Raw genomic sequence first — 144179 nt, 5'->3', positions numbered from 1 at the left:
ATTTCAGCATACTTAAAAGATTGTTCACAAGAGACTTATGAATGGGAATGGAAAAGGTGGATAGAATATGTTCAGAACAAATATCAAACTAGAAAGTATCAAATAGCTTTTATTTGAAAATAATGTATTAGAAATATTTTAAGGTAATGAGGGTAAAAAGAAAAATTATATAGGGGAGGGAGGGGTTCAAGTTTTTACATAAGTGTTATATTAAGGGTTTTTTTTGTGTGTTTTTTTTTATCTTTCTTTACCAGTTATGAGTATATTATAGGGAAGTCTGGGGGGAGGGGAGGGTTAGGGAGGGTTAGGGAGGTTGGGAAGTTTGGGGGGGTGGGGGGGGAAAAAGGGGTGAAAATGTAATTGTAAAACTTTTGCAATAAAAAAAAAAGTCTGTTCTGAGTCTCTCCTAATTTATTATCCAAAATTTCCGTAGATTGCTTAATTTCTTCAACTTTATCATCCATCATTTCAATATCACCTGCCAAACATTTAAATGCCAATAATATGTCTTCTCTAATTTGCCGATTCCGAGTTGAGATCTCCTCTGAAACAGCCTGTATTTTTTCATTAGTTTCATTAATTTTTTCATTAGTTTCATTAATTTTTTCATTAATCACAGTAGCAATTTTATTTTGTGTGGCTTGTAGGGCTTCTTGTATCATCTCAAACATTAAAGTCTGTGGGTCTGTTGGAGGGGCAGAGGCTTGCAATCTAGAAGTATGAGCTGGGGAGCTTCCAGCACTCCCAGTCCCTTTAATAGGAACGGTCTTTACAGGTTTTGAGGCCATTTTCAGTTTAAATTGGTCGTTATATTTTAATCAGAAGCCAAAAAGAAAAGTTCCTCAAAATCAAAGGATTTCCCCAATCATAAATTAACGTTTAAAATCCTCCATCTCTCAACACAAAAGTTCTTTCCAGGCAAGAGGCTACCAGCGAAATGAAACTTTCTTGTAACTTTCACTTTCCACACCCTTTCAAGCCTCAATCGCCATTTTGTTCCAAAATTGCTAAATTGTTACTTCCGAAGGAGGCTATAAACATTGGAGTTAAGTGTAAATACTTGCAGTCTGACTTCTCCTGGCTTGTTCTGCCTGCAGCAATTGAAGAAGTTAAGAATCCCCTCACTTGTTATCAGCAGAATTGGTCGCGGCTTCTAGCTCCGCTAAATAGTGGAGTCGTCCCAGGTCCGGAGCAGATTGACAGGCTTCTAGGGAACTCTCACCCTTCGCGCCCCAAGATTTCTCCTAGGGCGCTTGGGGGGCTCTACCTCCACCTGTCGGCTCTTCTCTCTCCTCTTTGCCCAGGGAGAGGGTTTCCAAGCCACCAGACAGCTGTTTTTCGGCTGTTCTGGGTGCCGGGGATCGGGCGCCCACGGAGGAGCATCAACGAGGCTCGCGGAGCCAACCGGAAGTCCGTTCAAATATTTCTTTGATAGCAGACTCCAGCTCAGAGTTAAGCATCCTCTGGTGATGAAAGACTGTTATTTATTTATTTATTTGTTTATTTATTTATTTATTTGTTTATTTATTTATTTATTTATTTATTTATTTATTTATTTATTTATTTATTTATTTATTTAACTAGTCAATCAGAGTTCATGAAAATCAGCAAATTTCAACCACCCACAACAAAACAATACAGTGCTACAAATTATTTTAAAAGTAGTAGATTAAAACCACAACTTTTATGTTTCAAGAGAAAAAATACTCCATGCTTCCTTATTTTGGCTGCTTCTAGAAACCCTCTTCCTTGTCATTTAACAATAAAGAAGAAGTCTCAAAAATGGCATTCAAAGTTGAAAAAGGAGTGATAGACTAAAGAGAGCCTCTTTTAATTAATAAAGATAATAGTCTCATAAATTGATTAAGAAATGAAGGGCACAGCTTATTGTCCATTTGAAAAATAATTTCCACAATGGCTGTTTTATCCAACAATGACATGATCTCAAACCTGCTCCCTAGCTTCAGCTCCCCACCTATTTTGGAAGCCCAGCAGTCAGTCCAGAGAGAGGAGATTCTCTGGACATGTCAGCTGCTGGCCATGTCTTCACAGGAAATGAATCACTTGAGGCTTTTAAGAAGAGACTGGACAGCCACTTGTCTGGAATGATATCAGATCTTCTGTTTGAGCAGGGGATTGGAGTAGAAGACCTCCAAATTCCCTTCCAACTCTGTTATTCTGTTCATGAATAAGGACAATGCTTACCAGTTATTTCTTGTAGGATAGACAGTAACACCACCAGATGGATTTGCAACTGGCTCACCAACTGCACTCAATATATATTCCTCAATCAAACTACATCTATATGGAGAGAACCATGCAGTGCAGTGGTGTACCTCAAGGTTTTGTCTTAGGTCCAGTACTCTTCAACATTTTCATAAATTATCTAGATGAGGGAATAAAAAGGGTGGGAATTAATTAAATTTTCACATCATGCCAATTTAGGGGGAATAACTAAGACTTTGGAAGATAAACTTAAGATTCAGAAGGAGTTGAATGCTGGGCCCTATCGAAGACAATGCAATTCAGTTATGAGAAAAGTAAATCTACATTTAGGCAAGAAAAACTAAATTCACAGGTATAGAATAGGCAGTACCAGATGAAACAGTAGCAACTATGAGAAGGATCTAGGCATCCTAGTGGACCACTACTTAAGTATGAGTCAGCTTCTACTGTAAGTATGCTGCATCTGCCATAAAAGCCAATGGAGTCCTGGGCTGCATCAACAGAGGGCCCACACTTGGAATACCATGACCTGTCACCATGATACAGAAAGATGCTGAGAGCCTAGTGATGGGCTGTCTGCTAAAATAAAGCAAGGTCATGCACACACTTGAAAGTAAATCAGGAAGCCTGTAATTGTGGAGTCTCTGACAAAAACAAAGAATGCTTATTCACAGGAAATAGGCAGGTGTAAAGCTTGTAATAATTCTGGATAGTTAGAAAGCTGATAAAAGTAACAAAGAATTAGGCAACTTGCAGACCTCAGCTAAAAGTTAAGAATAGAGATGGCCTGTAGCAAATAAAATATGTATTAGATAACTCCTGGAGCATTCATTAGCCAAGGCTTAGGAATAGGAACAGCTAGAGACCAATAAAACAAGTTGTAGAATTATTACTAAAATGTTTATTAGATGATATTTCTTATTATCCTGCCTTGTCCCGCCTTCTTCTTCTTGAGTGAAAATGTATAAAGGTTTCTTAATCCTTTGTTCTTGGCTCTTGGCATTTTGGCCAGAAGCCCTTTTCCTTGAGGTACGCCAATAAAAAGCAATCAAAACCTGCAACCTTGTGTTTGGCGTCCTTCATTGGCCTCAGCTCCAGGCTCATACCCAAATTGGGGACAACACTAGAAATGGTACAGAGAAGAGCAACAAAGGATATGGAAGCTAAACCGTATGATGAATGGTTGAGAGAACTAGGTATGTCTAGTCTAGCAAAGAGAAGGACTGTGGTGACATGATAACAGCCTTGCAGTACTTGAGGGGCTCTCACAGAGAAGAGAGGGATCAACCTATTCTCCAAAGCATTTGAAGACAGAACAAGAAATAGTGGGTAGAAGATAACTAAAGAGAGATCCAATCTAGAACTAAGAAGTAATTTATTGAAAGTGAGGACAATTAATCAGTGAAATGGCTTGCCTCCAGCAATTATGGGTGCTTTTTCACTGGAGGTTTTCAATAAGAGATTGGATAACCAGAATGGTATATTATCTCCTGAATGGTATAAGATCTCTTGCTCAAACAGGGGGTTGGATTAGGAAATCTTCATGGTCCCTTCCAACCTTGTTATTCTATGTTCTGTGTTCTACTGTAACTAATTTACAAACTGTGGTATTTTCTTAATTCCACTCCCATCTGTTTCTTGATCTGGTCTATCTCAAAGGATTGACATGATTTTTGAAAGCCTATCCAAGTTTTCTCTGCTCCATTTTACACCAAACAAAATAAACCTAGGACAAGTGTGTATGTGTGTGTACCTGCTTTCAAATCAATGTTGAACATGAACAGGGGTTTCAAAACAAAAGTATAATCCAAATATAAAGATTGCTAAGAAATCCTAAGGGGAAGGGAAAAAGAAAAGGAGGGGGAGGAAAAGGGAAAGGAAAAACTACTAGGCTAAAAATAAGGGGAAAATCACAACTGTATTAATTGAAGAACCACTACGAAATATTGCTTTAAGAGAAAAATTTACTTATACGTTGTATGTTTTGTAAATGTTTTTTATATGTGTTTTAATAAAGTTTAAAAAATAAAAAAAATAAAATAAACCTAGGACATGTGTGTGTGTGTGTGTGTGTGTGTGTGTGTGTGTGTGTGTACCTGCTTTCAAATCAATGTTGACTTCTGTCAACATTTTAAGAAATGTTTTCCCTTGTCATCTGTATGTATGTAGTACTGAGAGAGAATGGCTGGCTCAAGGTCTCACAGCTCACTTCATGTCTTAGATGTGACGAGAATTCACAGTATCCTGGCTTTTAGCCTGGTGCCTGTAAACGCAACACTAAACTGGCCCTCTGTTATCTATTCTTAAGAGCTACTTATTTTTCATTATATTTTATTTATTTTAGCCCATGAAATATAACCTTTAAAAGCTCCAAACTGCATGCAAGAAGTGCCTCTAATTTTACACCAGTAACAACTCTATGGGGTAAACCAAGGTTGAGAAAGAAGACATGTCAGAGGTCTCCCTAATCCAATTCAACCTCTTGAATTGACAAAACATACAGATTATGTTAATAAATTTTAAGGAGGATAAACAGCAGTAATTCAAAATAATCCAAAATCCCCAATCAATTCCTCTCCCCACTTTTAGAATATTAACAAGAAAAATTAACCATAAAACACCAGGACCAGATGGGCTACCAGTGGAACTTTACAAGCACCTACAAGACATTCTAGGGCCATCAATGTTGGTAGTTTATAATGAAGTATTATTAGAAGCTAAGATACCAAATACTTGGACAGAAGCAAATATTACTCTTATACCGAAAGACGATTCAGATTTAATACAGATTAAAAATTACAGGCCAATATCACTATTAAATGCTGATTATAAAATATATGCCTCAATAATAGCAGAGACATTAAAAACATTTTTGAATGAATTTAGCCACTCAGATCAGAAGAGATATCCCGGTAGATCAGAGCCCTCAAGGCTAATAAGGCACCTGGTGCTGATAATGTCCTGCCAGAAATAATCAAAAAGAATGCCAGTTGGTGGGCATCTTTTAGCATCTCTGTTTACATTTATAGATAAAACGGGCTGTATGCCAAGAGATTTGGGATTAGCAATTATAATACCAATTTATAAAAAGGATAATAGAAATAACCCAGGCAATTACAGACCCATTAGTCTTCGGAGTGTTATTAGTAAATTGTATGCCAAACACCTAAACTATAAACTTCAGGATTGGCTAATTTCAGGGGGGATAATCAAAGATGAACAAGCTGGTTTTAGAGAAGGAAGATCAATGGTGGATCATATTTTGGTTCTTCACCATCTGGTTCAAAAATACATGTATAAAAAAAAATCCTCTCTTTTCGTGGCCTTCCTTGATTTTAAGCAGGCCTTCAATTCAATATCCAGGAACACCCTCTGAGAGAAAGTCAATAAAATGCACTACTATTGATAAACACCTCCTTTTCCTCATACAAAAATTGTATGCTAATTCCACCTTGAAAGTGAGGTGTAATCCTCAACTGGCCCAGTAAAAGTACAAAAAGTTGCATCCTGTCCCCCTCCTTTTTTAACTTCTATATTAACCCCTGGTTGATCTCTTACAGAACCCTGATCTACATCCTCCTAACCTAGCACAACGCAAAATTCCGATTTTCCTATATGCCGACAATGCTGCTATTATTTCACAAACCCCCATAGGACTGAAGAGAGCAATTATGGCAACACTTGGATATTGTAGACAGAATAAGTTGGTTCTTAACTTTGATAAATCAAAATTTTTAGTTTTTGCTAAAAGACCTAGCCAATACTCCTGGAAAATAGAAGGACATAGTTTAGAACAGGTTAGGACATTTAGATACCTTGGGGTGGTTTTCCACTTGAAAGGGACATGGAAGGCACACCTGAATCATACATTACCAGCAGCCTATAGATCCTCAAATGCAATTACACATTTCTTTTATACAGGCAGAGGTCAATTAGTACCTGCTGCCTTAAATTTTTTGAGGACAGAACATTGGCACAAATTCTATATGGGGCATAAACAGGAATCCTTGCAAAGAAAGATTTGCTAGAAACCATACAAACCAAATTCCTGCGAGCCATCTTAGTTGCACCCAAAAGAACTTCAAATGCCCAGTTAAGAATTGAGACAGGAATGCCCAGTGGTGAGATTCAAATAATTTAACAACAGGTTCTGTGGGCATGGCTAAGTGGGCGTGGCTAGGTGAGTGTGGCTAGGTGGGCATGTGACTGGGTGGACTTGGCTAGATGATCATGTGATTGTGTTGGTGTGTCTGGGTGGGTGGGTGTCATGTGACTGAGTGGGCATGGCCAATTCTACATCACTTGTATGGGTGATGCCTGTATGGGATCAGCAGGGTTGGGGAGGGAATCCAGGGGTCTCTGGTGTGGGGGGTGTGGCGGGAGGAAAGAAAGATCCAATGTGTGGGTGGGTGGGTGGGTGCACAATCTTTCTACAAGGGAAGGAAGGTTTTATTGGCACAGGAGCATCGCTCGGGCATGCCCCTCACCGCCCATCTCTGCCTGTTTGTGGCAGAGCAACTTCTCCTTCGCTGGGCATTAGCCAAGGGGAAGCAGCAAAATCAGTTTTTATTCCTTTGCTAAAGCTGCCATTCCCTTCTTCACATGGGATTGCCAAACAGCAGAGAGGGAGAGGGAGAAGGGGGCAGCGACAGCTGCTAGCATTGTCTATGGCACTAGCAGGAGCAGCAGCACACAGAAATGCCACTGCCTTCTTTTAAAATGCTGGAATCATTTACTTACAAAACTTATTCTGCTTTTATAAGCATTACAACTAATGCTTGACTAGTGGCAATACTGAAATTTAAGTTGACTGTGCCACCTGCTGACAAAAGGGAAAATTACAAGTCTAAGAATACCTATATGAAGGATTGTGAAAATATCCATTGGATTATTTTTAACTACCCTATGACTACTGGAGATTCAAATATGAAAATAAGGAAGTTATTTAATTAAAGGGACCCCTGAATGTTATGCTGGGCACAAAGAGGCTTTTGATAACCTCTGGAATTATCTAAATGGACCTGACTGTTTACCTATGGGATATAAAGAACTGGAACTAGTGCACTCCCTGAAGGGCAATTTAAGGACTGAATAAATAGTTCTTGGATTGCTGGACAAAAGTTGAATTTTTTTTAAATAGTATGCTTTATAAGGATGAAATGAGTGGAATTTTGAAGGAGATGGCATTACTTTTTCAAAACACAAAAGATATCATGGAGAAAGGATTTAAGGAGATTACAGAAAAAATGGAAAACACCATATGAGGGATGATGAGTAAAGACCAAGATGCCCAGGAAAGGGAGGAGTCAACATAAGAAATGAAGGAAGAAGAAGACAAGGAGGCGACAACAATGAAAATAACAGTGTCTGATGAATTAAACCAGGGGGAAAATATATTAAGAGAGTCAGAAGATATTTTTGAAAGGTAGGGGCCTGGGCAGAAATTTTGGAAATTAGGCAGTGGAATAGGGTAGAGTGGAAGAAATACCTAGATTGAATAGCCAAGAAGCAGGTGCAGACAGGGATAAAGACTCAAGAGAGAAATTTGGGAGGCAAGTCAAAAAAAGCATAGCAATTAAAATATTGAAGCGGGCAAGAGATGATGGATAGATTATTTTTATTTCTTGTTCTGATTTGCTTTTCCTTTTTTTTCTCTTCTTTTCTCTTTTTTTAGATAGGTGACATGACTAGAAGTTAGGTAGAATAGAAAATGTTTTTTTTTTTTAGTAAAGAGTGACATGATTAAAAATTAGAATAAGTGACAGAAATAAGAGAAGAGGAAATATTAGTGTATACACTTTTATATAATAAAATAAAAGTAATAAGAGAAAATATGGAATAATTGAATAATGACAGATTGCAACTTAATATAATTGTGTATCAATATATAAGTTGACTGAAGGTAATAATTATGATAAATTTTACTAGTTTTATTTGTATTAGAATGTATGACATCCAGGTGCCACACTGTTCACGCATTGATTTGATATGTTTGCAAAAAATAAAAAAATAAAAAACTTGGGGAAAAAAGATAGGTGTTTGAAAAATGGTTAAATAAAACCCAAAGGTGTTTTTTCAAGGGGGAAATAACTGATTTTGCTGCTTCCCCTCGGCTACTGCCCAGCAAGGGAGAAGTTTCTCTACCACGAATGGGCAGAGATGGGCAGTGAGGGGTGTGCCCAAGTGATGCTCTGGGCAGATTTATTTATTTATTTATTTATTTTATTTTTAAATTTATATACCGCCCTTCTCCCTGAGGACTCAGGGCAGTGTACAGCCAGAATTAAAAAAACATGAAATACAAATATTAAAAAACAATTAAAATATATATAAATTTGGCCCAAAATTAAAAATACAAACCAATTAAAACATTTAAAATTTCTTCTTAAGCCAGCCCGGCTTGCTGGAAAAAGTGGGTTTTAAGGGCACGGTGGAAGGCACTAAGGTCTTGGATTCTCCTTATCTCTGGGGGCAACTGATTCCAGAGGGTAGGTGCCCCCACAGAGAAAGCCCTCCCCCTGGGGGTCACCAGCCTACATTGATTGGCTGATGGCACCCTGAGGAGGCCCTCTCTGTGGGAGCGCACGGGACGATGGGAGGTCATCGGTATCAGCAGGCGGTCTCGGAGATAGCTAGGCCCGATGCCATGGAGCACTTTAAAGGTGATAACCAACACCTTGAAGTGCACCCGGAAGACATTGGGAGCCAGTGCAGCTCGCGCAGGAGCGGTGTTACATGGGAGTGCAGATAAAACCTTCCTATCACCTATGGAAAGATTAGGGCCTTTTTACTTTGCTCTAGGTTGTGGGGATGCTCCAGGCGCAGATTGCCATCGAAGATATGAGCAGCCCAGCTCTCAGCCTCTGGGCAGCTGCCACACATTTGCCCTCTACTCTGCCTCAGATCCTGCTGCTTGCAATGGGGAATGCACTTTCGGGCCAGCCTGGCCGGTGGGTGGGCAAACAGGCAGCCCACTCTTTGCCCACTTCTCTGCCATTGCCGATGGGCCCGGACCACGCCTTGGGCGCCACCAGCTGGCGCAAGTGTACCTTGATGAAGTCCTCCCCAGAATGGGCAGTGCAAAGGCAAGTTGCACTTCACTCCTGCATACTTAGGCTTCGGCATTTGCTACCTGCCCACGCCGCCCCTCCCCATTGCCACCACAGCACCATTGCCTTTAGGGAACTGCCTCAAAGATTGTGTGGCAAGAGAAAAGGCAGCCGCGTGTGCTGCTGCTGCCTTCCAGACCGGCCTTGAAAAAGCCTACCCTCACAATTGGACTCCCTTTCTTCCAGCGCTCATGCGGGGAACCCTGGAGCTTAGTGGCAGCATATTGCATGCCTTAAGAAGCCCTCCGGTGGCCTCAGTGTGCCTTTCCTCCCTGTGGCTCTAATTCTTAAAAATTTTGGGTTCTCGCATGAGTGCTGGGAGAAAGGAAGTCTGATTGTGAGGGCAGGCTTTCCCAAGGCCGGTCCTAGAGGGAGACAGAGATCAGTGCACCTTTCCTCCACGTAGCTCTAATTCTTTGTGATCTTTAAATGGGCTTTTATTTTGTTTGCCCAAGGGTGGAGTGGGGGCTGGGGGAAGGGGCTCGGAATGGTATATAGGAAATCTGTCTCTGCAGCATCCATTGCTTGCCAGTGGGCAGGCAATGAGGCAGCAGTGGTAGGCAAGTGCGCTGGGCCTTGGGGACTGTGGGGAAGGCAGGCAAGCTGGCTGGATGATGTGGGAGGCAGATAGGCCGGGATTCAGGCCTTGCTGCTTGCAGGCTCACCCAGGCTAATCTGGGTGTTTAGATGGGCCATGTGGAGAGTGCCATGTGGGATACAGCTGAAGGCAGGCAAACTGGCTGGCCCTTAGAGACCTTGTAGTCGAGGCAAGCGAGGAAGCCAGACAGAGAGCAGCAGCAGCTATGCCAGGTGAACGGGCAAGATGAGGAGTACTGGGCAGGGTGGGGTGGGTGGGGCGGGGCGGGGCCAGTGCAGAATTTTAACAACCGGTTCGCCCGAGCCAGCCCAAACCGGCTGAATCCACCACTAGGCATGCCTCAAATTCAGGTAAGAGCCTGGAAGATGATGATCATCCATTGACTAAAAATACATTTCTTTCCAGAGGGACTGTCCACGTGATAGACCACAAGCTGGGTTCTTATATTCTTTTTTTTTTTTTGTAGTGAAAATTTGCATAGAGCTTTTATTTTATTTTATTTTTAATTAAATTTTATTAACATAAACAAACGTAAAACACAAATACATGTAAACACTTATACATTAACAAAAAGTCAATCGACTAACTTCTAGAAAACCTTCGCATCGGTGATTAATGTCCATTTAACCAATTTTCCTTAATCATACTATTTACAAATTTACTTGCTTATACCTTAATACATTCATAGAAGTTCAGCAGTATCTTTCTACAATCATATTAACCATTTATTTATACAATCCTACGGCTCATCTCATGTATCTATTTCTGCAATTCTTGAGTTATGTTCTCCTAGTGTCCTATGTTGTTGGCCCTATCTTTCCTTCTAACCATGTGTACCATTTTTGCCAAACTAAATAAAAGTCAGTGTTCTCTTTATCTTGGAGCTCTTTTGTGAGCCTATCCATCTCTGCGCATTCATTTATTTTTGTTATTATTTTTTCTTCTGTTGGTATTATCTCGGATTTCCAATTCTGAGCGTACACTATACGTGCCGCTGTCAATATGTGGATGGTAAGATATTTTATCTCCTTGGTACACTGTGTTGTAGTCATTCCAAATAGAAAGAATTCTGGTTTCATTTCTACACTTTGCCTCATTGTTTCTTCAATTATTCTCTTAATCTCTTGCCAGTAGTGTTGTGCCTTCCTGCAAGACCACCAGAGATGGTAATATGTCCCCATTTGTGTCTTGCACTTCCAACACATTGGTGATGTGTTTGGAAACATTTTAGCCAAAGGAAGGTGCCATCTATAAAATATCTTGTATAAATTTTCTTTGTATGGAATTGACAGTGTCATCTTATAATTTTCTGCCCATAGCTTGTCCCATCTGTCCAGCTCTATATTGTGACCTATATTTCTTGCCCAGCTTACCATGTTTTCTTTCACTGTTTCCTCCTCTAATTTATACCTTATTAAATATCCATAAATTTTAGATATTATTTTCTCATCTGTGCCTTTTAAAATTTTATCTAGTTCACTTGGTTGGCTTTGAAAATCATAATGTCTCCGGTCTGCTGTATATTTTGACTCAATTTGAAGGTATGGCCACCAATCAATCATAATGCCTCGTCTTTCCAGTTCTTGTCTCGTAAGTAGGTCTCCCTCACTACTCAACAATTCTTGATATTTCCGCATCTTTCCTATTTCTATAGTGTTTGATAAATTAGTGCCTCCATAGGCGACAACCATTGTGGGATTTTACTATAGTGTTGCCTTCTGATACCTTGCCACGTTTTATATAGTGCACCTCTTATTATATGTCTCTGGAAGTACAGATGTTGCTTGTCTGTGCCTTCCCACAGAAAGGCATGCCAACCTCGACTCAGATCAAATCCCTCTAAGTATAGCGTTCTCCTATTTGATAGATCTATCCATTCTCTGATCCAATTCAACGCCACCGCCTTGTAATATAGCTCCCAGTCTGGTAGACCTAGGCCTCCCTTCTCCTTTGTGTCCTGTAAGCATCTTATTTTAATTCTAGCTTTCTTTCCTTGCCAGATGTATTTCATTATTGTCTTGTTGAGATCCTTAAAGAAATCTTTTCCCGGACCAATTGGTATCACTTGGAAGAGATATAGGAGTCTTGGTAATATGTTCATCTTTACAGACGCTATTCTGCCAAGAAATGATAGTTGTACCTTATTCCATCTTTCCAAGTCTTTTCTAATTTGCTTCATCAATTTAGTGTAATTGTCCTCTCTAATAGTTGTTGCTTTTGTAGTAAGCAAGATTCCCAAATATTTTACTTTTTTCGCAATTTGCATTCCTAATTCTTCTTCTAATTTTTCCTCTTGTGTCGTTGTCATATTTTTGGTCAAGACTTTGGTTTTTGTTTATTGATCTTAAGCCCCGCCACTTTGCCATACTCCTCTATCTTCTCTAGTAATTTGACTCCCGCTACTTCCGGCTGTTCCACTATGAAGACCACATCATCCGCGAAAGCCTGTAATTTATACTCCTCATTCCTTATCTTCAGTCCTTTTATTTCTTCTTCCTTTCTTACTTCCTTTAGAAGGACTTCCAGTGAGATTATAAACAGTAGAGGCGATATCGGGCAACCTTTCTTACCCCCTTTTGGATGTTTATTTTTTCAGTCATATCTCCATTAATTATAATTCTCGCTGTCTGGGAAGAATATATTTTCTTAATCATTTTCAGGAATTTGTCGCCGAAATTCATAATCTGCAGTTGTGCTATAAGGAATTTCCAATTCAAACTGTCGAACGCCTTTTGCGCGTCAAGAAAGATTAGCACTACCTGATTATTGATGTTTTGCTCGTAGTATTCCAGAACGTTTATTATTGTCCTCATGTTGTTTTTTATTTGTCTCCTTGGGACAAAACCATTTTGGTCGGGGTGTATATAATTATGTACAATTGTTTTCAGCCTCTGTGCTATAATTGTCGTGAATAGTTTATAATCTACATTTAACAGCGAGATGGGTCTATAATTTTGGACTTTAGTCGGATCCGTATCTTCTTTGGGGATGAGTGAGATGATTGTTTCGGCCCAAGATTTAGGTGTTTCTGCTTCCAGCAGTGCCTCATTGAGAACTTGTAGTAGTAGTTCGTCTATTGCAGACTGGCAGTTTTTATAAAATTCTGTTGGAATTCCGTCCGGACCTGGGACTTTGTTGTTCTTCTGTTTCTTTCAGGTTTCCATTAACTCCATCATTGTTATTGGTTTATTCAGTATTTCTCTGTGGGATTCCTCTAATTTCTGGATATTTGCTTTTTGTAGGTATTCCATAATATCTTGGTCTTGAGTCTCTTCTTGTGTGTAGAGGTTTTGATAGAATTCCCTTACTATACGTTTTTTTATCTAAATTCATACTATATAGTTGTCCTGTTTCATCCTGCAATTGGTATATTATTCTTTTTTCCCTCTCTTTCTTCAGTCTGTATGCCAGCCAGCGACCTGTTTTGTTTGCATATTCAAAGTATTTCTGCTTGGCCATTTTCATTTTCTGTGCGACTTCTGCTTGTGTAATTAAGTTCAACTCATGTTTAGTACGATTCAATTTTTCCCTTGTTGTTTTGTTGTCAGGCTGTTTCTGTAATTGTGACTCATATATGTTGAGTTCTTCCATTAATTTTTTCCTCTTTTGTTGTTTATCTTTATTTTTTTTTTGCTGTGTATGCTATTGTGAGGCCTCTTATATAGGCCTTAGTAGTGTCCCACAGATTCTGTACTGAAGTCTGCTCCTTTGTGTTTATTTGATAAAATATTCTAAGTTCGTTCTCCATCATCTGCACATAATCTCTATCTTTTATTATTCCGGTGTCCATCATCCACCTCTTCTGCTTTCGCTGTCCTCTCCATGTTATTTTTATAGGATTATGGTCGGCCCATGTATTCGGTATAATTTTGATGTCTTGTAGATCCTTCCTGAGGTCTGGCATCATCCAGGCCATGTCAATCCGAGACCATGACTGGTGTGGATTTGAGTAGAAGGTATATTGTTTGGTTTGTTTGTTGGCCTCTCTACATCCATCATGTAATTGCAATTCTTCAGTCATATCCTTGAATGTATCCGGTAAGATTCTTTTTCGAGTCTTACTTTGTTTATTACTTCGATAGTCATCTTGTATATTCACGATTGCATTGAAGCCTCCGACAACACAGATATTTTCGTACTCCAAATCTTTAATTGTATCATGTAGTTTCTTGTAAAATTCTCTCTGGTTTCCATTAGGTGCATAGATAGAAGCTAGCAATATTTTCTTTGTTTCTGTTTGTATTTCAGTTATTAAAATATGTCCTTCCGAATCTGTATATATCTGTTTTGCTTTTAAATGGTTTTTGACATAAGTTGCCACTCCTCTCTTCTTATTATCTCCTAGGGATGTGAATAATTTTCCTAATTTTTGATTCTCCAACAATATTTGTTGCTGTCTTTTAATGTGTACTTCTTGTAAAGTTATCACATCTAAGTCCAATTTTTGCAATTTCGTAAATATATATTTCCTTTTCCTTGGGGAGTTGAGTCCGTTTATATTAATTGATATAATTTTTATTTCTCCTTCCATCTCTATCGAGTTTATCTATTTGTGATTTTCAATGTTGTTGTGTTTCTGGTAACTCTTTGAGTCTTCCCTCACTCCCTCTCTCTCCATTCTTTCTCTCTCCAATCTTTTTGCCTCTTCCTGATCTTTTTCTTCCTTCTCCATCCGCCGTGTCCCTGGTTCCGCTTCTCTCCTTGTCTCCTGTTCCTCTTCCATTGTAAAGTGCTGGTCAAAGAATTCTTGAGCCTTTTCCAGATTATCAATCTTGTACTTTCTTTCATCCCAGGAGATAAGTAGGCCTTCCGGTAGTAGCCAGCGGAATTTTATTTTAAATTTATTTAGCTGGGTGGTCAGGAAATTATAATTTCTTCTTTGATCTCTCGTTCTTCTTGGTATTTGTTTGAGAGTTATGATTTCTCTTCCCTTGTGCATGATTGTCTCTTCCCTCATCTTCCTGTAGATCTCTTCCTTAATAGATTTTTTCGTGAATCTTATGTGGATTTCTTTGGGTAATTTGTTTCTTCTTGCGTAGTTCGTGTACACCCTATATATTTCATCCATTCCATTTCGCAGTTCATCCTTATCCACCTGGGTTGCCTTTGCCAGTATCTCAATCATTATTTCACTTAGATCCTCATCCTTCTGCTCTTCTACATTTTGAAACCGTAAGTAGAATGATGCCTTTTCCATTTCCAGATAGGTTAACGCGTCCTCAGTTTCCTTATTAAATGCCCCTTGATCTTGTTCCATACTTTCCATTCTATTGGTCGCATATTCTACTCTTTCTTCCACCTTTTGGATCCGTTATGTTTTGCTGAATTTGTTCTATCTTCTCATCCATATTTTTGATGTTATCTTTAATTTCACTCACATCTGACCTCAATTCTTCGTGATTTTTCTTGGTCTCTTCATGATTATGTGCCATGGTTTCCTGCATTCTATTCATGCCTTCCTGGATCATTGCTAATGCGGAGTGGATGTTCTGTAGGGCAGGGCTCATCTTCTCCTTTTCTGTGGTTTCAATTACTTTCTGTTGAGCTGGTGAGGTCATAAGTATCATTTGGCTCGATGGTGTTTTCTTACTTATTTTAGCTGTTGTCGTTATACTTGTGGTCGCCATTATTATCTCTTTTTTTATTCTTTCCCAGATTTTCATATATTGGTCAATATTTCTAGGTCTGTTTTAAAATTTCACCCAAATTTATTTTTTGCTTTTTTCCAAGCTCCTTTATACTTATAAATCAATCAGCATGGGAAGCTAAGTGGGAGGGTCGAGGGAAAAATGTAGCGTTCTAGCAATCCATCAGCTAATTCTCCCTGGTATTAAGTATTTGAGTAAGTGGTATATTAGTAAGTAGGGAGTAAGTGCTATATGATTTCTCTCAGAAGGTAAAGGGATGTGGTTAATATAAATGTATCTAATATACTATGGACTAAATCTTTAATACTAACTATATATAGATCAAATTAATATATCACTTAATCTATTAATATACACTTCTTATAAATAAGGTCATACTATGCAATCATATGTCAAACATAGATTCCTTAAGCAATTGTCTAAATATTTATCTTACTTATCTAATTTATCCAATTTATTTTAATTTATATAACATACGTATATGGATATACTTTTGTAATTATAATATAGCTATGATAAGTATAATATAATCCGGATCTTTGATTCTAATTGTATTAAGACAAATTAACAAATCATTGAGATTCTAACTATATAAAGACAAATTAATAGAAATTATATTTAGCTATAATAGAGTCTATATCTTTGATTCTAAATATATAAATATATAAAAACAAATTAATAATTCACTTAATGAGTACAAGATAAGTATAAGGTAATGTTATGCAGTCATATAAGTATAGATTTCCAAAGCAGTGAGTATATATACACCAAATATTACTTCTTAGTCACTGTTGGTAATTAGTAGTTGGTCTTGGTAGTATCTTGTTGTTGCAATATTTTCAGGATCAGACTCAATAAATAATTTGAGAGTTAAGAGTTCAAATATATCTCTCTTTATTTACATAAGGCATTCTATATTCACTGAATATTCACAGATAGAAGCAATGAAGGGATGTATGCAGCTCCTTATATATACAATGGGTGGAGCTAGAAAAAGGAGTGGTGAAGTATGAATACATTAAGAAGTGAAGAATAAGTTAACCCCTGATACCCCGTTCATATACTATTTACATAATGGAGAATAAGGCATTTACTTGTGACAAATCCCCCTCTAAATGCCGATTCGATATATTACACCAATTACATTCAGATTCAGAACAATATAAAACATGTAACTTAGAAGTCAAGTATTTATGTTGCTTGGACGGTAAAGGCTTTGTTAATATGTCAGCTATTTGCTCTGATGTTTCACAATGAACTGCTTTGATAAATCCATCTTGAGACAACTGTCTCACATGTTTAAATTTTATATCTATATGTCTGGACCTTTGTCCAATAGCATCAGATCTAGATATTTCGATAGCAGCTTTGTTATCTTCATGCATGATAAATGGTAAGTTGGGTTTTTTCCAAATGTCTGAAAGTAAGTCATTAAACCATACAAGGTTATTTGCTGCTTTAGATAGACAAACATATTCTGCTTCCGTTGTTGAAGTAGCCACTAAATCTTGTTTTCCAGTGTACCAGTAAACTGGACAACCGTTAAGGAGAAATATATAACCAGATGTGCTTTTCCTACATGAAGTATCGCCAGCCCAATCCGCATCGGCGTAACATGTGAGGATGGGCTCCTTGACATTATCAGGTTCCAATAACAAACAAAAGTCTAAACTATTCTTCAAATACCTTAATATCCTTTTGACAGCTTCCCAATGATATAGTGTTGGTTTGCTGACATGTCTTGACAGTAAGTTGAGAGGCAAGGCAATATCAGGTCTAGTCCAATTGGAAATGTAAAGAAGGGAACCTATGATTGATCTATAAAATGTATTGTCTTTGAATTCAGGGGATGAATCGTCTGCGTTCCTTAGAAAATCAGTTTGCATGGGGGTGTCACATGGCTTAGCATTACTTAAATTACATTTATTCAAGAGCTCTATGATTTTATCTTTTTGAGAAAGTTTGAATCCCCTTCTGGTTTTACTGATTTGAACACCAAGATACTTATTAACTTTACCCAAAGATTTCAGTGAAAAATGTTCATTTAGTTTTGTTACAAATGTTTCTCTCCTCTCTTTATGTTTACCTATATACAAAATATCATCCACATAAATTAATACGAATTCTATGGAATCACCATCCTTTTTTACAAAGAAACAATTGTCAGCAGTAGTAGCACTAAAATTCATAGTTTTAAGTACTTTTACTAAACAATCATACCATCGTTTACCAATTGTTTCAACCCGTATAAACTTTTGTTTAATAACCAGGTCTCATTTTTGTTTGTGTATTGACTGTGAGGTGCTCTTACGTATATTTCTTTATCTAATTCTGCGTGTAAATACGCAGTCTGTATGTCATATTGGAACACGTTGAGATTGAGTGCTGATGCTATAACTAGAGCTGTTTTGACACTCTCTGTTCTTACTGTGGGAGAGTATGTGTCTGTATAACCCTCGGGATATTTCTGTGCATAACCTTGTGCAACTAATCTAGCTTTGTATAGTGTATTGCCTCCCTCTAAATTTTTAATTTTATATATCCACCTAGTGCCAATGATGGTTTTGTCCTTTGGTGCAATTGTAGGTGTAAATACATTTAGCCCTCGTAAACTATCCATCTCTTTGGTCATTGCTGATTCCCATTTTTCTTTTTCTTCAGGAGGGAGTTTTAACACTTCCTCATATGTGTTAGGTGTTGTTGATTCTCCATCCATATACATTACATAATCTTTGTATTTGTTTGGCACTTGATTTCTATTACTTCTGATTGTTCTTTCAGGCTTACTATCATTGTCATGTAAATATCTTGCTTCCTTTTTTGTTAAAGAGTCTGTCTTTATTTTGAGTTGACTGTTTGTCCATGTTTTGGTTTTGTTTCTATGCATGTTGTTACTGTGTTCTTCTATAGTTCTTTTTCTTTGGAACTTGATATCTGATTTGGCGTTTGAGAATATTTCATTAAGATGTATTTTAGACCAGTTGGCCTGTTCATGAAACACAGCCGTTCTGGAAACTATAAATTTATTATTGTTATCAATGAATCTGTATCCTTTTGTGCCTGTCTCGTATCCCATAAATCTAAGTCTTCTGGATACGTTCTCTCCTTTACGCCTTAATTGTTTAGGTATGTGTACGTCTGCAGTGACTCCAAATATGTGCATGTGTGCTAATTTTGGTTTCCTATTATACATTACTTCATATGGTGTCTTATTTACAATGCTGGACCAGGTTCTATTTTGTGTGTAATTAGAATATTGTAGGGCTTCTGACCAGAATTGTTTGCCTAAGCCAGCATCTTCTAATGTGCATCTAATCATGGTTTGTAACGTTGAGTTCTTTCTCTCTACCACTCCGTTCTGGAAAGCCGAAAATGGGCTAGATGTGTAATGTAACATCCCTTTATCCTTTAGCCATTGGGAAAATTCCTTAGACATGAATTCACATCCCCTATCTGTCATGATTTGCTTTATTTTAATATTGTGCTGTGTTTCTATACGTTTGTAGAACTCTTTAAATTTCTGGAAGGTTTCATCTTTATGTTTTAATGTGTAAACAAATCCATAACGACTATAATCATCTACAATGGTCAGAAAGTAACGTTTTTTTGTAAGTAATTGATGGTGTTAGTGGACCAACTAGGTCCATGTGTACCAAATCAAAAATTTTGTTAGTTGGGCTTCCGGTTTCTTTGTCTTCGGCGGCGGCGGTGCCTTTTGAAGCTCCGCCAGCCCCGCCGCTTGTAGAGCCGCTTCGCGACGAAGAAGCGGCTCAAAAACTTCAAAAATCTTTAGGATTTTTGAAGAGAGATCGCAGGGTCCAGGTTGAGCCCCTGCAACCCCCCCAGGGAATAGTTTCTGGGGAGGGAACAGGAGCGGCTCCCATTCGACCTGCTGGAACTCCGGGCGGCGTGGGACAAGTCTGCATCTGCAGAACAAGCCGGCTACAGGAAACTTCAAATTGAAAGAAAAGGAACCAGCCTTAATAAGCAGCATACTGTTACTTGAACCCTGAAACTCGGAATCGCAAGTATTAGAGTTTTCTTGGCTTTCTAATCGGAGTGAAAAAATGCGGATGAGTGAAAGTGAACTGTAAAAACATGGCGCTTAGCCTCAGAGTTAACGAGCGGGCGAGTGTGGATTGCTGAACTCATCTTGCTTTGTTACAAAGTTTCTAAACTGATACGAAGTTGCTTCGCTTGCAACAAGAGAAATAAGAGAGAAATTTCTCCTTTTTCAATACTGGACTTTGCTTTACTTTGGTTCTTATTTGATTAAATCTGGGGGACTTTTTTAGAAGTCTTTGTGGAGGTGGGAGAGGAAGAAGAACTTCCCTTTTTAGTAAAACTAGCCTACGTGACAGGATGGCCTCAAAGAAGCAGGAAGTGAAGGCAACAGGAGGTGGATCTCCCACACATAAAACACAACCTCCCCCTGCACAACAGACACAGACTCAGAAAAAAGATTTTGATATGGGAGATTTAAAAGAATTTATTTCTAAAACTTTGGATGATAAATTTCAAAAATCTCAACAGGAGATAGATGATAAACTTCAAAAATCACATCAGGAATTTATGCAGGAAATTAATGAAGTTAAAGACATGGTGAAACAGAATCAAAATAAGGTGACCAAAAAAATATCAGAAGTGGCGTCTGGCCTGGCAGAATTTATTGGGAAAGTTGATTTTAAAGTTGAAGAACTTAAATCAGAAGTTAATGTTAAGATGAAAGACAATGATTATAAAACTGATGAAGTTGATAATAAAATGCAGAGAATTGAAGATGAGATTGTTATGATACAATTCCGGGCGATGGAATTTGCCATACGGCTTCGGGGAATTCGAGAGGAGGAGAGACAGGATTTGAGACAAGTTTGCTCTGAAGCCTTGGCTAAGATTTTACAAGCTAATCCTGATTTGGTATTTCATAAAATAGATAGAGAACCAGTGATGTTGGAAACATGGGAAAAAATTTGGGTTCAGAATGTTAAATTTACACAGTCGCAGAACCTGAGGGAAAATTTCTACAAAATGTTTTATAGATGGCATTTAGATCCCAAAAAGTTGTCATGTATGTACCCTAATGTTCAGCCAAAATGTTGGAGATGTGAATGTTTAGATGCCACGTATTTTCATGTTTGGTGGACCTGTAGGAAAGTGAAGCCTTTTTGGATAAAAATTTGGTGGGTCATGCAGAATGTTTTGAGGAAAAAAATTCAATTTTCTCCACAGTTGTTTTTATTGGGTATAGTTAAGGGTTTTACACGGGGTGAGATAAAACTGATATTGTATATGATAACAGCAGCAAGATTGTTGATAGGTAAATATTGGAAGAATGAAGCTTTACCCACTATCGAGGAATGGACTTTGAAGATGGCTAGTTTTGCTGAGATGGCGAAGATTTCAGCATATTTAAAAGACTGTTCACAAGAGACTTATGAATGGGAATGGAAAAGGTGGATAGAATATGTTCAGAACAAATACCAAACTAGAAAGTATCAAATAGCTTTTATTTGAAAATAATGTATTAGAAATATTTTAATGTATTAGAAATATTTTAATGCAAAGAGATAAAGAGGAAAAATTATACAGGGGGAGGGATGGGTTTAAGCTTGTTTACTAGTGTTACTAGTTATGAGTATATAATAGGGAAGTCTGGGGGGGAGGGTTAGGGAGGGTTAGGGAGGGTTAGGGAGGGTTTGGGGAGGGAGGTGGGGGGGTGAAAAAAGGGGTGAAAATTTAATTGTAAAACTTTTGCAATAAAAAAAAAATTTTTGTTAGTTGACCTTGTTGATTTTTTAGGTCTGGGACTGGTTTTCAGCTTTGTGGACTTACATACTGAGCATTCCAAATAATTTTCACATTTTTTTATTTTAACACCTTCTGCGTGTTCTGTCATCTTTTGTACAACAGGAAAACTGGCATGTCCTAACTTCCTATGTAAAACATGAGCACACTCATCGTTAATTGGCTTACCTATTTTAGGTTTTTTTTCATTGTTTGTATTTTTGTGATTATGAGTTACTTCACATTCATCATTGTCACTGTTACTATTGCTTCCATTATCTATTTCAATGCTATCTTCCATATTTGAATCAATGTTGTGTAACCATTTTTCCTTTGTCATTAAATAAGGTAGACCTCCTTTGATTATTACTGTACCTATATCTACTCCATTTTTCTCTAATGTTGCTTTTCCTTTTGAGAACACAATGTTAGTGTCAGAGTCTCTGCTTAGTTTTATGGCACTAAGTATGTTATGAGGTATTTCAGGTATTAGTAATACCCCCTCTATTTTTCCTATACCAGGTAGAGTTACATTCCCTCTACCTATTACTTGGACTTTTTCTTGATTAGCTACTTTGATTACAAATGTATCCTCTACAAATGAAGACAATATATTTCTATTATTTGTAGTGTGATTAGTTGCTCCTGAATCAATAAGCCAATTATTGTTTTCTGTTTGTTGTATGTTAGTGTTGTCTTGTTTGTTTAGTCCATTCAGTGAACCAGATTTCCTATCCTTTGAATTATCTCTGCCCCCTCTATGTTCTTTATAATTAGGTGGACTTCTATACCTATGTCTATCAATAGAAGACTGTCTGCTGTTGCACTTACTTCTGTATTCTGATCTATGTCTTTCTCTTGTAATTTTAGGGCAATCCCTCCTACTATGTTCTTTGGACCCACAATTGTGACATCTAAATGTTTCATGATATCTTTCTTGAAATGTTACCTTTCTATACTGTTTGTGTTCTGTATGGTTGTCAGAGCGACTCCTCCTTGAATTGTCTTCAGCTATTAGCTTATTGGATAGACTTTCTATGGATAAGTATCCTAGATTGATTGTGTCTAAATGTGACATATAATTATCCCATGATGGGTCAAGTGAGTTGATGATAACACTTTTCATTGTTTGATCTGAAATCACCTCCCCCCTCAAATGCAGTTCTGCTCTAATTTTGTTTAAAGATATTAAATGTTCACTTATGGTAACCCCTGGCTTTATCCTAGAAGAGAAAAAATCTTTAGACATTCTTGTGGTGGTAGCTACACTATCACTGTGAAATAAATTGAACATGCATTGAATAATTTCTGATACAGTCAGATTCTGCTTAATGCTGTGATACATGGCAGGAGACACACTGGAAATTAATAAGAAAAATGCTCTATGGTGTAGGCAATCTAACTTTAGAGTCCAAGGTCTTTTTGGGGGATTAGTGATAAAAAACAATAAGTTTTCCTTCATAAAGACAACCTGGAGCTGCTGATACCATTCTTGCAAATTAATGCCATCTATCCTCAGCTTTGGGAAGTCACTGGGTAAATTCCCAACATTGTTGGGTCCATTACTTACAACCGGGGGTAGTCCGTGGTCTCGTAAATGCTGGAAATGGCAAAACGGCGTGGGAATGCTCGCAACGAGTCTGCATGGTTCTCTCCGCATCTCATGTCTTCCTGGGTTGTTCTCGTAGTCCTGCGCATGCGCGTTGCTCATTTCGTTCCTGGAGTCGTCGTGAGAGGTTCTCGCTGCTGCAGCTCGTTCACTTTGTTCTTCTTCCGATGAATCAGTCTCCGGTTCGATCTTGGGAGTCCTGGTGATAGCGGGTGCTCTTTTCCTTTTGCCGAAGACGCTGGTCCTTGGGTCAATCTGCGGCGTGGGGTGGTATCTGCAGGGCTCTCTGGGTTCAGGTGTCGGTGCTCTCGTTGTCTGGATAGGAGCGGGTGGATTTTGAGTCTCTGGCTTGCTTGCTTGTTTTTTGGTTGATTTTTTAGTAATCTTCAGTTTCGGTCCAAAAGCAGCAAAAAGCGTTTTCATTGCTGACTTTATTTGTAAGTCTGTTGAATCTTCTTCGTTCTCTGATTCTGATTCTTCTGAGGTATACATTTTTTCTTCTTTATTTTCTTTATCGAGTAAGGCCTTTTGCGCCAGAAATTTTGAATCTTGCTTTCTGATTGGCTCTGCTTCGCTCACCTTGGGTGTCTGTTGAAACCAAGATGGCTGCCATTCGAAATTTTGCGCGGGATCGCTGCCTTTCTTCTTCACTGCGTTTTTGTCTGTAAGCATTTCACTCACTATTTTTGAGTCTTTTGGCTTTTCAGTAGCGATGTGCTTTTCTCTCGCTGCTCCGTTGTTTTTTATTATATCTTGGAGGTTCGCAATGAGAATTTCATCGCTCTTTTGGCCTTTTAAAAGCTTTAGTATCTCTGACCTGAGTTTGTTGTTTTCTATTTCGTTTTCCTCCTGGTCATCATCTTCATTTATTGTTTCTTCGTCTTCTGTGGTGTATTCTTCAGATTCTCTTGAAATTGCATTCGTGTACTCATTGATTATTTCTTGGTCCTTTTCCATTTCTTTGCTGTATGCCCTGGTGTTGGGCCTATCTCTTTTAGACATATTTAAATTTTTATTGAGTCAATTCAACTATCCTCTGCTACCAGATTGTTGCAATATTTTCAGGATCAGACTCAATAAATAATTTGAGAGTTAAGAGTTCAAATATATCTCTCTTTATTTACATAAGGCATTCTATATTCACTGAATATTCACAGATAGAAGCAATGAAGGGATGTATGCAGCTCCTTATATATACAATGGGTGGAGCTAGAAAAAGGAGTGGTGAAGTATGAATACATTAAGAAGTGAAGAATAAGTTGATGGACTTCCGGTAGCTCCGCAGACGTCGAGGACGGTCTCCATAGACCGCCAGCCACCCGATCTGTTAAAACCGCCCTGACAGCGCTAAACAGCTGTCCGGCGGTTTGAAAAAACTCTCCTTCGGGCAAAGAAGGAGAGGAGAGCCGGAGGGGGTGGGTAGAGCTCCCCGAAAGTCACTGGGTTAATTCCAGGGACTCGGAGGGTGAGAGCTCCCCAGTTCACCCCTCCCATCGCTCCGGATCGCTGGTGCCTCTGTCTTCAGAGCAAGACGTCTGCGTCCAATTCTGCCAGCAAACAGTGAGTTTTAATGATTTTCAACAAGGCAGACAGAGCGGAAGCAAGAGTGCAAGCTTTTTAAGAGAAACAGAACTTAACTCTGTGAATACATTGTTGCAAACGGAGCTCTCTGGAGCTGGAGGCTGGGAGGAAGCCTTTGTTATGGGCGGAAGGGAAAGTGAAAGTTAAAAGGAAACTGCTTGTTAACAGCCCTCTGCCTGAAGAGAAAACTACTGGGTTTTGAGTATAGTTTGAAGAGAGGATTGTTTATTTTGGAAAAACTTTGGGATATACTTTCTAAGACTGTTTACAAGATTTTCTGGCTGTAAAAGGAAAATTTTTCTTTAAATAAAATGGCTGCTAAACAACTAAAGCCACCAACTTCTAAAGGGGGAGGAGGTTCCCCTGTAGTGACTCAAAAACAACAACTTCCGGCTGATACACAGTCACAAGACCTTAAAGAATTTATAATGGGTGCCCTGAATAATCAGACAGAAATGATGAAAGGATTTTCAGAGGAGTTAAAGAAACTTACAAGTGTGGTGGAGGAAAAACATGATGAAATAAGAGATGACATTGTTTATGCAGTTTCAGGATTGGCTACTCACATGTTAAAGATTGAGGAGAGAGTGCGGGAAATTGATGATGCTAACTTGGAGATTGCAACTAAACTGGGAGAGGTTATGATACAGACAGAGAAAGTGGATGACGAGATGGTTATGTTACAGTACAGGTCAATGGAATTTGCCCTGAGGCTGAGAGGTTTGAAAGAAAAAAGTGGTGAAAATTTAAAAGATGTTTGCTCCAATGCCTTAGCAGAGCTGATTCCAGAAAGGCCAGCAGACGTGGCAATTCAAATGGACAAAATTTACAGGGTCAATTCCTGGCTGGCAAAACAAAAGCAGTTACCAAGAGACGTGGTGATCTATTTTACAACAAGGAGAGTTAGAAATGACATTTTGCAAGCGTCTTATAGAAATAAGATTAAAGTGGAAGGACAAGAGCTGGTGGTCCTGAAAGAGCTTCCTCCTAAAATGTTAAGAGATAGAAAGCAGTTTGGCTTTTTGGTGAATGAACTAAGAAACCAGCAAATTCAGTACAGATGGGATGTCCCATTTGGGATAATAGTGCCATACGCTGGGCAAAGACATCGTTTAAACACAGTTGGAAAAGCAAAAGATTTTTATGCCAATGTTTTAAAGGCTGGAAGGCCACCCTCACCAGGGGGTGCTAGAAAGCAATTGGAAATTACTCAACAAGAGAAAGATGGAGGGCAACCACAAACCTATGCTCAAGTATTAGCAGGAGGAGCTATTCTGGAAGAAGATCCATTACTGACTGGGGGTCCACCACCAACCTTGGAGTCATTAACAATGATTCAGCTGCCAAAAGATCAACGACTGACAAGGGCTACCTATAAACAACATATGGCACAACAGCCTCAAGATCCAACTCAACAAGCCCAAAAAACGCAAGCAGTGGGAGGAGCTAGGCCGAAGTCTAAAATGGCGGAGGAGGTTCAGCTGATGCTCTCAAAGCTTGGAACGCCCAGAGATGGCAAATAAATTTCTATCTTGGAATGTTAACGGATTAAATTCTCCACAAAAAAGAAAGAAAATATTTCATTATTTGAAGCAATTTCAGAACGATGTTATTTGTTTGCAAGAAACCCATATTAAATCTTCAGATCAAAAGTACTTGATAAATTCGAAATTAGGTACACATTTTGTGGCATCAGCACCAGAAAAGAAAAACGGCCTAGTAATATATGTTAAAAGAGGCTTAGTGGCCAATTTAATTGAGGCTGATACTCAAGGTAGATATATCGCAATTGAATTAACAACACAGGGTGGGAAGCTGCTTGTAATCGGAGTATATGCACCTAATCAACAACAAGATAAATTTTACAAACTTTTACATACCAAAATACTACAATGGGACTATAGATCCTTATTTTTAATGGGTGATTGGAATGGGGTATTAGATACCCAGAAAAATAAAAAAAGTCTTTCCAAGATCTCCATGCGTGCTAAGTTGCCTAAATCTTTTTTTGATATTTTGGAGGATATGGAGCTTAGAGACATTTGGAGAGAAAGGAACGTATTGGAGAGCGATTTTACTTTTTTCTCAGATAGGCACCAATCTTTTTCGAGGATTGATTTTATATTAACTACAAACGATCTTTTTTCTAGGGTGAAGAGTACGAAGATATGTCCAAGAACTTTAACTGATCATAGCCCGGTTTGGGTGGAACTAGAGCAGGAGAGAGGGGAAAGGAGGTCTTGGAGGTTAAATGAGAATTTATTCAGATATGAAGACAATTTGTGTGAGCTTAAAAAACAAATGAAAGAATTTTTTATTAATAATATGAATAAAGGAACTTCGATGGCGTGTAAGGCTTACATGAGAGGAACATTAATTTTTTTGAATAATAAACATAGATTAAAACAACAAAATAGACGGAAAGAGATAGAGGAGGAAATTAAAAAGAAAGAACAATTGCTTATAATTAATCCGGGAGATAAAAAGGCAAAAGATATGATTAATATTTTAAGAGAGCAATTTAATATGTTAATGGCGGGGCAAGTAGCAACTAGTATACAATATGCCAGACATAACACATTTTGTAATGCTAATAAACCTGGGAGATGGTTGGCCTACACGATGAGGAAAAAACAGAAATCACGTATTATAGATAAAATAGAATTTAGAGGTAAAGAGATTTATCAACAGAATTTAATAAAAAAGGCTTTTTTGGAGTTTTATACAAAATTATATGCTAAAGATGCTATTCAAGATGTTGATATTGATAGATATCTAAAGATGGAGATTCCTGAATTAACGTTGGAACAGAGAGATAGTTTGAATCAGCCAATAACTTCTGAGGAAATTGTTGGAGCAATTAAACAATTAAAAATAGGTAAGGCTCCGGGAACAGATGGACTAACAGCTGTCTATTATAAACAGTTACAATCCGAAATGTTAGAACCACTAAAAATTTTATTTAATAAAATACAATTAGGAGGAGGAGTACCACCTTCTTGGAAAACAGCCTTTGTTTCACTAATTCCAAAGGAGGACCGAAATTCCATTAAACCGGAGAATTTCAGGCCAATTTCACTTTTGAATACTGATTATAAGATTTTTGCTAAAATATTAGCTAATAGACTAATGCCAGTTATGCAACAAATAATTCACAATGATCAATCAGGGTTTATAAAAGGTAGACAAATGAGATATAATGTCAGACAAATTGTAAACTTATTGGAATATTTGGAAAAAAATAATCAAGTCCCTGCAGCGTTTATATTCTTGGATGCAGAGAAGGCATTTGATCGTTTGAACTGGCAATTTTTGTTTAAAATAATAGAGAAAATGCACTTTGGGGAATATTTTACACAATCAATTAGAGCGATATACCAGCAGCAATCAGCACAAATCATAGTTAATGGAGGTTTAACAGAGGCTTTTAAAATTGAGAAAGGAACAAGACAGGGGTGTCCTCTGTCCCCATTATTATTTATTTTGACTTTGGAGGTATTACTGAATAAGATACGTGATTCACAAAAATTAAAGGGTATTGTAATTAGACAACAAGATTACAGATTAAGAGCCTTTGCAGATGATTTGGTTATTACTTTATCTCAACCTATAGAGTCGGCTCCATACATATTGGATATAATTAATCAATATGGGAAAGTATCAGGATTTAAAGTTAATTCACATAAGACAAAGATGATAGTTAAAAATATGACTACACTTCAAAGAGACAAATTAGCAAGATTAACAGATTTTGAAATAGTTAAAAAGGTTAAATATCTAGGGGTATACATAGCAGCTTCAAATACAAAATTATACAAAAACAATTATGAGGTACTTTGGCAGAAGGTACAGAAGGATATGGAAAATTGGAAAAAATTACAGTTGTCTTTATTGGGAAGAATTGCAGCAATTAAAATGAATGTTTTACCTAGTGTTGCACAAAGCCCTGATAGTCCAAAAGCAACGGGCTGTTTTGCAGCAACAGGGGCGTGGCCCATCGGGCGGCAGAGCCAGAGAGGGAGCTGATCACAAATGCCACCCGAGCCTGGTCATCCGGAAAATCCTCCGGCCTCATCGCCATGAAAAGTTGGCATTGTCCCATGAAGGCCGGGAACATCTCCTGCCCAGAAAACCTATCTGGCACGTTCACTGGGCATCTCGGACGGGGAGGGGGAGGAGGGGGAACTGCAGGAGCATTTCCCAAAGCAAGTTGAGCAGTTAGCTTTGCCACTTGCTGCTGCAGAAGCTGATTGGCCTCTAGCATCTGCTGTACCTGCTGCTGCAACTGTTGGTCCATCGTGGGTTAATGATGGTTTGTGTTGGGGTGACGGACAAGATGTTCTGTCCCTGTCTCCACACACACACACACACACACACAGCCAGCCAAGGGTTAAAGAAAGCACTTGGCACGCACAGTTTGTTATCAAAAACTTGGCAGCAAGACGAGCACCGACTGCCAAGTGGTTTTTACTTAATATCCCTTCACCAGATAAACAGAAATACACACATTTTGCAAATAGTCCAGTTCAAAACAAGAAACCTTCGGCAGATTTAAGCGTTGTTCAAAGTGACTAGCCAGAGTTAGTTTTTGTCCATCACAGAGTCTTAAATGGCCACCACACTCTCTTATATAGTCTCTGGGGTATGGTCCAGTGACCCAGCCTAATCCCTGGCACGCCTCCTCAACTGCTGCAACCGTTTATCACGCCTTCGTTGGCATGGATCCAGGAACGACAGATCGCCTCCATCGCTATCATCGGAGACACCTGGCTCCTGGCTAATCTCCTCTTCCTCGGCTGGCACCTGAGGCAGTGCCAGAGAGGAGGGGCCTGGAGAGGGAGGCCTGGCTGACTCCTCTCCTTCATGTTCGGAGCCTTCTCCCTCCGATAAGATAGGCTCGGAGGACAGAGCCACAACACTATGCCACCTATAAAACATCTTTAGCTGGTTCTCCTTGTATACCACTGCCAATGTTGTTTTTGTATTCAATTGCCAGAGTTCTTCCCATTTCTCCAATTCTATTGAATATTTAAAATTTTGCATCCATTTAATCATCGTATTTGTAACTATTTCCTCCTCCATCTTATATTGCAGTAGGAATTTGTAGATTTTACTGATTAGTTTCTCTTCAGAGTCTAGTATAATTTTATCTAGTTCCTGCTTTTCTTTACAAATTTCATACGTTTTTATATATTCCTTATGTTTCGATTGAATCTGTGAGAAAGTCCACCAATCAATTTCTCTGTTTAAATCTGTTTCCAATTGTTGTTTGGTTTTCTATTTTCCTTGATGGTCAATTAAGTCTTTATATCTAATTATATTTTTGGGTTCTGTAAGGTTTGGGTGTTTTAACGCTTCTAATGGTGAAAGCCAAATCGGGATTTTTATATACTGTTGTTTTTTAGTTTTTAGCCAAATTAGTAATAAAGCATTCCTAATTGTGTGTCTTTTAAAATAAGTATGTGATTTGTACCTTTCGTCCCATAAGAAGGAGTGCCAGGCCATTTGTAGGTCATGACCTTCAATATTCTGCTGTTATTCAATTCCATCCAGTCTTTAACCCATGCTAATCCCGCTGCTTGGTAATAAAGTTCCCAATCCGGGAGTGCTTTTCCTCCTCTATCCTTGGAGTCCTGGAGTAGTTTTAGTTTTATTCGTGGGCGTTTCCCCTGCCATATAAATTTAGAAATCATCTTATTTAAACTTTCAAAAAAAAATTCTCTAATTTTATTGGAGCAACTTGGAACAGGTACAGCAATTTTGGTAAGGTATTCATTTTAATAGTGGAGATTCTTCCCAAAAAATGAAATTTGTAAGTTTTTCCAATTGTCCAAGTCTTTTTTTATCTGCCTGTATTATTAATTTATCATAGTTATTTTCTCTTATAGAGGATGTTCTTGGTGACAGCCAGATCCCTAAATACTTTATTTTATTTGTTGGTTGGATTTGTATGCTATTCTCCAATTCTGACTCTTGTATTTTCGTCAAGTTTTTAACTAATAGCTTTGATTTATTTCTATTTATCTTTAATCCAGCCACCTCTCCATAATCTTCTATTTTCTTAAGCAATTTAGGTACTACTTCTAACGGTTCCTCTGCTATGAGTACAAGATCATCGGCAAAAGCCTGAGTCTTGTATTCTTCATGCCTTACTTTTAACCCTTTGATTTCTTGGTCTTCCCTAATTTTTTTTAACAAAATCTCCAGAGATAAAATATACAATAGTGGAGAAAGTGGGCAGCCTTGTCTGACCCCTTTTGTTATATCAAATTGATTCGTCATATTGTCATTCAGAATTACCTTTGCTGATTGTTTTGTGTAAATTTCTCCTATAATATTTTCCAAGTTTGGTCCAAATTGCATACTTTTTAGTTGCTCTTTTAGGAATTCCCAATTTAAATTGTCAAATGCTTTTTGGGCATCAAGGAAAACCAGCATCGCTTGTTTCTCCGGATGGGCTTCGTAGTATTCAAGTGCATTTGTTATCACTCTCATATTATTCTTAATTTGGTGGCCCGGCAGTGTTCTGTCCCCGTCTCACACACGCACACAAACAGTCAGCCAGGAGTTAATAAAACCAGCAGTCAGGAATTTCTTTGAGATAACAGAATTGGCAGCAACCCAGTAGCTGCCTGCCAAAGACTTTACTCACAAAGGGAGGTTTTTCTTCTCCGTCCGATAAACCAAAATAAGTCTACAAAGCCAAAGAATTGTCAAGCCCAGTCCATAATAAATCCAAGGAGGGCAAATAACGAAGTTCCAGAAATGCAGTATGACTTGCTAGCTTTTCAGTTTTGTCCATCACAAGGCCTGAATGGCCACCACACCCCCTTTTATCCCCTGTGGGGTGTGGTTCAGTGACTCAGCTTAATCTACCCGTTTTATTTGCAAATTCGAAGTAATTCTGCTTGGCCATTTTTATTTTCTGTGCTAATTCTTTTTGATTTATTAAGTTTAAATTATGTTTTCTTGCTTTCCTTTCTTCCTTTATCTTTTTGTTCTGTGGATGTTGTTGAAGTTTATGTTCTATATTTTTTAATTCTTCATGAAGTTTATCTAGCTGTTGTTTTCTTTCTTTGTTCTTTTTCCCTATATATGCTATAGTCAGGCCCCTTATATATGCTTTTGCCATGTCCCAAGTGTTCTGTATGGAGGTATCTTCTTTCTTATTTATTTTGAAAAACAGTTCTAATTCTTTTTCTAGCAGTTCTTTAAAGTCTTTTTGTTTACAAATTCTTTGATTCATTGTCCACTTTCTGAACCTTTTTACTCCTTTCCAATTTACCAGAATTGGGTTGTGATCTGCCCATTGATTTACTTCTATCTCTATTTTATCCACCCCGTTTCTAATATTTGTGGTCATCCAAGCCATGTCAATCCTGGACCAAGATTGGTGGGGGTGAGAGCAAAAAGTGAACTGGTTCTGATCTTCGTGAGTTTCCCTCCAGACATCTCTCAAATTTATTTCCATGGCCATATCAAAAAATTCTTTTGGGAGTGTCTCCTTTTTTCTCTTGTTTTTTTTACTCGCTTTATAATCTTTTTTCACATCTGCTATCGCATTGTAGTCCCCAATTAGGCAAATATCTTCATATCCCAATTCAACTATTTTATTGTGTAGGCCCTTGAAAAATTTCTGTTGATTTTGGTTAGGGGCATATATTACTACTAACAGTATTTTCCTATTTTCCAGTACTAACTCAATCATAACCGTTCTGCCATCTTCGTCTGCATATATTAATTTCGAAAGGATCCAGTCTTTAACATAAACTGCCACTCCTCTTTTCTTTTTTGAAGTCAAAGATGTGTATAATTTCCCTAGTTTAGAGTTTTCTAATATTTTTTGGTATCTTTTTTTTTATGTGTACTTCCTGAAGACAAGTCACGTCGGCTCCTATATTTCGTAGTTTAGTAAAAATTTGTGATCTTTTTTTCAGTGCGTTCAGGCCATTGATATTTATGGGAAAAAGTTTCAAGACCTCTTCCATTGTCTAATGTAGTTGTTTTTTAGTATGTCTTGTTTCCATCCGTGTTTTCATCCTCGCACCTTCTCTCTCCTCTCTTTCTTTTTCTTGCCTTGTCCTTGCTTCCTTCTCTTGTATTGCCTCTATTTGCTCTTCTTCTTGACTTCTACTTTCTGTTTCTTCTTTACTTTCTTGATCTTCTTCCTGGTTGAAGTGTAAGTTGTAGAATTCTGTTGCTTTCTCTAACGTATCTATTTTGTATTTTTTATCTTCCCAGGTGGCTAAAATCCCCTCTGGTATTAGCCATCTAAAGGCAATTTTATATCTGTTCAACTGCTTTGTTAGAAACTGGTTGTCAGACCTTGATGCTATCTCAAAATAAATGAATTTCCAAACTGCCAATCTTTAAGGAAATCTTTTTTTTAATTGAGCACAGCCACCGGATCATGACTCGATGCGGACAAGACTGACCTTTTGCGAGACTTCCGGTTGGCTCTGCGAGCTTCGAAGATGCTCTTTTACGAGCGCCCGATCCCCGGTTCCGTAAAAGCCCCAGAACAGCCAAAAAACAGCTGTCTGGAGGCTTGGAATCCTCTCCCTGGGCAAAGGGGAGAGAGAAGAGCCGACAGGCGGGGGTAGAGCCCCCCAAGTGCGCCAGGAGAAATCCTGGGGCGCGAAGGGTGTGGGCTCCCTATTGAAGCCTGTCAAGCTGCTCCGGACCAGGGACGACTCCGCTAAAGTGGAGCTAGAAGCCGCGACCAAAATCTGCTGAAAATAAATGGGGGGACTTTTAACATCTTTACTTTGATTGCAGACAGAGCAAATCAGGAGAAAAAAAGGAAAAAATTGCAAGTAACACTTTAACTCTGTTTTAAAATGCAGAAAATGGCGCCTGAGAGCGGGAGGAGGAAGCTACTAGGGAAAGTGCTTGTTAACGCTTGTTAACGTTTGCAACAGTGATACAGCTACCGGATTACACCTTAAGAGAAAGTTTTAAAGTGGAAGCGGCCAGGAAAAGAATTTGGTACTGAGGAAAAGAATTTGGTACTGACTTTAATTAAAATTTTGCTTTTATACTGTGTGGAAAATAGTTGGAATTGTCATCCTGATAGCTGGATGAATACAAAGTGGCTGAAATATGGCTGACATCAGGGCTGGTGAATCAGCAAATTCTCAAGCTGTGACTGTTCAGGTTTTTCAAGAACTTCTAGACTCTTTTAATTCTGCTCTTTTGGATACAATTGAAAGAGCTTTTTCAAAAATCAGCTTGGGAAAACATAAGCAGTTGTTGGAGGGCCAGCAGGAAATTACTCAGAGGAGTTTGTTTTTGGAAGATCGAGAGGCTGTCAGGATTGAAAGGCAGGCTGGCACAGTTGAAACAAAGGTTTTGGTGGACGTTTCCATTCAATTGACAGAAAAGCAACAAATAGACTCTTTATTGCAAGCTGACAATCTTTATGGCATCAAATTCTGGTTATATGGACAAAGGAATGGACTGAATGATTATACAAGCAAGAAGAGTCGAAATGGGGATTTCAAATTAGAAAACATGACCTCAAGAAGAGAGCGAGTATTTCAGAAACATCAACCTCAAATCAATATTTTAAAATTTTCAAAAATAAAATTGGGGGGGACTGTTGAAAGAATTTATTAAAAAAAAAGGATTGGAAAAAATATAGAAAGAAGAGAAGAACAGAAGATTAAGAAAGATATCTTCCTGTAGATTTTGAAATTTGCATTTGGCAAATATGTGTTTTAATGGTATTAAGAGATTTTTAAAATGTTTAACATAGGATTATATTATTTTAAGAGATATATGAAATAAATTGTGTAAGCTTTCAAGATGCCCAACTTTTTGAAGCAAAGAGGATTAATGTTAAATTCAGAATTCTATTACAAAATGATAATTAGTTTTGGATAGTAAAAGGGCTGTTTTCTAAAAAGTTAGAGGTATTAAAATGGTTAATTGAAAATTTGAAAGATATCCTCCTGTAGATTTTGAAATTTATATTTGGTAAATAAGTGTTTTAATGGTATTAAGAGATTTTTAGAATGTTTAACATAAGATTATATTATTTTAAAAGATATATGAGATAAAATGTGTAAGATTTCAAGATGCCCAATTTTTTTGAAGGAAAGAGGATTAATGTTAAATTCAGAATTTCATTAGGGAGTAATGTTCAAAAAAAATGATGTTCGAGGATATGGAAATGGAACTTATTCATGATTTTTACTGTTTGTAATACTGCTAAAGTATTGGATTATACATTAAGAAAAAGTTTTTTTATAATTAGGAAGAATGAATTTAACTTAATTGGTTTTGAAATTTATAAAAGGGAGGTTGATGAATTGGAGCAAGGGGAGTTAAAGAACGTGTGGGAGTTTTGAACTTTATAATTAGTTAGTTTATTTTAGCATATGTTTGTTAGATGCTATACCCTGTTTTTGCTCTGGGAAGTCGGGGGTGGGTGGGGAGGGTGGGATAAGGGCTGGGATGGGGAAAAAGTGGTGAATAGAGAAATGTTTTAACAGAAGAAAGTATCTACTATTAGAATACAGGAGTTGCTCAGATACTAAAGGAGGAGAATATTTCACAGCAAAGAAGTTAGAAAGGAGAGAGGAGGAGAGAGTAGGAAGAGGAGAGGGAGGGAGAGGGATGGAAGAAAGGAAAGGAGGAAGGGAAGGGGACAGGAGTAGGAGTGAGGGTGAGAAGAGGGAAAAGAAGAGAGAAGTGGAGGAAAGGAAAAGGAAGTAGGATGAGGTAGGAGAGGAGGCAGGAGAAAGTAGGAGAGAAGAAGAGGGAGGGAAGGGAAAGAAAGGAGGAGAAGAAGAAGGTTTGTTGTGGAATGAGGGAAGAAAGAGAAGAAGAGCAACTCCGAATGTAATTAAAATGTCTTATTTTAATGCTTTCTTTAAGGGAAACATGTATATGTAGGATTTATTATGTATAAGAAAATGTATATTTTCTATTAAGTGGGGAGGGGGAAAGGGTGGAGGGGAGAAAATTGTTTGTATTTCTTATAAAACTTTTCAATAAAAAAAAGACTGACCTTTTGCCCCCCAATCCCTCCCTTTCCGATCCCCAAATATCTGCTTCTCATTGGCTATCTTCCAAGTCATTCTTCAGACTTCTTGTCACGTCATTTCCCAGGAATGTCTCCCCCCTTCATTTCCACGACAACCGGACATCAAAGGGATTTAGCAGGCAGAAGTTCAGAGCTTCTCTCTCTCTCTCTCTCTCTCTCTCTCTCTCTCTCTCTCTCTCTCTCTCTCTCTCTCTCTCTCTCTCTCTCTCTATGCCAGCGAAACACTGACATCCGGCCCCTCTCCCTTCACTCTCCCAGCGGGGCCTGCGTGAGATAAACAACAAGTTTAGTACCTCACCCCCTGCGAGGGGGTGCCCCACCCCCTCCCGGCTTGTCTGGGTGATCTGCATGGAATTTAGCTATGAGGCGGTCAGCTTGGATGTTTGTGCTCTTCACCCAGGAAGCTTCTGACAAATGGGAACCCTTCCACTTAATTAAGTACTGGAGGCGCCCTCTGTGCCACCTCGAATCGAGAACTCGCTGTATTTCATAGTGGGTCTGGCCTCCAACAATTAAGGGCCCTGGGGGATCCCGTGGCACCGGCCTTAAAGTTGACCCTACTACAGGCTTCAGGAGGCTACTGTGAAAAACGGGGTGTATCCTCCCTAGTAACCGGGGCAACTGCAATTGTACTGTAACTGGGTTGATTACTTTTACTATTGGAAATGGCCCTATGAATTTCGGCCCCAGTATTTTGGTCGGGAGTCTAACTCTCAAGTACTTGGTGGAGAGGTAGACCTTTTCCCCCACTTGGAACGGTCTCTGGGGGGCTCAGTGCTTATCTGCTTGTGCCTTATAAGACCGTGCTGCCTTGTCTAATGCCCCTTGACGTTCTCCCAGGTTTCTCTTAGCATTGCCATCCATTCGGTCAAGGTAACTGAGGAAGGAGGCTCCCTCGGGTACTCTGGCATGGGGACGAAATCGATGCCGCTCACTATCTTAAATGGGGTTAGTCCTGTACTACTGTGGACAGCATTGTTATATGCGACCTCAGCAAACAATAAGAGGTCCTCCCAGTTTGATTGTTGGTAGTCCACGTAGCACCTCAGATACTGCTCTATCATGACATTCAATCTCTCTACCCCCCCCCCATTGGTGCTCGGGTGAAACGCTGAGCTGAGGCCTTGGGATGATCCTATGGATCGAAGGAATTCCCTCCAGAACTTTGCTTTAAACTGGACCCCCTCGATCAGAGATAATTCTTCTGGGTACTCCGTGCAGGCGGTAGATGTGTTTTACGAACAGTTTGGCCAATTGGCGGGCTGAGGGTAGTCCGCTGCAGGGTATGAAATGTGCCTGTTTGGAGAACAAGTCTATTACAGTCCAAATTACTGTGCTTCCGCTGCTCCTCGGCAGTTCGACTATGAAGTCCATAGCAATCTCCTCCCATGGCCTTGACGGTTCAGCTACTGCCTGCAGCAGCCCCGGGGGCCTTCCTGGTCGGGTTTTCATCGTGGCACAGATGGTACAACTTTTTACATAGCTGTCCACGTCTTTTCTCATGTGGGGCCGAGCTAAGTGCAGAGTCTTTAGGAAGCCAAAATGTCCCGCTGGTTTGACATCGTGACTTCTCTTGAGGATTAAGATGCGCAAGGTGTCTGGGACATAAAGTTTCATCCCTCTCCATGCTAGGCCATCTCTCTTTGTCAAGAGATGTTGATTGTCTCGGAACCAGGGGTCCGCCAACGTTTCTGCCTTGAGCCTCGTCGTTAAGTCCATCTGTCAGACCTCGATGCTATCTCAAAATAAATGAATTTCCAAACTGCCAATCTTTAAGGAAATCTTTTCTTTAATTGAGCACAGCCACCGGATCATGACTCGATGTGGACAAGACTGACCTTTTGCCCCCCCAATCCCTCCCTTTCCGATCCCCAAATATCTGCTTCTCATTGGCTATCTTCCTATGTCTCCCCCCTTCATTTCTACGACAACCGGACATCAAAGGGATTTAGCAGGAAGAAGTTCAGAGCTTCTCTCTCTCCCCCCCCCCTCTCTCTCCCTCTCTCTCTCTCTCTCTCTCTCTCTCTCTTCCAGCGAAACGCTGACACTGGTATTGCTGATGCTGATTCCTAATTCTTTGGGGTATTTGTTTTAAGACTATGATTTCTTTACCCTTATATGTCAGCGTCCCTTCTCTAGATTTCATATATACCTCATCCCTAATTGATCGTTTTGAAAATTTAACATGTATTTCTCTTGCCAAACGATGCCTTCTTATATAGTTTGTATGGACACGGTAAGTTTCATCCAGTTGTCCTTTTATATCCAATTTATCTTTTTCTATTATTTCTGCTATTATCTCTGCCATTTTTCCACCTAGATCTTCATCCTTCTCTTCTGGTATGTTTTGAAAACGCAGAAAATATGATGATTTTTCCATTTCGAGCATTGCTAAGGAATCAGACAGTGCTTTCTTTATTTGAGAAGTTTTCTATTCCATTGCTTCTACTTTTGTCTCTACTAAATCTATTTTTGCTTCTGCATTTCTGATTCTTTGTTCATTTTCGGTTATTGATTGTTGTATATCTCCAATTCTATCATTCATATTTTTAATGTCCCCCCTAACTTCTCCAATTTCATTTTTAATTTTTGCATGGAATGTTCTCATTTCTTCCTGATTCTCTGCCATCTTTTCCTGTGTTTTTAATAATGTTTCCTGAATCATTGAAAACATACTTTGCATGGTATTTAAAGTCATTTCCGATTTTTCTTTCTCCTTTTCTTTTCCCACCATACTATCTAGTGTTTTTTGTTGTAGTGGTGATGCCACCGCTACTGTAGTATTTACAGCTAGTTTTATCCCTGTTTTTGTTATAGTAGATATTGTTGACATCTTTAATGGTCAAGAGAAACTTTCCCAGGCTAACATATAATTCTTACACGTTAACTTTCTGTCCTCTATTTCTTCCAATTCTTCACCTAGTTTTACTTCTGTTCATATAAGCTATCCACACTTTGATCTCGTTATCTTTGTTTACTAAACAATCAACTGTACTTAATTAATATTCTATCAGTTTTCACCTCTTATTTTACAGTATTTCCAATCAAACAATCTCAGTTATAATTCATTCATTACCCTTCCTCTTTTTCCAAGTTCTATAAGTTCACAACACAATCTGTATTTAAAGATTATAAATTGTAGTATATATTTCCTCTTTACCTTTAGTATCTCTCTTTACTTACTATCTGTACAATATGTACAATATTTACAATATGTCCAAGCTCTTAACAGATAGAAACTAGAGAACAGTTACCCCCCCCCTTTTTCTTAATAGTACTTAGCGTTTTTAGTCCAGTCTCCTCAGTGGCTTAAATATGGCTATTTCCTGCTTTCCGTTCGAATCCACGTTTCTCACCCTCCATCTTGGTCTTATCACTGCAATCATTTTTAACACCAGTTTTGTCCTATGGGCAGTTTTATTTTCCTTTCAATTCTCCTTAGCCCTCAGAGTTCTGTAAGTTATTTGATTATACGCTGTGCCTTCTTCTCCGGTTCCTATTTCTCTGCCACTTTTCAGAGTCTTAGAGTTACTCGTTTCAATAATGCTTAGTCACTCCACAGGGCTGTGCTTCCTCTTGCTACTGTTCTGTGCAGGCTTTTATGCTTCTATCGTAAATCGTCGCCACAAGTTAATCTGTCAGTTCGCGCCCTCTTAATCCGCGTTCCTCCTCGTCTCACCAATTCTGGGGATTCTCCACTCAGCTCTGCCGCTTGAAACTGTTCTCCACTCTTGGCTTCGCTTTAGACGGCTGCCATCGCTCCTGTCTGCCCTGAGGGCAGACTTCTTCTCCAACAGATTTGAGGCATTTGTCTCAGGTCCCCTCCGACGCTAGCGCTGCGTCCAGGGGCTTCAAGGCTTCCCCTCTTGTTTCCCGATCTCTATGGGATCAGGAAAGCTCATAAAGAGCTTCTATTAGAGAATATTTGGGTTCCAGAAATGGCAGTAACCGTTTCCTCACCCCGCTCATGATGTCGTCACCGCCGGAAGTCAGGAAGATAATTTTTATGTAGGCTTTGTCCTCCAGGATTCAACCCCGGCTGTCATGCATGCAGTGGCAAAATTCTGTGTTGCTGCAATGTCCACAAGAAAAAAATTGGTTACAGAATTATAGCTGTCAACTTGTGCCAATATTTTGGAGATATCTTTAACAATTTTTGGAAAATTACATTTACTCACATATTTATCAGCTCTCCACTCATGTAAACTAGCTGCCCAATCTACTAGTCTGATCAGGGAACCTACCACTGGCTTTAACAAACTGCTGTGAAAGACTGGATGCCCTTTCCCTAGGAGATGAGGGAGACTAAGCTGTACTGTAACAGGGTTAATTACTTTCATTATAGGAAAAGGCCCTATAAACTTCAGTCCTAGCTTCTTGCATGGGAGTTTTAATCTTAGGTATTTTATTGCGATGTAAATTTTGCTTCCAACCCAAAACAGCTCTTGGGGGCTGCAGCATTTGTCAGCCTGCGCTTTATGAATTTTTGCCGCTTCTCGCAAAGCCCGTTTGGTATTTTCCCATCCTTTAGGGACTCCATCCATTCATTCAATGACATAGATGAGGGGGGCTCCCTGGGGAATTAAGGCATTGGAACAAATTCCATGCCACTGGTGACCTGGAAAGGGGTCGGGCCAGTGCTACTATGCATAGCATTATTGTATGCCACCTCAGCGAATGGCAGTAACTCTGCCCAGTTAGACTGCTGATAGTTGACATAGCACCTTAAGTATTGCTCTACCAGGGTGTTTGTGTATTCCGCAGCCCCATGGTGCTCAGATGAAAAGCTGAGCTAAGTCCTTGTGAGGACCCAATGGACCTAACGAACTCTCTCCAGAGTGGTGAATTGGACACCTCTATTGGAAATAGTTCTGCGAGGAACATCATGTAACCTATATCTGCTTTATAAACAGCTTGGCCAAGTGTTTTGCTTACAGAAGCCCTGGACAAGCAGTGAAGTGGGCTTGTTTGAGAATAGATCTATCATGGTCCAAATGATCGTATTTCCCCCACTCTCAGGGAGCTCCACAATGAAGTCCATTGCAATCTCCTTCCAGGGCCTGGAAGAGTCTGCCATCTGCTGACATAGCCTTGGGGGTTTTCCTGGTCTTTTCTTCATGGCCATGCAAGTGGCACAGCTCTTGACATAATCCTCAATGTCCCTTTTCATTTTTGGCCACCAAAACTGCCCTTTGGCCAAATGCAGGGTCTTTAAATAGCCAAAGTGCCCCACCTGCTTAGAGTCATGACTCTGCTGAAGAACTTGGAGACGCAGGCTTGTAGGCACGTATAACCTCAAGCCTTTCCAGGCTAGTCCATCCTTTAGAGTCAGTGCCTCCTTGTTGTCACTGTATCATGGGTCGACTGGCAGTCTGTCTCTTAGTCTTTGGGTCACCCCACCTCCACTTGTAGCTCCTTGTTGTCTAGCTTGCCCGCAGGTCATGGCTTGCGAAGCAGGTGAGGGGGGGAATCATGGCATGTACCACTTCTTCACATTTGCTATCGTACTGTGGCGTGAACAATAGGGGAACCACCAGGAGGTGTTTTCCCCCAAGGATGTACTTTAGTTCAAAGTTGAACCGTTTAAAGTACTGTGCCCAGTGAACTTGCTTTGGGGAGAGCCTTCATGGGGTCTTGAATGCCTCTATGTTTTTATGGTCACTCCACATCTCAAACGGAACATGACTGCCCTCCAGAAAGTGTCTCCAGCTCAATAGAGCCCAATGGACAGCATAGGTTTCCTTCTCCCACACAGTCCATCTCCTCTCAGTCTCCACCAATTTTTTGGAGGTGTATACACAGGGTTGCAAGTTCCCACTGGCATTCTTCTGGAGGAGAACTGCTGCAATGGCCACGTCGCTGGTGTTGGCTTGGATGACAAAGGGCTGTTCTGGATCAGGATGCCTGAGGATTGGCTCCTTGGCAAACAGGGCCTTCAGCACCTCAAAAGCCCACTGGCATTCTAAAGTCCAGTTTAGGGGTTGGCTTGGGTGTAGTTGTTGTGTCCCCCTCCATTTTAAATAGCTCGGTGATGGGCAGGGAAATTTCAGTAGAGAGAATGAATTGCCTGTAGAAGTTAGCAAACCCAAGAAGCTCTGAAGCTGCTTCTGAGTGCAAAAGGGTTGCCAGTCTAAGACCGCTTTAACTGTCAGGGTTCCAAATAACACCCCCAACCAAGGAAGACTCCAAGACCAGCAGTTCCTCAAAGTTCCATTTTATTAGAGATGTCATATTGGCACATCTGGGAAAACCCGAAAATGAAAGCCCCCGGATTTTCCCCACCCAAAGGAAAGTCAAAGTCCCTTCCCCTGCACCCACATGTCCATCACATGGTCCAGTCAATCCACTGTCCCAACTGAGATATTCCCCAGTCACACTTCTCCAGGTGCAGGCTGAACATCCTTGATTCCCAGAGAAAAGAATGTTGTTATGACTATACATCTCCATACAACCCCCCTCCCACTTACCCACAGCACTAAGTGTGGCATCCCTGAAGATCCAAAGAAAAAGATGGCTCACTTACTATCTGGTCACCTTCACCCTCATCTTCGCTGTCATAGGAGGCGAGCTGCTGGTCTCTCTCAGTCAGAGTTCCCTGTCTCTCGTTTGAGGGAAAGGAGACCTCAATGACCTGGTGCACCAAGCTTACTTCTCTCAGCCCTTTTGCAGTGGCTTAGATGATGTCACTGGGGCTGCTTTTGGCTGGGGTGCAGGTACTAGGCAGTCAGTCACTTGATGGCCTTGCTGGCCACATCTGAAGCCCTTGGCGAGTGAACCAGTGGTCTTCTTGGCTCCATTTGGACTTTGGTTTGGGCACTCTGTGCTTCTTGCACTCTGTGCTTCTTGCACTGGTTTAGCTAGAGGTCCAGTGCTATGGTCATCTGGTACAATCATGAGCCACTCTGGGACTACCCAATAGATGCAGGCCTGTATTAGCTTTTGTTCCAGACCTTCTTTGAAATGGTAGACCAGTAGTCAGTCCGGCCACTTTCTCAGCTTACTGGCCACTCTGCAGAATTCGCAAACATCTTCCTTCGCTGGTCAACCCCTCTGCTTTAGGTATCGGATTTCTGCTTCAGCCTGCAGGCTTGGGATTTGTTTTCAAATCTGGCTCTCAGCTCCCCCAGGAAGGCATCAACATTCCCCAGTTATGGGGCATTTTCATTGTGGATCCTCCTCACCCACTCTGTGGTTTCCCCCTCTAGGTTGGCAGCCACAGCATTCACCATCACTACATCCAATGGGTAGGCTGGGGCATAGAGGTCTAGATAAGCCCATACCCAGTTGAGGAAGAACGCCAACTTCTCCAGGTCCCCATTGAAGATGGCCTTTATTTGTGGTGGGTCTACAAGTGGCAGAGGAAGTGGGTGCCCAAGGTCCAGGGAACCAGTCGGGCCCCAGACAGTGAGGCCACGGTGGGCACCCATGCCATCCAGGAGGAGGCTGAAGTTGCCCCTCTGGACTTGTTGCTTGCTGCTGCAGTAGAGGGCTCCGTTTTCAGCTTGGGCTCATTGCCCCAGCTGGCTGGGGAGGTGGGCTGGCTGCTTGGGCTGCCATGGTTGGGCTTGGGCTCTGGCATGTTAGAAGTGGCTGAACCATCCAAGCTGCTATCACCAGAGAGGGCCCGGGTCAGCATATCAGCTCCACTCCTTGGATCTCAGCACAGCTTCAAAGGAAAACCAACTCTAAATCTTTCCTATGGTTTCAGTATAATTAAAATAGGAAATAATCCCAAGTATCAGAGGTCACATTGGCCAATTGGATTAATTGGTAGGCTCTCCAGGCACTCCTTCCCCAACCTTATCAGTTGCCAGTATAGATGACTAACTCTCTGTTGTATCTAGTAAGGCATTCCAACCTCCTTCCCCCCTTCCCCCTCTGTGTGGCAACTGAGGAACAGAAAAATGGCTGCTGCCAGGTTTGGTTCAAAGTTGACACAAAGTTTCATACTTAGGCAGGAAAAACCAAAGGTACAGATATAGATTAGGTGAAACTTGGCTCAAAAATAGTAACTATGAGAGAGACCTTGGAGTCCTAGTGGACAATCACTTAAATATGAGCCAGCAATGTACGGCAGTAGCCAAAAAAGTTAATGCAATCCTTGGTTGTATAAATAGAGGCATATTTATACATGAAAATCATGTGAAGTATTAGTATCACTTTATAAAGCCTTAGTAAGTCCACACCTGGAACGCCACATCCAGGTTTGGTCATCACATTACAAAAAAGATGTTGAGACTTTGGAAAAAGTGCAAAGAGCAAGTAAGGTTGCCACAAAGAGGAGGGAGTCAACTTATTTTCCAAATCACCAGGGAGCAGGATAAGAAACAATGGATGGAAACTAATCAAGGAAAGAAGCAACTTGGAATTAAGGAGAAACTTCCTAACAGTGAGAAGAATTAACCAGTGGAACAGCTTGCCATCAGAAGTTGTGGGTGTTTCATCACTCAAGGTGTTTAGGAGGAGACTGGACAGTTACTAGTCTGAAATGGTATAGGCTTGAGCAATGGGTTGGATTAGAAGATTTCAAAGGTCCCAGGCCTATTTTGATTGATTGATTGATTGATTGATTGATTGATTGATTGACATTCCCTGCTTCTCTGGTATCTCAGTGTTCTTGAAGACTGGCATGAACTGGTTCAAAGAATCCTTGGTCTTCCTCAACTGTCAATCCCCCTCCCTATTTCCCAATGCTATCCTAACACATCTTTATTGCCAGTTTGTCCCCTTGCTTCCCCCTCCCAGCTATTGATGGGAGGATGCCAATGAGGCTTGAAGCCAAAGATGGCAGAACTGACAAGCTATTCCACTGAAAATTGTTCTTACTATTGGGGAAGTTTCTCCTTAGTTCCAGGTTGGATCTCTAATGAGCTTTCACCCATTGCTTCATGTCCTGCCCTGAGGTGCTTTGGAGATTAAATCAATCTCTTCTTGGTGACAGCCTTTCAACTGGAAGAAAGTTTTCATGTCACATCTAACCCTTCTCTTTCTTAGGCTAAACTTACCTAGTTCCCTTAGCTGCTCATCATGTAGTCCTCAACGAAACTACATCCACATAGAAGGAAGGAAGTCGTGGGGCACTGCAAGGTTCTGTTTTAGGCCCAGTACTGTTCAATATCTTCATAAATGATCTAGATGAGGAAATAGAAGGTGAACTCATCAAATTTGCAGATGACACTAAACTGCCAGGAATAGCCAACAAGCCAGAAGATAGGCTCAAGATATATGTGGATCTCGACAGACTTGAACACTGGGCCTTAATGAAATTTAATGTAGATAAAAGTATGGTTCTGCATTTAGGCAAGAAAAATGAACTGTACAGATACAGACAAGACTCAATGCCAATAACTGTGAGTGGGATCTAGGAGAGACCACTAAATGAACTGTTATAAATCAAGGATTTGTACAAAAATACAAAAAGATTCTTTGCTTGCAAAAGGCTGCCCTAAATACCAGTCATTAGATTAGAAATGGGGGAATACACACTGAAGATCAATGAGTCACAGCCATCATGGAAATCTAAATTATTCTGTCTGAATACTTTCCTTTTCCTCAGCAATACCTGCAACCCGGAGTTACAAATCAGGCAGGTTGCCAGCGCACATTGAGGAATTAAAATAGTTAAAATACAAGAATAACTATCAGCAGCCAAGTTAGATTTATTCCAACAACCAGTTCTCCAAACTGCTCAGAAAATTAACATCCGATTCAGGAGAACCGGTGCAAATGAGTAGCAGCCCACCTCTGGGGTCAACTTATTTTCCAAAGCATGAAGGAATCAATCAGGGGTGAAATTCAGCAGGTTCTGACAGGTTCTGGATAACCGGTAGCGGAAATTTTGAGTAGTTCAGAGAACTGGGAAATATCACCTCTGGCTGACCCCAGAGTGAGGAGGGAATGGGGATTTTGCAGTATCCTTCCCCTGGAGTGGGGTGGGAATGGAGATTTTGCAGTATCCTTCCCCTGGAATGGGATGGGAATGGAGATTTTGCAGTATCCTTCCCCTGCCACACCCACCAAGCCACACCCACAGAACAGGTAGTTAAAAAAATTGAATTCCACCACTGGAATCAATGGATGGAAACTAATCAAGGAGAGAAGCAACCTGGAATTAAAGAGAAATTTCAAGACAGTGAAAACAATTAACTAGTGGAATGGCTTGCCTTAAGAAATTGTAAATAATAATAATAATAATAATAATAATAATAATAATAATAATAATAATAATAATGAAGTTGAAATTAAATGAGGCATTTTCCAGGGCGATTCCCTTTCACCCCTACTTTTTATACTCTCAATGCTACCACTGACAATCATTTTGAAGAAGATGAACTGTGGATACGAACTTGCAAAGAAAGGACTGAAAATCTCGCACTTGATGTACATGGATGATTTGAAGCTGTTTGGTAAAACAAAAGCTGAACTGAATTTATTAATTGAAAACACAAAAGAATTCAGCCAAGACATTGGTATGCAGTTTGGAATTGACAAATGTGCAACAATAGCAACCAAAGCAGGCAAGATCATAGAAGAGGATGGAATAGAACTAGAGAATGAAGAAATGATAAAGGCAGTAAAATCAGAAGAAGGCTACAAGTACTTGGGGATTTTAGAAGCCTCTGACTTAATGCATAATAAAGTCAAGGAATTAACTTCAGCCAAGTACATTCGACGAATTCGTAAGATATTAATGTCCAAATTGAGTGGAGGAAACATCATAAAAGCCATAAATACCTGGGCTATACCTGTGATTAGATACTCTGCAGGAATAATTGACTGGACCCAGATGGAGTTAGACAATTTGGACAGAAAAACAAGGAAGCTTATGACAATGAATCATGCCTTGCACCCTAAAAGTGATGTTGACCAATTATATTTACCAAGAGCAGAGGGTGGTCGAGGACTCCTACAAGTAAAGCAGACTGTGGAAGAAGAAAAATGCAGCTTGAATGGTTACATCCAGAAAAGTGAAGAACCAATGATTAAGGAAGTAAATAAAGAAGGCCTTTTAAAGACAACTAAAACAAAAGCAGAATATAAGAAAGAAGTAATTGAGCAGCGAGCTGAAAATTGGAAACACAAAGCTCTTCATGGCCAATACTTGAAAAGTATTGAAGGCAAAGCTGACCAGAAACTAACTTGGAACTGGTTAAGATCAGGAGTACTGAAAAAAGAAACAGAAAGCTTTATTTTGGCAGCTCAAGAACAAGCCCTAGCCACAAACTGTATGAAGGCAAAAATTCAACATGTTACCACCAACAGCAAATGCCGCCTCTGCAATGAAAAAGAAGAGACAGTTGACCACCTGATCAGTGGGTGCAGCAAAATTTCACAAACTGACTACCTACAACGCCATGACCGTGTTGCTAAAATCATTCACTGGAAATTGTGCCAGAAGTTTGGATTTGAATACAGCAAAAACCACTGGGAACATCAGGTTGAGAAAGTTTTAGAGAATGAGAAACTCAAGATCTTGTGGGACTTTAGGATTCAGACTGACAGGCACTTGGTCCACAACACACCTGACATAACAATAGTTGAAAAGAAAAAAGTATGGTTCATTGACATTGCAATACCTGGTGATGCACGAATTGAAGATAAGCAGCAAGAAAAAATCACAAAGTACCGGGACTTACAAATTGAAGTTGAGCGACTGTGGAAAAAGAAATCGTGTGTTGTCCCGATTGTAATTGGAGCCCTCGGAGCAATACCCAAAGGGCTACCCCGCTATTTAGAAATTCTAAATTTGCCGGACTTGAACATTTTGACTCTACAAAAAACCACCTTACTCGGAACAGCTTACATCCTCCGACGATACCTTAACAGTTCCTAGGTCCTTGGTTAGGACTCGAGCTGCTGAGCTATTAACCAGCCTCAAAGGCTGTGAATCTCACTAAAGATTAACCAATAAATAATAATAATAATAATAATAATAATAATAATAATAATAATAATAATAATAATAATTTATTTCTACACCGCCCTTCTCCCGAAGGACTTAGGGCGGTGTACAGCCTATTAAAAACACAAAAATATACAGACATCAATTAAAAATAATTAAAATTATTAAATAATTTCGGCCCAAATTAAAACCCAAAAGTTTAAAATGCTCCATCACTGGAGAGTTTCAAGAAGAGACTTTGTCTGAAATGATGTAAACTGTCCTGCTCAAGCAGAGTGATTGGACTAGATGACTTCCAAGGTCCCTTCTCTTATTCTATGTTCTAATCCCTAAAGTGAAAGTCCAATCTCCAATTCTTTTTTTATGTTGCTGAAGAGACTGATTCCACAAACTTCACAACCTCTCAATTGCAATTGTACAAGATTAGCTGTCTATAGGGGGGACTTGTGAGCAGTTTTATGTTACAGAATGGCTCAGATTAGCTGAAAATATCAATATCAGTAACTTCTACTATTAGACACCCTGTCTAAACCTATCACAAAGCTTTTCTTTTGGACTTCATTTCAAATGACTGCTAGATATACATCTTGCTTCTGAGTTTTTGAACTAATTCTTTTTATTACATTGAGGCTGCATTTCATTGGTTTCTGTAATGCACTTTTAAGAGGAATAATGCTATATGAATTCAAATTGTAATAAGAGCAGCACTTCAGTTATGTATGGCTCTTTTAACCAAGCTGGAATGGTGTTTAAACTACAAGTGCCAGAATTCACAGCAAGTGGGGTAAAAGCCTCAGTACATCTGGTTGCTATAGTTAGACACCCCCCACTCTCTATTGCTGCATCACCACTGTGAATGGTGGAGACTTTCTGATTGGCAGAAGATGTTAGCAGGTGCTTAATCAGGACACTACCATCTGACACTGAGTCAGAGCCAACTCAAGAGAGGCAAACTAGGTGTCCAATCCCTTAGATCAGCGGTTCCCAACCTGGGGGTCGCGACCCATTTGGGGGTCGAACGGCCATTTCACAGGGGTCGCCAAAGCCCTCTCTCGCCCCCACCCCCACGCCTTCACTCAACCTCACCCTCTGCCTCTGTTGGATCGCCCGGTCGCCGTTCGTGTACCTCGCCCACTCTCAATCTATTGCTGCCTCCTGAGTCCCAGCTGATGGCTAGAGGAAAAAAAACTGTTTAAATTCTTGCCGCGGGGCTTCAAAGGGCTGCCCTATAGCCAGTGCTGGGATTCTGCCGGTTCCAACCCGCCCCTTGCCCCGCCCCTCCACGCCACTATTTATTGCCAATAAATAGTGGTGGGCGAGGGGCGGGCAAGCCAGCAATTTAACAAATGGTTCGGTGTTTTTTTGTAATTTTATTGGCCCACGGAGCTTCAGCATAGGCTAATTAGCCCTTGATTAGATCGGCTCCCGACTCTCAGCTGATTTGCTCTCAGCTGTTTTGCTCAGGGCTCTGCTGCTTGTTTGCAAAGAGTGCTGGAGCAATTTCCCCCCCCCAGCTATGCTGAAAAATGAAACTGAAAGTAAAGCAGGCTGTTGGCTTTGCTGTTGCTACAACATTGGAAAATTAGGCAGACAGATTTCTTTTCTTTTTCCCCACCAAAAAAGGTAGGTGCAAACAAGGGGAAATTTAGGGGGAAAGTGGAGAGTTCAAGATTTTAAAACACAAAAGAAAAAAGCTCTATTTAACTAGGGAATTGTAATAATTGAGATACTATTAATTAATTAAAACCCAAAAATTTAAAACACCCAATTTAAAATCATTTACATTGATAGCCCAGCCTGGCAGAACAGCAGGGTCTTGAGGGCACAGCAAAATACACGAAGGTTGGAGATCTTGCGCAATTCCGGGGGCAGTTCATTCCACAGGGCAGGAGCTCCCACAGAGAATGCCCTCCCCCTGGGTGTCGCCAGCCGACATACCTTGGCCGATGGCACCCTGAGGAACCCTTTGTAGATGTCTTCATTTAACCCATCTTTATAATTCTCCAGTAGGGCCACTTCTGACCACCCTGTCATGAAAGGTGCCAGCTCACGAAACTTGTTGTACTCTGCCACCGATCTCTGGCCCTGCTGAATACCCTTCATTCGGAGTCTTGCCTTCCATTCGGCTGGTGGCCCTCAAACCGTCTTCTAAGAGCCCCCATGAATAGGTTGTAATTTCTCAGCAAGGGGGAGTTGTTATTGTGGAGGACCACCATCCATTCAGCTGCCACTCCCTCTAGGGCATTCGTGATGCATCTCACTCGCACCGCATCCGACAAGTAGTCCTCCCCCCAGTCCTGCATGTGGTTCCATACCTGGGTCAGGAAAAACCCCAGCATTTTTGGATTTCCTCCATACTTGTCGGTTAGGGAGGGAATTTTTGGTTTTTTGCATCTCCAGGTGGAGCCTGCAATGCTGGGGGGCCCTGGACTGCTGCATCCCTCACTTGGGTACCAGAGGCTTGAGATGTTCCTTCCCTAGCTTCTTCTTCCTCTCCCCACAAGCAGCCTCCTTTGGATCCACCCTGGGGTAATCTCCTCCCTCCCCCACAGAAGATACATACGGTTCACGGCTTTTACGACTTTCTTCGGCATCGCAGAGGAGTTGCATAGCTTGAGCAATCATGAGGCTCTCCTTTTGCTCTTGCATCCATGCAGCCTCTCCCGTACGTGGTCTGGAGCTGGTTACTCCCTGGGGGGGTCCTCTCCAGGTCTGGCAACCTTCCTACTCTCCTCAACCATCTGGCTTCCTCTGGCTCCTCTCTCAACCAAATTTTTTCCATCCACTCCGCAGCTTCTCTTTCCACTTGAAGTGAAGTTATCGTAGAGCCAGAAGCACCCATATGATCACCATCACTCTCTTGATCAGACATTCTTTGGCTTCAGCCCCCTCAGTAGTTATCCGGGATGGCTGGAGAAATGAGATTCTGCTTAATGTCAGGTATGCTTTCTTCAAAGTACAAGAAAGAATGACCCCAACTCCATTGTTTTATAGAGAAAGGTACTTTTACTAGAAAATGAAGTGATCACAACCAAGGAAAAGCAGAATCTGAGGCAAAAGTGCGAAAATTACAGATAGAAAGCATTCCCACCCACTGTCCATCGTAAATCATCCAATCCAAGGGTCTCCCAGAGGTCAGGTGGGAGCACACGTCTGGCAGTGTCATCAATCAGGAATGCCACGACCATTGACCCGACAGCAACTGCAAAGATGCAGCCCAGTAGCTTAAGTATCACTTTCGTTTCTCTCTCTCCAGCACGCTTCTCCCCCCATGCTAGCTCCCCCTCCCCCCCGTTACTATGGCAGCCAAAGCAGTAAAGGCAGAGGCTGACAGAGAGATTGAAGATAGTTGTGGATGTGATTGTATTTATAGCTTTATAGTTTAGTATTTAAATATATAGAGGAAATTGGTTGGAAATTGTTTTCATTAGTATTCTCATCAATTATTGATATTATAGACATTATTAATGCCATAAATGATGACCTATACATTCTATTATTAATGAATTTTTGATGCTGGTTGATGTTTTGGATTGATAATTCTGAACTGTAGATTGATATAAATATTTAGAAATTATAAGTTTTTGAGCTTAGTGTGCTAAGAGTGAGTACAATAGATATAAGAATAAGAATATAGACTTGGTGATAAGTAGGACAGGAAGAAGCTAAGTGATATTTAGGGTGTGCTGGAGGGAAATAAGAGGTCTGTAAATAAGTGGAGAGGTTGGTTTAAATTGGTGGCAGAGATGACAAGAAAACCTAACTTAACGAGGATTGGTACAGGAAGAAGGCAGGTAGTCCAAACTACGACAGTGGAACTGAGTCCAGCAGGGTGGAGATCCATAGAAGAAATGATGCAGAAGGAAAAATCAAATTCATTTAAGGATCTACAGTTGATGCTGTATTAAATCCATACAAGAAGTAATGCTGAAAAATCATGAGGATTTGAAAAGAGAGATAGGAGAAGTGAGGAGCAATACTGGAGAACTTAAAGAAAAGATAAAATTGATAGATGGTAAATTTGAATGCTTCCAACAGCAAATTATGAAAAATGAGCAAAAACTACAAGATGTAAGAAAGAATGGGAAGGGAAGCAAAATGTGTGGATGAAATGAGTGGAAAATTAATGCAAGCTAATAAAGAACTCGAAATGACGGTTAGGCAGCCCACTACTTACGATTCCAGAAAGTGAAAGAAGATAAAGGTGAGGATTTACCGGAAATTATGGCAGACCTGTTGGCGGGAGCTCTAGGAATTGGCAAAGAGGAAATGGTGAATGAAATGGACGAAATTTGGCTGTCTTCCCAGCTGTAGAGTTGAAGGCTCTTTGTTGGCGCTACAGGGAATTTGCAGATTCCCTGTCCACACCAGCCTATGCCTCCTTTCTTCACTGACCCTACGGGTCGGCTATGGTCCCCTGTGGACCCCCAAAACAGTTGAGATATTGGCGCTCAATCTGGAGCCCCAGAGTTTATGTCATTCCGTCAAGTCGAAAGCCACGCCCCCTATCACAAAGCTGGAGCAGTCATGAGTGAAGGGAAAGAAAGAGGAAACAAGACATAACATTTCAGTGAGAAAGAAATTGCTGTCTTGGAAATAAAATTTCTACTTTTTAAGAGATAACCTGAACTGTAAAAAAAAATTAGAACAAAAAGGAATGGCAAGAGCGAAAGGGGAGGAAGTGGATATTTGGCTACCTCCCCTTTTTCGGATTAGCGGCGACAAAAGAGTTGGCCGTGTATAAAAATCAATTTTCTCAAAAAATATGAATTGATTTTGAATAATAATGGAAAGCAGATTGGGCAGAGTGAATTTAGATTGAAATATGGATGAATTTTGGACTTTAAATTAGAAACCGGAAAGTTCTAAGTCGGAATGAATAGACTTTAGATCAGTGAAAATAAATTGTGAAGGTATACATTGCCATCTAGTGGTGAAAAAAAATCCTCTCTTTTTTGGGAAGTGTGGAATGAACAAAGAATGATCTTGAGTAACATTTGAGATAAACTGTCTTATGACTTAGTGGGAGTAAAAGAGGAGGAGGGAAAGAAGAAAAAAGATTAACAACTGAATAATAGTTCAAAGACTACTTTGTTGGAATTGGTTTTTTCTGTCTATACATATCTGCTGGTATATTATCTTTGCTGACTATTTGGAGTGAAAATTTTTGGATCTTTTCTCTTCCTTTCCTCTATTTTTTCTGTTTAAAACCTGAAATGTGGAAAAGCTAAAATTTGGATATCATATTTTTATTTTTTCTTTCTTTCTTTTTTTCTCTTTTTTTGGATTTTGCATTTCTTAACATTTAATATTTTGTATTTGGGATAATTACTCTTTTTTCTTCTAGTTATTGTTTTTTATTGCATGATCTCGAGATAGGGGAGATAGTGATTAAGCCCTTGTCATGGTCGGATCATTCCCTTCTTAGGCTTGACTTTCTAACCGCCACACCCTGCCGCAGGGAGGCGGAACAGACCAGATGGTTCCGCCCCAGGTGCCTGATGGATCCTGATAGGTTCCAGATGGAGCTTGGGCCATTTCCTGAGACTCTGACTCATGGCTCGGCTGAGGATCTGGTGGCCGCCTGGGATAGGGCGGCCGCTGATGCTTTGGACCGAGTCGTGCCTGTGCGGCCTCTGACCTGTCGCCGAGTCTACCTGGCTCCTTGGTTCTCCGAGGAGCTGAGGGGGATGAAGCACCAGAAAAGACACCTAGAGAGCAGTTGGAGATCTAGTCGCTCCAAATCCGACCGAACACTGGTAAGATCTCATATTAAGACTTACCTAGTGGCGATAAAAGTGGCAAAATGTAACTATTTTTCCGCTCTTATCGCATCGGCAGATAATCGCCCAGCCGCCCTGTTTAGGGTGACCCGTTCCCTCCTTCATCTGGGAGCGCGGGAGGATCCCTTGCAGGGTCGTGCCGAGGATTTTGTCCAGTATCTGCACGATAAAATCACTCAGATTCGGGAAGGCTTGGTCTCTGACTGGGTAGGTACAGACGGGATGATGGGTGTCAGTCTTGAGACTGCCATCTGGGAGGAGTTCGACCCTGTTGCTCCCGAGGACATGGACAGGATACTGGGGCGGCTGAACGCGACCACATGTTTATTGGACCCGTGTCCCTCCTGGTTGGTGCTGGCCTCCCGGGAGGTTACGCGAGGCTGGCTCCAGGGTATTATCAACGCTTCCTTGAGCGAGGGTGTCTTGCTGTCCGCCTTGAAAGAGGCGGTGGTGAGGCCCCTCCTCAAGAAGCCTGCTCTGGATCCGGCTGTTTTGGCTAACTATCATCCGGTCTCCAACCTTCCCTTCTTGGCGAAGGTTGTTGAGAGTGTGGTGGCGCAACAGCTTCCTGGGTACCTGGATGAAGCTGTCTATCTGGATCCGCTCCAGTCCGGCTTCAGGCCTGGGCACAGCACGGAAACGGCATTGGTTGCGTTGGTGGATGATCTCTGGAGGGCTCGGGATAGGGGTTGTTCCTCTGTCCTGGTCCTGTTAGATCTCTCAGCGGCTTTTGATACCATCGACCATGGTATCCTGCTGCGCCGGTTGGAGGGGTTGGGAGTGGGGGGCACTGTTTTGCAGTGGTTCTCCTCCTATCTCTCTGACCGGTCGCAGTCGGTGTTGGCAGGGGGGCAGAGGTCGACCCCGAGGTGCCTTGTTTGTGGGGTGCCTCAGGGGTCGGTCCTCTCGCCCCTTCTGTTCAACATTTATGTGAAGCCGCTGGGTGAGATCATCCGTGGCTTTGGGGTGGAGTTCCATCAGTACGCTGATGATACTCAGCTGTACATCTCCACCCCGGGCCATCCCAACGATGCCCTTGAAGTGATGTCCCAGTGCCTGGAGGCCGTGCGGATCTGGATGGGGAGTAACAGGCTCCGACTCAACCCTTCCAAGACCGAGTGGCTGTGGCTTCCGGCGTCCCGATATAGCCAGCTGGTACCATCGCTGGCTATTGGGGGCGAGTTATTGGCCCCCACGGATAGGGCTCGCAACTTGGGCGTCCTCCTGGATGCACGGCTGTCTTTAGAAGAGCATATGACGGCCGTGGCCAGGGGGGCTTTTTATCAGGTCCGCCTGATTCGCCAGTTGCGTCCCTTTCTGGATCGGGATTCCTTACGCACAGTCACTCAGGCACTCGTCACTTCCCGCCAGGACTACTGTAATGCTCTCTACATGGGGCTCCCCTTGAGGAGTACCCAGAGGCTCCAACTGGTGCAGAATGCGGCCGCGCGGGGGATTATGGGAGCGAGGGGTCACTCCCATGTGACACCTCTCCTGCGTGAGCTGCATTGGCTTCCAGTGGTCTTCCGGGTGCGCTTCAAGGTGTTGGTTACCATCTTTAAAGCGCTCCATGGCATAGGACCTGGGTACTTGCGGGACCGCCTTCTGCCGCCGATAGCCTCCCACCGTCCAGTACGCTCCCACAGAGAGGGACTCCTCAGGGTGCCGTCGGCCAGGCAATGTCGGCTGGCGACCCCCAGGGGGAGGGCCTTCTCTGTGGCAGCCCCCGCCCTCTGGAACGATCTGCCCCCGGAGATAAGAAGGATATCGGATCTTCGGGTCTTTCGCCGAGCCCTGAAAACTCTTCTTTTCCAGCAAGCAGGGCTGGCGTGAACCCCGCCCCCCTTTTTTAGTTTTTAATGGTTATTAATTGTTTAGTTTTAATTTGTTAATGGGTTTTAATTTGCACTGTTTTAATTCGGGCCAAAGTATATAATTCTTTTAATTAATTTTAAATTTTGTATTGTTATGTATTTTAGTTTTGGCTGTGCACTGCCCTGAGTCCACTAGGAGAAGGGCGGTATATAAATTGAATAAATAATAATAATAATAATAATAACTTCCATAACCAGATTTTAATTTTTTTATTTGCCTATATTTTTCTTTTCTCTCTTTTTTATAATTTGGTTTTTTATATTTTTTGACTGACCTTTGGACTTCTTGCTTTTGTTTCTTGATTATTAAATTTTTGGGGCAGTTGGTGTTTTTTTCTTTTTTTTTTTCTTCCACTGTCTGGATTTTCTTTTTCTTTTCTTTTTTATTCTTTTTTCTCACTTTAGTTTCTCTTTAGGAAACTAAACAAAACAAATAAACAAAATTTAGTTTTATTAATATCATTTTTTAAACCTATGGATTAGGGTATCAAGAACCCAAAAATCTGCGGTGACCAGGACAATAAACGTGGATTACAAATATTGATTTATGATATTTGGATTATAAATTGGGCGATTTGAAAGTAAAGATTAAAATGAAGAAACTACCACAACATTTATCAGCACCATCAATAACAGCAGCACCAAGCTCCGCAGCACAAAAAGTTGCAGAAACAACAAGACAACAAGACAAAACCAACATGGAATTAAAAAGCATGATCCAGGCAATGCATGATGATCTTAAGGAAATGAAAGAGATGATGGGAAGAAATGAACAAAGATTGATAACAGTGGAAGAGAAAGCAGAAGCAACAGAGAAAAAGATGGAGGAGATGGACCATAGGCTCACAACTACAGATAAAAGCCAGGAAAAGACAATAATACAGCTCGAGATGGACAAGGCAGACTTCTACTTAAGATTCCAAAACATAGAGGAAGAAAAAGGAGAGAATTTACCAGAAAAAATTGCTGAAATATTAGCAGAAGTTATGAAAGAAAGTCCAGAAAAGATAATTAATGAGATAGATGAAATTTACAGAGTATATACAAGATATATGATGAGGAATAATCTACCTAGAGAAATACATGTTAGATTTACAAAAAAAAAAACAAAAAAAAAACAAAAAAAAACCTGCTGAGAACAGAGATCTTGCAATTTATGAGGAACACAACGATACAATATAAAGGTAGAGATATAGTGGCATGGAAACAAGTTCCAAGAAGAATGAGAGATGTAAGAAAAGAATATCAATTTTTGATGAAACATTTATTAAAAAAGGAGTGAGTTTTAGATGGTTGATACCAGAAGGAATCTTGGTGAACTTACAAGAACAAAGGCATAGATTGGATACAGTAGAAAATGCAGAGCTATTTTATCGGCAATATATAGAACAAGAAGAAGAAGCGAAAGTGAGAGAAGAAGAAGGGGCAAGCGGCCAGGAAGAGAAAAGAGAACAACTAATGGCAACAACCAAGGAACAAGAGGAAAGAGCATTGAGAGAGGGGGCAAGAGTGGGGGCAAAAAACAAAGAGAAACAAGAGTAACTAGATCTACTAAACAAATAAACAAGTAAAAATGGAAGAAGTAAAAGTAATATCAGTGAATATAAATGGACTAAATTCATAATAAAAACAAGAAGAATATTCAACAAATTAGAAATATTAAAATTAGAGTCTCGGCTCCGTCTGTCATCCAGACCGTGTCCACAAAAACTCGTCAGATGCAACGCCTTTACCAATCATTTATTTGAATTAGCAGCAGCACAGCAGGAAGAACAAAATGAACCGGAACACACAGTTTAAGTCAGCGCTGCACGCAACTGCCGTGCAGCGCTATTTATCTTTTTCCCCGGCTCCCAAACCACCATCCGGCAAATTAAATTCAAAATTCCCCCCTCCCACATCAGCTGCTGAGTTCTGGTGTTGCGGCTCTGACATCATAGGACAGCGCCAGTAGTTCTCAGCCGGTCTCATCCCCTCAGTTCCTGGCTGCTGCACAGAGCCGATACCGCTGTGCCGGGGAGGCCAGGCGGGCGCTTCGTCTGGCCCCAGACATCCCAGTGTCCCAGAGATGGCAAGCCCTGGCTAGGACTTGACAGGCGGCTCCCCTCTACCAGGGGTCCACCTGTGGGAGGAAGAGGAGAGGTATTAATTACAGCAGATACAGTCCCTGCAGGCTGCGGTTTGTTGGGAAACTTGCGATGGAATGTCCGTACCAGGTGTGTAGCATGTACGTCTGAGTCCGCTACCCAGGACGCTTGCACTAAGGGATATCCCTTCCACTATACTAGGTATTGGAGTCTACTCCGATGATATCTAGAATCTAATATCTTATCTATTTCGTATTGGTCCGCAAATATAGGACCTGGTAGGTTAGCAGTATCGGTGGGTCTATCCACTACTACAGGTTTCAACAGACTACTGTGAAACACAGGATGTATTCTACCCAAAAGCGAGGGCAATTTGAGAACTACGGTCACAGGGTTGATTACTCAGGTAATCGGGAAAGGTCCCAGATATTTTGGACCCAGCTTCCTACTCGGCAACCTAAGCTTTAGATATTTGGTTGAGAGGTACACTTTATCCCCTACTTGAAATGGCTTTGGGTCTGTCCGTCTTTTATCGATATAGGTCTTATATTCATCTGCCGCTTTCTGTAATGCTATCTTGACGTTTGGCCATATGCGACGGATCTTCTCTGCCCAACTACCAGGGGTGTCTACACTGGTTGAGGGAGGCTCTACCTCTGGTATGATTGGGAAGTCTCGACCATATACAACTTGAAAGGAGGAAAGGCCTGTGCTATGGTGAATGACATTATTATAAGCTACTTCCACAAATGGGATAAGTCTAGACCAATCGGATTGCTGGTAAGAAACATAGCAATGGAGGTATTGCTCAACTGCAACGTTGGCTCGCTCTGCTGCCCCATTGGTACTGGGATGAAATGCAGAGCTTAATCCCTGGGTGGAGCCTATTCGCTGTAGGAAGCACTCCCAAAACCTAGCAGTGAATTGGATTCCTCAGTCTGAAATAATCCACTTAGGAACTCCATGAAGGCGGTAGATGTGTTGAAGGAACATGTCGGTTAGACGTCGTGCAGATGGTAATCCCCTACAGGGTACAAAATGGGCTTGCTTAGAAAACAAATCCACTACCGTCCAAATCACAGTATATCCATCACTAGGGGGAAGATCAACTATAAAGTCCATAGCAATCTCCTCCCATGGCTTGCTGGGATCGGCTACAGTCTGCAACAGTCCAATCGGTTTCCCTGACCATGGTTTAGTGACTGCACATATTGAACATCCTCTCACATATTTCTCGATCTGGCCGCGCATCTGCGGCTACCAGAACTGTCGCCTGACAAGATGGAGGGTTTTTAAATAACTGAAATGCCCTGCTGGCTTTGAATCATGACAACAGCGCAGATCAGATGTTCTCAGTGACTCCGGAACGTACAATTTATCGTCTTTCCATGCCAGCCCCTCCCGAATGGTAAGTAATGCTCGGTTCTGCATCAACCATTGGTCATGGTTCATTGCTGTCTTGATTTCAGTTACAAAGGACCCTTCTGAACGAAGCACGGTTGATATATTATGTGAACCCTGGCTGGGCGGTATGAGAGCTTCTACGACTTCCTCTCGTCTGCTATGGTATTGTGGCATTCTAGATAAGGCATCTGCAAGGAAGTTCTTCCCAGCCGGTACATATTTTAACCGGAAGGAGAACCTATGAAAGTACTGCGACCGCCGCACTTGTTTAGGGGACAACCGTCTCGGTGTTTGTAAAGCTTCAAGGTTCTTATGATCCGTCCAGACCACAAATGGATGTGTTGCCATGTCACCAGAAGGTGACGCCATGTCATCAATGCCCATTTTACAGCGAAGGCCTCCTTTTCCCATATAGCCCATCCTTGTTTGGTGGGACTTAATTTGCGAGAGGTGTATGCACATGGTCGTAACCGACCCTGCCCGTCCTTTTGTAGAAGAACAGCTGCAACAGCTACGTCACTAGCGTCTACCTGGATGATGAACACTAGTGTTGGATCAGGGTGTTTAAGGACTGGTTCTCTAGTGAAAAGGTATTTCAACTGTTCGAACACTGTTTGACAATCAGTGGTCCAATGTAACAACTGTCCGGGCTTTGGTTTTGAAGTGTGCGGTTTGGTACGCAATAGATCTGTTAGAGGCAATGCTATCGTAATGAACGCAGGAATATATTGTCGATAAAAATTGGCAAAACCGAGGAAACTCTGGAGCTGTCTTCTAGTTCCTGGGGTTTGCCAGTCCACGATTGCTTGGACCTTCCGTGGATCCATTTCCACCCCGTCCGCCGATATCCGGTAACCCAAATAGTCTATCCTCGTTTTGTGGAACTCACATTTCGACAATTTCACAAACAGTTTGGCCGCCAACAATTTTTGTAACACCTGACACATCAACTTGAGGTGTTCTTCCATGGTCTGGGTATATATTAATATATCGTCCAGGTACACCAGGACACCCCTGTACAGATGTTCATGCAGCACCTCGTTGATGAGCTGCATAAAAACTGCAGGAGCGCCCTGGAGACCGAACGGCATGACTTGAAACTGGTAACTGCCAAGGGGACAGTTGAAAGTGGTTTTCCACTTGTCCCCCGGCTTGATACGAACTCGATAATATGCCTCTCGCAAATCCAATTTCATGAAAATACGCCTAGTCGTTAACGTGCCTAAGAGGTCCTTCATCAAGGGGAGGGGGTATAGATTCTCCACACAGACTGCATTTAAACTTCGGAAATCGATGCATAAGCGCAACCCCCCATCCTTCTTCTCCCCGAAAAGGACAGGAGCCACCATGCATGACCTACTGGGTTTAATAAATCCTCTAGCCAAGTTCTTATTGATGTATCGCTGTAGCTCTGCTATTTCCTTCTGGGTCATAGAATACATCCTTGGTTTTGGTAGGATGGCCCCAGGCACCAATTCAATAGCACAGTCTTCACTGAATACGAGTGCAAGGTCCTCATAAACACTAGGGAATTCTCTTTCGGTAGGGGGTACCGTCGTAGCACAGCCCACTCCTTTATGCCCCTCCGTAAGGGATGCACGGGGGTCCCTAGTCACATCCGGCGGCGCTGGACCGACAGTCAACCGCAGTCTTCAATATCCCCCTTCCCACCAAATGGTAGGTTGCCACTTATCTAGCCAAGCTAATCCCAATATTATTGGTTCTATCATCTTCTCAATGACTATAAAGCAGATCATCTCTCAGTGGTCTCCTATCTCCAGGTGTACCTTCTCCGTCATATGAGTAGCCGGTGCTCCCCACAATAATGTTCCATCCATCTGTTCAAATGTTATGGGAGCTCTTAGCCATCTCACCCGCAACCCCAAGTCATCCAACACTGCTTGACGAATAAGACAACGTGTACACCCCAAATCCACTAGGGCCCCGTAACTAGTCCCGGAGGTGGCTCGGGGGGTCCTTATCATCACCGGTATTACAAAAGGACAAATAGGATCTCTCACCATTGGGTCTTCCAGGTCCTCGTCGTCACTGTCCCCGGCCACCACAGGAAACTTCCCCAGTGCTGGGATTACTGCAGGACCCCTGGTCTGAGACTCCGTAGCCATCTTGGGGCCCTGGGCTGCCCAAGATCTCTCAGGCGGCTTTTGTGTTCGACCTCTTGACGCCGTCCCAGTGATTGGCCTCTGGGGCTGTGCCTGTGGTGTTGGCGAAGGGCACTCCGCTGCTCTGTGACCCACCATGTTACATCGGAAACATCGGAATCCCGGTCATTGGGATCTTTCTGGTGGTTCCGGGAATACAGCCGGTCTAGGTTCTTTCACGCCCTGGGGTTTTTCCATCGGCCTGTCCATCTGCCCTTTCCTCTGACCTGCACCACTCTCAGGCTGAGCTCAGAACTCTCAGAGGCCAAGATCCAGTTCTATGGCGGCCTTGAACTATACTGCCAAACGTGGTGCCAGGCCCCAGTAAACACAGGCTTGTCGCAGTTCTCTGTCCAGACCCATGTGGAACTGTTGGACCAACATCCGTTCTGGCCATCCCACCAAGTGACTTGCAATTTTCCTGAAGCCTCTTACATAGTCTTTAGCGGGAGCACCCCTTTGTTTAAGGGCAACTAGGTCACCCTCTGCTACTTGCACACTGGACTCATTTTCAAAGGTGGACCGAAGGGCCTCTAGGAATCTCCCAACATCGACCAGCTCCCTAGCATGGTTACTGTGCAAGCTAGCCACCCAATCAGCAGCATCCCCAGTCAAGACCGCCGTTATGGCCACGACCATTGCCCATTGGGAAGGGTACCAGTGTCCATACTGGTCCAGATAGCTTATTACTTGGTTGAGAAACAAAGCCACTCGATCTGGACTCCCATCAAAAGTGGCCTGCAAAGCAGGAGGACCCCAAGCAGGCGGTCCCCACATGCCTGGAGCTGGGGCCCACATCTGCGGTGGGTCAGGTGGTCTTCTCGCCTCCACGCCTCTTTGCTCAGCGCGAGTCTGGTCTGCTGGCGGTCTTTGGAGGCCTCTCACAGGGGCCCTCTCTTGTGGCCGGGGTTGCCGTTCCTGTTGGCGCTCTTAGCGCCACATGACTCCCTTGCCCAGAGAGGACTCCTGGTCCCATGCTGCTGTGCGGTCTTCTAACTGGGGTGGGGCCTGCTCTTTCCACAACTTCGGGCTGGCAAGGCGGAAACGACCCCCTGAACTAAACGTTCCGGTGTCCTGCCAGGATGATGCTTGCCCAGGCTCCAAACCAGTGGCCCACGGTTGCCATGAGGGAGCATCACGGAAGCTCCCCTCCCCAAAGCAGTCTCGAAGGGTGTCCATAGCACTGGGGCCAGTGTCATAACCCCATCCCCCCTCTTCTTCCTCTATCCACCGTCTCTCCCTCCAGCCTTGGAAGGTGGGACCCAAAAGTGGGGGGGGGGGGGTTTGGCAACTTCAGTCCAGCGAGGGCAGAGCTATGCCACCAGTCCCCCATGGCTTGGTGTGCAGGACGGCCTCTCTGTGCCTGGGCACCGTTCTGCTTGGCAGTCCTCCTCCTGGGTCTGTCGTACCTTGGGCTTCACCACCAGCTGCTCAACAGGCTCCTCCTGGACCTCCCCCACTGCCAGCGTCTCACCCCCAGCTGCCTCGGCCAACAGCTCTGTTTCCCCTTCCTCTTGCACCGAGCCTTCCTCCATCCTTACGCCTCAGCAACAGGCAAGACCAGCAAGACTGGAACAGAATAAGAGGGCAGCGCTGACTTTCTCTCGGCTCCGTCTGTCATCTAGACCATGTCCACAAAAACTCATCACATGCAACGCCTTTACCAATCGTTTATTTGAATTAGCAGCAGCACAACAGGAAGAACAAAATGAACCGGAACACATAGTTTAAGTCAGTGCTGCACGCAACTGCCGTGCAGCGCTATTTATCTTTTTCCCCGTCTCCCAAACCACCATCTGGCAAATTAAATTCAAAATCCCCCCCTCCCACATCAGCTGCGAGTTCTGGCGTTGCGGCTCTGATGTCATAGGACAGCGCCAGTAGTTCTCGGCTGCATAGGACAGCGCTGGTAGTTCTTGGCCGGTCGCATCCCCTCAGTTCCCGGCTGCTGCACAGAGCCGATACCGCTGTGCCAGGGAGGCCAGGCGGGTGCTACGTCTGGCCCCAGACATCCCAGTGTCCCGGAGATGGCGAGCCCTGGATAGGACTCGACATAGAGATTATATGTCTACAAGAAGTTCATATTAAGAAACACCATAAATATCTATTGGAGCAAAAGAAATTGGGAATACTATATACAACACTTGCCAGTCAAAGTAAAAGAGGGGTAACATTATATATTAAAAAAACAATTCAATCCAAACAGATTTTTGAAGATGAGGAAGGAAGGATATTAATGGTTGAAATAATTATGAATTTTAAAAAACATTGTTAGTGGCAATATATGCTCCAAATGATAATCAAGAAGAATATTATGGGAAATTACATAAAAAAATAATAGAATATGAATACGAAGAGATATGTATATTAGGTGATTTCAATGCAATAATAGACAATGAGTTGGACTATAAACCTACAAAATTAAATAAGAAGATAAGAAAAACATTGCCAATTTTTTTTTCCACAATGATAGATGAATTAAGTCTACAAGATGCTTGGAGATGAAGCCATCCAAAAGAAAAGCAGTACACATTTTACTCAAATAGACATCTTTCGTGGTCAAGAATAGACATGATGCGGATGTCAACAGAATTAATAGCTAAAATACAAGAAATTGATATTGGAATAAATGTATGGGCAGACCACAATCCAATAATAATGACATGGAAAGGGAAAAAAGGAAAAATGAGATGGACATTAAATCAAAAATTACTGAATGAAAAAAATTTCCAAAAATATATGGAAAAAGAATTGACTTTCTTTTTTAAAGAGAATAAGAAAGAAGACACATCTTTACAAAATGTGTGGGATACCAGTAAAGCATACATTAGAGGATTGGCAAGGACATATTTAGGAAAACAAAATAAACAAAACAGACAAATGCAAAAGAACTTAGACGAAGAATATAAGAGATTAGAGATGGAACTACAAAAAAACCCGCAAGACAAAAAGATTAAAAACTTGTTGGATTTGAAAAAACATAAGATGAATTTAATGGAAAATAAAGAATTGGCGAATAAAATGGGGACCTTAAATAAATGGATGTTTCGAAACGGCATGGTGGATGCCTGGAGAGAAGTGAAAGGAACTGAAAGAGTGTACATTTTTTACTCTAAGATACATAACACATATTCAAGAATTGACTATATCTTAGTTTCTAAAGATTTGTTGAATAATGTGGATAAGATAGATGTGGGAATTTTTAAGGATTCTGATCATGCAGAAGTTACGATGGAAATAGATTTTAATTTTGAGAAAAAAGGAAGTTGTTGGAGATATGATGAAAAACTGTATAAAAATGAGGAGGATAAAAAATGGATATTTAAAAAATGGGAAGAATGTTGGAGATTGAATGATAATGGAGAGGTTAAATTTGAAATTGTTTGGGATGCGATGAAAGCAGTGTTTAGAGGGGAAAGTATTAAGTTATCAAGCAGAAAATATAAAAATTATAAAAATAAAATTGAAAAAGATAAAAGCCAGATTAAGGAATTGGAGAATCAATTTTTGCTTACTAAAGAAAAAATTTTTTTGGAGGAACTAAATTTGTTAAAAAATAAATTGATAGAAGAGGATATAGAATTGATAAAAAAGAATATGAGATATTTAAATAGGAATTTTTTTGAATTTAGTAATATAAACTCTAAGTTATTGGCAAGGATGGCGAAAAATAAAAGAGAGAAGACAGAAATTGGAGCCTTGATAGATGATAAGGGTATAAGATGCTATAAAAAATTAGAAAAATGCGAAGTGGTCAGGAACTTTTTTCAAAATTTATATTCGAAAAAATTAATTGATCCGGAAAAACTGAGAAGTTATTTAGAAAAACATGTTGTGAAAATTGACCAAACATATAAAGACTTGATGGAAGAAGATATAACACAAGACGAGATTAATGGAGTAATATATACAAAAAATACAATTAGGGAAAGCTCCAGGTGAAGATGGATTACCTGCTGAGTTTTATAAAGAATTTAAGGAAATAATAATACCAAAATTGCAAAAATTATTTAATGGAATTTTACATGGTGGAGAAGTTCCGTTGTCATGGAATAGAACGGTAATATCTATAATCCCTAAACCAGATAAAGACTTAGAAAGGATTGAGTCCTATCGGCCCATCTCCTTAATTAATCAAGATGCAAAGATATTTACCACCATTATAAATAATAGATTAAGTAGATTTATAGATAGATATATAAGTTATAACCAAGTAGGCTTTGTGAAGGGTAGATATATGGGTGATATTGTCAGAAGAGTATTAAATATTATAGATGTTGCTGAATATAATGCTGATAAAATAGATATAGTATCATTAGATTTTTTTTTATTGCAAAAGTTTTACAATTACATTTTCACCCCTTTTTCCCTCCCACCCCCCCCCCAAACTTCCCAACCTCCCTAACCCTCCCTAACCCTCCCCTTCCCCCAGACTTCCCTATAATATACTCATACTCATAAAGAACCCTAATATAACACTTATATATAAACTTGAACCCCTCCCTCCCCTGTATAATTTTTCTCTTTATCTCATTACATTAAAAAATTTCTAGTACATTATTTTCAAATAAAAGCTATTTGATACTTTCTAGTTTGATATTTGTTTTGAACATATTCTATCCACCTTTTCCATTCCCACTCATAAGTCTCTTGTGAACAGTCTTTTAAATATGCTGAAATCTTCGCCATCTCTGCAAAACTGGCCATCTTCAAAGTCCATTCCTCAATAGTGGGCAAAGCTTCATTCTTCCAATATTTACCTATCAACAATCTTGCTGCTGTTATCATATACAATATCAATTTTGTTTCACCCAATGTAAAACCCTTAACTATACCCAATAAAAACAGTTGTGGAGAAAATTGAATTTTTTTCTTCAAAACATTCTGCATGACCCACCAAATTTTTATCCAAAAAGCCTTAACTTTCCTACAGGTCCACCAAACATGATAATACGTAGCATCCAAACATTCACATCTCCAACATTTTGGCTGAACATTAGGGTACATACATGACAACTTTTTGGGATCTAAATGCCATCTATAAAACATTTTGTAGAAATTTTCCCTCAGGTTCTGCGACTGTGTAAATTTAACATTCTGAACCCAAATTTTTTCCCATGTTTCCAACATCACTGGTTCTTCAAAGTTCTGTGCCCACTTAATCATACAGTCTTTAACTAATTCAGTTTCTGAATCTCTTTCTAGCAAAACATTATAAAGCCTTTTGATATGCATTGGACCTTTCTCTCTTATATGTCTAACCAATTCTTCCTCATGCAACATAATACCAGTTTTTTGGTCCTCTTTCCATCTCAGTTGTAATTGATTATATTGTAACCAAGTTAAATTAATCCCTTCATCCAACAGTGTCTGCAATGTCTTCAGCTGCCATCTGCCCGCATCTGTAAAAAGAACCTCTTTATATAAAAACCCCCCGAGTGACATTATATTTGTATTCCACAAAGTATGACCAAGATCCAGCCATAGCGGTATTTTATAATCCCATTTGAGTCGGTGCTTCTTCCAAACTCTCATCAAAGAATCTCTAAGTATATGACTTTTAAATACTTTATCTACTTTGTCGTCGTAAAATAAGTAAGCATGCCATCCAAATTCAAGATCAAAACTTTCTGCATTCAATATTCCAGTCTTTTTCCTTCCAAACCAGTCACTTGTTAAAGTTAAAGCTGCTGCATCATAATATAGCTGTAGGTTTGGAAGTTTAAGACCTCCTCTTTCTGGAACATCTTGCATAATTTTCAATTTCACTCTCGGCTTCTTCTCGTTCCAGACAAACTTATTCACTCCAGATTGCCAAACTTTCAATTGTTTATCACTTTTAAGCACCGGAATCATTTGAAACAAAAAGAGAAATCTTGGCAAAATGTTCATCTTAACTGCTGCTATTCTTCCAAGTAAAGACAGCTGCAGTTTTTTCCAAGTCTCCATATCTTTCTGCACCTCTCGCCACAACACCTCATAGTTATTTTGAAACAATTTCATGTTTGATTCTGCAGCCTGAACTCCTAGATATTTTACCTTAGGTACAGTCTCAAAACCTGCCCTCCTTTCAAGCTCATGTTTACGATCTTGTGTCATGTTTTTAACTATCATTTTAGTCTTTTTTGGATTCAGTCTAAAACCTGAAACTCTACCATAGTCTTGTATAATGTCCTTCATCAGGATTATTGATTCCATTGGTTGTGATAGGGTAACAACCAGATCATCTGCAAATGCCTTTATTCTGTAATCCTCTTGCCTAATCTTTATACCTTTCAAGATATTAGAGTCCCTTATTGTATTTAACAAGACTTCTAGTGTTAAAATAAATAAAAGTGGGGACAACGGACATCCCTGTCTTGTTCCTTTTTCAATTTTAAACTCTGTTGTCAAGCTTCCATTAATAATGATCTGTGCCTTTTGCTCTTGATAAATTGCTGAAATCGCCTGTATAAATTGATCCCCAAAGTCCATCTTTTTTAAAGTCTTTAGTAGAAAATTCCAATCCACTCTATCAAAGGCCTTCTCTGCATCCAAAAAGACCAGCACTGCAGGAATCTGTTTATTCTTCTCAAGATATTCCAATAAATCTATTACTTGCCTTACATTGTCCTTCATGTGTCTGCCCTCGATGAATCCCGCTTGATCCTCATGAATCACCTTTTGGATTACTGGCATCAACCTGTTGGCTAATACTTTCGCATAGATTTTATAATCTGTATTCAAAAGAGATATTGGTCTATAATTCTCTGGTTTTTTAGGACCGACTTGTTCTTTTGGTATCAAGGATATGTAAGCTGTTGTCCATGATGGGGGTATTTTACCCCCTTGTTGAATATTGCAAAATATTTTTAAAGCTTTTGACTCTGTACAATGGGAAACTATTAAAATAATCGTTGAGGTACTAGGTTTTGGTAATAAGTTTATACATGTTATTTCAAAACTGTATCAAAAAAGTAGTGCAAGAGTGAAGGTGAACGGAAGGTTGACAGAAGAGATAAGATTGGAAGCGGGTACGAGACAAGGATGTCCCCTGTCTCCAACGTTATTTTTATTAGTTATGGAAATTTTGACTAAAATGATAGAAAAAGCTGAAGAATTGGAAGGGTATAAGGGATGTAAGATAAATCTGTATGTGGATGATACTTGGATTATTTTGAAAGATATAGAGAAAGATTTGAAAAAGATACATAAGCATTTGGAAGAATTTGAGGAAATGACAGGTTTGAAAATAAATTGGTCAAAATCTGAACTATTAAGGAATAATAATGGTAAGGAGTGGGAGAATATGCAAGAACAACTTGGGATAAGGATTAAAAATACATTGAAATATTTGGGCATAACACTTTCACTCAAAGTTAAAGAAATGAAAAAACTAAATTATGACGTGGTGATGAATGAAATTGAGAAAAAGATAGATAAATATAAAATGATAAAGTTGTCTTGGTTTGGTAGAATTGCAATGTGTAAGATGATGTTGTTGCCAAAGTTTAATTTTTTATTTGAGATGTTACCATTAAACTTGACAGAGAAAGATATTGAAGGATATCAGAAGAAATTGGATAAATTTTGCAATGGTGGGAAAAGACCTAGATTAGTGAAGAAAATGTGGTATCAAAATCAAAAGGAAGGTGGATTAGGAATCCCCAAACTACTCAATTATTATTGGGCTTATACTATTCGGACTGTGGTAAAAATATTTAAAGGCGAAGATAGTCATTGGAGAGATTTAGAATTAAAAGACATTAAGAGATTTGGCTCAACATGGTTTTTAGATAAAGCAAAATCAAAATGTGTAATTAATAGCTATTGGTTAAAGGGATTGAGTAAAATTTGGAATAAATTTGTTAAAATTTTAATTCCATATATAATTTTCTTAGGGAAGACAATTGAAAATTGGCCGATTAAAACTAATATAAGTCGTGATAGGGTAATGGAAGATGAAAATATACAAATTATAATAGATTGGTTAAAAACTTCAGAAAATGAAAGGAGGAAAAAAGAAATCATTGAAAAATTGGGTTTAGGCTGGTTTGAAAAAATACAGATAGAAAAATGGACTAAGAAAGTAAGGAACAATTGTTCGATAAGTAGAAGTAAAACTGAATTTGAACATTTAGTATTCCAAATTATGAAAGATGAAATTAGGCTAAAGGGACTCGTTAGTAAGATATATAAGATTATAAATTTTGATGGAAAACCACAAAGGGTGATGAAGATGAATTGGGAAAAAGAACTTAATATTAAAATATCAGATTTAGATTGGAATGTGAATTGGAATATGAAGACTTTATCTGTAAGGATTAAAGAGCATAATTATAAGGTTGTTTGGAAATGGTATTTGACTCCATTAAGATTGTCATTGATGGATAACAAAATTAGTAAACAATGTTGGAGATGTGATATGGAATTAGGGACTTATGAACATATGTGGTACAAATGTGATAAAGTTAAAAAGTTTTGGCAACAATTGGAGAAAATGATATTTGAAATGATGGGGAAAGCAATAATATTGAGACCAGAAACTATATTACTGTTGATAATTAAGGAAATAGAACCAGCAAAATATGAGAAAGAATTGATTAGAATTATGATTATAATGGGTAGAATTATAATAGCCAGATATTGGAAATTAGATGTGAATTTTAGAATAGAAGAATGGTATTGTGAAATGTGGAAATTAGCTTTAAACGATAAAATGACATGCAATATTAAAATTAGAAATGGTGACTATAAAGAAGATATTTTCTGGAAAATTTGGAAACCATTCATGGACTATGCGCTGGGAAAATTGGATGCTTCGGTACCTGTACCCCAAGAACGTGGATTTTGGCAATTATGAAGAACCGAAGAACCAAATCTTCCTTTCTTATGTATAGCACAGGGTGAAGTATTGTATATGTTGTTTGTAATGTTATTTTAATAATAATTTTTTTAAAAAAATGAAGAATTGGCGAATAAAATAAAAGCTACAAAGCAAAACTTTTTTGAAAATGCAAATAAATCAGGACAATGGTTAGCATATAAAATGAAAAAAGAGAAAGAAAAGAAATTAATGTCAATTAATAGATCAAGATGGAAAGATATATTATAGAAGTGAGGAAAAGAAGAGGATAATTGAGAAATACTACAATGGATTGTATCAACAAGAAATAATAGAAGAAGATGAGATAGAACAATATTTGAAGAAAATGGAACTGCCTAGAATCCCGGAAAAGTTCAAAAAATTATTAGAAGAAAGAATATCTATGATAGAATTAATCGAGGGAATTAAAAGACAGAAAAATAGGAAGACACCAGGCCCGGATGGATTACCAGCAGAGATATATAAAACCCTGCAAGATGTACTAAGCAATGTGATGCTGCAAGTATTCAATGAACTATTACTTAAAGCTAAAATTCCAGACTCATGGATGGAGGCATATATAACTTTAATACCAAAAGAAGAGGCAAATCTGTAATAGATAAAGAATTATAGACCGATATCTTTATTAAATGCGGATTATAAGATTTTTGCATCAATCATGGCTGAAAGATTAAAAAAAAATATTAAACGAGTTTATACATTTGGACCAAAATGGCTTCTTACCAAAAAGACAAATTAGAGATAATATGCAAACTATATTAAATACATTAGAATATTATGAATTACACTCAGAGAAACAAATAGCATTGTTATTTTTAGATGCACAAAAGGCGTTTGACAACGTGAATTGGCAATTTATGATAAAACAGTTGAAAATGATGGATTTTGGAGACTGATTTATAAATATGATCCATTCTATATATAAAGACCAAGCAGCAAAGGTGATGGTAAATGGTGAAATGACAGTGAAAATAGATATTAGAAAAGGAACAAGACAAGGATGCCCTTTATCTCCATTATTATTTATATTGATATTAGAGATTTTAAATAGAAAAGTGAGACAGGAAAAGGAAATAAAAGGAATGAGAATCAGAAAAGAATATAAACTACAAGCATTTGCGGATGATTTGGTGTTTATTTATTTTATTTATTTATTTTATGTGATTTGTATGGCGCCCTCGGCTCGTCACCCAGCCAGCCCGGATTGCAACAAAAGAACCAGACGAAAGAGCGAATTCCAATGCTTTTTACTTTTGGTCGTTTCAGCAACACAGCCAGCAGAAAAGAACAAGCCAGATCATTAGTGTAAAGTCAGCGCTACACGCAGCCACTGTGTGGTGCTATTTATACATATTTCCCCACTCTAACCACCAGTTAGTTAAAGGCAAAACCCCTCCCAAGAGCAGTTCGGCGGTGAAAAAGCCGGCGCTTCCCTGATGTCATAGGAGAACGCCGCGCCCTCAGTCTCTGCTCTGCGCCGTCCTCTGTGCTGTGCTGCGACACCCCAAGACCGTGTGACAAGCCGTCTCTCATGTGGACCTTTCGAACAGCTGGTAACCTCCTCCCCTCCAATCCCATGAGTGGCGAGACCCGGCTGGGGCTCAACAGGCGGCTCCCCCTCTACCAGGAGTCCACCTGAGGAAGGCAAAACAGACATGTTAGTCACAGCCGATACCGTTCCTGATGGTCCTGGCTTATCTGGATACTTGCAGTGAAATCGGTTAATTAAACAGGTGGCATGAACATCAGGTGCTGCCACCCAGGAGGCCTGTGCTAAAGGATAACTTTTCCAGCACACTAGGTAGTGTAGTCAGCCCCTATGGAGTTTGGAATCTAAGACCTTATCTATTTCATACTGATCTGTATGGACCGGTCCTGGTGGTCCGGCTGAACCAGTATTCTTATCCACAGTAACGGGTTTTAATAAGCTACTATGGAAGTCCGGGTGTATCTTACCTAGTAGCAAGGGTAATTTGAGTACCACAGTAAACAGGGTTGATAACGCGCGTTATAGGAAATGGGCCGATATATTTCAGACCTAGTTTCCTGCTTGGGATTCGTAACTTTAAATATTTGGTCGATAGATAAACTTGATCCCCCACTGCAAATGGTTTTGGGTCTGCTCTTTTCTTATCAACATACGCCTTATATTCCTCCGCTGCTTTTTATAAAGTGGACGTAACACCTGGCCAGATTCGGTGGATCTTGTCTGCCCATCCAGATGGCGTATCTATATTCGTCGAGGGAGGTTCTACTTTTGGTATGGCTGGGAACTCTCTACCATAGACTATCTGGAAGGGGGAAAGCCCTCTTCTACGGTGGGTGATGTTGTTGTACGCAACCTCTGCGAAAGGGATAAGATCGGACCAATCGGTTTGTTGGTATGACACATAGCAATGGAGGTAGCGCTCTACAGTGGCATTAGCATGTTCTGCAGCGCCGTTGGTGCTAGGGTGAAATGCTGAACTCAACCCCTGGGTGGATCCTATCCTGTGTATGAAAGACTTCCAAAACTTTGCAGTGAACTGAACACCCTGATCTGATATAATTCGTTTGGGGACCCCGTGCAACCGATATACATGATGAATGAACAGCTCTGTCAACCGTTGGGCAGAGGGCAAACTACGCCAAGGTACAAAATGGGCTTGCTTTGAAAATAAGTCCACTACCGTCCATATGACAGTGTAACCGTTGCTGGTAGGGAGGTCTACTATGAAATCCATAGCGACCTGCTCCCATGATCGGCTGGGGTCAGCCACTGGTTGTAATAACCCAATCGGTTTTCCGGACCATGGTTTGGCTGCTGCACATATGGGACATCCTTTTACATATTGGTCGATGTCACCTCGCATCCATGGCCATCAAAATTGCCGTCTGATTAAGTGAAGCGTTTTTAAAAACCCGAAATGTTGTGCTGGTTTGGAATCATGACATCGATGAAGAACAGTCGCCTGAAGACTTTCCGGAACGTATAACCGGTCTCCATTCCACCCTAAGCCGTCCCGCATGGTTATCAAGGCCTGATTCTGTGCTAACCATGGATCTTGTTGGATGGCTGTTTTCAGCTCAGTTAGAAAGAAAAGATGGTTCTGATCGAATTGCTGCTGATAGAGTCTGAACAGAGTGACCGGGCGGTATAAGAGCCTCTACTACATCTTCTCGCCTGCTATTGTATTGTGGCATATGGGACAGAGCATCTGTCAGGAAGTTCCTTCCTGCCAGGACATATTTCAGTTGGAACGAAAACTGACGGAAGTATAGCGCCCATCTTAGCTGTTTTGGGGATAACCATCTTGGTGTTTGCAAGGCCTCTAGATTTTTATGATCCGTCCACACCTCAAATGGGAGAGTTTCCCCTTCGAGGAAATGATGCCACGTCGCCCATCGGACAGCGAATGCCTCTTTCTCCCAAATTGCCCACCTCCTCTCCGTGGGACTCAATTTGCGGGAGGTATAGGCACATGGTTGTACACAGCCCTGTTCATCCTTTTGCAGTAGCACTGCCCCCACAGTGACATCGCTAGCATCCACCTGAACGATGTACTCCTGCGCAGGGTCGGGATGCTTAAGAATCAGTTCCCTTGTAAACAGGTGTTTCAATTGGTCGAAAGCGACTTGACACTCCGTGGTCCAGTTCAACACTTGACCCAGCCTTGGTTTTGCCATGGCTGGTTTAGTCCGTAAAAGATCTGTCAATGGTAGAGCAATACTGGCGAAGGCGGGGATAAACTGACGATAAAAATTTGCAAACCCGAGGAAGCTTTGGACTTGTTTTCTCGTTTTAGGGCTTTGCCAATCCACTATCACTTGTATTTTTCGCGGATCCATTTCTTCACCGTCGCCTGATATCCTATATCCTAAGTAGTTGATTTTTGTTTTGTGAAACTCACACTTAGAGAGTTTTACGAACAATTTAGCAGCCAGTAGTTTTTTCAAGACCTCGCGTACCAAAGCGGTATGTTCTTCCATGTTGCGGGTATAGATTAGGATATCATCCAGGTACACCAAAACCCCTCTGTATAAATGGTCATGCAGCACCTCATTAATCAGCTGCATAAACACAGCCGGCGCGCCCTGGAGGCCAAACGGCATAACCCGGAACTGATAACTACCCAGAGGACAGTTGAAAGTGGTCTTCCATTCATCCCCTGGTTTAATGTGAACACGATAATAGGCTTCTTGTAAATCGAGCTTTGTAAAGACGCGACCAGTTGATAATGTGGCTAGAAGATCTTTCATCAAAGGGAGAGGATACAAATGTTCTACACACACCTCGTTCAAACCCTGGAAGTCAATGCAGAGATGCAACTCGCCATCCTTCTTCTCCCGGAAGAGAACAGGGGCTGCCATACGGGACCTACTGGGGGTGATGAAACCTCTGGCCAACTTCTTATCTATGTACTGTCTCAACTCAGCTAATTCCGGTTGTGTCATGGCATACATTGGCGGTTTTGGCAATTTGGCTCCAGGTATAAGCTCGATCACACAATCGGTGGACCGATGGGGAGGTAATACCTCGCACTCCTCCTCACTAAACACGGCTGCCAGGTCCTCGTACACACTAGGAAATCCTTTAGTGTTTGAAGACTCTGTTGAGACACTGCTACTGTTCTTGTTCCCTGCTACCAGGGGTGTAGATGAGATAGGGCTCGGGGTGATCGATTCCAAATTGAATGGTATTCTGAGCTTCCGAAAAAACCCCTCCCACCAAATGTTAGGCCGCCATTTGTCTAACCATGTCAGTCCCAATATGAGCGGTTTGATCACCGTCTCAATCACAATAAAACGAATGGTTTCTCTGTGACCTCCTATCTCCAATGACATCATCTCTGTCACATGGGTGGCGGGCACCCCTCCCAACAATGTGCCGTCCATTTGTTCGAACTTGACCGGGACTCTTAGTCTTCTCACTCTCAGACCTAGAGCATTCACTAGTCTTATGGATAAGGCACCGGGTACACCCAATATCGATCAAAGCCCCATACTGGAGACCAGTAGGACAACGTGGGTTTCTCAGTACCACCAGAATAACAAAGGGATAAACAGGGTCGCTCACCATTGGGTCCTCTGGCTCCTCATCGTCACTGTCTCCCGACACCACTGGAAACCTCTCCACCACTGATGTTGGGTTGACGTCTCGAGTCTGGGTGTTTACAGTCACTTTCAGGCCTTGGAGCACCTGTGTTCGCTCTGTTGGTTGTCTCGGACGTCCTCTCATGGGGGCTCCAGCAGTTTGTTTTTGGGACTGTGGTCGTGGTGGTGGCATGGGGCAATCAGCCATTCTGTGACCCACCTGATTACACCTATAACAATGAAAGATCAGCCTCTGGGCTCTGTCCTGGGACCGACCAGGTGGCACAAAACCCCCAGGAGGATCCCGTACTGTTGGGGGTTTTTCCAGTGGCCTCTCTACCGTGGACCACCGTTGTCCAAGGGTGACTTCTGGTTTGGCACGAAACTCTCGGAGGCCCACATCCAACTCTATCACTGCCTTGAACCAAACAACCAACCACGGAGCCAGACCCCGGTACACACAGGTCTGTCTCAGCTCCCGGTCCAACCCCATACAAAATTGCTGCACCAACATTCGTTCTGGCCAGTCCACCAAAAGACTGGCAAGCTTCCAGAACTTTCATACATAGTCCTTTGCAGGGTCACCCCTTTGTTTGAGTGCAACTAGATCACCTTCTGCCACTTGCATACTGGAATCGTCCTCGAAAGTGGAGTGAAGGGCCTCCAAAAACCATCCTACGTCCACCAGTTCTCTAGCATGGTTCCGATGCAAGCTGGCCACCCAATCAGCAGTGTCGCCAGTTAACACCGCTGTAATGGCCACAACCATGGCCCATTGGGAGGGGTACCATCACCCATATTGGTCTAGATAGCTTATCACCTGGCTCAAGGACAACGCCACTCGGTCTGGGCTTCCGTCAAACGTGGTTTGCAATGCAGGAGGACCCCAGGTGGGCTGAGGACCCCACATCCCCGGCGTGGGGCCCCACACCGGTACCGGATCTGGGGTTCTGCTCACTCCAGCACTCCTCTGCTCACCTCCTACCCTCCTCTCCGGCCGAGGTCGATCCATCACTGGTCGCTGTGTCCTCCTTTCAGCCCCGACCTCCGTCCTCTGTGGCTGCTGTTCTGGGGCCCGACCAACGCTCTCTCCCACAGGTGACCTCTGGTCCCAGGATCCCCCATGGTCATCCACTCGACCTGTTTCCTGTTCCATCCGGAACTTAGGACTAGCAATGCGAAAATGTGAACTCGAACTGGGCAACCCAGTCTGCTGCCAGGACATGCTTTGTGATGTGTCCAGCCCAGTGGCCCACGGCTGCCAGGCATGGGCATCATGGAAACTCCCCTCCCCACAGTGGTCCCGAAGGGTATCCATAGTACTGGGTCCGGTTCCGGTAGCATCAAAACCGCAGTCACCCTCTTCCTCATCTGTCCAACGGGGCTCTCTCCAGCCCCAGAAAGACAGACCCATGGGGGGAGGGGTCGGCATCTTGGGGCCTACGAGGGTAGAGCTAGGCCACCAGTCTCCACCAGTTGACTGTCCAAGGTGGCCAGGGTCCTGACCCTGCGTGCCATCCATCCCACGACCATCATCCTCACATGATATGCGTAGTTTGGGTCCAACCGTTGGTTGCTCTATGGTCTCCTGCGGTGCCTCCGCCTCTGCAAGCACCTCCTCCGCGGTAGCCTCAAATGCCAGCTCCGACTCTAACCCTCCTGGCACCGTCCCTTCAGCCATGCTCCAAACCATCAGTCAAAAAGTTAGAAAGAAGAGGGTAGCGCTGACTTTCTCTTGGCTCGTCACCCAGCCAGCCTGGATTGCAACAAAAGAACCAGACGAAAGAGCAATTTGCAATGCTTTTTACTTTTGGTCATTTCAGCAACACAGCCAGCAGAAAAGAACAAGCTGGATCATAAGTGTAAAGTCAGTGCTACACGCAGCCACTGTGTGGCGCTATTTATACATATTTCTCCACTCTAACCACCATCCGGCAGTTAAAGGCAAACCCCCTCCCAAGAGCAGTTCGGCGGTGAAAAAGCCAGCGCTTCCCTGATGTCATAGGAGAGCGCCGCGCCCTTGGTCTCTGCTCCGCGCCATCCTCTGTGCTGTGCTGCGACGCCCCGAGACTGTGTGACAAGCCGCCTCTCATGTGGACCTTTCGAACAGCTGGTAACCTCCTCCCCTCCAGTCCCATGAGTGGCGAGACCCGGCTGGGGCTCGACATCTCCGTAGACTCAGGGTGGCTCACAACAATAAAAACAAACCCAATAAAACATAAAATACATACAAAATACATAAATGTATAAATATAAATTTAAAACATATATTAAAACCCATTAAAATAATCAAACCCCCTCAGTCCAGGTTGGGCAATGTAAACAGCCATGTTTTTAATGCGCGGTGGAAGGTGCGAAGGTCAGGAGCCAACCGAAGCCCCAGGGGGAGTTGATTCCAAAGAGTGGGCCCACAGAGAAAGCTCTGCCCCTGGGGGTTGCCAGCCGGCATTGTCTAGCCGACGGCACCCAGAGAAGGCCCTCCCTATGAGAACATACCGGGCGATGGGAAGCTGTTGCTGGCTGCAGATGGTCCAACAAATATCCTGGGCCTAAGCCATATAGGGCTTTATAGGCCATCACCAGCACCTTGAATCTCACTCAGAGGACAACCAGTAACCAATGCAAGTTGCGCAAGAGAGGTGTAACATGGGAGTATCGGGACCCTCCCATCACAACCTGCGCAGCTGCATTCTGCACCAGCTGAAGCCTCCGAATGGTCCTCACGGGCAGCCCCAGGTAGAGAGCATTACAGTAGTCAAGATGGGAGGTGACTAGCGCATGAGTAACTGTGCATAGAGCATCTTGGTCCAAGTAGGGACACAACTGACAGTGCTAAAACTATTAGAGCAAAAATATGGGAAAGTAGCATATCTGAAAATCAATAAAGATAAGACAAAAATACTAGTTAAAAATATGAGAGAAAAACAAAAGAAGGAGATGATGGAGAAACTGGACATCCAAAATGTGAAGAAAGTGAAATATTTGGGCATCTATCTGACATCAAAATGTGCAACGCTCAAGGAAGACAATTATCATAAACTGAAAAAACAAATTGAAACAGACCTGGAGAAATGGAGAAACTTGCAATTATCACTAATGTGAAGAATAGCATTAATAAAAATGAATGTATTACCAAAAATATTATTTGTATTTCAAACCAATAAAACTGGAGAAAAAATATTTTGAAAAGTTGAAGAAAATAACATGGAAATATGTATGGCAAGGAAAGAGAGCAAGGATCAACATAAAAATGCTACAAGATGTAAAGAAAAATGATTACAAATACAGTATCTATAATTACCTATTAGAATACAAATTGGAAGAAGAAACAGTAAAGGAAATGATGATAAGTTGGGCTAGGAATTTCGGACATTCCATAGAATTGGATAAATGGGAAAAATTGTGGGAGAAATATTATAAATTGACCATGGCAGTATCGTACAAAGAAAACAGCTATAAAATGTTTTATAGGTAGCATTTAGCACCAGCGAGACTGGCAAAAATGTACCCCAATTTATTACCTCAATGTTGGAGATGTGGTCACAAACTAGGGACATACTACCACATGTGGTGGATGTGCCCTAAAGTGAGGAAATTTTGAAAAAAAAATGAAAAAAAAAGTGAATTTGGTGGGATTATATGTGCCGAATTACAGCCAAACAGTATTTTATAAGAAATTACATAATATGATTGGAGAACTAGAATATGATAATATCTGTATAGTTGGGGACTTCAATGCGATAGTAGATAGAGAATTAGATCATAAAAGTGATAAAACAAGGAAAACTATTAGAAGGATGCTGCCCAACACGTTCTTTACAATGGTAGAGGAGTAGTATATTAAAGATAGCTGGAGAGAAAGGAATGGGAAAGAAAAACAATATACATACTATTTGGGCAGACATAACACGTGGTCCAGGATTGATATGGCATGGGTATCAACAGAATTGGATTCGGAAATTGAGGAAATTAAAATTGACATGGGCAGATCATAATCCTATCGAAATAAAATAGAAAGGACAACAGAAGATAAAGAGATGGACTTTTAAAAAAGCAATCTTGAATCAGAATGAGTTTAAATTGAAAATGGATGAACAAATGTGCTTATTCCTCCAAGACGATAAAAAGGAAGATACAAATAACCAAAATCTATGGGACACTGCAAAAGCTTTTATGAGAGGAATTGCAATAGTTTATATGGCCAAGCAAAATAAACAAAAAAGGCAAAAACAGAAAAGTTTAGAAGAATTTAATAGATTGGAGAAGGGAACCACAAAAACAAGAATTGAAACAACAAATAAATGTAACTAAACATAAATTAAATATTATTGAGAAGGAGAGTTTGGCCCAGCAAATAAAAAGTAGCAAACAATTTTTTTTTGAAAATGTGAACAAGCCAGGGCGGTGGCTGGCATATAGATGACAGAAACAGAGGGATATTAGATGGATCAATAAATTACACAATGATGAGGGCAAATTAATACACCAAAATGAAGGGAAGTGTAGCCTATGAGTTTTTTAGAAATTTGTATGAAGGTAAGGAAAAGATAGGTGAAGGTAAAATTTGGCATAATCTTCAGAAAACAGGACTGCCTAAACTATCAGTAGAATGCAAGGAGATGTTAAATGAAGATATAACACCATTTGAATTATTGGAGGCAATTAAGAAACAAAAAGCTAATAAAACACCAGGCCCTAATGGTTTGCTGTCAGAGATTTATAAAAATCATCAGGAGATATTAAGTCCAATATTGTTAGAAATATATAATGAAGTTTTAAATGAAGCAAAGATCCCAGCCTCGTGGAAAGAAGCGACAATTACATTGGTTCTGAAGGAAAATTCTGATCTGACATTTATTAAAAATTACAGACCGATATCCCTATTGAATTCGGATTATAAATTTTTTATGACAATTATGGCTGAAAGATTAAAGAAATTCTTAGAAAATTTTATACATTCTGATCAAAATGGCTTTCTGCCCAGACGATATATAAAGAATAATATTAGGATTATATTAGACATCATAGAATATTATGAGCTTCACAATGAGAAGCAGATGGTACTAATATTTGCTGATGCGCAGAAAGCTTTTGACAATATCAAATGGGAATTTATATTAAATCAATTAAATTATATGCAATTTGAGGAAAAGTTATAAGGATGTACAGAGCAATTTATTCCGAACAAGAGGCTAAAGTGGTAATCAATGGGGAAACAACAAAGAATTTTCAAATCCAAAAAGGTACGAGACAGGGTTGTCCGTTATCGATGCTATTATTTATTTTATCATTAGAAACTTTGAATAGAGTAATTCAAGAAGATGATCAAATTAATGATTTAAAGATTAGAAATGAATTTTTTAAAGTGTAGACGTTTGCAGATTATCTCATCTTTATTATTAAAGAGCCCATGCAGTCTGGTGTACGGCTGATGGAAGTACTAGAGGAATATGGGGAGGTAGCAGGCCTTAAGATAAACAAAGACAAAATGAAAATGTTAGTAAAAAACATGACAGAAGAGAAAAAAAAGAGTTAGTGGGAAAAATTGATATTCAGATAGTAAATAAGTAAAAAATAGATACCTAGGAATCCAATTGACTCCAAGATGTGTTACACTCAAAGAAGAGAATTATGATAAACTAATTGAACAATTAAAATTGATTTAGAAAGATGGAAAAAATCTTTCTTTGATGGGGAGGATTGCCACTATCAAGATGACCGTTTTACCTAAAATATTATTTTTATTTCAATGTATACCAATTCGGCTTAAAAAAGATTTCTTTATAAATTTGAATAAAATTATATCAAAATTCATATGGCAGGGCAAAAAACCAAGAATCAAATTAAAATTACTACAAAAAGAGGAGGATTTAGCCTTCCAGATTGGGAAAAATATCGTCAAGCTGCAACTTTGATATGGGTAAGTGATTGGTTACATCTCAAAAATAGAAGACTATTGACATTAGAAGGACATGATCTTCAAATAGGGTGGCACACTATCCTCTGGGAGGAGAAGTATAAAGTTCAGCAGTACTTCCAAAGACATTACATCAGGAGGGCACTCATAGATACTTGGATCAAGACCAAAAGAAATAACTATATAGAGGTCCTCAATTGGATATTGATAGTAGAAATGCTCACACATCCGAATCTTATCAAAGTAGGAGGGGTTGTTACATATAAAGAACTACTAAATGAGAAAGGAGAACTGAAATCAAGGAATAATTTAAAGGAAGAAGGAATCGAATTAGAATGGTGGGCATATCTACAAATACAATCCAAATTTATAAAGGATAAAAAGGAATGGGGTATAAAAATAGAACCAACAGAATTGGATAAAATTTTACTAAGTATGGAGAGTAAGGCCATAAAGAAACTATACCACTATCTATTAGAACAAGACATGCTTGAAGAACAAGTAAAGGAGACTATGATAACCTGGAGTAAATGTATTTACTTACTGACTGATTTAGATAATTGGCAGAATCTATGGGGAAAAGTATTAAAATTACATTGGTGACTTCATATAAAGAAAACCTGTATAAAATGTTTTACAGGTGGCACTTCCCACCCACAAGATTGGCAAAAATTAGCAAAAAATATTCTTCAGGATGTTGGAAATGTGAGGTGGTTTCAGGGTCCTATTACCATATGTGGTGGGAGTGCTCGAAAGCAAAAAGTTTTTGGTATCAAATAAAGAGCTGGCTAGAAGAGATTTTAACGATTAAAATAGAAGTCAAACCAGAATTTTTCTTATTGGGAATGACAGATGGTAAGTATAATAAAATGTAACCTACCTAGTATTCCATATATTAACAGCTGCAAGAATAGCATTTGCTCAGAAATGGAAGAATAAAGAAACACCTTCAGAGGAAGAAGTATTATGTAAAATCTTCAATTGTGCAGAAATGGACAGACTCACTTTGGAACTCAAAAATAAAAGTGAATCAACATATTATGAAATCTGGACTAAATTTTATGAATGGTTAGACAAGAGGAAGAACGCCAAAAAAAAGGTGTGGTGAATGTCTAGAAATATATATGTCAATGTATACTGAACTTGTGAGTGAGATATAGGTTTATTGAATTTGGATATAGTTGTTTAGGAGAAATTATGTAGTATGCTTGACATGTAATAAATAAGATAGATGTAAATTTGTATATAGATTAAGGAATATATTACTTATTAATTTGAATTAGACAGAAATGTTAGAAACTGGAAATGTCAAACCATGGCCATTGTTTTTTAAATTTGAATTATTAATAAAAAACTTTTTATAAAAAAAAAAAAAGAAAGACACTACTAGACTATCCTTTATTGTGGTACCAGGCATGGAATGGTATTAGGACTGACATGGCTAAAAAAGTGGAACCTGTGGGTAGGCTGGACCAAGGGGCTCCTGAAGTGCCCAGGCCAAGGGGAAATCCCAAAAAATGAAAGCCATAAAGTAAGGAGTAACTGCAGAAAGGAAGTGGCAGATGTCTCAAAGAGTGAGCCGCTGCAGTACTCCATGGGAGTACTCCATGGGAGTATCGCAACCTGACTGCGGTGTTTAGTAAGACTGGGTCAGACAAACTCCCCACTGACTCACAGATCGTGCCATCGAAATTGTCCCTGGAGCTAAGTTGCCAAAGCTGAAGCTATACTCCATGATGTCCTGAAAGCTAGACAAACTGCACAACTTTATAGACAAATATTTAGAACCCAGCTTCATCAAACCTGCCAGACCCAAGGTCACTGCCCCGGTACTGTTCCAACAAAAGAAAGATGGCTCACTTTGCTTATGTGTGGATTATAGGGGTCTCAATGCAATGTGCGTGCAAAATGTGTACCCCCTGCCCCTCATGAAGGACATTCTGGCCCACTTTTCGAAGGGCAAGATTTTTTTTAAAAAGCTGGATTTGCACGAAGCCTATTCCCAGGTCAGAATTCAGGAGGAAGATGAGTGGGAAATGGCTTTTAATTGCCCATTGGAGTGTTTCCAGTTTAATGTGCTCCCTGCAGTGTTCATGAAGTTGATAAATGGGTGCTGCATAAACACCTATATAATGGTGTTTTGGTGTACCTTGATGATATTCTAATATTACCAAAAAACCAAAGTCAAGCACATAAAGCTGGTCCAGGCAGTCCTGAAAAAACTCCAAGCCACCAAACTATACACTAAGTTTTCCAAGCGCGAATTTCACCAAGACAAAATAGATTATCTGGGATACCAGATCTCGCACCAAGGGGTAGAGATGGACCCGGAGAACGTGTGAGTTGTGTTAGAATGGGAAACCCTGTGCACCCAAAAACAGCTACAAAGCTTTCTGGGGTTCGCAAACTTCTACAGGCAATTCTTCCCATCATTCATTCAAATTGCCCTTCCTATCATTAACTTGTGTTGTTTTTTTGTATATGTTTTATTTGTAATTTTCCTTTAGCAACCAACATATTTTGTGGACAGTGTATTGACTGGGTCAATATATTTTTTACACAGTGCTAACAATAATAATACAATTACATATACATAATATTTATCTTCCAGCTTCTAACCTTAATATGCTCATTGTAATTATAATAGATTCTTTTATGTATCAATATATATAATATTATTTTCCCAATTTGTACTTATTTTTCCCCTCCATTTGTTGGGGTTCTTCTATCTTCACATCTTTGCCTTTAAACAATACCATTCTCTCTTTATGATTCTTTATCACTTTCTTCATAAATATATTTAAACGTCAATAACATTTCTTCATACAATGTATTTTTTGATCCCTGCTGAATCACTAATATTTAATATTTTAAATATTACTCAATGTTCCACTATCTCAATGTTCTATAAACACCAATAAAACCAATTATTAATAACGTTTAATCAGTCCCGGGATTATATCTCTAAATCCCATGAATTTATAGTCCTTGAAAGCTATACATTTCAATATATTTTTACACACTGTTAATAATAATAATAATAATAATAATAATAATAATAATAATAATAATAATAATAATAATAATACATTTCAATATACCTAATGATAGTCTTCCACCTCCTAGCCTTAGTATATTTGTGGTTGTAATAAATTCTATTATATATGTGCTACTATTTTCCCAATAGTAGAAGATTCCCATCATCTTCCCAATTTATATTTTCTAGTTTTTTCTATTAGTTTTTAATACAATCACCATATCGGAAGATATTTTATCTCTATCCATCATCTCTTAGCCTTTCTGGATTTTCATCATTTATTGACTTTTTGGTAACTTTTTTATATTTCTCTCTTGGGATGCTATATTTCTTTCTAACATTTTTGCACAAACTGAATGTTCCCTCTGCCTTACCCCTTGTCTCTTCTGCTGAATCATTTTTTCTGTGTTCTATTGTAAACTCTTAAGGAATTATCTATTTGATTCTTAGTACTTATTGTTACTGCCTCTTCAATGTTTTTGTCTTCTTGTAACTTATTTTGATTTGTCTCCTCCACTACTCCTTCAAATTTCTCATTTGTCTTTCGAATCTTTTCCAGCGGTGAAATCCACTTACCTTTGCTACTGGTTCAGGAACAGGAGTGTGCAGGAGCATTCTTAAAGGGTTTTAACGTGTGCGCACATCTCTTCTGTGAATGTGCAGAGCCTTCTGCGCATGCACAAAGGGCCAAAAATGATACAGGATGACGTCCCAGCAGGTGGGCGGAGCCTCTTGCCACCAGCGCTACCAGTTCGTGCGAGCCAGATAGATCCGGCTGGATTTCACCACTGATCATTTCACACCATTTGTTGAGTATCTTCTACACTCACATCTTTATCTTTAACAATCCCATCATCTCCTTATGATTCTTTGTCACATTTTTATAAATACTTTTATTTATTTATAAAAGTATTTATAAATACTTTTAAGCATTACTAATATTTCTTCATAGAGCTTTATTTTCTCTAGTTGGATCATTTTGTACCAGTTTAATATATTAAAAATTACTCAATATACCTCTAATATTCCAGTATCCCAATATCTAAAAACTCCAAAGAAGTCAATTATTAATAAAATTTAGTCAATCCCAGGATTATTCCTCCAAGTCCCCTAAATTTCTATTCCTTAACAGCTATAAATTGATAATTTACAATCTTTATTATTTTCCAGTTTACACCTTCTCAATTGTCCAAATTTTAAAGTCTTATTTATCTTTTTCCCCTTCTATCACCTTTCTTCTTTTGCTTCACAGAATGTTCTATCATGTAGCATTAGTAATCCAAATCCAAATCAGCCCACCAAGTTCCCTCAAGTCTTTCAAATCCACCTTCCAGTAAGCAATTTCTCTTTTTTTGACAAATTTTATTGTTTTTTTCCCCAATACACACCCACATATTTTTTGAAATAGAGTATGACCATATCATATCACATCACATCACATCACATCACATCACATCACATCACATCACATCACATCACATCACATCACATCATATCATATCATATATAATTCATCATATCCAAATATATTTTACTTAGTTACAGTTTCTGCCAAGGTGTTCTTTTTCCATATTTGTTAATCAAATCTTAATTTTTCTATTCTTATTTTTCTAAACAGTATCTTCTTTCACCCTCAAATTCTATTTTTTCTATTCTTAATCATATACATTCTCCTTAATTTTATTTTTATTAATTCAATCTTTATCTTAATATATTTAAACGTGTTCAGGGATGCCTTTCTTCCATTTCACCTTTTTTGTTTTACAACAATCTTTCTTCTCTTTCTCTTCCTCTTCCTCCCTTCTTTTGTCCTTCCTACTTTCTTCTTCCCTCCTCTCCTATTCCTTCTCTACTTCCCCTTCCTTTCTCCCCCTCCTCCTTTCCTCCTCCATCTAACCTTTCCTCCTACTCTTATTCCCCTTTCCTTTCTTCCTCTCCTCTTCCCTTTCTTCTGTTCCTCTCTCTCCTTCTCCCTTCGTTCAATCTCCCTACTCCTTCTTCTATTTCTCTCTATTGCTGTATTCATTTTCAATTCAGTGCTTTTTTTCTATGGTGTCCAGGCATCCCCGTTTTTCTCTCCCTTTATTGCATATATTCCTCAAAATTCCCATCATATTTTAAAATTCTTAACATTATGTTTCAACTTGTTTCATTTTTACCTTAAAATCTTTCAACTTAATTAACTTTCCACCTCTTCTTTCCATTTCAATAGTTATTTTTCTCTTTTCCTAATATTTAAATTACTTCCTGATATTTTAACATATAGACCATTTCTATATCTGCTGGTCTACTTACAACAATTTCTTACATCATTTATTTAACATTTCAATTTATTTATTATTCGAATTTCTATTAAATTTCACTTCTTACTTAAATTTCCTTTGTTTTTTCAATCTTTAGCACACATTTCTTTACTTTCATTTCAATTTTTTGTCTTAATTTCAATTAAGTATTCCCTTTTACAGTAATCTATATATTTATTCCAGTTTGTTTCTTACATACAACTTCTACTACTGCCATTCCCTTAAATCAACATATTACTGCTTTAATTCCTTTCTACTACATTTCTTTTCTTTCCCTTTTAACCATTTTCTTTTACACTCTCCTGAATTCCACTTCTTGATATTTTCTCCCCTTTCTCCCATTCACTTATTTCTTTCTTCCTCTTCTTCTTTTTGGGTTTATTATATCCTCCTTCCTGCATCTTTTCTCTAATTTTTAACTTTATTACCCTTTTAGGTCTCCCCCTTTCTCTTTTCCCATTTCCTTTTCTTTTCTTCTTTTTTGAGAGATATTCCCCTCTTTCTATTTTTATTTTATCACTGTTAATCTCAATATGATCATTTATATTTTTTCCTTCAATTATTTTCTTTTCCACATATTCTTGCTTCTTATTTATCTTTTCTCTTTCTTTCTTTTTGTATTCTAGCCAATCTTCCGTTTCTTTGTTTCCCTTAAATGCTTCTCATACCTTTTGCAACATCTCCCTCAACTCCTCGTACTCATGTTCCCAATTTTCCATACTTTCAGTTTAAGAAGAAATAACTTTTAAATTTATTTTTATTTTCACTTATATATAGTTCAAATTCAAGTCCATTTAATGTCTTTTTTGTTTTCTTTCTTCTTTCCAAATAGTATCCAATTCAAATAGTCCTTTTAAACCCAGTTCAAGGTTTTATTCTTTCAGTTCTTTTTGTAATCTTACTGCAGCATTTAAACAAATACTCCCCATATGACTTCTCACATTGATTTAAGTGCAATATTTCTTTTCCACCAGCAAATGACTCTCTCCAATCCACAAATCCCCAGGCAAAAGTATCAATTGTAAATCCACAAAAGTAGTGCTTTCTGTTCTTCAATTAGTTCCTTTTGTTGTTAAATAAATGCTTTCTCTCAATTTCCTTTTCTTTATATTTATTATTAATTTCTTCCAAGTCCAATTTAAATCCAGGTGGTTAGTTCTCCTTTTAGGGCTTTTGTTTTTAAAGTTCCTCTTTTTTTTCCCTTCACTTAAAGCGAATTTAAAATTCCTGGATGCCAATTAGCCACTTATTTCAGGTTGGGACCTCTTTTAGAGTTTTTTTAGAAAATTTCTTCTTACCTATGAGTAGGCCAATCACTCATTCGGTAGCAATACTCCATTTCATCATCACTCCTCGTTCTTTCTCTCTTATGTTACATGTGGTCACCTGGCTTTTGACAGTTCCTAAAGACTGTCTTCCCTTGCTGCTGGGTCGGAGGCTGATGCAGACACTTCAGGGAGTTTGCAACTTCCCTGTTCATGCCTGCCTGTGCTTCCATTCTTCACTGTCCCTACAGGACAGCTATGATCCCTGGGGATTCCCTAAAGCAGCTGAGATATCAGCATTTTCCAGGAGCCCCGGAATTTGCTGTACCACCACTGGCACTGGCCACACCCCTCCTCCCCAGTAAGCAATTTCAATAGGGTGTTAGTTATTTGCAATTCAATTTGTCTTAAAGATTTTCAAAAAGCTCACAAGATATTTCCAAACATACAAGTCACCTACTGAAATAGAATTAAGGTCAAGTGGCCTTCCAAGTGTTATTTACTTTCACTCCTTTTCTTTTTGTATCTTAAACAATTATCACTTTCCCATGCTGCAGTAATCATCTTCCTCCAGTAGATGGCTCTTCTGCTCCAAATCCATTAAACAGCATGCGAAAAACAACAGCTGATTGTCAACTGATCAGGAGGGTTTAGAAATAAAAATTAAAAAAGCAGGTTTTTTTGTTGTTGTTTTTTTTGCTTTAATTTATATGCCGCCCTTCTCCGGAGACTCAGGGCAGCTTACAATGCGTTAAGCAATAGCCTTCATACTTTTGTATTTTTATACAAAGTCAGCTTATTGCCCCCACAAACTGGGTCCTCATTTCACCTACCTTTGAAAGGATGGAAGGCTGAGTCAACCTTGAGCCTGGTGAGATTTGAACTTGCAGTAATTGCAAGCAGCAGATGTTAATAACAGTGCTTTAGTCCACTGTACTACAGGCTCAGTTTCTCCCAATAATCACTTTTCAAAGTATTGTTAAATCTTTTCATGGCTTTCTATATTTTAAAGTTTCTATTACATATTTCTTTCACATCTGGGTGTTTAATCTTTCTCAAAAGAAAGCTTTTGCAGTCAGGTGGGCTATCCTTACCTGTTGACACTTCTTAGAAGAGAATAAAATCCCTTTCCAGGTGTAGACTGACCACAAGAATTTGAAAGCTCTAAAAAGATCCCGAGGAATATATCCCCCAAACTAGCCCATTTGGGTCCAGTACATTCAGCGGTTGAACTTCACCCTCTGCTATTTACCAGGGTGGGACTTCCTGGTGGACACCTTGTCTAGACTACCCCAGTACAATAGTATGAAGACACAGATAGTTAAACCCATGCTCCCCACATCACAATTAGCAGCTTGGGTCACTACAAGATCGCAGGTGAAAGAGGACAACACCACCACTTTAGCCTTCAAACAATTCCTAGAAAAGGATGAGTGGTTTCTTAATTTCAGTGGTTTCTTAACTTCAAAAACACTTGCACTTCAAAAGGACTTCCGGTTTGGCATCATGGCGATGCAGACGGGGAAATGGCAGGGCACTGATGAGCCTTGCCAAAACCCCGTCTGGCTAACCGCCGCTGACAGGTCTGCGGACCTACCCTGTCCTGAAGGGATAGGGGAAAAAAGAGGGACCCCTTGGGTGGCCGAGAGGAACAGGCAAGTTCCTCAGAGGCCGGAGGCAACCCTCTAAGTCAGCAGCGGGGGACGGCAGCCATGGCAGCTGCCCTGAGACTGCAACAAATCGGGATAAGCAAAGTGCAGGAGGAAGGAAGAAAGGATGAAGCTCTTCAGAGCCAGGTGAGTGACACCAGCCCAGGCGGAAACAACACACTAATGAGGATATTTATAAATAAGACCCCCAGCCTTACTTAGCGGCTGAAGATCTGAGGGGCTTGAAGACTTTGGGGGGAAAAAAAGGGAAAGAAGTTTTAAACCCTTTAAGAACTGTATTTCACCACTGATTGATTGGAGGGAATTGCTTATTAACTAAATAAAGCTTGATATTTGAACTTTTTTCTTAAAACTGAGAACTTGAAAAGAAAAAAGCGAACTAAGGGTTTGCCACCTTTAAAAGCCAGACAAAGAGATAAAATGGATTGCTACATAAATGCTTCAAAATGGCAATTGAAACTGTGACTAAGTGAAAGTGCTCATTGTGGGAATTTGCTTTCCTTGAAAAGAACCTATTTGACTTGCTACATATTGTGGATTACTTTGAAAAGAACTATGGTTTCTTGAACTTTGGAGATCCCTATTCTGTCCTTTGATGGTTTTACTAAGAAAGAAGAGATTCAATGTTTAATAAACTTTTAACTAACTAGCGCAGCAACAGAAGTTTTGGCATAGCAACAGAAGTTTTTACTGGAAGCAGACTTTTTAATGGAATCAAAAGGATATGCAGAGTTTTAAGCATGGAAGTATTAACTTTAAATTGAAATGCACATGGACAGATAAGGAAAAGAAGAAGCAAAATAGATAAATTGGATAGCAATGTTTGGATGTTTAATTGTTTAAAGGGTTCAAAAGTTAAATGAGCTTTAAATAAAAATAAGAAGTGTTCATGGTAAATAAAGACAAAAATATTATAAAAATAGAAATGGGAAGCCAAGGTGACTAAAAGTGATATGTTCGTGAAAGCATAATTTGTTGTAACATGCTTTAGTTTTAATTTGATAACAAAGTGGTGGATGATAATTATGATTAATTCTCAATGATTTTAGATGATGTATTAAGGTACACAGATGGAAATTATAATTGTGATTATATTTAATATATACTGGGAATGATTAATATTAAGAAATAAATGGGGATACACCCTGGAAGAGTATTGTTGAGACAGTGGATTAAAAGATAATAACTGGAAAAAGAAATTTTTAATAGGTTAGTAGAATAGAAGTTGGAGTTAATGGAGGAGAATATGCTGAGAAATCAGCCAAACAATGAAGTGCTGGAAATCAGCCAAATAACAGGTGGAGTTGAGGAGGAGAATGCTGTTAATCAACCAAAACAAAAAATGCTGCTAATCAGCCAAATAAAAGGGGGAGTTAAGGAGGATAATATGCTGAAAACTCAGCCAAAATATGCTATACTGGAAATCAGCCAAATAATAGGTGGAGTAATGGAGGAGAATGAGGAGAATATATTGAAGAATAATTATTAACAAGGGGTAAAAAAAGAAAATGTTGGGTGATAATTAAAATGAAATGGTAAATTTTGAGATTTCTGTGTAAAAGTTTAAGAATATAACAGGATAGATTGTTTAGAAAACGAGAAAAATAGAAAGAAATCTTGATTAATAAATTGAAATAAAAATTGAGTTGTATATACTTTGAAATTAAGATTTGTGGTGATAAAATTGTAAGGAAAATATATAGATTAATAGAGTAGATTGTCTTTGTATTTAATGTTGATGTTAAATGGAGCAAGGGATAAAAAATTTAGATAAAATGGTTTTGAATTTTGATTTATAATTGAACTTATAATTGAATATAAAAAGGAGATTTGTTTTAGTAGGAGATTAGGATGTATGATGAGATAATAAAAAGATTGATTAAGATGTTGAAATTTATGTTAAAAGTGTTTGTTTTTCATTTGTTAAATTAGTGTACCCATTTGTGACCGGACCAAAACTTCGTTCTGAAATAAAAATTCTGTTTTATGTTTATGTTGGAAAAAATAAAAAAAAACTTACAAAAAAAAAAAACACTTGCTCTATGCAAGACAGACTACCATGGGTGGGAGGCAAACTATATGTCCCAGCCAGCAAGAGACTAAAAACCATGCAAGCCTGCCATGACACAAAACTGTCTTCAGGTTTGTGAAGACACTGCACCTTTTGAAATGACAATTTTGGTGCTCATCTCTAAAAAAGGACATTGAAAGCTGTGTTGCAATTTGACTGGAAGCATCACAGCGAGACAGTCGGGGAAATAGCGAGCTCCGCGAAAACCCGGACTGACAAGCTGCTGCTGAGGGGTCTTTGGACTGGAACCATCTCATAGGGACGGGGAAGAAGGAGGGGCACCTTGGGAGACCAAGAGGAACAGGCCTTGAAGGTCAGAGGAAACTCTCTCTGACTTGGCGGGGGGGCGTCGGCCATTGCAGCCGCCAAGATGCTGGGGCAACCGGGCCAAGTATTGAGCAGGAGCAGTGACTGAAATGGAGTTTTGAAGCCAGGTGAGTGAAAGCGAACTCATAGGCAAAAAAGAAAAAGAAAAAGAAAAAGAAAAGAAAAAGAAAAAGAAAAAGAAAAAGAAAAAGAAAAAGAAAAAGAAAAAGAAAAAGAAAAGATCTTTAAATTGGAAAAAGCCCAAGTGGAATAACAGCAGCTAATGGGCACAAGAGAAAGGAAAGAAGATGATTAAAGCGGAAATTTAAACTGACAAAAACCCGAAAAAGAAAATTGCCTTTTGAATAAAAACATTTGGAGAACTTTAAAAACTAGAAGAATATAGTCCCACAATTGTGTAAAGGATTGGAAAGAAAGTAAGTAGATCCTCTTTTGACACTAAAGAGACTTGTTAAAGAGGACTTGGAAATTAAGCCCTGTAATAGAAGTTTTGTACCAAAAAGGGGGGGTGGGGAAGTGGATTGTATAATTTGGACTGGACTCTAAATTTGATTTAGCATATTTAAAAGTAAAAAGAAGAAAAGGAAAAAAAATTAAAGACTTTTAACGTGGATTGAAACAAAATGGATACTTTTTCAGGCTGCTGATTGGAACTATGGATTCTAGAGAGACACCTTCAGGAGAAATAAGACCATTACAACACTGAATGTTTGCTTTGGAAAAACCTAGAACTTTTGATAACAGTTGTGAGAATTTCTAAGGAGGCTTTTGTTTGTCTGTAAGAGGTTTGACTTTGATCAAAAAAGAGGACTATAACAAGACTTTTAACTGGAACAAGAGATTTGTTTGGAACAATTTGGAAAGAATAAAATGGCACAGGAAATTAGGGAAATGATGACAATGATGTATTTGTCACTGAAAATGGAAATAAGGGAAATGATTACAATGTTACATGGGGAACCAAAACCTGATGATTCAACATTTGGATTAGAGCATATTCAAGCTGACAAGGAAATAATGAATAAGAAACAAGACATGGAGATTGAAAATAAAGAAGACAAAGACAATGAGATTGACTATGGAAAAGTAAATGATCATGTGGATAGTAATAATAAAAATGAGAATCTTAAATATTACATTGGGATTAATAATGGGAAAAATGGAAAAGGTAGAAAGAAACAAAGAGGGAACAAAGGGTGGAATAGAAAGAATATAAAAAAACTTAAATGATTACACTGGGATTAACAGTGGAAAGACAAGAAAGAGAGAAAAGGGATGGAAAACAACAGGAAATACAGGGCAAAACAGAAAAGTCTATGACTGAGATACAAAATGATTACACTGGGATTAACAGTGGAGAAATAAGAAAAAGGGAAAAGAGATGGGAAATAATGGGAAATATAGGGCAAAATAGAAGAGTTCAGGACTTTAAAGCACAAAAGAAAAAAAGGGGAAAGAAATAGAAGAAAATAAAAATAGAAAGGGAGAAAAGGAGAAAGAAATGAAAAAGGAACATGGTATATATATCTAGAATTGAAATATGAGTTGAAGTAAGATTTATAGATGTAACGAAGAACAATTGGAATATTTTTATCTGTATTTTTGAAATTTATAGAATGATAAGTGTTAGAAATATAAATATCTTTAAATTCAATTAGGGAAATTGTAATAATTGGAATATTTTTATTTGTATATCTAGAATCTAATCAAAAAAAGTTGATATTAATTAGATCGTGATGGAAGTAGAAATGACTAAGATGTAGTTTGAAAAGGAAAAATATATGGTGAAAGTTATTTGGTTTATTATTATATAAAGAGAAAAGATCTTTAAATGCAATTAGGGAAACTGTAATAATTGGAATATTTTTAATTGTATATCTAGAATTTAATCAAAAAGGGAAAAAGTTGAAATGATATTGTATTATGAATTAATCAGACTGGAATGGAAGTAAAAATGATTAAAGGTTATTTGGTTTATTACTATATGAAGAGAAAAGATGATTATATAACTAATTGATTAGTATTAAGATGAGGGAGTGTATTAATTGGAACAAGACTTAAGGAAATGTATGGTATAAAACAATTGGGTTTATTATTCTTATAAGAAATGAATGATTGTAACATTACATAATTAATTGATTTGTATTAAGATGTTGGGTATTGAAATAGCTGACAGTGGAAAATATTAATGATTGTATTTTTAAATCTGAGGGGGTTAACATAGAGATGAAGGGAAAAGCTGAATCTGGGTAAAATTAGAGGTTAGGATGAAGGGTAATAATGGTTCTTAAAAAAATAGAGAGAAGAAATATTATGGCAAAAAGGGAATATATAAAATGTAAATTTTGTTGAAATTACTAAAAACTGCTTAAATTTGTGAATTTAAGATCAAATACACTTCAGAAAAAATACATTGCATGTTTGTTTGTGTGTTTGTGTAAAAAATAAAAAAAAAACTTTTTTTTTTAAAAAAAAGAAAGCTATGTTGCTAGTTGCCCGACTTGCACTGCAGCAAAACGCAGGCAAGGAAAAACGCCTGGCCTTTTGCAGCTGGTAGCTGATCCTTCAGCACCCTGGAGAAAGATTTCCATGAATTTTGTTGTGGAGCTCCCCAAGAGTGCCAGAAACACGTCATTTGGGTGGTCACAAACCTATTTTCAAAGCAGGTTCACTTTCTCCCATGTCACCTGATGATTAGCAACCCTGATGGCTAAGACCCTAGCAAAACTGTTCCTACTCCACATATACCAGTTGCATGATGCCCCATGTCATATCATATCAGACCATATTCGGGAAAGCATTTATGGATCTTTTAGGAACCAACCAGGGCCTTAGTTCTAGTCACCATCCTCAAATGAATGGGATGATAGAATGAATTAACTCAGTTCTGGAGCAGTACCTCCGATGCTTTATTAACTACCAACAAGACAATTGGACCGACCTGCTACCATTCACGGAGGTTGCTTACAACAATGCCATGCACAGCAGCATGGGTTTTATTCTGTTCCAAGTGGCTATAGGTGAAAAATTCAATCCAATGCCTGAGCTGCCCACCACTGAGCCCACTATCCCTCCTTGAAGGACTGCATTAATCAATTATAAACCACCTGGCCAGTAATCCCCAAAGCCTTAGACAAAGACAAAGCAGCCTACAAAATGCAGGCAAAATGCATGTACAGTCCCTACAATCATGTAAGAAACTAGGGCCAAAGTTCATAGGGCCTTTCCCCATCACTCACATCATAAACCTGGCCACACTAGAACTGCAATTACCTAAATCACTTCAACAAGTCCACCCAATCTTCCACTGTAATCTACTGAAACCAGAAGTGACTTCACCTTTAAGGCCTGTGGCTTCCTCCCTGCCACAACCTATCATGGTAGAGGGCAAACAACATTTTGAAATCAAAGAAATTCTAGACTCAAGGAAACACCATGGGCCACCCAGTACCTAGTAGCATAGAAGGACCTCCCCTTATCACAAAATGACTGGGTTCATAAAAAGCACAATAGAGCCCCAAAATTAATTAAAAGTTTCCACCAACTTTACCCTGACAAATCTAACTAATTGTTCCTATTATTTTCTCTCCTCCTTGTTATTTTTTTTGTCTCCAGGTGGAATTCTCCTTTTCTTAGGGAAACAGCATGACAGATCCCATAGATCTCTATCGGAACGCTGCCATTCTGGTGGGACGGGGGAGGCTTGGGGATGCTTTCATATGGGGTTTCCTTTATTCCTTTTTCTGCTTTGATGTACATTTTGGGGGAATGGGAGGGGGGAAGAATGTGCCTGGGACCATCTGTTTTGTCTCAAAATTGTGGTGACCAAAACTGAATGCAATATTCCAAGTGTGGCCTTACCAAGGCATTATAAAGTGGTATTAACACTTCACGTAATCTTGATTCTATCCCTCTGTTTATGCAGCCCAGAACTGTGTTGGCTTTTTTTGGCAGCTGCTGCACACTGCTGGCTCATATCTAAATGGTTGTCCACTAGGACTCCAAGATCCCTCTCACAGTTACTACTATTGAGCAAGGTACCACATATACAGTACCTGTGCATTTTGCTTTTCTTCCCTAAATGTAGAACCTTGCTTTTTTCACTGTTGAATTTCATCTTGTTAGATAGCGCCCAATGTTCAAATCTGTCAAGATCCTTCTGTATCTTGAGCCTATCTTCTGGAGTGTTGGCTATTCCTGCCAGCTTTGTGTCATCTGCAAATTTGATGAGTTCTCCATCTATCCCCTCGTCCAAGTCATTGATGAAGATGTTGAAGAGCACTGGGCCTAAAACAGAGCCCTGGGGTACTCCACTGCATACTTCCCTCCATGTAGATGCAGTTCCATCGAGGACTACATGTTGAGTGTGGTTGGTCAGCCAGTTACGAATCCATCTGGTGGTGATGCTGTCTAACCCACATTTTTTTACTTTATCTAGTAGTAGGTTATGGTCTACTTCAGGGGTGGGCAACTTATGACTTGTGGACTTCAACTCCCAGAATTCATGAGCCAGCCATGTTAGCTCAGGAATTCTGGGAATTGAAGTCCACAAGTCATAAAAGGGCCATAGTTGCCCACCTCTGTCTACTTTATCAAATGCTTTACTAAAGTCCAAGTAAATTATATCAACAGCATTCCTCTGGTCCACTAATTTTGATAATGGTTAACATTTCTGTTCAGGCTTTGGGAAGCTTCAGAAAGGATTGTGGTTTTTGTGTAAAAATACTTCTGGCCTCTCCATTCAATTTTTATAGCATGTGTATATTTTACAACTAGATTTCTGAGTTCAGAAAATATCAATTGCTTTGAAACTGGTGCAGATTCTGAAGAAGTTTGCAAAATTGCTTAACTTTGGGTCCATTTCAGATAATCTTTTCTATTTTATTTCCCTGTCTCCATTTTATTTTGAACATCCAATGATGTTTATATTTAAACACCTTTATATTTGAAAATAAGACTGCCAAAGGAAACATGGGAACAGTGAATGGCTTGTCTCCTGAAGTTGTGGGTGCTCCACCATTGGAGATTTTCAAGAAGAGATTGGATAATCGGCCCTTTCTTGATCGGGATTCCCTGTGCACAGTCACTCACGCCCTCGTCACCTCTCGCCTTGACTATTGCAACGCTCTCTACATGGGGCTCCCCTTGAGGAGCACCCGGAGGCTCCAGCTGGTCCAGAACGCAGCAGCGCGGGTAGTGACGGGAGCAGCATGGCGCTCCCATGTAACACCGCTCCTGCGCGAGCTGCACTGGCTCCCAGTTGTCTTCTGGGTGCGCTTCAAGGTGTTGGTTATCACCTTTAAAGCGCTCCATGGCATAGGGCCTAGCTATCTTCGAGACCGCCTGCTGCTACCAACGACCTCCCATCGACCCGTGCGCTCCCACAGAGAGGGCCTCCTCGGGGTGCCATCAGCCAGACAATGTAGGCTGGTGACCCCCAGGGGGAGAGCCTTCTCTGTGGGGGCACCTACCCTCTGGAATCAGCTCCCCCCAGAGATACGGAGAATCCAAGACCTCAGTGCCTTCCGTCGCGCCCTTAAAACCCATTTATTTAAACAAGCCGGGCTGGCTTAAGATGAAATTTTTAACTGTTTTTTAAATGTTTTAAACGTTTTTAATTGGTAATGAGTTTTAATTGGGCCAAATTTATATATCTTTTAATTGTTTTTAATATTTGTTCTGCATGTTTTTTAATCTGGCTGTACACCGCCCTGAGTCCTCAGGGAGAAGGGTGGTATAGAAATCCAATATAAAATAAAATAAAATAAATAACCATTTGTCCAGAATGATAGTAGGTTTCCTGCATATTGTGGGTTGGACTAGAAGACCTCCAAGTTCCCTTCCAACTCTATTATTCTGTATTCTATGTTGTATCTCTTTGTCACTTGCTTTTGCACTAGGAAATGGACCAGGTGCATATATCCTGTAGGAAAATCTTTTCTGTTTCATGGGCTTTGTGGCCTGACTGGATGAATTCTCTTTTAGGTTGCTGCAGAATTTCTTTATTATCTACTAGCTGATAACCCAACGTTGCCAGGGTATTTATTTATCTCCAGCTTCCCCCTCTCTCTGTGTGTATATATATCTCTTTCTCTTCTCTCTCTCATCCTCTCTCTCTTCCCCCCCTCTGTATCTCTCCCCCCTCTGTATCTCTGTCTGTCTCCCCGTCTGTCTCCCCCTCTCTCTGTATTTCTCTCTGTCTCTCTGTCTCTCCCTCTGTCAGACTTCGATGCTATCTCAAAATAAATGAATTTCCAAACTGCCAATCTTTAAGGAAATCTTTTCTTTAATTTTTTTTATTGAAAAAGTTTTACAAATACAAATTTTCCCCCTTTCCCACCCCCCTTTCCCTCCCTAACCCTCCCTTACCCTCCCCTCCCCGCATGGCTTCCCCAGGCTGAAATCCAAATCCAAATCGCATTATATAATACTTTACCGCCCATCTACTCTACCCCCTGTGTAGTATACATTTCGTCCTGACATTCTAGTATTCTATCCCCTATATACTATACATTTCTACACAACATTCAACTAAAAGTTATCTGATACTTCCTAATTTAATATTTATTCTGCACATAATCTATCCATATCCTCTACTCCCATACATAAATCTCTTGGGTCCAGTCTTTAATGTATGCTGATATCTTTGCCTTCTCTGCGAAACTGGCCACTTTCAGAATCCATTCTTCTATAATAAACATAACATCCCTTTTCCAATATTGAACAATCAGTAATCTAGCCTATCACCATATATCATATCAATTTTGTTTCATCCACTTTCCCGCAGCATATATAGTAATTTGTAACATCTAAACAATTACATCAAATCCTTTGTCCAACAGTGTATTTAATGTCTTTAGTTGCCATCTGCCCCCATCATTGAAGAGTACTTCTATATACAACCCCCCCCGAGTGACTTTATATTTATATTTATACTCCGTATAATATCTTCTGTAAAGTCTTTCATCTAGATTATTAGTTCCATCGACCATGTTAGGGTAACAACCAGATCAGCTGCAAGTGCCCTTACTCCATAATCCTCTTGCCTCATAGCTATTTCCTTCAATGTACACATAATCCATCTTTCTTAAAGTCTGTAATAGAAAGTTCCAAGTCACTCGCTTACAGGCCTTCTCCGCAGCCTAAAACACCAGCACTGCAGGGATCTGTTTATTCTTCTCAAGATAGTCCAATAAATCTATAATTTGTCTCACATTATCTTTCATGTGTCTGTCTTCTATAAATCCTGCTTAATCACAAATCAACTCTCAGATAACTGGCAATAGTCTGTTGGCTAATAGTTTTGCAAAAAAAAAATTTTTATAATCCATATTCAAAAGAGATATTCTAAATTTTTTTAGTTTTGTAAAACCTGTTTTGTTTGTTTTGTTTTTTATTGAATTTGTATACCGCCCTACTCCCGAAGGACTCAGGGCGGTGAACAGCCATAAAAATAAAACATATAAATACAAAATTTAAAATAGAGATAAAACAAATTAAATAAATTTGGCTGAACCATATTTAAAACCCCAATAATTTAAAACCGAATTTAAAATTCCCATTTAAAAACGGAGAAGTTTAAGTCAGGCCGGCTTGCTGGAATAGAAACGTCTTAAGCGTGCGACGGAAGGTGCGCAGATCCGGAATCCTCCGTATCTCGGGGGGGAGCTCGTTCCAGATAGTAGGTCCCCCTGGGGGCCGCCAGTCGACATTGTTTGGCCGACGGCACCCGGAGGAGCCCCTCTCTATGGGAGCGTACTGGTCGGTGGGAGGCTATTGGTGGTAGCAGGCGGTCCCGTAGATAACCAGGTCCTAGGCCATGGAGCGCTCTAAAGGTGATAACCAAAACCTTGAAGCGCACTCGGAAGACCACCGGGAGCCAGTGCAGCTCGTGCAGGAGGGGCGTTACATGGGAGCGCCACGTCGCTCCCATCACCACCCGCGCGGCCGCACTCTGCGCCAGTTGGAGCCTCCGAGTGCTCCTCAAGGGGAGCCCCATGTAGAGAGCGTTACAATAGTCCAGACGGGAGGTGACGAGGGCATGAGTGACCGTGCGTAACGAGTCCCGATCCAGAAAGGGGCGCAACTGGCGAATCAGGCGAACCTGATGAAAAATCCTCCCGGTCACGGCCGTCAAGTGCTCTTCTAAAGACAGCCGTGAATCCAGGAGGACACCCAAGTTGCGAGCCCTCTCCGTGGGGGCCAATGCTTCACCCCCAATAGTCAGCGATGGCACCAGCTGACTATATCGGGACGTCGGAAACCACAGCCACTCGGTCTTGGATGGGTTGAGTCTGAGCCGGTTTCTCCCCATCCAGATCCGTACGGCCTCCAGGCACCGGGACATCACTTCAAGGGCATCGTTGGGGTGGTCTGGGGTGGAGATGTACAGCTGGGTGTCGTCAGCGTACTGATGGTACTCCACCCCGAAACCACGGATGATCTCGCCCAGCGGCTTCACATAAATGTTGAACAAAAGGGGCGAGAGGACCGATCCCTGTGGCACCCCACATATAAGGGGCCTCGGGGTCGACCTCTGCCCCCCTGTCAACACAGACTGCGACCGGTCGGAGAGAAAAGAGGAGAACCACCGTAATACGGTGCCTCCCACCCCCAACCCTTCCAACCGGTGCAGCATGATACCATGGTCGATGGTATCAAAAGCCGCTGAGAGATCTAATAGGACCAGGATAGAGGAACAACCTCTATCCCGAGCCCTCCAGAGATCATCCACCAACGCGACCAATGCTGTTTCCGTGCTGTACCTAGGCCTGAAGCCCGACTGGAACGGGTCTAGATACGTCGTTTCATCCAGGTACCGGGGAAACTGTCGTGCCACCACACTCTCAACAACCTTTGCAACAAAGCGAAGGTTGGAGACTGGACGATAATTAGCCAATGTTGCCGGGTCCAGGGAAGGCTTCTTGAGGAGAGGTCTCACCACCGCCTCTTTCAAGGCAGCGGGAAAGACACCCTCACTCAATGAAGCATTTATAATCCCCTGGAGCCAGCCTCGCGTCACCTCCCGAGAAGCCAGCACTAACCAGGAGGGGCACGGGTCCAACAAACATGTGGTCGCATTCAGTCTACCCAGAATCCTGTCCACGTCCTCAGGGGTCACAGAGTCAAACTCATCCCAGATAACATTCTCAGGACCTGCCCCCGTCATCCCCCCTGGATCTACCCAGTCGGAGTCCAGATCTTCCCGAATCTGAGTGATTTTGTCATACAGATACTGAACAAAGTCCTTGGCTCTTCCCTCCAAGGGGTCCTCCCTCGCTTCCTGATGGAGCAGGGAGCGGGTCACCCTAAACAGGGCGGCCGGGCGGTTATCTGATGACGCAATAAGAGCAGCAAGATGAGTACATTTTGCTGCTTTTATCGCCACTAGGTAATTCTTAATATGAGATCTTACCAGTGTCCGGTCAGATTCAGTGCGACTGGCCCTCCAACTACTCTCTAGGCGTCTTTTCCGGCGCTTCATCTCCCTCAGCTCCTCAGTAAACCAAGGAGCCAGGTGAGATCGGCGCCGGGTCAGAGGCCGCAAAGGCACGACTCGATCCAGAGCTCCAGCGGCCGCCCTATCCCAGGCGGCCACTAAGTCTCCAGTCGAGGCGTGAGCCAGGACCTCAGGCATTGGCCCAAGCTCCGTCTGGAACCTATCAGGTTCCATCAGGCGCCTGGGGCGGTACCATCTTATCGGTTCCGCCTCCCTGCGGCGGGGAGCAGCGGTTCGAAGATCAAGGCGAAGGAGAGAGTGATCCGACCATGACAAGGGCTCGATGGCTATGTCCCCTATCTCGAGATCACTCAGCCACTGTCCAGAGACAAAAATCAAGTCCAGTGTGTTTCCCCCCATGTGCGTAGGGCCATGAATTAGCTGGGTCAGATCCATAGCCGTCATGGAAGCCATGAACTCCCGAGCCACCTCAGACGTCTCACCCACGGACGGCAGGTTGAAATCCCCCATGACCATAAGTCTGGGGGTATCAACCGCCACCGCAGCGATAACGTTGAGTAGCTCGGGCAGGGCTGCTGCCACGTGGCAGGGAGCCAGGTACGTGATCAGCAAACCCATCTGAACCCCATGACCCCACTTCACAAGGAGGGTCTCACAACCGGCCGTCTGAGGAACAGTGGCCTCCCTCGGCCTAAAACCTTCTCTAATAATAACCGCTACTCCCCCGCCCCTCCCCTGAGACCTCGGTTGATGGAATGCGTGGAAGCCTGGTGGGTACATTTCTACCAGAGGGACCCCCCCCTCCAGGCCCAACCAGGTCTCCGTAATACCTGCCAGGTCCGCTCCCCCCTCCTGAACAAGATCACAAATGAGGGGGGCTTTATTTACTGCGGACCTGGCATTGCACAACATCAGCCGAAGGCCCGGGCCCTGAGGGTCTGTGCAACCTGGAAAACGAGTGGAGCCTTGGGGGCCGGAGCACGCTACCGCATGAAGACAGCGGGTGCGCGCTCCCTTAACATGATATGGCCCCCTGCTCCCGCCATATCTACCCCTCCCCCTCACAGTACCGATGGTAAAAACACAATCTGGACAAGCTCGACCCCCCCCATTTCCTCCGGAACTGCCTTGTGCTGGCTTAGACCTCTGCTGTTGTTGTTTTTCTGGAATTTGTTTGTAGACTGATCGGGTTATATGCTGATCTTTAACTTTGTAAGACATCAGATCAAGATCCAAAGCCACTTCTCTTGCATTTTTAGGTAATTCACCTTTAACCTTTAAAGGAAGATCCGGGAACGGCTCATCCAAAGAGCCCCCTGTAGTTCCTTGTATTTCCATTGCCTCCATCTCCATCTGCTTCCACTGGACTTCAATCTCTTGTTCATTTTGCTTTTCTTGGTCACCCTCCTGTATTAACACCAAAGATGTACGTGGAGATGCTGGACCAGTTTTAAAAACATTGAGATAAAATTCTTCCGCTTTTTTAACAGTATTTAATCGATATCTTTCTCCTTGATACCTCAATATTATACCAACTGGAGCATCCCATCTAAATGGAATTTGTTGTTTCTTTAGTTCAGTCGCCAAAAATCCAAAATCCTTTCTATCTTTTAGCATCTTAGGCGGCAGCTCTTTATAAATCCCAAACTCCCTTCCATCCACTTGTAAGGTAGAAACAAAAGACTTTTGCAAGATGTCATTTCTTATTCTTCTGTCTGTAAAGTATATCACTACATCTCTTGGCAATTGCCTTTGCCTTGCTACCCAAGAATTCACTCTGTAAGTCTTGTCAGTCTTGGACAAGACCTCTTCAGGGCTAACCTTTAACATCTCAGCCAAAGCATCAGCACAAATCCTTCTCAAATCTCTGTTGTTTTCCTTTATCCCCCTCAGTCTTACAGCAAACTCCATAAATTTGAATTGCATCATTGTCACTTCATTTTCAATCCTTTGCGTTTTATTATCCACATTATCAATCTTATAATCAGCTTCCTTCATTTTAGACTCTATTTCTAAATTAATTTCTTCCACTTTTTTATCAATTTGGACAATTACTTCTGACAAGCCAGTCAAAACTGTCAGAATATCTCGCTTCATCTTGTCATACATTTCTTGAACCATCTCCTTAGTTTCCTGTTGAAATTTTTCAAACTTCTGGTCCATAACCTCATCTTGTTTCATCAGAGCCGCAATAATAAATTCCTTCAAGTCTCTAAAATCAATCTCCTGTCTCTGGCTCTGAGTCTGCAGGCTTAGGAACTGCGCTTGTGACTTATGAGTGGGGGAAACCACCCCTACAGCTTTGTTGTCTGGCTTTGAAGCCATGTCTGCCACGCAGACAATCTCTTTTTTTTTTAAAGGAAGTCTTCTCTCCCTTTTCACCAGCACAAAAACCTCTCAGAATTAATCAAGTCTCTAAGGGAGAAGGAACATAAAGACACTTTGTAAAAAAAACCTTTTCCCTTCTCTTCCAGCCAGTGCTATTGCTCTAGATATTTTGTAGCGTGTTGAAACAGTCAGGCAAATCCACTTTCGCTTTCAGCTTTTTTTCAAGGCACTAAAGCTGGACGCCATTTTAAACTTTCACTCTTTCTCCGTTCTTAAAATCACTCACAGGGCTATTATAAATACTTGCAGTTTTGAGTTCCAGATCCAGATTTCACCCTGTTTATTTTTAATAAATCTTTTGACTTTCGCTGTTTACGTTGGTCGCGTCGTCTGGCTCTGCTACATGCAGAGTTCCCCCATCGTCCGAAGCCATGGCGAACTGGATAGGGAGCCTCATCCTGCTTCCTCCCCAGAAGCAAAAAAAAAACAATCTGGGGACTTCACAGGGGGCTCTACCTGACCTCGCCGGCTCTGCTCACATTTCCTTGAAGAAACGGAGTTTTTTGAGCCGCCTCTCAGCTGTGGGGCAGCTCTTTTACGGACGGCGGGGTTGGCGGTCTTGAAGGACCGTCTGGCGACGACGGTGGTGCCAACCAGAAGCCCAAAATCTTTTCTTTAATTGAGCACAGCCACCGGATCATGACTCGATGCAGACAAGACTGACCTTTTGCCCCCCAATCCCTCCCTTTCCGATCCCCAAATCTCTGCTTCTCATTGGCTATCTTCCAAGTCATTCTTCAGACTTCTTGTCTCGTCATTTCCCAGAAATGTCTCCCCCCCTTCATTTCCATGACAACCCGACTTCAAAGGGATTTAGCAGGCAAAAGTTCAGAGCTTATCTCTCTCTCTCTTCTGCTCTCTATGCCAGCGTCGAAGCGCTGACATCTGGCCCCTCTCCCTTCACTCTCCCAGCAGGGCCTGCATGAGATAAACAACAAGTTTAGTACCTCACCCCCTCCGAGGGGGGGGCTACCCCACCCCCTCCTGGCTTGTCCGGGTGATCTGCATGGAATTTAGCTATGAGGCGGTCAGCTTAGATGTTTGTGCTCTTCACCCAGAAAGCTTCTGACAAAGGGTAGCCCTTCCACTTAATTAAGTACTGGAGGTGCCCTCTGTGCCACCTCGAATTGAGAACTCGCTGTATTTCATAGTGGGTCTGGCCTCCAACAATTAAGGGCCCTGGGGGATCCCGTGGCACCGGCCTTAAAGTTGACCCTACTACAGGCTTCAGGAGGCTACTGTGAAAAACGGGGTGTACCCTCCCTAGTAACCGGGGCAACTGCAACTGTACTGTAACCGGATTGATTATTTTTACTATTGGAAATGGCCCTATGAATTTCGGCCCCAGTTTTCTGATCGGGAGTCTGAGTCTCAAGTACTTGGTGGAGAGGTAGACCTTTTCCCCCACTTGGAACGGTCTCTGGGGGGCTCGGTGCTTATCTGCTTGTGTCTTATAAGACTGTGCTGCCTTGTCTAACGCCCTCTTGATGTTCTCCCAGGTTTCTCTTAGCATTGCCATCCATTCGGTCAAGGTAACTGAGGAAGGAGGCTCCCTCGGGTACTCTGGCATGGGGCCGAAATCGATTCCGCTCACTATCTTAAATGGGGTTAGTCTGTACTACTGTGGACAGCATTGTTATATGCGACCTCAGCAAACGATAAGAGGTCCGCCCAGTTCGATTGTTGGTAGTCCATGTAGCACCTCAGGTACTGCTCTATCATGGCATTCAATCTCTCCGCCCCTCCATTGGTGCTTGGGTGAAACGCTGAGCTGAGGCCTTGGGATGATCCTATGGATCAAAGGAATTCCCTCCAGAACTTCGCTTTAAACTGGACACCTCGATCAGAGATGATTCTTCTGGGTACTCCGTGCAGGCGGTAGATGTGTTTTACGAACAGTTTGGCCAATTGACGGGCTGAGGGTAGTCCGCTGCAGGGTATGAAATGTGACTGTTTGGAGAACAAGTCTATTACAGTCCAGATCACTGTGCTTCCACGGCTCCTCGGCAGTTCGACTATGAAGTCCATAGCAATCTCCTCCCATGGCCTTGACGGTTCAGCTACTGGCTGCAACAACCCCGGGGGCCTTCCTGGTCGGGTTTTCATTGTGGCACAGATGGTACAACTTTTTACATAGCTGTCCACGTCTTTTCTCATGTGGGGCCACCAAAACTGTCTCCGAGCTAAGTGCAGAGTCTTTAGGAAGACAAAATGTCCCGCTGGTTTGACATTGTGACTTCTCTTGAGGATTAAGGTGCACAAGGTGTCTGGGACATAAAGTTTCATCCCTCTCCAGGCTAGGCCATCTCTCTTTGTCAAGAGATGTTGATTGTCTCGGAACCAGGGGTCCGCCAACGTTTCTGCCTTGAACCTCGTCGTTAGGTCACTCGCGGGTTGGCCCTGCTGGTCTCGATGCTGCCGTCTGGTGGTTACTTGGCCCACTCCTTGGGCAGAAGGGATGATGGGATTCACTATCTCCTCACGTTCACTGTTGTATTGAGGCATTCGGGAGAGGGCATCGGCCAGAAAGTTCTTCCCCCCTGGGATGTGCTTCAGCTTGAAGTTGAAACGATTGAAGTATTGGGCCCACCGGACTTGCCTGGGCGATAACTTCCGTGGAGTCTTGAGGGCCTCTAGGTTTTTGTGGTCAGTGCAGACCTCGAACAGTGTCTGGCCTCCTTCTAGCAGGTGTCGCCAGGTTAACAGTGCCCATCTCACCGCGAACGCTTCCTTTTCCCATGCCGCCCATCGTCTTTCTGTGTCAGTGAGTTTGCAGGATGTGTAGGCACAAGGTTGCAGGTCCCCCTGGCTGTTCTTTTGGAGTAGGACTGCCCCTACTGCTACATCGCTGGCATCTGCTTGGATGACGAAGGGTTGTTCGGGGTCAGGATGCTTCAAGACATCCTTTTGCAAACATTTGTTTTAGTGTCTCAAATGCCTGTTGGCAGGCCGAGTCCCATTGTAGAGGCTGTCCCAGGTGGGGTTTCATTGTCAGACTTCCTGTCTTTAGGAGGTCCATCAGAGGTTTGGCAATTCTTGCAAAGGAGGGGATGAGTTGCCTGTAGAAATTCGCGAACCCCAGGAAGCTTTGTAGTTGCCTGCGGGTGCGCGGGGGTCGCCAGTCTAGGACTGATTGTACTTTAGCCAGGTCCATCTCTATCCCCTCATTTGACACTCGGTAACCTAAATAGTCCAGACGCGATCAGTGGAACTCGCATTTTGACAGTTTGACATAGAGGTTCGCTTTCAGCTGTTTTTCCAGCACTTTGCGTACGAGGGGTATGTGTTTGTCTATGGTCTCCGTGTAAATGAGAATATCATCTAGGTAGACGAGGACCCCTTTGTACAGGTGGTCATGCAGAACTTCATTTATCAATTGCATGAACACAGCTGGGGCTCCCTGTAGCCCAAATGGCATCACCTTGAATTGGTAACTTCCCAGGGGGCAGTTGAATGCTGTCTTCCACTCGTCTCCTTCCCTGATGCGCACTCGGTAGTAGGCTTCGTGGAGGTCTAGTTTGGTGAAAATCTTCCCCTTGGCCAGGTGGGCCAGCATGTCCTTCATGAGGGGGAGGGGGTATAAGTTGTGTACACAGACCGCATTGATGTCCTGAAAATCAACTACCAGATGCATAGAGCCGTCTTTCTTCTCTTTGAAGAGGACCGTTGCCGCGACCCGCGGTTTGACTGGCTTGATGAAGCCCCTTCGTAGGTTTTTGTCTATGTAGTTCCGCATTTCTTGCATTTCACAGGGCGTCATGGCATACAATTTAGGTTTAGGTAGTTTCACCCCAGGGATGATTTCGATGGCACAGTCGGAATCGCGGTGGGGAGGTAGGATGTTGCACTCGGTCTCGCTAAATACCTGTGCTAGGTCTTGGTAGTCTTTTGGGATCTGCTCTGTTTCATGGGTGCTGTTGGATGTGGGCCCCAGCTGCTTCACGGTGCCCTTCAGGAGGGGCCCTTGCATCGGTGCCATTTTCTTTTGTTCAGCGGGATACATTGGGGCCCAACTGTGGGGGGTGTTTGTTCTGGTTGGAACGGCAGAGGTTGGGGCCCTTTGGCTATCCTCAATCTGCGGGTCCCCTCTTGCCACCAGATAATTGGACCCCACTTGTCTAGCCAGGAAAGTCCCAGTATGACTGGATCGGCCATCTTGGGGGCTATTATGAACCGTATCATCTCCCAGTGATCCCCTAGACCTAGCTTCACTGGTTCGGTCAGGTGTGTGGCGCAAGTTCCACCTACTAGGGTCCCATCAACTTGCTCGAATCGAATTGGGTGGTTGAGCTTCTTAGCTCGGATCCCCAATTTTAGGACTGTGGGTAGATTAATCAGGCACCTAGTGCAGCCCGAGTCTATCAGGGCTTGGAAAGTCTCTTGGGTACCTGTCTTTGGGGCTGTTAGGCATATGGGGAAAAGGAAAGGGTGGATGGGTCCACTCACCATTGGGTCGTTTTCACCCTCGTCCTCACTGTCATACGAGTCGGGGAATTGGTCTCCATCATCTGGGACTGCCTTTGTCTCGGTCAGGTGGGCGAAGACCTCTGTGCCGGGGAGAAGACTTCGTGGTGCATCAGTGGCTCACTTGGGGCCCCGTTCTCATTGTGCCTTTGCCTGAGGGTTTGGCCTCGGGCCCAGGGTTCCACAGGCTGCTGCTAGATGGCCCATTCCTCCACATCTGTAGCATCTCATTGGGCTCTGTGGAACGAAAGGCCTTTGGGTAGGCCGTGGTGCCATGGTTCCTCATCTGGTTTGTGGCCTCGGGTCCGATTGGTATCTCTCCCTGGCCTCTGGTTGCTTTAGCATGTCGTTGGCTTGCAGTCCCCTTTCAACTTGCATCACCACGCGGAACCATTCAGAGAGTCGGTTCAGGATGTCCCAATAAGCGGTCACTTGAGCGATCCGCTTATCTAGGCTTGTTCTGAAAAAATACACTAGCAGTCGCTCAGGTAGGGGAGGCAAGGTGCCCACGACTCTTCGGAATTCACGAATGTGTTCCTTGATGGGCTTCCCTCTCTGGATTAGGCTTCTGAGTTCGTCTTCCACATATGGGTCCTCCCCTACTTCCTCGTACCTCGCCCGCAGTAGTTGCAAGAAATCATCTGCGTCTTGCAGTTGCGGGGCTCTATTCTTGTAGAGGGCTGATGACCAAGTCTTTGCTTCTCCCTCCAGCCCTTCTGAAATGGCATTGACCAGGGCTCTGGGGAATGGGTAAAGGTGCCCATAGCTCTCGATATAGACCTCAGCTGCGTCGAGGAACTGCGCCACCTGGTCTGGATCCCCATCAAATTTCCCTCTGAACCGGGGTGGCTCTGCCCTCAGTGGCCCATCCTCCCATGGCCGGGCTCTGTATGCCTGTCTGGGGTATCATTGGGCTTCTTCCTCATCTCTCATTCGGGGGCAGGGGGGTGATGCCTTGTATAGGCTGGTATGTTTGCTGGGCAGAGGAGGAACCCATGGATGCAAACTGGGACTTTCCTTCCTTCTGGTGTGGGAGGGGGAAGGGCTGGGCCCCCTTCTATGGTGATTTAGTTCAACAGGGTCAGCTGGCCTCCTTCTATTTTTGGGCCTGCAGGATGGACCATCTTCCAGGCTGACGGTACGTTCAAAATTTTGCTTTCGAGTGGCAGGGTTGAAATTTCTTTCTGTCTGGCCTTCTGCCAATCCCATAACCAATCCGCCCTTCCCAATTCACTCAGGGGCTTCCCCTTACCTTTAACATCTGGAAAGGGGAATTCAGCTTCTGCAGATTTTGGCAAAGTCCACCAAGGTTCATCATTTTTTCTTCTCTTGGGCTGGAGCACGATTGTCTGTCCTTGGTAATTCTGTGGTAGTGGGGGGGGAGGGGGGGTTGCAGCTTTGCTGGGGGAGGGGGTGGCCCAATTGCATCCAAGCTGGCTGGAGAAGGGAGGGGTGGCTGGTTCACAGCCGTTTGGAGTAGACTTTCAGTAGAGAGCTGGCTTGCTGCCATGGCTTCAGAACCTTACCTCCAATTCGTCCAAACATCTGGTAGGGAGCTGGAGGGCTGGAGGTTTGCCAGTTTGGCTTGGAAAGTTGAGTCTTGTCTGTCTGTCAGACTTCGATGCTATCTCAAAATAAATGAATTTCCAAACTGCCAATCTTTAAGGAAATGTTTTCTTTAATTGAGCACAGCCACCGGATCATGACTCGATGCAGACAAGACTGACCTTTTGCCCCCCCAATCCCTCCCTTTCCGATCCCCAAATCTCTGCTTCTCATTGGCTATCTTCCAAGTCATTCTTCAGACTTCTTGTCTCGTCATTTCCCAGGAATGTCTCCCCCCCTTCATTTCCACGACAACCCGACTTCAAAGGGATTTAGCAGGCAAAAGTTCAGAGCTTATCTCTCTCTGACATCGTCTCTATCTCTCCCCACTCTGTATCTCTCTCTATGTGTCTCTCTCCCCCCCCACTCTCTGTGTGTATCTCTCTCTGTACCCTCTCTGTATCTCTCTCTCTGTCTCTCTCTCCCCCTATCTTCCCCCTCTCTCTGTATCTCTCTCTCCCCCTGTTATGTAAATAGGTTTGTTTGGCGGGCAGTTTGAATTAACTGACCCTCAGCTGATTGGCTGACCACTGGCTGACCATTTAACATTGGTGACAAGGATGGGATTTTGAGGCCAGCAGCCAAGGAAAGAGCTGAAGCCACAACTGAAAAGAGCTGAAATCACGTTCCGAGAGAGAAGCGGAACAACCGATCACAGAATCCAGCCAGGCGAGCGAGCGGAGCACAGGAGAATCACGAAGGATGTCTGCCTACACCCCGCCAGCGCCTTTCAACCCCAAAGAGGAGATGTGGGGGTCCTACATGTCCCGGTTCAAGAGCTTCATGGTGGCCAACGACCTGCAGGGACTACCGGATGTAAGAAAGAAGGCCCTGTTCCTGAGCCACTGCGAACCGCGAGTGTTCAACACAGCCGAAGCCCTGGCAGAGCCGAATTTGGTCCACACCATATCATGGTCAACGCTACAGACCCTGCTGAAAGACCACTATGCCCCAACGCCTTCCAAATACGTCCAACGCTATGAGTTCCGCCAGAAGTTACAGCAGGACAGCGAGTCGATCAGTGAGTACATCACCGCCCTGCGTAAGGCCGCAAACCAGTGCAAATACTGAGACCTAGATGAGATGCTCCTAGAGCAACTAATCTGCGGAGTGAGAGACGGCCGGCTACAATGGAGGCTACTTGCGAGATCAAACCTGACCCTGCACATCACCCTTGATGAGGCAAGAGCGCAAGAGTCATCCGTGAAGGCCGCCGAAAGACTGCAGGGGACCATCCATGGCCAGACAACACAGAGGTCAGCGACCGTACACTGTGAGGCCATGAGCACCAAGAGCGAAGGGGAGTCCTTCGAGAAAAAGGGGCACATTGCTTGAGTCTGCAGAGCCAAGCAAGCGAAGGGCCACAAACCACGCGGCCTAACCAGCCAATCTGAAATGGCACCACGCCAGAGATCCAATAAAGATGGCGGAAACCGGAAAGGCGCGAAATTCGAAGACATCGAGGCCTACACCATCCGCATTGGCCAGACCTGCACGTCACCCGGCGAGAAGATCTACACCGTGGTCGAGATCGAGGGTCGTGAGTGCCAGATGGAGATCGACACGGGATCCCCCATATCCATCATGTCGTGGGCCAATCTCAAGAAAGCCATCCCCAGCGCACACAAGTGGCAGCTCCAACCACAGCAATGCCGGCTTAAGGACTACCAAGGGAACCGCATCCCAGTCGAGGGAATAGGCGAGTTCCAAGTACGATATGGGGAGATCAGCGAGAGGCTCCCTCTCACCATTGTCAGCGGCAAGCTTCCCAGCCTCCTGGGCATGGACTGGTTTCGAGCCCTGGGCATGGGATTCACCGGAGTGAGGAACATCCAGAGCACCCTGAGGGACAACCTGATGCAGGAGTTCCAGGACGTGTTCGACGAAAGGCTTGGCAAGTATGTGGGGACCCCTATTTCATCCAACCTCGACCCCAACATTGCCCCAATCCGTTTAAAGCCTAGGAGGGTGCCATTCGCCCTAAAGCCCAAAATAGACATTGAATTGGACAAGCTAATAAAGCCAAATGGGAGACCCCAATTGTGACACCCGTGAAACCGGACGGGTCAGTGCGCATATGCGCCAATTATAAATGCACAATTAATAAGGCCCTGCAACAGAGCGCTTATCCGGTCCCAATTGTGCACCACCTCCTGCATTCCCTGGGCCCCGGCAAGATCTTTGCCAAACTAGATCTTGCGCAGGCGTACCAGCAGCTACCGGTAGATGGCGCTACTGCAGAAGCACAGACTATCGTAACACATAGAGGTGCTTTCAAGTGCACGCGCCTACAATTCGGAGTCAGCATAGCCCCTGGACTTTTTCAAAGTACGATGGAGCGGCTACTTCAAGGGATCCCTGGAGTAGTCCCCTATTTCGATCATGTACTCATCACAGCGGAAGACGAGCAACAACTGGGGGGGAGGCTGAGAATGGTGTTAGAAAAATTCAGAAAGGCTGGACTCCAGATCAAACGCAACAAATGCATGATCGCTGTCCCCTCCGTAGAGTTCCTGGGGTACCGAGTAGATGGCACCGGCATGCACCCCACCGAGAGTAAAATCAGGGCAATCCAAAAGGCCCCCACCCCTAAAGACAAGGTGGAACTACAAGCGTTCCTGGGACTGCTTAAGTTTTATGTGATCTTTTTAAAGAACAAGGCAACAGTGGCTGAACCCCTACACAGACTGTTAGCCAAAAAGTCCACATGGACCTGGGGGAAGGCCGAGGACAGGGCATTTGCAAATATCAAGAAACTGCTATCAGCCGAGAGTTTCTTGATTCAATACAACTCAATGCTTCCCCTTGTCTTAGCCTGTGATGCATCCCCTTTCAGTGTGGGAGCCATTCTGAGCCATAGACTCCCGAATGGCCTAGAGGCACCCATCGCCTACTACTCCCGAACTCTGTCAAGCACCGAGAGGAATTACAGTCATCTTGACAAAGAGGCCCTCGCCGCCATCTCGGGAGTCAAAAAATTCCACGAATACCTGTTCGGGAGGGATTTCTACTGGATCACCGACCATCGTCCGCTCCTGGGTCTCCTCGAGGGAGACTGACCAACACCGGCAGCCCTATCACCCAGGATGACACGCTGGGCCATCTTCCTCGCAGCCTACTCCTATCGCCTGGTACATCGACCAGGGGCGGACATGGGAAACGCCGACGCACTCAGCCGCTGCCCACTACCAGACAAGCTGGACGACCCCACACCCGGCATCCCCATCCTGCTGATAGACATTTTGGACTCGGGGCCCATCACATCAGCAGAGGTAGCCAGAGCCTCCAACAAAGACCACGTGATCTGGACGGTCGCCAGTTGGGTGACGAGGGGCTGGCCGGAAAGGACTGGGAGCGGGGAATTCAAACAGTACACCGGCAAACGGGACGAACTAACAATGCAAGGGGGGTGTTTGCTATGGGGCAAATGGGTTGTTGTTCCCTTGTGCCTAAGGGAAAAGGTCTTAACACTGTTGCATGAGGGGCACCCGGGAATTGTAGGGATGAAAGGACTAGCCAGGAGCTACGTCTGGTGGCCCAACATGGACGCAGACATTACCGAGTGGGTGGGGAGGTGTCAGCCCTGCCAAGAGTCTAGGCCAGATCCACCAATGGCACCAGTGAGGGAGTGAGAAAGACCCAAGGGACCCTGGTCCAGAATCCACATACATTTTGCGGGGCCGTTTCACGGGCAGACATTCATGGTCGTAGTAGATGCCTTTTCCAAGTGGCTGGAAATTAAGCTCATGAAGGCCACTATCACTGACGCAGTTATTAGGGAACTGAGGCAGTTATTCGCTACACATGGGTTACCGGACATCTCAGTGTCAGATAATGGGCCCCAGTTCACGGCCATACAGTTCGAAGGGTATTTAGCAGAGTTGGGGGTCAGACATGTCCTCTCGGCCCCGTTCCATCTGGCTAGTAATGGACAGGCTGAGAGATTTGTAAGAACAGCCAAAGAGGCCCTCTCACGCCTAGGCCCCGGAGACTGGCAGGAAAGGATAGATCACTTCCTAACAGCCAAGCATTCCATGCCTTGCACAGCCACAGGCCGAAGCCCGGCAGAACTACTCATGGGGAGGAAGCTCCAAGGGGTACTGGATAGGCTAAATCCCAATTATTCCCCCGAGGTTTTCAAGGGGGGGGAGAGGAAACTCAGGGAGTTCACCATAGGGACTCCAGTCCACGCCAGAAACTACAGGAAGGGCCCACTCTGGGAAGCAGGGACAATCACGGAGATTACGGGGCCCAAATCGTACAGGGTAGACATGGGGGATGGGAGAGTTTGGCGCAGGCACATAGACCAACTGCGAAGGCAAATTGCAACAGACGCCGAGGAAAACTTCAACGAACCGCTTCCTGACTAGCAGCCAGAACAACAAACTAAGTCAAGCCCGAGTGCAGCAAAGGACTTAGCTGACGATCCTGGCGTCCGGAGCCATCCCAGCAAGGAGTTCCCGCCAGCCAAAGAAGTCACCGCCCACGAGGAGATCTCGGAGGTTCCATTGGCAGAGCAGGGAGAAACAGGGAGTCCCTCCGACCTGCTCGACGCGGTCCCTCCGACTGAACTACGCAGGTCGACCAGGCTACGTACATGCCCTGGTCACCTGAAAGACTTTGTATGCAAAGTGACTTCTGGGAGGGGAGGAGTGTTATGTAAATAGGTTTGTTTGGTGGGCAGTTTGAATTAACTGACCCTCAGCTGATTGGCTGACCACCACAGCTGCAAGGTATATAAAGGGAGCTGTTTCCCTAGGTCAGTTGCTGGGTTTTCACCCTAATAAACAGAGCTGTTGTCACTCACTGCCTGGCTTGCTGCATCCTCATTCACCCAACTTAACACCCCCTCTCTCCCCCCTCTCTCTGTATCTCTCTGTGTCTCTCTCCCTCTCTCCCCCCTCTCCCTGTATATCTCTCTGTGTGTTTCTCTCTCTCTCCCTATCTCCCCCTCTCTATCTCTCTCTCTCCCCTCTGTAACTCTCTGTGTGTGGGGGGGCTGTATCTCTCCTCTCCCCCCCCCCAATTCTGATATGAGGCATCGGTCAGGCCATGAGGCACTCTTGCAGCACCTTGCACAGCACAGTGAACTTTAGCGTGCTTCGCAATGGGGGAGATGGGGTCCCCTCCTCCTCCTGGAGCCCATTAGGATGCAGTGGCCCTCCTCTTCCCCCTCTTCCTCCTCTCGTGACCCCTGGCCAGTTGTGGTGGGGCCGGGAGGGTGTGCCATTACCATGGCAACTCCACTGTGCTGTACAGTAGAATCCATTTCAGGCTGTCCAGTAGAAGCCATTTTAAGGCACAACAGGCTGTATCTTAACAGAACACACACCCCGAGTGGTGTTAGGGGTGTCTTATCACCACAGTATTTCTTTCCAGGGAGTAAGTCATCTGTGTACCAAGTTTGGTTGAAATTGCTCGAGGTGTTCCAGAGTTATGCTGGTAGAAGCCATTTTAAGGCAGTCCAGTAGAAGCCATTTTAAGGCACAACAGGCTGTATCTTTGCCTGGATATTTATAGAGGTTGAAGCATTTCTCTGACAGGGAGCCATTGGGAGGGACCTTTCTTCCCCCTACTCCCATGCCCATCACCCCTGCCCTCTCCCTTCCCCCTCCCATGCGCTCCTCTTTCCCGCCCTTTCTATGATCCTGGCACTTTGCTCCAAATCCACCAGGGGGCACCATCAAAGTGTTTGTCTGACAGGGAGCCATTGGGAGGGGCCTTTCTTCCGCCTACTCCCATGCCTACCATCCCTCTCCCTTCTCCCTCCCATGGCCTTCTCTTTCCCACCCTTTCTACGATCCTGGCACTTTGCCCCAAATACACCAAGGGGCGCCGTTGAACCATTTGTCTGACAGGGAGCCATTGGGAGGGGCCTTTCTTCCCCCTACTCCCATGCCCATCATCCTTGCCCTCTCCCTTCCCCCTCCCATGTATTCCTCTTTCCCGCCCTTTCTACGATCCTGGCACTTTGCCCCAAATCCATCAAGCACTTCCCCGTTGGTCCACTGGAGGGCAAACATCACAGCTGGCTTTCCAGAGGAAGCTGCGAAGGAACTGACATCACAAACAATAGCCACTCTAGGACGCTGCACTTGCTCTTCTTAATGGCCTAAGCATTCCAGAGTTATGCTGGAACACCCACCCACAGACACACCCACCCACCCCAGGGGTGTCTCCCCTGCCCCCAGTATTTGTTTCCAGAGGGTAAGTCATCTGTGTACCAAGTTTGGTTGAAATTGCTGGAGGCGTACCAGAGTTATGCTGGAACACACAAACATAGACACACCCACCCACCCCAGGGGTGTCTTACCCCCACAGTATTTGTTTCCAGAGAGTAAGTCATCTGTGTACCAAGTTTGGTTGAAATTGCTTGAGGCGTTCCAAAGTTGTGCTGGAATATACATACAATCACACATCCTTTTATATATAGAGAGATTTTATTTATATCCTGCCTTTTTAACAGGATTTCAAGGCATCGTGCATAACATTCCTTCCTCCTACTTTTCTTACAATCCCCATGTGAGTTAGGGTTGGGAAACAAGGAGGAATGATTGGTTTTGCAGTGTCTACCAATACCTCACATCAGCTCTCCATCTTGCTGTTTTAGTCTTTTGATGTTCCTTGGATCTTTGAATGCTCACCATTATTTTATTTTAGTAGAGCAAAATAGTTCTGAACAATGCAAAAATGTAGATCTATATCTGAGATACATTCTGCATTATACTCATTTCCATCAAGCAGAATTTGCAACTTGCAATCACAGTTCCCCCTTTTGTCTTCAGCAAGTGGAGAAAGTTTAACTGAAGTTTTCACATTAGAGGAAAGGAAGTGAATATTCAGATGCGGCTAAAATGTGGCTAACTGTAGCTGAAAGCGGTCAATTCAAAATGTGATTTCTGAGCAAGGTGATGAGTGGAAAACAAACAGCTATTTATATCTTTCAACCAGATCGCACTACTTCCTGTTGATTAAGAGTCAATGTGTCCCTTCCCCTCCTAGTGTTTGTCTTAGATTTAGTTCTATTTGGTGTTGATTTTTCTTAGTTTTTCCTTAATTAATTCTAGAGGGAGAAATGTTACTTCAAGGAGAATTAAGGAAGTGCCCAGAAAAGCAAATACAGCCAACTGGTAGGGGGATGAGAAGTCATGGACTGATTCTCTTTTTTAGTGGCAGACAGCAACTTTTATAGACTTTCTAACCTAACAAGGTGATTGCTTTTTCAAGGTTCCCCCTTCACTGAAATCAGGGGAGGGATTTACTGATGCTGCCTCAATACTGAAGTAATGAAAGGGCTTCTCTTAAGAATTAAGCAGACTGTCTTGCACCAAAAGCCTTTTGGGATCCTGGTTTGAGTCTACAGCATTGCTAGTGAATTTAATTTAATTTAATTTAATTTAATTTAATTTAATTTAATTTAATTTAATTTAATTTAATTTAATTTAATTATTTAATTTAATTTAATTTAATTTAATTTAATTTAATTTAATTTAATTAATTTAATTTAATTTAATTTAATTTAATTTAATTTAATTTAATTTATCATATTTCTATTCCGCCCAACTCCCAAGGGACTCTAGGCGGCTTACAATAAAAATAATACAAACAATGAACATATTTTTTTAAAAAAAAATACATTATAAAAGCATTTTAAAAACATTAAAAACACATGCACACCATCCATGGCCGGATCTCACAAGATTGAACAGCAAGATCAACGGCCCCAGGCCTGCCGGAAAAGCCAGGTCTTCACCGCTTTCTGGAAGACCAATAGGGTGGGGGTAGTCTGGACCTCAGGAGGTAACTGGTTCCAGAGAGCTGGGGCAGCCACAGAGAAGGCCCTCCCCAATGGGCCTGCCAGTCGGCATTGTTTAGCTGATGGGACCCGGAGGAGACCAACTCTGTGGGATCTTACCGGTCGCTGGGAGCTATGCGGTAGAAGGGGTCTCAAAGATAGCCTGGCCCTGAGCCATGTAGGGCTTTAAAGGTAATAACCAACACCTTGAATTGTGCCCAGAGACCAATAGGGAGCCAGTGCAGCTCACGGAGAATTGGTGTAATGTGGGTGCATCTAGGTGCACCCACGATAGCTCGTGCAGCTGCATTCTGGACGAACTGTAGTCTCCGAACACTCTTCAAGGGTAGCCCCATGTAGAGCGTGTTGCAATAATCTAACCGTGAGGTGACAAGGGCATGAGTGACTGTGAGGAGAGCCTCCTGATTCAAGTAGGGTCGCAATTGGTGCACCAGGCGAATCTGTGCAAAGGTCCCCCTAGCCACAGCTGCTAGATGTTGCTCTAATCTTAGCTGTGAGTCTAAATTGCAAACCTGTTCTGAGGGGGACAATTTCTCCCCCCCCCAGAACCAGGGATGGACAATCGACATAGTCTTTAGGAGGCAATACCCACAGCCACTCGGTCTTGTCTGGGTTAAGTCTGAGCCTGTTGACTCCCATCCAGACCCTCACAGCCTCCAGGCACTGGCACATCACATCCATCACTTCACTGAACTGACGCGGGGTGGAGATATACAGCTGGGTATCATCAGCATATTGCTGATACCCCACCCCATATCGTTGGATGATCTCACCCAGTAGTTTCATGTAGATGTTAAATAGGAGAGGAGAGAGGACCAAGCCCTGAGGCACCCCACAAATGAGGGGCCTAGGGGTCGACCTCTGCCCTCCTGCCAACACCGACTGTGACCGACCAGAGAGATAGGAGGAGAACCACCGTAACACGGTGCCTCCCACTCCCAACTCCCTTAGTCATCCTAGAAGGATACCATGGTCAATGGTATTGAAAGCTGCTGAGAGGTCAAGTAGCACCAAGATAGAGGAATGACCCCCATCTCGGGCTTGCCAGAGATCATCCATCAGCGTGACCAAAGCAGTTTCTGTGCTGTAGCCAGGCCTGAAGCCAGACTGAAAGGGGTCTAGATAATCCGTTTCATCCAATGACCGCAGGAGCTGAAGTGCCACCACTTTCTCTACAACCTTTCCCACAAAGGGTAGGTTGGATCCAGGGAAGGCTTCTTGAGGAGGGGCCTTACAACCGCTTCTTTTAATGATTGCGGGAAGGACCCTTCCCTCAAGGACGCGTTAACTAAATCCTGGAACCAGCCTTGTGTCACCTCCCTGCTGGCCAAAACTAGCCAGGAGGGGCACGGGTCCAACAAACAAGTGGAGGAACTCATCGCTCCTACAGCCTTGTCCACTTCCTCAGGAGTCACAGGCTCAAATTCATCCTACACAATAGGACTAAGAGCTGCTCCCATCATCTCGGTCAGAATTGCCCAATCAGAGTCCAGGCCCATCCGAATCTGAGCGACTTTATCCAACAGAAACTGTACAAACTCCTCAGCTCTACCCTACCCTACCCACTCCCCCTACATTAAGGAGGGAGCGAGTCACCTTAAATAGGGTGGCTGGGCGCGAATCAGCGGATGCAATAAGTGCAGAAAAATGTGAACATTTTGCCGCCCGTATCGCCACTAAATAAATCCTAATAAAGGTTCTTAAGAGTGTTCGGTCAGATTCAGAGTTACTGGTCCTCCAGTGTTGCTCTAGACGTCTCTTCTGGCGCTTCATCTCCCAGAGCTCCTCTGTAAACCAGGGAGCTTTCCTGGATCCACCACCATGGGGAAGCTGAGTACCACCATGTGTTTGTTGGACCCGTGTCCCTCCTGGCTCATTTATTCGGCCCGGGAGGTTACACGTGGCTGGCTCCAGGCAGTGATTACTGCCTCCTTAGGTGAGGGGAGTTTCCCGGCCGCCTTGAAGGAGGCGGTGGTGAGAGCCCTCCTCAAAAAACCTGCCTTGGATCCAGCTATTTTGAATAACTTTCATCCTGTCTCCAACCTTCGCTTTATTGCAAAGGTTGTTGAGAGCATGGTGGCACATCAGCTCCCGTTGGCCCTGGATGAAACATTATATCTGGACCCGTACCAGTTGGGTTTCAGGCCTGGGTACAGCATGGAGACGGCGTTGGTCGCACTGCTGGATGATCTCTGGAGGGCTCGGGACAAGGGATATTCCTCTGTCCTGGTCCTATTAGATCTCTTGGCGGCTTTTGATACCATCGACCATGGTATCCTACTGCGACGCCTTGAGGGGTTGGGAGTGGGAGGCACTGTTCTACGGTGATTCTCCTCCTACCTCTCCAGGCGTTCGCAAGTGGTGTTGGCGGGGGGACAGAGGTCTGCCCCGAGGCCCCTCACTTGTGGGGTCCCTTGGGGTCGGTCCTCTCTTCCCTTCTGTTCAACATCTATATGAAGCCACTGGGGGAGATCATCCGTGGTTTTGGGGTGGGATATCATCAGTATGCTGATGATACCCAACTTTTTATATCCACCCCAAATCAGCCCAGTGGTGCCCTCGACGTGATGTCCCGGTGCCTGGAAGTGGTGCGGCTCTGGATGGGGAGGAACAGGCTTCAGCTCAATCCTGCCAAGTCGGAGTAGCTGTGGATACTGGCATCTCAGTTCCAAGGGAATATTCCATCGCTGGTTATAGGGGGTGAGGTGTTGCCCCTGTTGATAGGGCACGCAACTTAGGTGTTCTCCTGGATTCACGGCTGACTCTGGAAGATCATGTTATGACCGTGACCAGGGGGGCATTTGCCCAGATTCATCTGGTGTGCCAGTTGCTCCCCTACCTGGACTATGATGCCCTACGCACAGTCACTTATGCGCTCGTCACCTCCCGGATCGACTACTGCAATGCTCTCTACATGTGGCTTCCCTGAAGACCACTCGGAGGCTTCAGCTGGTGCAGAATGCGGCCGCGCAGGTAGTGATAGGAGTGTCCCGACACTCTCATGTTACACCCCTCCTGTGGGACCTGCACTGGCTACTGGTTGCCCTCCGGGTGAGATTCAAGGTGCTGGTAATTACCTATAAAGCCCTACATGGCTTAGGCCCGGGGTATTTGGTGGACCATCTGTGGCCAGCGACAGCTCCCCATCGCCCGGTGCGTTCCCACAGGGAGGGCCTCCTTGGGGTGCCATCGGCCAGACAATGTCGGTTGGCGACCCCTAGGGAACAGGCCTTCTCTGTGGGCACACCTACCCTGTGGAATCAGCTCCCCCTGGGGCTCTGGGTTGCCCCTGACCTTTGCTTTTTCCGCTGTAGCCTTAAAACATGGCTATTCTGCCTGGCCGGCTTGGACTGAAGGGGTTTTAGAGGGGATTTTAATGGTTTTTATAGTTTTATTGGGTATTTTTAAAAAAATTGAACTTTGTGTGTTTTATTGTTGTGAGCCAGCCTGAGTCCTTTCGGAGATAGGGCGGAATATAAATCCAAATAATAAAATAAATAAATAAATAAATAAATAAATAAATAAATAAATAAATAAATAAATAAATAAATAAATAAATAAATAAATAAATAAATAAAATAGAGAGGTCGCAAAGGCGCAATCCGGTCCAGTGCCCCAGATGCCGCCCTATTCCAGTCAGCCACCAGGGACTCAGCCGGACTGTGGACAAGGGAGTCAGGTATCTCCCCAAGCTCCTTCTGGAACCCTTCAGGGTCCATTAGGCACCTGGGGCAGAACCACTTAATCAGCTCCGCCTCCTTGCGATGGAGGAGTAGTGCCCTGAAGTCTAACCTCAGCAGGAAATGATCTGACCACGACAAGGGAGAAGCATCTATACCCTTTAATTCCAGATCATATCTCCACTGCCCCAAGAGAAACACGAGGTCAAGTGTGTGTCCCCCCCATGAGTCGGACCCTGAACTACTTGGGTCAGGTCCATGGTTGTCATGGAAGCCATGAACTCCTGAGCCGCATCTGAGGATTCGCCAAATGACAGCAAGTTGAAGTCCCCCAGTACCATAAGCCTGGGGAACTCCACTGCCAGCCCAGCTACTGCCTCTAGCAGCACAGGCAGGGCTGTCGTAACGCAGCTGGGAGGCAGGTACATCAACAACAAGCCCAACTGAGCCCCTGAGTCCAACCTCAAGAGGAGAGACTCACACCTAACAATCTCTGGGGCAGGGATCCTGTGAGGGCAAAGTCTCTTCCGGACAATAGCTGCCACTCCTCCACCCCTTCCCTGGAGTCGCGGCTGATGCAATATCTGGAACCCGTCTGGACACATCTCTGAGAGGGGCAAACCCCCTTCCTGGTCCAGCCAGGTCTCAGTTATGCATGCCAGGTCAGCCCCCTCCTCCAGGATTAAATCCCAAACGAGGGGGGCCTTGTTAACAACAGACCTGGCATTAAACAGCAGCAGCCTGAAAATATTAACCTCAACAGATTCATATCAGTGCAGTTCTTCATAAAAATAACTGAAATCCCAGGAGTAAGAACTGAGAGAACCAAGTTTTCTCTGCTGATGCAGGAACATATTTGGATTCTTCTAATGTTCTCCAGCAAATGAATCTGAGGATCAGGATTACATTCTGAAGATGGACTAATTCTAGTGCCAAAGGCATTATAATAGAAACAATTAAATATGAAGTATTAAAGTCATCCCCTAATGTGGCAATTCTAATTATGTGGGTGTGCGTCCCCTGTCTATGGTGGTATTTGTTTATATTATGCACTCAGCACTATTGATGATGATAATTGATATTTTTAATTTATAAAAAAATTCTACATTTCTCTTTTGCATATCTGAACTTTTAATTTGCTAATTGCATAGAAACGTCATTTACAAAAAAATGTATGACATTGCAGATTGCTTTGCTTGACATGAAAGTGCTCAGATCAGAAAAAACAATACTATTGTAAATATTTCTGAGGAACATAATATTCAAAGATTCAATGCCCAAGAGAATCAAGCAGTTCTAGTGGAAGGAGTAGAAGAATCTGTGTTTTCTTTGCAAGAAACACCAAAGACATTATAATAGAAACAATTGAAATAGTCCAAGAATTAAACTTGAACGATGTATGGAGAGAAATCAACCCACAAAAGAACCAATATATCTTCTTTTCCAACCCCCATAATTCATGGTCCAGGATTGACATGGTATGGATGGACCCAGAAACTGAAAAAGATATAGCAGAAATAGAAATTGCAATAAATACCTGGGCAGACCACAATCTATTAATGATTAAGTAGAAAGTAGAAGTAAGAAGGAAAGGGAGATGGACCATGAACCAGAGGGTAGTGAAAGAAAAGAATTATGTCCAATATGTAGAAAAAGAATTAGTGCTCTTCCTAAAGGAAAACTCGAATGAACAAACAACCACTCAAAATTTATGCGATACAATAAAAGCCTATGTGTGGGGCATAACGATAGAGTATACAATACAAAGAAATAGAAATAAAAAGAAACAATATATGGAGCTCCAGGGGAAACTGGAGAAATTAGAATCTAAGCTACAGAAAGAACCCCAAAATCAGAAAATCAAAGAAGAAAAAGATATAACTAAACATAAACTACATTTAATTACGCAAGAAGAAGTGGCCCAAAAAATTAAATCAATTAGATAAAATTATTTTGAAAATGCTAACAAACCAGGAAGATGGTTTGCCTACAAATTAAAAAAAGAAAAGGAAAGAAACTAATACAACAATTAAAATATGAAGAGGGGACAATACATTTCCAGAAGTAAAAAAAAAAAGGAATTGGAGTATGTTATTTTCAAACTTTGTATAGCCAGGAGAAGATAGAAGAGGAGGAGATCAAGTGATACCTACAAGAGAGGATCCTCCCAACTTTACCAGAATTAACAAAGGAATTACTTAATGAGAGGATACTGATGTTAGAATTGAAGAGAGCAATTCAAAAGAAAAAAAACCAATAAAACTCCAGGTCTGGATGGAATTCCAGCAGAATTTTATAAAGAAATCCAAAAACCATTAGAAAATTTATTATTAGAAATATACAATGAAGCACTAGAACAAGCTAAGATACCGGAATCCTGGATGGAGGCACTAATTACACTCATTCCTAAAAATAGTAATGAGAAGCAAAAGATTCAAAACTATAGGCCAATCTCGCTGCTAAATGCTGATTATAAAATATTTATGGCTATAATGGCAGAAAGACTTAAAAATATACTAAATGAAATCATACACCTGGACAAAAATGGATTTTTACCCAACAGACACATTAAAAATAACATATGAACCATAATGAATGTATTAGAATACTATGAGGCACACCCAGAAAAATAGGCAGCATTGATATTCCTAGATGCACAAATGGCTTTTGGTAACCTAAATTGGGACTTTAGGTTAAGGAATGAAGTTTGGAAAAAACTTCAGTGAAATGATCAGAGCAATATATTCCAATCAGAGGGCAAAAATAGTATTAAATGGCGAACAAACAGAAGGTTTTAACATAGCTAAAGGAGTAAGACAGGGATGCCCCTTATTTCCTCTGTTATTCATTCTCTCTGTGGAGATGTTAATATTACAAATTAGATACAATTGGGAAATAAAAGGATTAAAAATTAGAACACAGGAATACAAAGTCCAGGCCTTCATGGACGATTTAGCATTTATTATAGAAGAACCTTTAGAATCTGGACAAATATTAGTACAAGATATAAACCAATTCACTAAAGTGGCAGGGCTCAAAATAAATAAAGAGAAAATGAAAATATTGACTAAAAATCTAACCAATAGACAGAATGAAGAACTAGAGGAGAAATAGGAAATCTCAAGAGCCAAAAAAGTTAAATACTTGGGAATATGGCTATCGGCAAAGTGTATTACGATTAAAAAAGAGAAATATGATACACTATTACAACAAATACAAAAAGATTTGGACAATTGGACTAAACTACAAATATCACTAATTGGCAGAATTTCAACAATCAAAAATGAATATTTTACCCAAATTACTCTGTCTTTTCCAAACAGTGCCGATAAAATTAGGAATATTTTTTTTTGAACAATTAAACAAAATGATAACGAAATTTATTTGGTCAGGGAGAAAATCACGTATTAAACTAAAGCTATTACAAGACAGTAGAAACAAGGGTGGCTTTGGCCTTCCAGATTGGGAGCTTTATTATCAGGCAGCAGCATTAACGTGGCTCAAGGATTGGATTCAACTAAAAGACAAACGAATATTAACACTAGAAGGCCATCACCTCCAACTTGTTTGGCATGGCTTCCTCTGGGAGGGAAAGAATACATTTCACACATACTTCCAGAGGCACATACTGAGAGATGCTCTGTTAAAAGACTGGGAAAAAAATTAAAAGGATCATTATAGGAAAGTCCCAATTTGGTTATCAACGATGGAAGCAATGATACATCCAAATACCACAGATTTGAGTAAAATGGTGAGTTATGCAGAATTAGATGAAAAAGGAGAACTAAAATTGGTTCAGGATTTGAAAACGCAAGGAATAAATATGGAATGGTGGCCTTATCTTCAAATTAAAGATTTAAAATTAAATCTTTAATCTTTTAATTAAATTAAAAGATTTTAAAAAGACTGGGAACATTATGGTATTAACAAGGAACAATTGGAAATAGACAAATTACTTCAAGGAATGGGGGGAAAAATGATTACAAAAATCTACAATTTTTTGTTAAGATATAAAATGGAAGGGGAGACAGTTAAGGAGACAATGATTACTTGGGCCAGAAATTTTGGACAAAATATAAAATTAGAACAATGGGATAAATTATGGGAAAGGAGCTACAAACTTACGATTGCAGTAGCCTACAAAGAAAATCTTTATAAAATGTTTTATCGATGGCATTTACCCCCAGTGAGATTGGCCAAAATGTTTTCAAATTTATCCCCCGAATGTTGGATATGCAGCCATAAATTAGGAACATACTACCATATGTGATAGACGTGCCCCAATACAAAAAAATACTGGTGTAAAATTAAAAGATTGCTGGAAGAAATTACGCAACAAAAGATAGAACTTAAACCGGAGTTGTTTTTATTAGGAATATTAGACCCAAAAATGGAAAAAAATCTGTAATACATAATACTACATATATTAATGGCAGCTAGGATTACCCTTGCACTAAATTGGAAACAGTTTAATATACCATCAGAAGAATTAGTGATCAGAAAGATACTTGAATGTGCAGAAATGGACAAAATGACTATGGAAATAAAAGAAAGAGAAGATTCGGATTACTATAAAGTGTGGAATGATTGTATAAATGGCTAGAAAACAGAAACCAAAATAAGAAATAGAAATTTTAAATAAATATAGATCAAACAAAAATTAAAGTTATTAAATACTGTTAAAGTTAAATAGAATAGAATAGAATAGAATAGAATAGAATAGAATAGAATAGAATAGAATAGAATAGAATAGAATAGAATAGAATTTTTATTGGCCAAGTGTGATTGGATACACAAGAAATTTGTCTTGGTGCATATGCTCTCAGTGTACATAAAATAAAAGATACGTTCATCAAGAATCATAAGGTACTACACTTAATGAAAGGTTACAAATAAGCAATCAGGAAATAATATCAATATAAATTGTAAGGATACCAGCAACAAGGTTACAGTCATACAGTCATAAGTAGGAGGAGATGGATGATGGGAATGATGAGAAGACGAGAAGATTAATAGTAGTGCAGACTTAGTAAATAGTTTGACAGTGTTGAGGGAATTATTTGTTTAGCAGAGTGATGGCATTTGGGAAAAACCGGTTCTCGTGTCTAGTTGTTCTGGTGTACAGTGCTCTATAGCATCATTTTGAGGGTAGGAGTTGAAACAGTTTATGTCCAGGATGTGAGGGGTCTGTAAATATTTTCACAGCCCTCTTTTTGACTTGTGCAGTATACAGGTCCTCAATGGAAGGCAGGTTGGTAGCAATTGTTTTTTCTGCAGTTCTAATTATCCTCTGAAGTCTGTGTCTGTCTTGTTGGGTTGCAGAACCAAACCAGACAGTTATAGAGGTGCAGATGACAGACTCAATAATTCCTCTGTAGAACTGGATCAGCAGCTCCTTGGGCAGTTTGAGCTTTCTGAGTTGGCACAGAAAGAACATTCTTTGATGTGCTTTTTTGATGACGTTTTTGATGTTAGCTGTCCATTTTAGATCTTGCGATCTAAATTATTGACTATGTAAATATAATGTAAATATACGTAGCTAGTATGGTTACAATAGTGGTTAAAGTTGTTATAAAGGATAGAAAGGTATAATAGAAGAGCTAATTATAAAAGTAGAATATGCATGCCGACGCGGAAGGCTGTAAAAATATTATATATTGTTGTTTGTCTTGTTTTTTATCATTTGTTTTTTTTCCTGTTTTTTCTGTTTTTAAAGGTGAAAAATGCATAATAAAAACTATTTTTTTTAAAAAAAGGAAGAAACAATTAAATATGAAGTATTAAAGTCATCCCTTAATGTGGCAATTCTAATTATGTGGGTGAGAGTCCCCTATCTATTGTGGTATTTGTTTATATTATGCACTTAACACTACTGATGATGATAATTGATATTTTTAATTTATAAAAAAATTCTACATTTCTCTTTTGCACATCTGAACTTTTAATTTGCTAATTGCATAGGAACGTCATTTACAGAAAAATGTATGACATTGCAGATTGCTTTGCTTGACATGGAAATGCTCAGGTCAGTTGTAGCCAGAAGAAACAATACTATTGTAAATATTTCTGAGGGACATCATATTCAAAGATTCAATGCCCAAGAGAATCAAGCAGTTCTGGTGGAAGGAGTAGAAAAATCTGTGTTTTCTTTGCAACAAACACCACATTTCCACTTTTCCAGTATATGTGCAACTTTGATTGGCAAAATAAATGTCTTCCTTCAAGGAGACCATAAGAGATGTTTTTGTATCAGATTTGCTAGATGTCACCATTTTAACTCCCTCTTAATGCACTTAAGGATAGCACTGTATCTTGGAAGCTGAGATCTAAAGCAAATTGTGGTATGAAATATCTGCCAATTGGCAATCGGCAGAAATATCTGCCAATCGGCAATAGACTTGACCTTCAGCAAGTCTAGTACTTTCCCTCATTTCTAATGTTACATTAAGATAATTGTAATTACAAATAAATTTAAAAATATCTGAAATGTTTATTTATTTATTTATTTTATTTATTATTCAAATTTCTATACCGCCCTTCTCCTTTCGGACTCAGGGCAGTGAACAGCCAAAATAAAACATTTATACATAAAGTACGATTAAAAATAGATTTAAAATAATTAAATTTGGCCCATAGTTTAAAATTTATCAATTTAAAATCCATATCAAAATTTAAAATCAACCATAAAATCATAAAATCAAGAGAGACCGGCTAACTGAAAGAGATGAGTTTTTAGAGCCCGACAAAAAGTCCGGAGGTCGGAGATCACTCGTATCTCTGGGGGTAGATTGTTCCAAAGGGTAGGTGCCACCACAGAGAAGGCTCTCCTCCTGGGGGTTGCCAGCCGGCATTGTCTAGCCGACGGCACCCTGAGGAGGCCCTCTCTGTGGGAGCGAACTGGCCGGTGGGAGGCTATTGGTGGCAGAAGGCGGTCCCGTAAGTACCCTGGCCCTAAGCCATGGAGCGCTTTAAAGGTGATCACCAACACCTTGAAGCGCACCCGGAAGTCCACCGGAAGCCAATGCAGCTCGCGCAGGAGAGGAGTCACATGGGAGCGCCCCGTCGCTCCCATAATCCCCCGCGCAGCCGCATTCTGCACCAGCTGGAGCCTCCGGGTGTACCCCAAGGGGAGCCCCATGTAGAGAGCGTTACAATAGTCCAGACGAGAGGTGACGAGTGCTTGAGTGACTGTGCGTAGGGAGTCTCGATCCAGAAATTATTATTTAAAATTATTATCTATGACTTTTTTTCCCTATAGACTTTTTAAGAAAGGAAAGCATAACAATTCTTACTAGTGACATTATAATTTGGATATAGCCAGGCCAGACTAGCAAAATTATACTCCTAGCATCAGGCAAGACTTAGAAAGATTTGTGACCAAATGTAATGCCTTATTTTAACTCCTCTGGTCAATGGATCCAATAAGTTCTTTCAGTAGATACTAAACAGGAATCTGGGAGTTGGGAAACAATGTGGAGGAAAAAATGTTTTTTTCTATTCAGAGAAACAATATCATTTTTTAACAATATCAAAAACATCAACTAAAATTCATATTACTCAAAAATTAAATTCTAATTACATGAAGAAAGTGCTGGCAGCATAGTCAGCACAAAGGAAGGAAAGGTTAATTTTTCTCTCCCAGATGCCATTGCATACAAAATGCAGCCCCTGAAACTTCTTCTTTTGTAGTTCCTGTGTCTATACTTGCTGAAGGTGTTGATGTATTATGAAACTGCAAATACTTGTAAAATGTACTCTATGCCCTAAAAAAGGTGGGGGGGAGCCTGTCCTCAAGACTTTAAGAAAAGGTACAAAACAGCTTGGTCTTTCCAAAAGGCCCCATTACCCATACAGTAGTGAACAGTGATATGAGAAAGTTAAACTTCTCTTGGATGAAAGTGCAATCGGTCCATGTCTGGAATTTATTTCTGTATCACCACCAGCTCTCCAGGTGTGATTTATTGATTATGTGTCATTCTGAACCAGAAAAACAGCATCATAAAGTTGTCGTCTTAGGTACCAAAATTTTATTCTAAGACTATTTTCCGATAGACTAAGTGTTGCAAGTATCAATTAATGATAAGCCCTAATAGAATTACAATAGCTATAAACATAACTGGTAGGGTAAGTTGGAAATAAAACTTAGGCATTTCAACCTTTTGGCTATAACTATTAGCTATATTTGTTGTTGTCTATGGTATTTATATGACTTCATGTATATATATGGGGATGGGGGGATTTATCACATTCAAAGCTAAAGAACCAATCAACATCAAATATATTTTCAGCATGGGAGCACACAGCTCCAGTGAACTGTGTAACTCCACCTCAGAAAGACTAACTTATAACAGGATTCAGAGCTACACAAAACACCCACCTCTTCTCATTTCTAGTCAAAGGGATACTCAGGCAAAGAATTGGTGGTGCTTGGTGACTCAAAGAGATTCCCCACAACAACCCTGTACAATCATGGACAGGTAAACCCGCTCCTTCTGCCCCTGGGCAAACTGCTAAAACCATAAATTCACTTGTTATGAATTTACTGTTTTTCCCCTTCTGACTCAGTTTTCCAGATGGCTTCTTCCTATCATTAATCAATTCTCTGAAGCCACCAGTTCTTTTTTATTTATTTTTATTGTCTTTTCTCTGTTAAGGTTTCTCTATCTTTCTTGCACATAGTTGGCTTTATACTTTGTTTTTTAATGCAATTTGTTCCATAAAGTTATAAAAATAAGGTAGACTGCTAATGATTGTTATTTCCCTCACTGCATTGCCTTTTTACAGAAGTAAAAAAAAGTTTTAAAAAAAGCCACAAGCCACAAGACCTTAGTATCAACAAAGAGGGATTTAAGTAGAACAAGGGAAAAAGGAGAGAGACATACTTAAACTTTGGTTCCTTTCCTGCTAAGATGAATTTAGTTGACAGGTGAGTCTTGTGTAATTCAGATCTTCCTAAATCAGGAACAGTTTCTGTAATAAAGATTCATGATACATCATACATTTCTAACGTAAAGATGAGTGGGTCTAAGTTTAAATTTTCTGTACCTGTTCACAGTGACAGACAGAAAACTGTTGTTGTCCTGTGTGTATATTTCTTCTGAGTAACTTTATTTAAATGCAATATTTCTGAATCTGAGCTATTCATAAATATCTATCTGTCTACATCCTTCTGTCCCAGTATTTCATGCAAAATGGGACTGCAGCATAGGTTATTTAAATGTTTATAATTTAAAACATTTTAGTTAGATAAATAGATTTTAAACATGAATAATGCTGCTTTCACCTGACTGATTTTTCACAACTGGTATAGACTCTTTTTATGATATACTTAGCCTTAAATGTGGGGTCTATAATTAGCAAATTCAAAAAAATCATAATAATATGATTCATGGAACAGTTTAACCCTTATGTAGATGTCTGCATTATCTCTGAGAAGAGTAGCTTTCATTAAGTGTCCCTTAGTTACCTGATTTCTTTATATTAAATGTAATAGCTTAGTCGATCAGTGGTGGCCATTTCTGTCAATGATATAGTCTTGGGTTGCAACAGAGGTTGGGCATCTTGTATATACAGAGACAGCTACCTGTGTTATATGCAGAGAAAACTACCCTTGCTTTATTAGGCATTATAAAACTGCCTTTGTAAATAATTTTGTTCATCAAGGGCTTGTTTGTTTTCTTCTCAATGACCATTAACATGCCCATGAGGGTCTAGGACACGTTGGATGCAGCCAGCTCAATGCAAGCAATTTGGCGTAGCCAGTTGCCACCACCAAGTCCCCTCTGCCAACTCACCGTTCATTGATTCCCATGAATGAGAAAATGGGAAAAGCAGTGGGAAAACCCACTGGAACTACATTGTTACAGTTTTCAAAACTGAAATGTTGTGATTTGTACTGAATTTCAGCTGAGGCAGAAATCCTGGCACAATGGTATAGGATTACACTGGTATAATGCCAATTTGGAAAAAAATAATCAGATCCTCATATGGAGTCATCCACTCTCACAGTCAGTAAGTACAATATGTTTTAATCTACACTGCATCAATTACAACTCCACAATAGAAGGGCATGACAATAACTAATCCTAATAGAGGAAATAGTTCTATATGTGCCTGGTCTTCTAATCTGAAAACATAATTCCAAAGTGGCAATGATGATGATGTTATCCATTCAGTCATGTCTGACTCTTGGCAATTCTATGGGTCAGTTGTCTCCACATCTTCCAATCTTGCACTATTTCTTTGAGTTGTTCTGGCTGGTATCAGCTTTGATAGTGTCCAGCCACCTTGTTCTTTGTGGCCTGGTTTCCATTTTCTGCTGTCTCTTCCAAACATAATTGCTTTCTCCAATGAATTCCTTTTGCTTTATAATAATATTTTGTATAATGTAGTCATAATTATTTCTATTATCCTTTATTAGATCACATAGAGTCATAGAATCATAGGACTGGAAGAGACCTTGGAGGTCTTTTCTTCCAACCCCATTCTGAAGACAGTAGTCTTTATACCATCCTAGACAAATGGATGTCAATCTTTTCTTGAAAACCACCAGTGATGGAGTAACCAAAAGTCCAGGAGGCAAGATGTTAATTAATTAATTTTTCTCAATGTCAGGAAATTTCTCCTTAGTTCCCGGTTGGCTCTCTTGTTCTGCTTCTTGTGCTGTCCCCAGTGCTTTGGAGAATAAATCAACCTGCTCTTCTCTGACTACCCCTCAAGTACTAGAAGATAGCTATCATGTCATCACTAATCATTCTCTTTGTTAGGCTAGACATACTTAGTTCCATTAACATTCAGCATATGATTTAATCTCCAGACCCCTTGTTATCTTTATTGCTCTTCTCAGCACTCTTTCAACTTTCTCAGCATATATAGTTTTTTGTGGTGACCAGAACTAGATGCAGTATTTCAATGTTGCCTTTTTAGTGCAGTATAAAGCAGCACCACCACTTCTCTTGATCTTGATATTATCTCTCTGTTGATACAGTGTAGGATTGACTTGGCTTTTTTGGCAGCTGCAGCACACTGCTGGCTCATACGTAAGTGGTGGTCGGCTAGGACACCTAGATTCCTCTCACAGTTGAGCCAGATGCTACCTATTCTATATCTGTGCATTTGGTTTTTCCTGCCTAAGTGCAGAACCTTAGTTTTCTCACTGCTGAACTGTATCTTATTGGATAAGGCCCATTGCTCTAGTCTGTTAAGATCCTTCTGGATCTTGAGTCTATCTTCTAAAGTGTTAGCAATTCCCCACATTTGTTGTCTGCAAATTTGATGAGATCCCTTCTATCTCCTAGATCATTTATGAAGATATTGAAGAGCATTGGGCCTAAAGCAGAAGCTTGAGGTCCCTCCCTGTATATATAGCTCCATTGAGGGCTACACACTGAGTATAGTTGGTCACCCAATTTCAAATTCATATGGTGATGGTACTGTCTCTCTGACATTGAGCTCAGTCATGTTTTAATTATATTATTGCCATAAAAGTTTTAGTGGTTGAGCACATTGTTAGTCCCTTAGGCTATGTTCTGGATAGTGGGCAAGCTATAAATATTTTGAATGAATGAATGCTAAGACTTGTGTTTCATCATTATTTTGATCATTTTTTCAAGATTTCTATTATGAAGACAAAATAGATGGTTGAGTCCTCACTGCTACTGAAAGTTCATCAGAAAAAAAGATGATGATGAGTTAGAATTATTTTTAACCCATTCACTCCTGTTTTGCATTGCTTTTGAGGGTGGCAAATGTCTCACTTTACTGAGCACAGTTGTTCACAGCCCTGCTCTTTTCTTCACAGAGAAGTGAAGAAAGTCTTCATGTAGAAAGTCTTCATGTAGAAAGAAAGCTGCAGCTAGCAAAATATTTTTCTTTATATTAATTACCTTTAAATAAAAAACAAAGTTATTCTACCTTTTTAATTCTGTCCAGGGTCCATGCCATTATGGTAAAGCAAGTAATGAGTTATTCTGTAGTATTTCAGTATATGTTGGAAAGGCAACTCCAGAAGCACTAACTCCTAGCATCTTTATCCTAGTAAAAACACAGTAAGATTATCAGATCCCATTGGAGCATGGTGAGTAGCAATAGCAAGAATGGTACTGTATGGGATGCAGCTGTGTTCTTATTTTGGAAAAAATGCAGATTTAATTTAATTTAATTTAATTTAATTTAATTTAATTAATCATATTTCTATGTCGCCTAACTCCCAAGGGACTCTGGGTGGCTTACAACAAAAATAATACAAACAATGAACATAATTTAAAAAAAAAACATTATAAAAGCATTTTAAAAACATTAAAAACACATGCACATCATCCATGGCTGGATCTCACAAGACTGAACAGTGAGATCAACAGCCCCAGGCCTGCCGGAAAAGCCAGGTCTTCACCGCTTTCCGGAAGGCCAATATGGTGAGGGTAGTCCGGATCTCATTGTCTCCCTAAGATACCATTTCTTAACTCCAAAATCTTTTTTCAATGTGGTCCTGAGGTTAGAGTATAGATTGCCTAAAAATAAAGCTAGAGCCTGGCAAATAATCCTATTCTTCTGGTTTAGGCTTAATCTAGCCCAAAGATGTCAAACTCGTGGCATCACATTGTCATCATGTGATGCATTGTGACTTTTTTCCCCTTCGCTAAAATGGGGGTGGGCGTGACCAGCACATGAAACATCTAGCCCGCAGGCCGAGAGTTTGACACCCCTGATCTAGCCCTACAAAGCTACTTTCACTAGTCTGTGGGATATGTTTAAATCAATGTGGAGGATAAATTGGGTTTTTATGATGCCAGCTGGTTTCTTGTTATTCCTTGAACTAGAAAAAAACTAATGATGTCATCTGACAATATTAAGAATTTTGAATTATAGAATGAGTTAATACAAACTATAAGAATGTATCATTTGCTCGGAGAAATTCAGAGATGCTTCCCAGCACAATGTGTATGGGTGGATCTTTAGAGTCTGTTTCAATTTTCCTCCTGCAGCAGTTTGGGAGCACAACTTTACTAAAACCCACCTATGTGGCATGTGTGTGTGTGTGAGAGAGAGAGAGAGAAAGAGAGAAAGAGAACAAGAGGGTGTTCAGGGAAACTGAAACCCTGCCCTTTTTGTACACATACTGATTTCACAACAAAGAAGCATGGCTTTGACCATGCTGCTGTGGCCACAATACATCCATGTTCATCAGAAAAAATGAATTCCTTATAGCATGATTTACATTCCAGACTATTTCAGCTTTTACTTTTAAAAAAAATCCCTGGCCAAAGAAATGCATGTTAACAAATAAAAATTGTTTAACTAATTGCAAATTTTATTTTTAAACCATAAAGTATTAATGTTGAAATGTTTATCCTACAGGATAAGAAAAACTAAGCCCCTGTAGTATCAGTGATAATTTGAACACATGTAAATTATTATTTTATTATTATAGACACACACACACACACACACAATGTATTCTGTAATATTTTATTGTAGTAACAAGGAGATTTCTTTTTTGTTTCTACTGTGGGGTAAAGACACCTTAATAACCATTTTTAGGTACAAATACTGTAATTTCACTTGTGTCTCATTCCTAGCCCTGCTAAATTGCTGTTTTCCCTCTTCTCTCAACAAAGAAGTTGCAGTTTAGATCATTTATTTAATTCTATGTAGATCAAGATACCATGATCAGTGCTGGATTTAGATTTGGTGAGGTCCTATGCTAAATAACACTTGAAGATCTCTTGTTAAAAAGCTACACCAGAAGATCTCACAAAGGTACATATCAAAACAGGATTGTGGGTCATCCCCCCAAAAATTGAAAACATATATATGCCTTTTAATTATATATAAAGCCATTTTTAAACTACACATAAAAAATGGCACATAAGTTTTTAAAACCTATAGCTGTGATGGCGAACCTGTGGCACGTGTGCCACAAGTGGCACACGGAGCCATATTGGTGGGCACGCGAGCTCAGCTCCAGCTGATTTTCAGGCCTTCTGGGCCCACCAGAAGTCGGTAAACAGGCTGTTTCCGGCCTCCGGAGGGCCTCTGGGGGGGTGGGGAAGGCCCGTTTTCGCCGTCCTCAGGCTCCTAGAAAGGCTCTGGAGGCTGGGGAGAGCGAAAAAACGGGCCTTCTGGTCTCACTGGAAGTCAGCAAACAGGTCTTTCTGGCCTCTGGAGGGTCTCTGGGGGGCTGGGGAAGGTCATTTTTGCCCTCCCCAGGCTCCTAGAGAGCCTCTGGAACCTGGGGAGGGTGAAAAATGGGCCTATTGGGCCCACCGTGCCATCACGTGCCAAAATCAGGGGGTGGGGAGCATGCACGCATGTGGGGGGATAGTGCACATAGAATTATGGGTGTGGGCACATGTGTATGTGACCCCTCAGGCTCCCCCTGCTTTTGGCACACGATGGCAAAAAGGTTAGCCATTACTGACCTATAGGATGCATAAAAGCTATATAAAATTCTAAAAGTGCCCTTCTGGAAAAAAAAATCTTAATTTGCAAGGCTCTGTATTCTAAGATGTAGCTTCTTTTGAAAAGGGCTAAATCTGGCATAAGATGGCAATGGTAAAGTCAGGGACAGGCATCTGCCCAACTCCAACAGGCTGCAGTGCTTAAGTCTGCTTCAGGCATGTGTCTTTTCCATTTTGTTGCTGGACCCTACTTTGAATGGCCATTTTGGTTAGGGATGCTAGAGAGAGAAGAAACCTGACTTACATAGAGGCAACAGCTTAGGGCATGTCAAATTTTTCAACTTTCAATTTCCAAACATTAAAGGTAAAGGTTCCCCTTGCACAGATGTGCTAGTTGTTCCCGACTCTAGGGGGTGGTGCTCATCTCCGTTTCAAAGCCAAAGAGCCAGCGCTGTCTGAAGACATCTCCTTGGTCATGTGGCCGGCATGACTAAATGCCAAAGGTGCACAGAACGATGTTACTTTCCCACCAAAGGTGGTCCCTATTTTCCCACTTTTTTATGTACTGTCGAACTGCTAGGTTGGCAGAAGCTGGGACAAGTAACGGGAGCTCACCCCATTACACAGCACTAGGGATTCGAACTGCTGAACTGCTGATCTGCCAACCTTTCGATCGACAAGCTCAGCGTCTTAGCCACTGAGCCATTGGCTCTCTTTTCAAACATTAGGGGTGCTCAAAAGTTGTGGCATGCCTTGGGGATTGTAAAGATATTTTGGTTACTTTAATATAATTTAGGTGTTTGGTAAATAACTACATAAATATCATAACTTTTCAGACCAGCAATTCCCCAGCAAACAATTCAGACCAGCAAATCCCCAGTACCATCAAAGAACAACATTATTTTGTGTGCAGTGAGCTGGGTGGAAGATATCTTTATCATTTCACTCCAGAGAAAGGCTCAAAAATAGGAAAACCTGCTCAAGTGATTGCAGATAATCTGGTGCATTTCATGAAGAAGAAGCTTGAAGGCCATTGGAGGAGATTCTACAAATGTTAATACTAACTGTTGTTAGATACTGACAGCCGGAGAGTTTTCCCTCAGGTACATTGTTTGAGCGGGAAGAATACTCAAACATGATTGGTTGAACTCCCTGACAGCTCCTTATATAAGGGCAAGCTGTCAGAGAGGCAAGCTGCTGGATTGTACATAGTTCTTGAATAAAGTGCTGTTGTCTGAAGCCTGTTTCCAGTCTCTTCACTCACCCAACTTAACACTGGTGACAAAGGTGGGATTGGTGAAGGAGAACTGAGGCAAAAAGAGCTGACAACAAAACATCCAGCCAGGCAGACGAGAAGGAACAGCGGCCATTTTGCATGCCAAATTCGAACAAACGAAAAGCAGCAAGAATGTCTGCATTGCACCTGCCTATGCCCTTTGATCCAACAAAAGAACCCTGGGACACTTATATGACCCAATTTGAGTGCTTCATGGAAGCAAATGATCTCCTCAGGTTATCAGACAATCGAAAAAGGGCATTATTTCTCAGTCATTGCAGCCATGATGTGTTTCATACGGCAGAATCCCTGTCTGAACCAACTCTGGTGCAATCCATACCATGGCAAGTGCTTCAGAACGCACTGAAGATTCACTATGCTCCGGCCCCATCCAAGATAGTGAGACACTACGAATTCCGGCACTGAATGCAGAAGGATGGCGAACCCATAAACCAATATATTGCAGCACTTCGAAAAGCTTCTGCCCACTGTGAGTTTAGAGACTTAAATGATATCCTTTTGGATCAACTCATCTGCGGGGTACAAGACATCTGCCTGCAACGAAGGCTGCTAGCCAAAACAAACTTTACTCTACAGACTGCCTTAGACGAAGCAAGGGCCACAGACCAGGGCAGCTGAATCACTCCACAAGCTCGCCACAGCCCCAGCGGTAGTAAAACCTGCAGTTACCATGAACAAAGGACACTACCAGGATGAAGAATCCGAGGGTAGTGAGGATGAGGCCTATCACAAAGAAAGAAGGAGGCCCATGGAGCTGGAAAGCAAATGACAATCATGTGCCAGCTGTGGGGGTTGTTCTGTCCCCGTACCATGCACACACCCAACCAGCCAGCCGAGAGTTAAATAAACTCTTCAAACACTCAACGTCAGTGATAAGGAACTTGGCAGTAACTCCGTGGCTGCCTGCCAAGAACTTTTACTCCGATAACACAGACAAAAATACACACAATTTGAATAGTCCAGTTTGTAATTAAATCCAGAGCAAATAGGTGTTGTGTCCGAAGGTGCAAAGTGCCTCACCAGAGATTAGCTTTGTCCGTCACAGGGACAAAAGCTTTGGCCACCACACTCCCTTTTATAGCCTGTGGAGTGTGGTCCAGTGATTCAGCTTAATCTCTGGCATGCCTCCTTTTCTGCTGCGCCCGCTTGTCTCTCCGACGCTGGTGTGGGTCCAACCACAATGTTTCTTCGTCACTATCCGACGGCTCGGAAACACCTGGCTCCTGGCCAATCTCTTCTCCTTCGGGAGACACCTGAGGCATTGCCAGAGAGGAGGGTCCTGGAGAGGGAGGCCTGGCCGTCTCCTCTCCTTCATGTTCGGAGCCTTCTTCCTCCGATAAGATAGGCTCGGGGGACAGAGCCACAACAGGGGTCAGCAACAAGAACATCCTCCCACTAGCGAGATGCCGTCTGTCGCAGATGTGACCGAAAGGGGCACTTGGCAAGAGTATTCCGGGCAATGCTGCCCATCAATCACATAGCCACCCCAGAGGTCCCCCTGCCTGATGCACTGAAGCCACACAAGTGGGAAACAGGGAAACAGAGGCGCACACATAACAACGCAGGGGCACCAGAAACCAACCAGACGAGAATTGGCCAAGCGAGTACCCTTCCCAAAAGAAACTAAACGTGATGGTACAGATTGAGGGGTCCCCTTGTGAAATGGAGATTGACACTGGATCATTGGTGACTATCATATCCTGGCAAGCCCTAAAGGCAGCAGTCCCGAGGTTCCAGAAGCAGCAGCTGAAACGCCAATAGCTAAAGCTCAGCGACTACCAAGTGAACCAAATTCTGGTGTTGGGCTGCAGAACGTTCAATGTGAAATACAACAAGATCCACGGGAAGTTGTCATTGACTGTGGTCGGCAGAGACATTCTGAACCTACTCGGTTTAGATTGGTTTGGTTCTCTCGGATTGGGGATAACTGGTATCAATACCATCATCAGTGCCGGTGCAGACGACCTGATCCGAGAGTTCCAGGATGTTTTCAGCCCAGAGCTTGACAACTATGTGGGCACCCCTATTTCTTTTAGTTTAGACCATAACATTGTCCCTATATGCATGAAGCCACGGAGGGTTCCCTTCGCCTTAAAACCAGGGGTGAAATCTAAAATTTGTTACTACTGGTTCTGTGGGCATGGCTTGGTGGGGGGGAGTAATGTGATGGTGGGCGTGGCCAACTTTTTTTTTTTTTACTTTTAAAAGCATTTTTTCTACAACCTTAAGAGGTTGCAGGAAAAAATGCTTTTAGAAGCCTCTGCCGATCAGGCAAGTCAGCTGGGATTGCCAGAGGCTTTTAAAGGCATTTTTTTTCCTACAGCCTGTTCGGCTGAAGAGGTTGCAGAAAAAAATGCTTTTAGAAGCCTCTGACGATCAGGCAAATCAGCTGGGATCGCCAGAGGCTTTTAAAGGCATTTTTTTTCCTACAACCCAGGGGTGGGTTCTAATTTATTATACTACCGGTTCTGTGGGCGTGGCTTATTGTGTGGGTGTGGCTTGGAGGTCATGTGACTGGTGGGCGTGGCTAGCTGGTCATGTGACTGGGTGGCCATGGCTATGTGTATAGGGACTACTCAGAGGGCTGAAAAAAGTCATTTCTGACAGGTCCTCGCACTTTTGACTGGTCTTCACACTTATGACCATCCTCACATTTATGCCCGTGCAGCATTCTTAACAACCATGTCACTCATTTCACAACTGCTTCTCTTCGCCATGGTGACAAGATAGGGCAAAAAACGTAAAATGTGAGGACAGTCGTAAGTTTGAGGACTAGTCAAAAGTGTGAGGACCAGTCAAAAATAACTTTTTCAGCCCTCTGGGTAGTCCATATGCACAAAAGGACTACCCAAAGAGCTGAAAAAAGTGATTTCTGACAGGTCCTCGCACTTTTGACCGGTCTTCGCACTTATGACTGGTCATCATTTATGCCCATTGTAGCATTCTTAACAAACGTGTCACTCATTTCACAACTGCTTCTCTTCACCATGGTGACAAGATAGGGCAAAAAACGTAAAATGTGAGGACAGTCGTAAGTTCGAGGACTCGTCAAAAGTACGAGGACCAGTCAAAAATAACTTTTTCAGCCCTCTGAGTAGTCCATATGCACAAAAGGATACAGCAATAGAGAGGGATGAAGGAAGGAGAAGAGAGATGGAAGAAGGAAGGAGAGAGAGAGAAGGAAGAGAAGCGAGGAAGGAAGGGAAAGGAAATTAGAGTAGGAGTAAGAGTAAGAGAGGGAGGAAGAGAGGAGGAGAAGGAGAAAGGAAGAGGAAGTAAGGAGGAGAAGAAGAGGGGGGGAGAGAAAGTAAGAAGGAAAGAAAAGAGAGAGGTGGTAGGTTTGGGGAGAAAGATTGCTGTACAATAAAAAAGATGAAAGGGAAGAAAGGCAACCCCAAACAAATATAAAGATATTAAGATAAAGAATGAATTGTTAAACTTTAAAGAATAAAAGAGAACAAATATGAATAAATAGCAATAATTAGAAACACACATACAAACATACAATGTATTTTCTTTGAACAGAGTATTTGGCCGGTTCACAAATTTAAACAATGTTTAGTAATTTCAATTAAATTTACAATTTCTATATTTCCTTTTTGCCATATTTATTCCTCATCTATTTTTTTAAAAAAACAATATTACCCTTCATCCTCATCTCTAATCTTAATCAAATTCAATTTTTCCCTTCTATTCTATATTATACCCCTTCCCATTGTCATCTATTTTTATATCCATCCTCACGTTGGTTAATTATGTAATATTACAGTTGTTTAATACAAGTTCAACATTTTAATATAAATCAATTAGTTATATAACTATCTTTTTTTGTATATTAATCAATATGAACATGAATATTCCAATTATTTCCATGCAATCCAATTTCTTACAAATCAATTAATTATATTTACCAATAATAATAAACCAAATAATTTCCCCCATATATTCCTCCAAACCACAATTTAACCATTATGATTCTTATGATTCTGAGACCAGTTTTATACATTTTCAAACAAAGGATTCTGTTAACTCAGCAGTTTATATGGTCATATACATTTGTTAAATTTAATTGACATTTCCTAATTACTAAAGTTTTACATTATCCTTGCCAAACAATCATAATTCTTCTGTAAATTACTGGAGCATAGATTCAAATTATCTTCTGTTGATAAACGACTTCTAGCTCATGTGGATACCCTTGACCTTACCAACCTTTAAGCTATATGTCAGTGTTTCCCAAACTTTTGACATATGTGTACCCCTTCTATAATTTTCGTAACGCTGAGTACCCCTCATAAAAAACATATGCTTTAATAAAAATCAAAATATATTTATTTTTTCTTTTTTTGGTACATACACAAAATAAACGAAAGTTATATTATGAAGAACATTTATTTGATTCAATGAGAAGGATGAAATTGAAATATACTTAGAGATTCTTTGATGAGAGTTTGGAAGAAGCACCGACTCAAATGGGATTATAAAATACCGCTATGGCTGGATCTTGGTCATACTTTGTGGAATACAAATATAATGTCACTCGGGGGGTTTTTATATAAAGAGGTTCTTTTTACAGATGCGGGCAGATGGCAGCTGAAGACATTGCAGACACTGTTGGATGAAGGGATTAATTTAACTTGGTTACAATATAATCAATTACAACTGAGATGGAAAGAGGACCAAAAAACTGGTATTATGTTGCATGAGGAAGAATTGGTTAGACATATAAGAGAGAAAGGTCCAATGCATATCAAAAGGCTTTATAATGTTTTGCTAGAAAGAGATTCAGAAACTGAATTAGTTAAAGACTGTATGATTAAGTGGGCACAGAACTTTGAAGAACCAGTGATGTTGGAAACATGGGAAAAAATTTGGGTTCAGAATGTTAAATTTACACAGTCGCAGAACCTGAGGGAAAATTTCTACAAAATGTTTTATAGATGGCATTTAGATCCCAAAAAGTTGTCATGTATGTACCCTAATGTTCAGCCAAAATGTTGGAGATGTGAATGTTTGGATGCTACGTATTATCATGTTTGGTGGACCTGTAGGAAAGTTAAGGCTTTTTGGATAAAAATTTGGTGGGTCATGCAGAATGTTTTGAAGAAAAAAATTCAATTTTCTCCACAATTGTTTTTATTGGGTATAGTTAAGGGTTTTACACGGGGTGAAATAAAATTAATATTGTATATGATAACTGCAGCAAGATTGTTGATAGGTAAATATTGGAAGAATGAAGCTTTGCCTACTATCGAGGAATGGACTTTGAAGATGGCTAGTTTTGCAGAGATGGCGAAGATTTCAGCGTATTTAAAGGATTGTTCACAAGAGACTTATGAATGGGAATGGAAAAGGTGGATAGAATATGTTCAGAACAAATACCAAACTAGAAAGTATCAAATAGCTTTTATTTGAAAATAATGTATTAGAAATATTAAAGAGGAAAAATTATATAGGGGGAGGGATGGGTTCAGGCTTATATATTAGTGTTATTAGTTATGAGTATGTAATAGGGAAGTCCGGGGGGGGGCGGGTCAGGGAGGGTTAGGGAGGATGGGAAGTTTGGGGAGGGAGGTGGGGGGGTGAAAAAAGGGGTGAAAATGTAATTGTAAAACTTTTGCAATAAAGAAGGATGAAATTGTTTATGTTGAGATAACAGATCATCATAATTTGGTTCCCTGGTTGTTAATTTTAATCTGAGATGCGGTTCCACGTCCAATAGTCTGTTCCTTTTTTTCGACTTAATGTCTACAAATGCAGAAAAAGCAACTTCGCATAAATATGAAGTTGGAAAAGGCAAGATGTATTTCAGGACTTTTTCTGTTAAAACCGGATACACATGTTGCATTTGTAACCAGAATGATGTTAAAGTACACTCCTTATGTTTATTTCTCAAGAATCCGTCCGAAGCTAACTCCAACAATTGCTCTTCTTCCGCATGCGACAAACTTTCTGGCATGGATGTTGTGTTAATGTTGAACGGATATCTTATCCATTCAATATTTTTGTTTAAATCAGGGAAATAGTTTTTCAAGCCAACTTGCAAACTCTCCAAATGCTGTATTATGCATTTCAGAGTATCAGCCTCAATTTTAGTAGCCGAACTTGTTATAAACTCATGAAGAGAGGAAAACAAGTCTACTTCTCCATTACGAACTCTCTTTTGCCATAAATTTAGTTTTGTGATGGTAGCGTTCACTTTATCTTGAACGTGAAACAATGAAATTTCTTTGCCTTGTAACGATAAGTTGAGGCAATTTAAAACAGAGAATATATCTGCTAAGTATGCTAGTTTACAAAGCCATTTCCAGTCATGTAAACAATTTCTCAACTCAAATCTATCATTAAGAAAGCATTGAAGTTCATGTCTAAGTTCGAACAATCGATTTAGAATTTTTCCCCGAGATAGCCAGCAAACATCGGTATGAAAAAGCAGCTGGGTATGACTACTTCCCATTTCTTCACATATTTGCAAAAAAAGTCATGCATTCAAAGGACGGCTTTTAATGTAGTTAATGATTTTCACGCTTTCATCCAGAACTTTCTGTAGATCAGCGGGCATCTTACCTGTTGCCAAAGCCTCTCTGTGTATGCAACAATGTGTGGATATGACATTTGGAGCAACATTTTGAATTCTTGCAACGAGTCCTTTATTAATTCCGATCATATTTTTTGCTCCATCTGTGCTTATTCCAACACATCTATTCCAATCAATTTTGTTCTCTTGCATAAATGTATTCATAACATTAAAGATATCTTCTCCAACCAGGTATTACGGAGACCTGGTTGGGCCAAGAGGGGGGGTCCCCCTCGTCGAGATGTGCCCGCCAGGTTTCCGTGCATTTCATCAGCCAAGGGCCCAAGGGAGGGGTGGGGGAGTGGCGGTGATTATTAGGGAAAGTCTTTGTCCAAGGGAGACCACTGTTCCTCAGATAGCCGGATGTGAGTCCCTTTGTGTGAAGTGGGGCCGTGGGGTGCAGATGGGCTTGCTGACTACGTACCTGGCTCCCTGCCATGTGGCAGCAACCCTGCCTGAGCTACTCGACGTCATTGCCGGGGTGGCGGTTGATACCCCCAGACTTATTGTCATGGGGGATTTCAACCTTCCATCTGCGGGTGAGGCGTCAGAGGTGGCTCAGGAGTTCATGGCTTCCATGACAGCCATGGACCTGACCCAGTTAGTTCAAGGCCCCACTCACATAGGGGAACACACTCTGGACTTGATTTTTATCTCTGGTCAGTGGTTGAATGATCTTGGTAGAGGGGACCTAGATATCAAACCCTTGTCATGGACAGATCATTCGCTCCTCCACTTAGACTTTCCTACCGCCTTCCCCCGCCGCAGGGAGATGGAACCGACCAGATGGTTCCATCCCAGGCGCCTGATGGACCCCGAAAGGTTCCTGACGGAGCTTGGGCCGTTTCCTGAGACTCTAACACACGACTCGACTGAAGAGCTGGTGGCCGCCTGGGAAAGGGCAGCCGCTGGAGCTTTGGACCGCATCGTGCCTTTGTGGCCTCTGACCCGATGCCGATCTCAATTGGCTCCTTGGTTCTCTGAGGAGCTGAGAGAGATGAAGTGTCGGAAAAGACGCCTAGAGAGCATTTGGAGGACTAGTCAATCTGATTCCGACCGGACACAGGTGAGGTCTTATATCAAGACCTACCTAGTGGCGATAAAAGCGGCAAAATCTAACCATTTTTCCACTCTTATCGCATCTGCA

The sequence above is a fragment of the Pituophis catenifer genome, unplaced genomic scaffold (genome assembly GCF_029215685.1).
Source record: "Pituophis catenifer annectens isolate HBS135680 unplaced genomic scaffold, rPitCat1.0.hap2 SCAF_2, whole genome shotgun sequence".
Lineage (NCBI taxonomy): Eukaryota > Metazoa > Chordata > Lepidosauria > Squamata > Colubridae > Pituophis > Pituophis catenifer.
The sequence above is the reverse complement of the archived record's forward strand: the minus strand, read 5'-3'. Positions refer to the sequence as shown.